At 39.0% G+C, this 144,179-nt stretch overlaps 3 protein-coding genes across 3 annotated transcripts in view; 2 read left to right on the top strand and 1 right to left on the bottom strand.

The window, feature by feature from the left end:
- Positions 1 to 33,216, top strand: part of LOC140150073 (uncharacterized) — a 34,245-nt gene extending 1,029 nt beyond the window's left edge. The window contains 20 exon segments of the mRNA XM_072172078.1: positions 1,495 to 2,279; positions 2,282 to 2,849; positions 15,879 to 15,985; positions 16,915 to 16,932; positions 19,553 to 19,656; positions 21,016 to 21,133; positions 21,439 to 21,494; positions 23,801 to 23,968; positions 24,503 to 24,588; positions 25,017 to 25,087; positions 25,090 to 25,145; positions 25,937 to 26,093; positions 26,670 to 26,817; positions 27,587 to 27,881; positions 28,101 to 28,263; positions 28,915 to 29,058; positions 29,268 to 29,411; positions 30,424 to 30,549; positions 31,005 to 31,115; positions 32,072 to 33,216. Of these exon segments, the coding sequence (XP_072028179.1) occupies positions 1,495 to 2,279; positions 2,282 to 2,849; positions 15,879 to 15,985; positions 16,915 to 16,932; positions 19,553 to 19,656; positions 21,016 to 21,133; positions 21,439 to 21,494; positions 23,801 to 23,968; positions 24,503 to 24,588; positions 25,017 to 25,087; positions 25,090 to 25,145; positions 25,937 to 26,093; positions 26,670 to 26,817; positions 27,587 to 27,881; positions 28,101 to 28,263; positions 28,915 to 29,058; positions 29,268 to 29,411; positions 30,424 to 30,549; positions 31,005 to 31,115; positions 32,072 to 32,098 (3,452 nt within the window). The 3' untranslated portion in view covers positions 32,099 to 33,216.
- A 6,833-nt stretch (positions 33,217 to 40,049) lies between these two features.
- On the bottom strand, positions 40,050 to 53,307 carry LOC140150062 (ATP synthase subunit d, mitochondrial-like). The gene is made up of 5 exons (XM_072172069.1): positions 53,100 to 53,307; positions 45,118 to 45,214; positions 43,862 to 43,933; positions 42,121 to 42,183; positions 40,050 to 41,174 (listed from the first exon to the last, which is right to left on the bottom strand). Exons 1-5 carry the CDS (start codon positions 53,219 to 53,221, stop codon positions 41,043 to 41,045), a joined length of 486 nt encoding a protein of 161 aa, XP_072028170.1. The 5' UTR covers positions 53,222 to 53,307; the 3' UTR covers positions 40,050 to 41,042.
- A 4,568-nt stretch (positions 53,308 to 57,875) lies between these two features.
- Positions 57,876 to 137,728, top strand: LOC140150053 (3-phosphoinositide-dependent protein kinase 1-like). Its single transcript, XM_072172059.1, is given in 13 exon segments — positions 57,876 to 58,152; positions 113,925 to 114,224; positions 115,228 to 115,270; positions 116,036 to 116,173; positions 125,228 to 125,372; positions 126,318 to 126,415; positions 128,352 to 128,496; positions 128,932 to 129,028; positions 130,210 to 130,380; positions 130,657 to 130,899; positions 131,401 to 131,498; positions 132,337 to 132,391; positions 132,914 to 137,728. Coding segments are annotated over 13 exon segments (1,662 nt in total). The 5' UTR covers positions 57,876 to 58,125; the 3' UTR covers positions 133,016 to 137,728.
- The last annotated feature ends 6,451 nt before the right edge of the window (positions 137,729 to 144,179 follow it).

The raw sequence follows: 144,179 nt of genomic DNA, 5'->3' as shown, positions 1-144,179 counted from the left end.
TTTTATTTTTTTACCATTCATTTCTGTGTAAACACAACACATCATAAAAAACAGGGAGGCCTGTACGGTAATATTTTTGTTATTTTCCAATTTAAACCCTACCCCTCCTAGCTTGAAGATATTTGCAATAGCCAACATGTACCGGTATTTATTTTTAAATGTAAATCAAGAACTTATTCTTTTTTTTCTTATTACAACAATTTTAGAAACAAAGTAAACCTGGAGCAAAGTAAGAAGAAAAATAATAAAATTATGCGAAAATCTCTAAAAATCCGTGATGGCGGGGAGTGGACGATATACATGTTGTTTTACTTGTTTATTTTACTCGGCCTTGAATGAATTCATGATGTGTGGGGGCTGGGGGCACTGGTACTGTTGATCGGAAAATCTTTCTACTAGTACTATCCACGGCGACACTCGAGAACACAAGCTTTGAATTTGCACAAGATAGTTATTAGAACTTTACGCATGCAATGCTAGAGTATGTTGCTATCATTTTTCAGTCAGACAGTGTTGACATTTTTTGCAACGGATGATATTTATTGTGTTCATGTTGAAATTTAGATGAATGTTATTTCAATGAATCAACTCTTATTATCTTTTGAGTAAAATATGCCTATTTTGAACAGTCTAAAATTTTGTTGAACTTAGTGCAATTTTAGCAACATTTTTGATGAGATTGCCCGTCGTGATCGGCTGTGTTTACATTGCTTTACACGGTGTCATGCTTCAGATTTTGAATGCAATGGTCTCCAGGCTCGAATGTGAAGCTATCGTTGAGCAAATTCATGGCTAGACTTCTCAAGCAAATGCCAACATGATAGTTGCTGTGTCGATAGGGATAGAGCATGGAACTATGACTGCTTCAGTTACTCAAGTCAATTGTCGCCAAGTTTCAAACTTGCCGTATTAAAACAATTTTTTGTGAAGTTTAATGTTGCCAAAATTTATTTTGATGACTTATCTGTATCTTCAGAACAGCCAAAGTTTGCTCATTTTTAAGACAGTATAGATTCATGAAATTTTGAAGATTTCTTCAGAAGGGGTTTCAACTTTATATAGATCTTGAAAAATGCAAGAAAATAAGTGGTCTCCCATCTCCCCAAAAATATTTGCATCAAACTGAGATGTGATGTGATGCAATACCACCGATCAGGAGGCCTGTTGCCCAAGCTTGAACATTAAGTGGAACGCCCATTTTCAAACCGGGTTTTACAGTTGCTTTTGAAGGCTAGTGGGAGCCCTGACCAGTACCATATTTCTTAAGTTTAATGAAAATATGGGGGGGGGGGGTCAAAGTCTCTCGACTTTGAGAAGTTGACCCTTGGAATTTATTTCCAAATGTGCTTGTGGAAAACCAAGCATTTAATTGTAGCACAGGAGAGAAAGTGATAAATGTCATTCAATGTATGTATACACAGGAATTATTTATTGCACATTTTATGAAACCTTAATATTGAAATAATGAATATTGATTTTATTTTTTCTCAACAGGAAATGAAGCACCCTCTCCTAAGACCCCAACACCACCAGCAACCAAAAAATTCCAAGATGACAGTGACAATTTCTGGAATTCATTCTTTGATGCCTCGGCAGCCTCACCAGCGCCAGTCACAGCAGAGAAAAGCAACCCTCCAAAAAAGACCAGGCCATCGTCACGAAGGCCACAAGCCAAGCAGAAGTCACTTGGTGTCACAAAATTACCTGGGAGTCTTCATAGAGACATAAAAGATGAACAGGAAGATGATGAAGATAGTCCTGTTACTTCCGAAAGGTCGAGACAGAGGAAACCTTTGAGATTGAAAACAAGTGGGAAATCATCTGCTAAGAATGTGAAAACCAAAGAGGAAAGTGTCAAGGTAGAAAAGGAAAAGAGTAAAAATGAAGAGGTGGAAAAGGAAGAGAGTAAACGTGATGAGGTTGTTGAAGAAAGTAGCAAAATAGATATAAAACCAATAGAAAAGGTTGAAATTAAAGAAGAGACTTCAGAAGCTGTAGCAGAACAAATTAGTGTAGCAAAAGTAGAACCGATTGAAGAAACTATTGAGGATACACAACAGATCAAAGATGAGTCTCAAAAAGAGGCAGACGAAGTCACAACATGTAGTAACGATGAATCTGAAAAGCTTGATGATTCCCAAAAGCTTGAAGATACATTGGAACAGGAGAGTAAAGATGAGATGGATTCCTCTGGTATGACCATATCTCAAGAACCTGAAATGCTTGAAATACCAGATGAGAATGCTGAGTTAGACCAAGTGAAACAACCAGACTCCCTACAGACTCCAAGTCAGAAAATTCTATAGGAAATAACATGCTTAGTCATGAGAGAACATCAAGTAGAAGTGACAGTGATTTTGTTGTCATCAATGAAACAGGCACAGGTAGTGAACAGTCATCTCTTTATAACTATGATACCAGAACATCTCCTGAGAACCAATCCCCAAAGCATTATTCTTCGTCATCAAATGGCAAGAGGAGTCCGGATAGTGACTTTAGCATCATATCAGAAGGGCGCTTTCATGACATGCAAGATAGTGTACATAGTGGTATCCATGTTAACACAGATTGTGCACAAGATTCACCACTCTCTCCTCCTCAGAGAGCTTCGCCATCTTACTCTGCTGATGTAGAGTCAGAAGATCAGGATGATAAATCCACAGCTCCCTCAAGTAGGGAGGGCGTGGAAGATCGCAATCGAGAGGAAGGGACATCAACTCCTACACCTGACAGTGACTTGTCTCCAACAGGAGGACCAGATGAGGATGCTAAATGCTTGAGAAAGGAAAGCGAGGCAACGCCCAGAGCAGTTAGAAAAGGAAGTGATGCAGGGGAAATGAAAAGCAAAGGTGAGGTTTTGTGTGTGGTGTACATTGTATGTTTCTGTGCTTATCAGGAACATGATCATGTACATGTACATGTATGAGCTTCAAACAAAGGTGCAACCCTAGTTTTTAGTGGCCATTACCTGAGAAATGACTGATAAGTATCTTGTTACAGTTCTAAAGTCTCTTGTATAAACTATCTTTATGTTAGGCTCTACTTGAAGGGGTACTGTTCTTGACTAATCTATCTACTGTTCTTGATTACTCATGCATCACTAAACCCCACCAGATCTGTAAGAGGGAAACACATAAGATACAAACAATTAATTATAACATATTCCCCCTTGTTTCTTAAGTTTAATGATCTGGAAGGACTAAACTAACATTGAATTAACAAAAGAATAAAGCATATAAAATGCGATAAAGTCCATTAACTAAGAGTCTCCAAATGAACCATTTTTACAACATATTGTCCAGTGTCCAATGAGCTTAATCTCCTTGATATAACTCTTTAACTGCGATGTCAAACTATGACAAAGTTTTTTGGCTAAGCTGAGAATTTGTCAAACATTTTACAACATAGTGTCCATTGTCCACTGAGCTTAATCTCCTTGATATAGCTCTTTAACTGCAATGTCAAACTATTACAAAGTTATTTGGCTAAGCTGAGAATTTGTCAGCATAAAGGTGTATTTTATAATCTGATTTTACAGTTCCAGATTATTTTAATGATTAATTAACAATCAGTTTTCCAGTAGCAAATGTTTCTAACAGTCTATGGGAGTCTGCTCCTCTCTTTGTCAGTGCATCGGCTAGTTGCAATCTACTCTGGACCCATTCAATGGATTGTACTTCTCCCTCGCGATCATCCTCCGGTTTCTGCAATGTTGATACTGAAGTCTTTTCTCATGCACTTGCTTAGTAGAGTGAATGTTCTGATGCAGTGATCTGTTATCTGTGTATACATTAATGGGTATCTTGTTGACTGTATAGTTATTACTATATATCTCGGTGATGAGACTGCCAAGATACGTGGCCTCATCCAATGCATCATGCATTGCGAGTGTTTCTGCTGCCAAGGTACTGGAAACCTTACGCTTAATCTTGTTAGATGTCCATGATAGTGGGCAGCTCCTTTGTTGTTGTCCAGTGAGAAATATCACATGACCTTGAGCACTTGAGATGCCATCAGGTAAATTGCCCCATGAGGCATCACAGAAGTCGTCCATTTTCCATTCACTGAAACTGCCTAGCTTGGGAAAGTAAGTGTCTTCTTGGAATCGTTTGGCTTGACGAACAGCCTTGTTAGCTCTCATTAACTGTTCTACTGTTGGATGCTGCTTCATCATATTCAGCTCCAAGGCATCATAACTTAAATCTGGCCTGGTTTGTGTGGCCAGCCAATTCAATTGTCCAGCTGTAGCTCTGAGCGTTTGCATTTCATGCTTGTTCAGTGGAGATGCTCTGTCACTCTTTCTATTTGCAGAAATTGGAATTTCTTGTATTTCTGCTGCATAGTCATTCTGATTTACCTTAACACTGCTGTTCTCATCTTGTACCATGTTTAGACCCAAATATCTGAAGTTGTCAATCAGTCTTTTGCCAACCTTGTATTTCTTCACAATTGGTTCAATGACATTCTTGCTGAATTCTTCAGTTCCAGCAAATAAAAAGTCATCCACATGCATTACAAAGATACCTTCTAATTTACCACTCTTGTACCACCTAAATAAGGCTTTATCTAGCTCAGACTGTACACATCCCAACTTAGTAAGCTCCTCTTTCACACTGAAGTACCAGTTACGCGATGCATCCTCAAGACCATAGGCTGCTTTGTTTAGCTTCCATATCAAACCATCTTCCTTCACCTCATTAGGCGGTATCACAAATATATCTCTCTCAAGCTTCCTTCCCTGCAGGAATGCAGCTTTGATGTCCACCATCTCACACTTCCATCCTTCGCTTGCTGCCACTGACATCACTATCCGTAATGTCGACTTACTTGCAGTTGGAGAATCAGATTGAACTTTCTCCTCCTCTTCAAATCCTCTCACAACAAGTCTAGCTTTCACAAGCTTCTTCCCATCAGGAGAAAATTTATCAGTCACCACCCAACGGGTGGATAATGCCTTCTGGCCACTGTCCTGTACTTCTTCATATACATCAAAATTGCGCCCAATTCTCTAACTCCTTTTCTTTGGCATTGATGACTTCAGGATTTCCATGGTTACTAATTGGTATGAAGACAACATTTGCTTCTTCATTATCTTCTTCTCTACTAATACCATCTTCCTTTTCTCTACTTTCACTATTCATCTCTGCCCTGATTTCATCGTCTACAACTTCATATTCAAGTTTATCAAGATGCATTCCCAATTTCTGTTTGTCTGTGTCATTCATTACATTGACATAATACTTATTTTTGCCACTTGATTTTCCTCCTCTGCTTAAAACTTGAGCATGAATCCACTCCTCACTTTCTTGTACGCGATATTTGATTCTTTCATTCACTTTGGGCACTTTCTGTGATCCCATGTCTTTATTTTGATTTTGTGACATGGATCCTATTTGTTCCAACCTCTGTCCTCTTTGCCTCTCTTCATCACCACACAATTCATGTGCATCATCACTGGCATCTTCAAAGCTACTTTCATCATCATCATCATCTTCATCCAGCACAACATCAGCAATAATCTGCTTGTCTTCAGGATGATTGGCTCCTTCATCTTCAATAATCCCATCAACTCTCTGTTTGTGCCTTCTCAACTCTTTACTCTCTGTCGCACTGTCCACCTTTATTGCACGGCATGTTGCGCTCGTATTAATTGGCTGCCATGTCTAATGAAGACAACCTTCCCATCTTGACCTATAACTCGCCCTGGACCTCGCCATCTATTGCTATCATCCCTCTTGTAAAACACACTATCTCCTGACTCAAATTTCTCTTCTGATGCTCTTACATTATGGCGCAATGCTCTTTTGATCCTCTCTGACGATTCTGCTTTAGTGAAAGCTCTTCTGGCAGCATGTAATGCATTGAGATGCTTGACTACTGTATCACTAACTTCTGCATCTTCTAAACCTGGAGGTTGGTTGACCATAACTGAAGGAAGGTTGGGGTGTTTACCAAGCATAAGCTGGATGGGGCTATATCCAAGATGGTTTTGCATGCTGTTTTTAGCATTGACTGCCCAAGCAAGAGCAACATCTAGTTCCATTCTAGGATCTTCTTCCATCATCTTCTGCACGCAAACGTCTACAACGTAATGATTTCTCTCACATATGCCATTTGACCATGGCGAATAAGCAGCAGTGGCACAAATTTCTATATTAAACTGCTCTGCTAGTTCTCTGTATTCCTCATTATTGAACTCACCACCATTGTCCACTAAAAACTTCTTAGGTGGATCGAAACCAGCCGCTATCCACTCCGTTGCTACACTCTCCACAATCACTTTGGGCAACTTCCTTCTGATCACTTTACTTTTACTGAACCTAGTAAACAGGTCTATGAAATGTAAGAAGTACACATCTCCATACTTCTTCAGATCCATAGCCACCACATCATTAAACTGCCTAGCTAAGGGCATTGACACAACAGGTCGTGGGGGCGTCATCTTAAACTTCTTGCAACGTCACACTTCTTACTGATATCTTCAATAAGCTTCTCACACTCCTCATCAAGCGCATCAGCATTGCTCATGATAGCTTTCAAACTCTTGGCTGATGGATGAGCAAACTGTCGGTGGAGTTTGTGAATCATGGTCTCCTTTTCTTTCCATGTTTTCTGCTCAACTACCATGTGAACTTTCTCAATCTTCACTTCACATTCTTTCAGCGGAACATAGTAATGTCCTGAGGACGTTGTGTCCAATTCAATAGATCTTCCATTGACTTCTAGAGTATCATTTTCCATGTTTAGCTTGAATCCCATTCTTTTCATGTCTGGCTTGCTAAGTAACAAGGGAATATCACTATCAACTACTTCTGTTTTCACGGTTGTCTTTAGTCCTCCAATGTCACAAGGAATCTCGATTCCTTCTGTAGACTCTAACTTGTTTCCTGCACCAAATTTGAATGTAGTTCCACCTGGCAGGAATTTCACTTGCTTTCTCTCACTTGAGGACAGTGATGCCAAATACATCTCTTTCCACTCTCTCCCTGCTACAGTCTTACTGCAAGCACTATCTAAGACTGCAGCATTTGCTGTCTCACTCATGAGAACCTGTTTGTCTTCATGTGAATAGTCACTCACTTTATACGCTTCACTAACTTCAACATCTTTCTCCACATTTGATGTTTCAAAGGCACTTGCTTCCTGATTCCGCTTAAAATGTGGACAGTCTCTTCTAAAGTGCATAATGGACTCACATACCAAGCACTTCAAATAATTACCAGCTTCATCACGTGGATTTCTATTACCATTTGTTGTATTTCCTCTTCCTCTATATGTTCCTCTTCCTGTTCCTCTACCACGTTGGAAACCTGCACTTCCAACAGTCTGTGCTTCATAGACTCAGTACACCGGTCGATCTTACCGTTTCCGATGTTGATTAAGATACTTCTTGCATCGATCCCGAGATGCGGAAAAAACCAATAGTCATTTTGTCCCACATAAATGAATAAATAACAAAAACCCCGATCCCCGGTGGACTCACCCAAAAGGTGACGTCACACCATATGATCGCCCTTATCCTCCTTGGTCTCCGACTGACACAGGCGTGCCTATCGATTGTTCATAGCACTGTGTATCAATTTCTCGACCAAAGGCGAGATATCGGTTGTAGTTTCACACCTTAGGTAAAACCAAACCGGTATTGTTTGGCTGAGGATAGTTTTGTCGGCATTTTCTGGCGAAAAAGTGACAAAAAACGATCCAAAACTTAGCTACATATCGTGCCTCCGTTTGTATCACGGGACACACGAGCAATTCAAAATGGCCGCTCGTTGGCGCCATTCATTTTGTTTCCCACGTAAAACAACCATTGCAGCCTGTAAGTTACAATAGATGTTTGTACATACACATTGTATTTCATGTACGGTAGGTTATTGTTGCTATGTTAGGGTGATTACTCTATCGTTATGTCTTCATTACCGTCCAATAAAGACGAGTTAATCAGATATTCATACGGTGGGGATTGGTAGGGACCCGTCTGACATTTTAGTAATAAAGTTAGCCAGTCCTTACTTTTACCACTAACGTTAGCGACCAGCCTCCGTGCTCAGGTTTGCTTACTGGGCTTGAGTCGGCGTGTTGGGGGGTAGTGCCCCCTCCCTTTCTCCTCGCTTCGCCTCGGCCCTGTCGGGCTTGCCCTTCCCTGGTGACGGGCGGGACCCACACCCGCTCTGTTTCACCCACAGGAGTGCTCACGATCTTCTAGATGTCTTTCTTTTGCTTAGGACTCTCCGAGTTCCAGCTTGACGATTTGGATAGGCTCCGTCATCGCCATAAGACGAAGAAGAAATCTACCAAGGGCACTGGTAAGGTCGACACGGTGGATTCTGCTGTGACAGCCCCTATGGGTCATGGCAGGTCTGCTTAAGGGGCTCCGGTCCCCGGACAAGCAAGCGGTTCCTTCGAGGACTGCTAAGCGTCGTCCAAAGGCTCAGCAGCCAGCGAAAGCACTGACTATATGTCGGAGCAAAGTAGCAGGCAGCAGAGCGGTAACCACCAGCGAAAACCCTAGCGGGTTTTGCAGCAGGAGGATACCAGTCGATACGGTAGATTCTGCTGTGACAGCCCCTATGGGTCATGGCAGGTCTGCTTAAGGGGCTCCGGTCCCCGGACAAGCAGGCGGTTCCTTCGAGGACTGCTAAGCGGCGTCCAAAGGCTCAGCAGCCAGCGAAAGCACTGACTATACGTCGGAGCAAAGTAGCAGGCAGCAGAGCGGTAACCACCAGCGAAAACCCTAGCGGGTTTGTAGCAGGAGGATACCAGTCCTCTAGCGAAAATCCTCACGGGTTTTTAGCAGGAGGACACCCGTCTGTTGCAGGCATATCTACAGGCTCAAACAGCCACAGTAGTAGCCAGCGACGGGCAGCATGCAAGGTACCCGGGCTTGCCTGGGTTGAACCCTAGCATGCATGGGTTCAACAGAGACGATACCGCTGCTAACGCTGTGGGTGTAGTCTTAGCAGAACCAACTGGGGTTGTCACACGGCAGCGTTCCATGGCGGGACCGCCGAGTGATACCCTGGGCCCTAGAATAGCTGCTGGCTGTCCACAGGGACTGGCTGGCGATTATTCAGGGGTTGGGCTCGCAGTCTCTCACGGGACAGCGACCCAGGTGCATTCGGTGGCAGCTACAAAGGCGAGCTACGGCTTGACTTCAGTGGTAGCCGCTATGCACCCGCCCATAGCTGCCGTGAGTGGTCCGCCACACACAGCGACCTTAGGCGAAGCTCTAGAGGGTACAGTAAGTAGCTTGAACAGCCTAGCTGATCAACAACCCACTTATGTCCTCGAGAGCCAGCGGAGCGTGGGTGATCCATTACCGTCAATGGGTCAATTACCCTCTCTTGATCGATCACTGTCAAATCAACAGGGCATAGCTCCATTGATTGGCGCTGCCTATTCAGGTGGCGAGGTGATTGATCGAGGTATCTGCACGCTCAGCTACCCGTGGTACTAGGCAAGCTCCCTCTAGCCAAGGGACAGCGGTATAGCGGGGTACCCATACACGCGCTTGATCCCCTTGCGGGGAACGCGGTGAGGCATGGGTACAGTGGTACACAGCCGGGAGCCCTCACGGGCACCTACGCTAGTACAGCGCCGGTACCACGCCAGCACACAGCTTGATCCCCAAACAGGGAACGCAGTGTGGCGAGGGTACAGCGGTCCACAGTTGGGAACCCTCACGGGTACCCACGCTGATACCGCACCGGTACCGCAGCACCGCTTTAGTCGCCACAGTCTCTGTGGCAACAAGGGGAGGCGGTGCTGGTACTGCAGTACCATGGGGTTACCCTGGTGGCGGATCCTTTCAGGGTCAGCTGCCGGCTGGGTATGCCCGTGGTACCCGCCGCAGGGTGTTTCTTCCACGGCCTAGCACCGTGGCAAGTGTCGCCTAGCGATGGCCACGCAGTACCAACATCAGCTGTTGACCAGGCCAGCCGGCATGGAGCTAACCCAGATCTTGATCAGGGTAGGCCCGTGCTGCTAGCGCTAGGGGGCGACGGCTGCGAGAGCATCTTGCGGACCCAGTGGTGCCATGGCGGATACCTCAGGGTCTTGCGGGAGTACTCCCTCTTCTGCTGGCAGGTAGTCGGCGAGCCACACAGTGGTTATGCCTTCTTACCCGCTTTCAGATGCCCGTCCTCAGTTACCGTCATCATCGGAGATGATACGGCTACTGTGGGCGAGGGAAAGGAGTCGGAAGCTGAGTCCGGTAGTGACATCACTACAGTCTCCTTCCCCGCTGCCCGCGAGGGGAGCAACAGCACTGATCTTCCTCCGGACACCCCTAAGGGGGAGTCCATGGAGGAGGACCAGGATCCTTTCAGTAGGATGCTCAGCTGCTGCTTCCTCACTGGGGACGCCTGCACTCTCATTCCCGGCAAACCTCACGGGTAGATATCGTGGGGCTGTCGAGCTCAGTAGAGCTATGGCGCCGCGTGCTGGCACGCTTCCTCTGCGTGTCACGCGGGAGGACCACGGGGACCTACCTGAGGGGATCCGAGAGGGACCCAGATGTCGTCAAGCGTATCACGCTCAGACAACATCTGAGCTGTTCCGCGAGGTGAGCCTATTAGCGGTGCTAACAGCTAGCCTCAACGAGAGCTCCATGGGCCTAGCCCATAGGGTGTCCACTCAGCGCCGGGGGGAGGGGCCTGCCACTCCAATCGCTCAGCGCGATGGAAAGGCAGGGTCCTTTTTCTCTTTGGATGCTTCTGCGCTACGGTGGAGGACCGTGCAAATAAGCTACCAACGGGAGCACTCTGAAGAGGTCGGAAACTGCCCTTACCATGGGTAGGAGCTCCGACTTCAGCAGGCCGTGCACCACCAACAGTACCCGAGCCCACTACCTCTGCAGCACCCATTTCTGGGAGGCGCAAGGGTAGCACAGGATCAGCTGGCAAGCCCGAAGAAGAGCAAGCGCTCTTCCAAGGGAAGCTAGGCAGAGCATTCCTGGGGGCTCAGCGGTTTTTCCACAGGGGATCTCCCAGTGGGCGACCGCTTATGGCTTTCACCCAGAGATGGGAAACCATCTCTCTGAGCGCCTGGGTATGGTCAGTGGTGAGTGGGGGTTACAGACTGGCAACCCGGTCTCCCCACATTCGTCTGCACATTTCAGAGGTCCACAGTAGTACCGTCAGACGGCCCCCAGCGTCGGGCACTACTGACAGGGATCACACAGCTTCTCACGAAGCGGGCGATTGTCCCGGTCTACCCCCCGTTCTACGGGTGATCTTGGAGCCATTGGCTCCAAGGAAGACCGGCGCCGGGAGCCCCATCCGGAACCGCAGGCTGTTGAACACGTTCTTCAGGCCCAAAAGGTTCAGAATGGGGACTCTCGCCTCGGTGCTAGCCTGCCCCATCAGGGGCATGGGAACAACATCGCTAGATCTCTCGGACGCCTATCTGCATATGCCAATCGCCTCTCAAGATCGGAGGCATCTGCGCTTCTAGGTACAGGATCAAAATTACCAGTTTTGATACCGGCCATCCGCCTGTCCATCTCTCCCAGGGTGTTTAACACTCTTGGTCAGAGCGGTGGCAGCGTACCTGAAGCACAGGGGTGTAAACATCAGTTGCTACCTGGACGTTTGGCTCATATCACGGACGCACTCCACTGAAGACTACGGGTCTCATGGGGTTGATAGTCCGTGGGTGCGGGACCCTGGATTTTTGATCAGCTCAAAAAGTCCAGCGTGGTCCCGACGCAGAACACCACTATTTGTAGGGGCCGGATCACCCTCACGGAGGGGTTCGCGGTGCTCTCACCCGGCGGTGATTTAACATGGTGCGGTGTGCCTGACTCCTGGCCGAGTCTCGGGCAAAACCCGCTGTGGCATGGATGAAGGTGGTAGGCCTAATGGCCAGTATGGTAGACCTCGTACTGTACTGCCGTTTCACGTTAGGCTTACCCAACTACACCTTCTAGCCTGCTTGCAGGCCGAGTCGTCACCCAAGATCCCTCGCGGTTCCGTTGTCGGAGATCGCGCGAGAGGAACTCTGGTGGTGGACCCATCAGCCCAATTTGACCCAGGGTGTCAGGTTTCCTGCACCCCGGTAGGTCACGTGGTGACAACCATAGCGTCAAAAGCGGGGCTGGGGGTCCACATCCACGAGACTCCGTCTCGGGCCTATGGGGGCCATAGAGACAGAGTTTCACATCAACCTCCCTCGCTTACGAGGAGGTGATCGTGGAATCACATACCGTTGTCCTGACGGATAGCACAACCGTGGTAGCCTACCCCAACAGACAAGGGGACTCCGGGCCACCACGATTGAGCCTGCATGCACGACACCTGATAGGGTGGTGCAAGTTCAGGCAGATTACGATGAGAGCGATACACATCGCGGGCGTCACCAGCATCCTCGCGCACAATCTGTCACGAGGAAGGGTGTCGGGACCAGCAGAATGGTCCCTTGCTCCGCAGAGTCGCTCAGACGATCTTCAAGGGATGTACCACCCCTCGAAAGATCTGTTCGCATCTCATCGCAATCATCCACTGCCGGTGTACTGCTCAAGGGTCGCGGACCCCAAGCATTCACCGTGGGCGCTCTGTCCATAGACTGGGGAGGATGACAGCTTATGCAGTCCCTCCGATCTCACTACTCATGAGGGTGGTGGCCAAGATCGGGTGGGAAGACTGCATTGTCATTCTGCTAGCGGCAAGGCCGCTGGCACTCCCAGTACCAGATCTACTCCGGATGCCCGGGCGGAGGTACCAGTCTATCACTAGAGCACCTGCAGTTAGCTGCATGGCCCTTACCAGGGAACACGCAGCGGAGGATACTTTTCATCAGAAGCTGTTTTTCTCATCGCCGGGCTGACGCGAAGTCTACCCTCCGTGCGTATAGCCAGAGTCTGGCTCCATACTACGCTTGGTGCAATGAGACAAATAGCTCTCCCGCTAGAGCCTCTGTGCTGCTAGTTCGGGAGTTTCTGACAGAACAGTTCCAAGCAAGACTTCAGCGGGCCACTGGGGCCAGCTATAAGTCAGCTGTCCTCTCCATTCACCGAGGTTTCGAGGCGGGTCGACTATCATAGCCGATGGTTACCTTATTAGTCTACGCCTCGACGGTATGTTCAACGAGTGTCTACCAAAAAGGAAAGTGATCCTCCTAAGGGATCCCAACACAGTCTTAGATTACTTTAAGAGTCACCCTTTTGACCTTCCGTCAAAAGCGACGCTTAAATACGTAACTCTCAAGATGGCTTTCCGGTTTGGCGTTGGCTTAGGGACGGCGGTGCTGAGTTGCACACGGTCTCGAGGTTAGCTTCCGTGTTCACAAACACTGGAGCGACACTGTTTCGGCGCTCTGTTCTCGTGACTACGAACGGGCGCGGTGCATACCGACATTCGTCCCTCTCCAATCCCCAGGGTTGGGCAAGGTTCGCTGAAGCCAAAGATAGGCTGGGGTGTCCGATAAAGGCGCTGCAGCACTATTTCTTCCAACACAAGCCTTGCGAGGGACTCACGACCGCATTCATCACCCTTACAGAGCCTTTCGCCCAGCCGCTGTCGCAATGGCTGGTCCAGGTGTTGGTGGGGTCCGGGGATCGCGAAGGTTTCGGCGTCCCACGACCCACTCGACACTGAGCTATCTCATCATCTTGGGTATACCGTTCGGTTGTCCCTTGAGGAGATCTAGCAGGCGGTGTCCCGGAAGCCACCTTCGCCCTTCTCTACGATACTTCCGTTCGTTAGTAATCAGAGACGGGCGGGAGGTTTACCGGGACATTGTTCGGCGATCATAATACGGTGGTGTACGGGTACCAGGTTTTCAGACTATACAGAATACTCAGCATGGTAAGAACCAGTGTCGCTATTCTTAACCACCAAACTTATTAAGTAAGGAGGTTTATGTCTGTGATCGCGTGGTCTTTTTGTTTCCCGACCGTTGGGGAAAATATTTTCTGACCTCGCGAAAACCATCGTTACCGCCCCGATCCCTGATCAGATGCTGACCAATCTTGTACCTCCATCCGTCCGGTTACTTGCTAGATCGATCTTTCAGATGTTGATGCAAGAAGTATCTTAATCAACATCGAAAGCGGTAAGATCGACCGGTGTACTGAGTCTAGTCCCAAACAAAAATGTTTGGTAGACTCATAACCGGTGCGATCTTACCTTTCCGATGTTGATTATCCCGGACCCCGCCACCCCTACAAGTTTGGTCCGAGTAGGGGATCCCAAGTCGGATAAGGGCGATCATATGGTGTGACGTCACCTTTTGGGTGAGTCCACCGGGGGATCGGGGGGTTTTTGTTATTTATTCATTTATGTGGGACAAAATGACTATTGGTTTTTTCCGCATCTCGGGATCGATGCAAGAAGTATCTTAATCAACATCGGAAAGGTAAGATCGCACCGGTTATGAGTCTACCAAACATTTTTGTTTGGGACTATTTCTGTCCTCCACCATGTCCAGTGCCATAACTTCCACTTCGTCCATACCAACCACCACGACGGCTGTATCCTCTAGCTCTTCCTCCACGGCTACTACCTCTACTTCTTGTAAAGTATGCTTCATCTGACTCTGCCATATACACTGGCTCATCTTTAATGGCCACTTCCTTAAATCTCTGTCTGAGGGGCATTCCTTGTTCCCCAAAGAATTTTCTAAGGGCCTTCTTCATTTGTTCATACATCTCATCTTTCTTGGTATAATCCACTGCAGTAAGGACAATCTGCTTATCCTTTTTTATCTAGACCAGCACTGTCGATAAGCTGCATGGCCAGAACTACATCAGGCAACGTGATTCCTTGCTTCTTCAGTTCCTTTACTTGCTTCTCATATTCATTGAGAAACTGGTCCATAGAATCTGAGTCTTTCTTCACAGTATTTTTATACATACACCATGCCTCACATATCACACTAAGATCATCTTTCTTGAACCACTTGTCTAATATGGTAAAAAGCTGAGTCACAGCATTCTCCTCATCAATTTTGATCTCATCGCTTTTGCATGGCCAGTCTCACTTTCTCGTTGGCGCCTTTGGCGTTTGGTAGTCCACTGTAGACAGCAAATCCTTGTCTTTTCTTTTCAGTCTTGGTGAATTGTGTCCACAGTTGGACATCAAATTTCCAGTCTTCATATGATGTGGTTTCACAGTTCCACACTGGTGGGGTTAGAAACTTGTTATCTTTCTTTTCAGTCATCTTGTCCTTTAGCAACCTTGCTCTGCTACCATGAGAAATGACTGATAAGTATCTTGTTACAGTTCTAAAGTCTCTTGTATAAACTATCTTTATGTTAGGCTCTCACTTGAAGGGGTACTGTTCTTGACTAATCTATCTACTGTTCTTGATTACTCATGCATCACTAAACCCCACCAGATCTGTAAGAGGGAAACACATAAGATACAAACAATTAATTATAACATTACCTTTTGCACAGTAAGCTTGTGTAGACGATGGAATGATTATACACTGGTATTTTCAACACATGCTATTAATTGCACATTTATATCCAAGTAAATATTGAGATTGTTGTCAATCGGATTGATTGAAAATGTCATCAGTATCCATAAGCCATGTGGTTATTGGCACCAGGTCAAATGAGTTGATGAGAGGGTGGGAATTTGTTAATTGGTAGCATCTGGCACTAAATGGTCCCAAATATTTTTCAGTTTTGGATTGATAACTATAAAAATGCAGGATGTTACAAGTTGGAAGCTATGTAATAAATAAAAAATAATGAAAAAACAAACAAACAAATAATAATGAAATGAAGCACACGCTACTTGAGCTACAAATGTTTTTGTTAAAATATTCAGTGTTTATAAAACATTTTATGAAAAATTTGTGACTCAAATATAATAACTAATCACATTTAAAAGTTCATTTAAAAGTTGACAGTTTGTTGATTTTGCTCTTAGATTCATCATCAGATAAGGATTCAGTGACAGCTAACAAGGATTCTACACCAACAGGAGATGTAACACCATCAAATCAGAATCCATTACAAACTGAAAAACTTCTCAAGGTATGCAAATTTAACTAGGTTTCAATTTCCCTCATAGGTTATAATCCTAATTTTTTCACCCTGATGTGGCAGTGATGTCAACATGTTGAGGCAGCTGTTTTTGCTTGTAGAGCCGAAAGCATATATCTTGGCGTCTTTGATTGTCCGTTAACTACCTGAAGCTGCGCCCAATGAAATGCGCACTGATACGACTGCCACATTAGGGTAAAAAATGGTATAGCTATTAGCTACAGACTTAAGTTCCATAGAAAGTTACCTTACTCCAACAGAGATACATACACAGAGCTACATGCAAAGGCTGAAGTGCTTAGTGTAAAACAATGTATACATGTAAGGAGACTGATTGGGGTCCTCTCTATCTGAGATTTGTCCCTGTATAATTCGTATATTGTGAAAAAAATAATAATTTGTGTATTTGTAATTTTAATACCAAAGTGCAAATGAGTTCAATGTTTTCCTAGATGTGCTAGTTTTAGCATCTCAAAATAATATTTTGTGAGTCCTGCAACTTTGTCACCCCACCCCAAAAATTTTCAGTAAGAATTTTGTTTGAATGAACACAGCAATACGTGATTGTATTTTGAAGGCAAAATGTGGGCAGGGTGAAAAAAACCTGATCGAACCGATGAAATACATTGCTGGAAAAACTAATCATTCAGGAATGAGTGAGTTGAATTCACTTCCAGTGTACGCATGCATTTGTCATGCTGTGTTCATTCAAATGAAATTCTTACTGTAGAGATGTACATGTACCATGTGAATGTTGAAATTAGCCTTTGGAGAAAAGTTACCTGTTTTAACAGTGTACATGCATATAGTTTTGCTTCCATTATGTGTACACCATGAATGCAATGCATGTTGTTGTTACATGTCAAGGAATTGTTTGTGGGGTTATTTTTCATATTTGGTGTTTTACCTTCATTTGACAGACCCACAAAGATGATCAGGTATGTTCAATATTTCTGGATTTTGAAAGGAGTGTTTATTGTCCCCTGAATGAGTGTTTGTGTTTACAACTTTGCACATGTGAGGGTAGTATTAGTAATTCTGTAAAAAATTTGTGGATGCACCATTTGACTTTAAGGTGGTTTTAATTTTTAAGTGGGAGACAGAGTCAAATCAAACCCCAAAATCTTTGCCCACTTGGCCAAAAAACAAACCACAACTTCACCCACAAAAAAGAACACCCAAGTTAAAAAAACAAACAATCAAAATATTTTTTTAATTATAATTGCTATTTTAAACAGAATCAACTAAATGTAGCCATGCAAGTAATTTTTGCCTTTGACAATATTTTTCATGGGTCTATTTTGTGAAATGTGGAGCAAATAGCATGTCCTGACTTCATACCCCCTGAAATTCGAATGGTTCATCCCTTGGCACAGATCTTGTGTATGTTTCTGGATTTTCAATTTTGGGTTGGTAGTTAACTTATATTAGAAGTGTCTGTCAGTCAACCAGTAGGAATGTTTTTCCTTCAAAATTAAATACAGTACTTCAGTTGGCAAGGAAATGTATGGTCTGTTCATAGTTATTGGAACAAAAAAAAACCATTTTGAGTGTTTAAAGGTGGATTTCATTGTTTTGAATTTCTGTGTATAAAATCCAGAGTTGTGATTTTCTACATATTTGTACCTATGCCACACCTGTATATCATGGGAATATAAGCTAAAATTTCCCATGTAAACTTTCCATACTTTCTTACGCACTTTTTATGCACTTCTGGTTGATTTGGGCTTGCATGGTAAAATAAAGTTGAATGAATGAAAATCAGTGAATTACTCTCCAAATGACAAAACTTCCTTTTGCCAGGCCTAGTTCAGAGAAAAAGTCAATCTTCCTGCATTGTAGCAATTCACTGTAATTTACTAAATAATTAAAATGAGTTGTATGTGTGGTGTTTGCAGAATGCTATGGATGTTAATTAACTAGTATTAAGCATGCACTTACTATGAATAGTACCGGTACTAAAAAACATTGTGATTAAAAATCTGTAAATATTGTAAAAATCTATAATCTGTAAAAATCTATAAATACCGGTACTGAAAAACATTGTGATTAAAAATCTGTAAATATTATCGTATGAATTGCACATATTTTCTATCCATTTGTGTACTTGGTCACTAATTCTGGTTGTTTTTTTCCATTATCAAGAAGCATAATATCAAACGATATAAATACAAACAAGCATTCATGACATTAAAAAAAAAGTTTACAAGCAGTATTAAATTTCAATAATATGGCATTATTTTCTGTTACCTAAGTTTGATGTGGGATCATTTTCAGATAGCATTCTTTAAATTTAATGACACTACTAATCAATTTTACATAAATACATGATCAAATATCTGTCACCTGGTATAAATTAACATTAGTACTTACCAGGGCATAATATAACCGGTATCGCGTCACATTTTGCTACACAATCTAGCCAAATTGCTATGCAATCACACAAACTTATGTCATTGCTGTATACAGAATTATTGCCATACAAATGAAACTTTGTCACAATTTTGCTATGCAAAATTGTGAAACTAAATTATGCCCTGGTACTTACTCTTGATTCCAGTAACAATACTAATAATTTGCTTGATTTAACAAAAACATATATCTGTTCTGCCAAATAAAACATAGCAATCATAATCCTTTAGTTGGACCTAAGGTGGTTTTTTTGTATGCTGTGACCATCAATTAAAATTTGTACACAAGTCTAATATCAGTCTGTGCAGTCTAATTTTTATCAAACACAATTTTTGTTCTATTTGATAACCAATTATTAAAAATGAACATAAAATAGTTAACATTAAGAGTAATATCTTAGCCTATTGTACATGTACTCAAGATTCTGAAAGCTTACACCTATTGCAAAGATCTTTGTGTGCCCAATTTGGCACAGTTTATGGCATGAACATGAAGCCAGTTCTGATTTGATAATTGAATCACATTATCAGCACCTCATTCGCCGATCAATCTGGGTAGCATCACATGACACAGGCGTAATTATATAATTTTATGCAATAGGCTAGCCATTGCGATAGGTTTGCAAAATAGTGTAGACTTGTGTCAAATATCAATATTGGACTTTTATTGTCAGTTAGGTCCAATAAACAGATTAGGGTGTGCTGCATTTGGTTTTAAAAAAAAATTTTATTCCAAAAAAATTGTGATGTATTTTCCTGGAAATTGGTGTATTGTTTCATTGCACATTAAATTATCTATGGGATGAAATACAACACCTGTTGTTAAGTATTGATTGCTGTCACACATGTACAGTCATACATGTACATTATATAATGCTAATTGATGTGTCTGCCATCATGTCGACCTACATGTATATCTCAACAAACATTAGATCTAATAAATGAAAGTTTACAAACTGGCAGAAATATTTTACTAAATCAGTATGATGACTTCATAACATTCCTTCTTCTTCAGACATTGAATCAAATCTGCCAATAGACTTATTATTAGGTGTGTAGCAGTATGAGAGTTTGGTTTGGTTGTATTTGTTTTTCATTCATTTGATTTTAGAGTACAAAATGTTATTTTTGTTCCATTTTCTAACAGAAACTAGCTGAAATGGCTGAGGTGATGCAAGCAAGAGAAGCTCAAATTTTGTCCCTTAGTAAACAAAATATGGACCTCACAGAAACAACTAACATACTAAGAAAGTAAGTTTCTTTATACTTTGTAAATATATAATTGATCTGAAATAGAAATGTAAGTGGCAATGGTTTGCATGTCACTAATAAGGCCACACTCACTCTTTCAATCCAATCAACTGGAGGTATTTTCTGGAGATTTCATTAATTTATTGTAGTTTATTGACAGACCCAGAAGTCCCCTTTATAGTCATTAATATTCTTAACTTTTAATATTGTAATATAAGTCACTTACAATGTATCACATTTCCCTTAGAATCTTGATCTTGAAAGGAGTACATTTTTTGTAGTCTTGAAGTAATCTTTATTAATCTGTGTTTTATGGTAAAATATGATATTAGAACATTTTTCTTGTGTGAGTTGACATTTTTATCGCATACATTGTACTTCCCATCATGCATTCTTCTGTAACTAAAACTTGCAAGGTACATTGAATGTGTTGATCACAAAATTAAATAGAAAAAACATGGACTTTATACATTCCTCCATTTAAAGACGAGATGAAGCTGTTGTACTGGATGTAACTTTCCCATAATAACTTCAAATTTTGTGAACTAGAACATACAATGTATATTGTGTTACTTGTGTGGTAGAACAGCTAAACCACTAAAAATATAAGCCTGCCGTATCTGTGAAGGATGTGGGGAATCAAGAAATATAAACAAAACAAGAAGGGGAAATGAAAATTTGCAGGTGACCGCACACGTTGACGTTTACACATATATATTGTAATTAAATACATCTTATTTCAAGCATATGAGAATAGTTCATTTTGATTATGTCCTTGGAAAGTTGAATACTACAAAAGTCAGTACACAGAAATTAACATATTTATGAGGTCATTAGAAAGTGATCTGTTTCAGAGTAAACACAATTCCAGACACTGCAAACTGTTTCTCATTATGCCTTGTGTGATTCTATTGGAAAATAAAGTTTAAAGATAAAAGATGAAAGAAAAAAAAAAAGTCAATGAAAGAGAAAACAGCAGACTATCCAAATTAACCTAAATGGCAGCTACAAGTTTTACAAATTATTGTTTGAATGTTTGCAAAGTATTGTTGTTACATCAAAGAAAACAATTTACAGTTGGTGGTAAATCTTAGCACTCATGTTTTGTAATATTTATTTATGCATTGAATAATATTGATACTGAAAATAATTGGAGGCAAATATCCTTCTTAATTACAAACTTTTGCAGCAGCAACTTTGGTTATGTAACAGTTTGTTTACTCTATTATTGTTCTGATTTCCTTGATCTGGGCATCATTCTTTGAATAATTGTTATGCTGATTCCAGCCAGAGGGAGAATTTGAAGATGTGTGCTTGTAATTCTAGATTGAAATCAACACTATATTTTGATCATTGCAGTCAACTGCAGCAGTCAGAGAGTGCTCGTGAGAGTGAAATGCAAGATTTGTCGGCACTAACTGAGGAATTCACACAACGGATCGCATCTATGGAAAAGAAACTACAAGCAGCCATGAAGGTAAGATTGATATGAATGTATGATACTCAATTAATGAGGATTTCCAAATTTAGAGTATTATACATATTTAATAGATGCTGCTACCTTGTGGCATTGTGGCCTAGGATCATGTACAACAAGTGAAGTCCAGGGATTTACAATTCTGATATGTGTATGCTACTTCTCTTTGGGGACATGCAGTGTCTACAATCCCTAGCACATTGATAGCACTTAATGTTTGTATGTAGTGTTGAAATTAGTTGGAAAATGTGAGTTCAACATAACAGAATAAATGTGATGCCTTGTATTAATTTGTTTTACCTCAGGAAAGAGATACAGCCAGGAAAGAAGTACAGCAACTTAATAAAGACATTGCCAAAAAGTAAGTACATGCTTTGTATTTCTTCTCAATTCTTTTGCCTATGTAGTTTGACAGTTTCATGTAAATAAGACTACTGTATCTTGTTTAACCCAAACCCTTCCTGATCCATCATCCAATAAAATCCACTACTTTATGCTTATGGTCATGTTTTTTATGTTGGGCACCAATTGCGTTGCATGTGTATTTTTCAAGCGAATCACATGTTTAAATTAAAGTATATATTCTGAGAGCATATACTCGGATGATTTCAGAAACGAAACAATGGGAGTCATTATACAGGGTGGCCCATAAAATATACAGGGTGTAACAAGCAAAATAAGGATGAAAATATTAATTCAGTTAGGGGTGTCACCCCGACGTACATCGATAATGTAAAAATTTGACAAATGTTTAAAATAGCTAACTTAATTGCCCACCCAGTCATATGGAACTTATGGCGGTCAAGTAATTCAAAATGTAGATACAGGGTTGTCAAAAATCTATCTATATTTATATAAATTTCTTCAAAACATACCTTATTTGGCACTGGAAAGGCAAATTTTCATGATTGAGGTATGTAACTAGATGTAAAATAAGCTCAACAATCCAATTTTGAAAGTTAAAAAAGAATTCGACAACGCGTTTTTGTAAAAATTGACTTTTTGGACCAAAATTGAGTGTGAGGGCGCTCTTTCAGATTTGTCGCAAACCTTCTATGTTTTACTAGTTTTTAGTTTACTAAAGTAAAGAGGATCACAGCCAAGGTCTGCTTAAGAAATTTGAGCCTTTTATCATGTTTTGTTTGCCCGTAGCACCCTTTTGAATGTTCCATACATTAAATCCCTATTCAAATGCATAGAGGTCAATGAACTTTATTAGTGTAGCAACAAGTAATTAGTAAATTGTAATTGTCTAATTAACAAATACTGAGGCAATGAATGCTAAACATGATATTATTTAGCCGAGATCAAGTACAGAAACAAGTAGAAAATAGAAATCCATCAATAATGTTTATTGAAGAATATGTGGCGGAGGATCACCATTGTACAGCATTGTGATCCTCCACCACATGATCCTCCATCACATGAGCCACCCCTGACTAATTAGCCTGAACGAGTTGCAGTAATTAGTACAAATGAAAATCAGAAATTTTTGTTTCAGAAATTGAAAGGCCAATGTCTAAGGTACAAAATAGTACCAGACAAGCTCATAATAAACATCAAATAAATAAACGACATACATGTAAACATGTCTTGATGAGTAAGAATGCAACAGAGCCACCCTTTTTAGGTGCCCAGTATAAAAAACATGACCTTATACATGCATCCCCCGGCGATGTGATGACGCAATCACTTAAGTCATATATGCACGGTTTCTTTTGCCGGGCCAGCAAAACACCAGGTCGCCAATTGACTGCTTGGCATATGGGGGTCAGGGAGTTGAATCCCGAGGGAAACAAATGTCTTTATTCATCTTTTCTGTTTATTTCTTCCTCCTTTCCTATCCCATTGCCAAAAAAAAAAAAAAACACAGGGAAATTAGGGTTAATCCCAAGGATAAAACAAGAAACAAGAAATTTGTTTAATCCTAGGATAAAAAAGACTTGCTTCATTTAAATTCTGCTAGAACAACTAATTCTGTTAAATTATTATTTTTTAGTTCTTCAAAGATACATACTCTCTAATGGGGAACAACCCAAAAGTTTAATGAAGTCCTTTAAATGAAAGTCCTTTTGTTAAAATGCTAACCCCTCCCCTCTAAGTGGCAAATATTGATGTGGTGGATGGGGTTGTGGAAGAGGTGCGAAAATAGGATATTGACCATGTTTATGGAAGAAACAGATTTTCTTATTTTATTATAAAATACTTTTTTTCATTCCTTTTTTGGCACGAAAAAAAAAAGATAGGACTTGCTGGATTTTCTAATAAAAAAGAATCAAAGTGCGGTACAGCTGCTGTAAAAATGAACTTACAAGTTGTAGGTTGTGAGTACTGCACTCTATATTGATTTGAAATCATTTTGAAGCAAACACTGTAAAATGTCAATATCGTACTTCAGAAAATACCAACATTTTGAAATTATATATCAAATCCTTAATAAAAGATCAACTTTGACCGATGTTTTAACTACTTTTTTTACAAACATAATCAGAGTTTTTGACCTTCTCTCCCTAACAAAAGGACTTTCGTTTATAGGACTTTTGGGTTGTTCCCTTATCTAACTACGATATATATAACTGCAATCTGTTCATGTAAACAATAGGAGTGAACAAATTATTTTACATGAATATCCTCACATTCTTTGTTTTTGTATTACCTTTATTGTAGCAATACCAGTGATCAATCCAAACAATTGCTGGAGGAGAAAGATGGGCAGATACAAGAATTGCTTGCTGAGGGTGAGAAGCTCTCCAAACAACAGTTACAAAACTCAAACATCATCAAGAAACTCAGGGTTAAAGAGAAAGACAATGAATCGCTTCTGAAATCTCAAAAGTAAGTTCAGTAGTAATTAGTGGTATTTATTTTGGTAACACAGTAGGCATACCACAGAATACATAAAACCAGAATTCAAAGACAACAAATACTTCCTTAATGTGGTGTTGATTATTCATCCAGTTTCACACATAGAAGAATAGTAGTTGGTAACTATATTATGTTCAATATATTGCATTTGGAACCACCTGACTTGTAGAAAGCTTGTAGTAGCCTGCGCCGCAGCTGACTGATGATGATGACTTTATCGGGCATCCTTGATAAGGAGATGTAGTGTGAGACAGCTGCTAGGGGAGCTGCATGGGATATAGGGGTACAGGCTGCATTTAACAAAAAAAAAGGACTTTGGTTCTATAACACACATGCTACCCAATTTAGAAGAGAGCACCTGATGAAACCATATGGTCCCAGATGCAGATGTGCATGACCATGCCGAAAGATGAGCAAATTCTCTTATTCAATACGCAAAAAACTTGCCAATGTCAACACTAGAATCTATTGTAAATCAATATTTTGTCATCCCTTAATCTTTAGGAAAGAGTTGGATGAATCCCTTGAAAGATTAAAACATCTGGAAGAAGTCTTGGATGCTAAAGAAGAGATAGAGAAACAACAGAAAGGTTAGTAATCAATGATTTATAAGTACCTTGCTAAAGTAACTTGTATATCAACATAAGTGTTTTATTTTATTTTTCATGTTTTGACATTCCTATAAAATGTAAGCAGTTTACTTTAAAGCACCAATATTTTTGCGGCACATAACTGTCATGTTTTTTAAAAAAATCATAAATTTTGCCACATGTTATTTTTGCAAAATCAACCAATTTTCTAAAATTGCCTGCGTGCAAATTTTGCTAGACTGTGTCACTCACAAAATTAGCAAAATTTTCATACAAGCAAATTTTGCATGCTGGAAATCGGGAAATTTTGTCTGAAGAGGAAGACAGAAATTTTACATTTCAAAAATGTATCAAATGAATAATATCTGACCTGACAATGTCTTAGTAATATTATTATTCTACAAGTAATTTTTTTCTCCTCCATACAGACTCTATAAAGAAGTTAAACACAGCTGTTGAGCAACAAGACAAAGAGTTGAACTATACCAGAAGTGAAATGGAGAGGACGCTAAAGAAAAGGCTCGTAGTGTACAGAATGCTCTAGATGGATCTTACAAGTAAGTAACGAAAAATAGAGTAATTGTTCCAGTTAAAGTAGCAAAAAATATGATGTGTAAGAAGTTGGGAGGTGAGCTGAGAGCTGGAATGTTTAGGAAGACTATTTCTTAACAGAAATGGCCAAATCTCACATTCTTCATAGATTAAGGGTGTAGGAAACCTGAAATGCTTATATGAAAGAGACATCAAAACATCTTGTTTTATGCTTCTGTTTTCAATCATGTTGTCAATTTGAAACAAACAAGGTGTAAAAGGTTGAGCTGGTGTGACATAATTTGCGAAGTGTCACATTCTTCACAGATTTAGGGTACATGGTGTCCTTCTAAAAAAAGTTGATCAAATATATTTTGGTATGTAAAGAAACCTTTAATAAACCGAACAAAATATTTCAATTGGCTCACAACTTTTGAAGATATGCTCTTTTTAAGAAATGTAGCTAATTGTTTTGGCAGGTAACTTGCATATTTTGTGATTTTATCTTTTTTTTTTAAAGCTTACCGGTATTTCTAAACATTCAGTTGATTCTGACATTAAATTTGTGAGTTGCACATAAATGACCCATAGGCTATACTGTGTTGTAATTACAGGCTGGCAACAGCCCCAAAACCCAAATTTTCTGATATATCTTTGTCAAACGACTAAATCAGCAAAAAACAAAATCATTGTGCAGTTTCTGATGTTATATAAATCTCAATTTTTTTTGGAGTAAGTTGAGGGGATGTGGCTGTGGATCACGAAGTGCCTCTTTAATGATAACCCAGTATTACCCCCTTTTCTTTGCTTATAACAGGGAGATTGCAGAGCTCCACAAGAAATTAGCAGCTAAGGACAGTAGAGCACAGGAGACAGCATTAAGTGTAGAAATGAATGCCAAAGAAGAGTTACGACTAGCCTTGGAAAGATCTCAACAAGAGGCAAGGAGGGGTCATGAAGGTCTGCTTTTACAGGTAAGAGGCTTTATGTAATATTCACAAGAACAAACATATTATGACGATTATAGCTCAACCCTACTGAAAAAGGTTTAAATTTACTCAACTATGGGCACTTTCAGATGTTATCAGTATTCACCTGTGTTGTTGCTTACTTGACACAAGGCCTAAGATTTACTTTTGATAGGAATAAAGTAAATTTGTTAATACTTACGTGGTCCGGGTACACGAGGGTGATGATCCTTCACCTTCTACGTGCCAATGACAAATGGGTCAGCTGTCATGTTGTCATGACCATTGATCAGCCAATCATTGTGATTGTTTATCACTTCTGTGTTTACACTCATGTATGCTCGACGCACAGCACATACCATCAACATTCCTGAGACCCCATGTTAAACAATTAGACCAAAACTTGGTCTGTAATTAATTGATCACCTGTGTTTTTAATTCCAAAAAGTCTGTGTTCAGATATCCACCCCTACATGTAATACATTATTATAAAGAAACAGCAAAAGGCAGCACTTGTACAATTGTCATTTATTATATGAGAGATATATCTTTCATAAGTCAAAACTATTATTTGATTTTCAGGTTAGTGATCTGCAGATGACCTTGGGTCGTTCAGAACAACAGTACGGAAGGAAAGAAGAAACACTTAGGCAAGAAATTTCTGATCTTCAAATGAGGTTACAAGAAGCTGAATCACGCAATCAAGAGTTAACTCAAAGTGTTACAGCAGGTAAGACACCGGCAAGGCACACTCAAATGTAAAAACATCATATCCACAAAGAAAGAAATCACAGAAGTAGGGACCAAAAGCATATGTGACCGACTGACCGTCCATCACAAACCACTCGTAAAATTGGCAAATTGTATTCTGAGTTACAGTGCAAAATGTGCATAAAGGTTATATACGTATGTACCTTGATTTGGTGCGACATGTCTTATTGCTGAAGAGGATAATAAGCTAAACCTATGTATAGAATTCATAAATACCTCTAGTCTTTGTTTGCTTTGGCTAAATCCTGTTCGAGTGGTGGGATAACCAACAATTAACAATAAGAGGACATTCCTGAACCTCGTTGACTTGGAGATGAATTGAAGTGACCACCAATTATGACTGTTTGATATTTATTACCAGCAATGTGGAAAAATAGAAATATGTAGCATCAAAATAAGGTACCTTTTGCTGAAGGAGCAAAGTTCAACTAACCATAACTCCGCTTCTGGATATCTTTTAAAGTCAAATGATATATCATTTTGAAGCTTATGATATATATTTTTTAAATACAAAATAAAACAAAATTGACCGGAGGCCGACTTTACAAGCGTTTCGTCGTGGACGGTCACATATAGCATTTTTGTAGTCGGACACTTCAGTATAATATCCAAGTGTCCTGATAGAAAGACAACTCATAGAATTCAATTTGTAAAGTTATGAATAGTATTCAATGTGTTGTAAAGTTCCATTTATCAAATACTAATGCCAACTATGATTAACTCTACAGCTACCCGTCCACTGCTGCGTCAAATTGAAAATCTCCAATCCAATTTCAATGCCCAGTCATCAACATGGGAACAGGTTGAACGTAGCCTCACAGAACGCCTTGCAGACAGCCAAAGCCAGCTAGCCTCTGCTACTGAGAAGGAGCGTATGGTGACAGAAAGTGCCCTTGAGGCTGGGTCCAAGTTAGCCTCATTAGAATCTCAGCTTGCTTTGATGAGACAGGAGAAGTCACGACTAGCAGCAGCTTTGGAGATGGAGAAGGCAAAAGTAGAATCTTTGGAAGAAAATAAACACAGGTACATATGTAGTATGGAAGGGTCAAATGTGAATGTATAAGAAGTCATGAAAAGTTAAAAAGAATGATTATAAGATTTTTGTATAGCACTAAGTTGGGACTAGTTGATAAGTGATTATACATTGTAGCCATTATTATTTTCATTAACTTCATATGAAGTTATCCTTCATTCTGTGTAAATTATATCTCTTTGATATTCCCTATATATTATTTTTTTCAGGGAGCTTGCTCAAGCTGATAGCCAGCGGCAAACCTATCTAAAAGCTCTAGAAGATAGCCAAAGAGAAAAAGGTGCATTGGAAAGACAGCTGGAAACTGAGAAGATGCAGGTAGAATCAGAAAGAAAGAAATTAATGCTAGCACAAGAGGCATTGAATGACAAGGTAGGTAGTGCAGTGGTCACACTAATGCCATCGCAAGTGGTCTGACTTTGAAGAAATGGAGTTGCATTCTGAAGAATAGTTGGAAACCTTTGGTTTAGATAATTACCCCTGAGTGCTAATATGTGTTAGTATAACATGGGGATGAAATTCTAATGCAATGTCATATGATCTGAGTGATTCACTACAAGACTTCAAACTGAATCTTTAGCTTCCTCGGTAACCTGGGTGGAAAGGGCCATGTGAGATTTTGGGCTGTAGCCAAGTGGACATTACATTGGGATTTCTGTTGTATGGACCCACAATTTTGCAAAGCCTGTAGGACAATGTCACTTTACTCCACATGTCAAGGCAAACTTCAAACTAATGAAGTTTATATTAAAGCAATAATGATATGGGATGTAGTAACCTAGTAGTTTTGGCTCACCAATACATAAGTTGTGATATTAAACCATCATAGGCTATGCACATTATTTATTCCTTCACTCAAGTAGGCCAAGGCAGAAAAATGTTTCACCCTTGAACAGGATTTGAATCTGGGACCACTTTATATCCCACTTGGGGAGTTGTGTGCTTATGCAATGTAATATGTGAAGTTGACAAAGTGCAGAAGTAAATAATTGAGTGTTCATTGATTTTGTGTTTGTATAATAGGAGAGAAGACTACAGCAACAGCAGCAGCAAATTGAAGACAGCAGTAGCTCACATAGTCCCATCTCAAGGTCCAGTACACCAACTCTACATAGTAATCATAGCGCTCCTATTACACCACTAACTAGTACACCAATGCCAACACAGGTAGGTAGCTAGTATACTGTAAAATATTTAATAAAACAAATAACTTTAATATTCTTGTCCAGTGGTCTTGGGCAAATAATAATACAACAGAATGTAGTATAACCTGGGCTTGATAATTCTAACACCTTTTCTCTTCCTTCATCTACAAAGAACTGCAGTTACCTGTAATATGTTGTACCTGTAATATGTTGTACCTTATTTATCCTTAGGGTGATATACTTGAAAGGACCATGTCTTGGTCTGTTAGTGGGACATCTGTATATGAGAGCATAGCAGGTGGATCAGCGTCATCTATTATGGAAAACTTGCAAGCTCAACTCAAACAAAGAGAAGGAGAAATTGCCCAACTACAGGTATGTCATATTGCATAATATCACTCTTGTCTAGCCTCTTGTGTGATGGTTTTGACCACAACAGTGCTGCACTGTAGTATGTATGCAGCAGGCCATGCACTGACTCGCCGATTATGGGGTGGACCCCAAAATGTTAGTGTGTCATTGCAAAACATGGTGTTTGTTATGTTTATGACAAGGTGTATTTCCTAGCATAAATAGTATTTTAAGTAACAGAATTTATGCATGGATGATGTAAAACAAATGTTAACTGTGTATTTTTGTAATGGTTGAAATATTCACACTGTGAAAGCTGTATTGTTCCATTCCACTTGCCATAATGGAACAACCCATCTTTCACCTTGTGATTATATTTCGACCATCCCACTCATATAGACAGTTAATATTTGTATACTAATGCAGAGTAACACTCAGGAAATAATACTCCAGGCGCTAAATATATGTGGTAGATAAAGCATGCATATCAATGGTGTAAGAAACACAACACACACTTTGTAAGAAGAACCATGTGTTGAGGCAGGGTCTTAGCTAGCCACCCGTCTGGCCGTCATTTTAGATGGTCAGTTTGCTTCTGGGACGGGCAAAATTAATGCCTTTGACAGATGCTATATCATAAATTGTATGTTTTGAGAAGCTAATTGACCTTTTTAGTAGACCGGGTTTGTAGAACAAGCCCATATCAGTACATATTTGAACTCTCTGAATCCCCAATGGGCTATAGATGTCTGGTAAATGTTTTAAAGGTCAAATTAGGACAGGCAATTTTGTTCCAATGACGGGCAACCCTTAATTTCTAGCTAAGACCCTGTGTTGAGGTGACCATACATAGAGTCAATTGATTGATTGAATTATAGATAGTACCCCAACTACACTGCTTTTACATAACAGTCAGGATTTGTATGTTGACAGGTAATCTTAGAGACATTAGGATCATTTCATTGATTCCTATCAAGATGATTTAACATATCATTTCTAATTTAACTTTTATATCTTTAACTTATCCTCATTTTAGGGTGAAATCCAGCAGTTGGAGCGTACACGTGCCTCGATGGCTGAGGAGATAGTAAAAATGTCCAACACATGTGAGTCTATGGAGGAGCAAGTCAAAGAGATCCCTGAACTAAGGAAAATTGCCAAGGTAACATAATGTGTCATAAATATTACTCTGAATACTAAAATTCCTACCAGTGATAATGATATGTGGGCTTGTGGCAGGTTGAAACATAGCATAGGCTCACTGTTGTTTTCAGAGAAATTGCATATTAAAAATGTCTTAAGAGCTAAAGTGCTTTAAGTTATGTAATTGTTTTGCTCTCTACAAATTTGTACCAGGGCTACACACTTAAGGAAACATTGACTTTGAAAACTTTGTTGTGTTAACCGTAACCGTACCAAACATCAAAAATCAACATTTCACAAAGCATATGCATGGGCAGGTATCCCACGTGATGCGATTGTGTCATCATGCGAACAGTCATATGGTCACGGAAAGCTCGGCCGGCAAAGCAAGGTAGGCCTGTGCACGTGTCTGGCACCCGATTGGTCGGTGGTTCAAAACCACACCTTTTATCTTCTTTTCTTTCTTTACCGTAGGAGATTGAACATCGCTACAATGCTGTGCTACAAATGTATGGAGAGAAAGCAGAGGAGGTGCAAGAACTTAAGCTTGATCTTCAGGATGTCAAGGAAATGTACAGACAACAGGTGAGATAAGAACTTGACAAATTATAGATTATATAAATACTGCTATCTTAAGGGCTGGGGTATGAACGTTTGGACAGTATTTATTGTGGGACATTAGAGCACACCAGACATATCGAATTGCATTCTGCATACGAAGAATGTCCTTCTGATATTTTGATTTTTTGAAATTCGCAATGTAATACACATTTTATGGCAAATAATTAAAAATTGATATTTTTTATATTTAACAGTACTCAAAGTAAACTTTATAAATCTGATGATTTCTACCTATAGTGTATGTAGGCGAGATGAAAAGCCAACAATTAATTGTAAATTTTGACCTTTCGTATTGAAGATATGAATTTTTTTCCCAAAACACCAACAAAAATTAGGTCTTTTTGGGGAAAAAATCCATATCTTCAATATGAAAGGTCAAAATTTTCAATTGATCGTCGGCTTTTCCTCCCAGCTACGTACACTTTTAGAATATATCATTAGATTTATAAAATTTTCTTCGAGGACTGTTATATATCAAAAATGTGAAAAATATCAAATTTTAATAATTAGTCATAAAATTTATATTATATCGTGAATTTCAAAAAATGAAAATTATTTGATATCAGAAACACATTCTTCATATTCAGAATGCAATTCGATATGTCTGATGTGCTCTCATGGCCCACAAAAAATACTGTCGAAACGCTCATTCCAGATCCCTTAAGTAAACCTTCATCAATCATGAAACTAATGTAAAATGCATTAAAGACCAGTGTGGTACAGTGGTAAAGGTCTTTGCAGGCCTCAAAATTAATTGGTACTATTCTAACAATTTCCAATTTTTCTGCCAATTATATTTTGCACCTGTTTGAACTGATTGCTTTCAATTTAAAACAAGCCAACATGTCATCTTAAGTGCCTAGTGTGAATGGCACTGGCTACACATATTTAATTGTATAATTCTCTTCTTCTTTACACAGATTGAAGACCTCATCAGAAGATCTTGAGATGTGCTGTAATATTTCTTACTGAGGATGGCATCACCATCCCACCTATATTGTGCAATTATGTATTATAGATATTTATATATTCAGCATTCCAGCTCATGCAATTGACGCTCACAACTAAGTTGGGAAAACAAACAAATAACTGAATGCATGTTATCTATAGAGGTTGTGCATATGATGTATCATACCGTAAATATGGCGGACTACTCAACTGCATTCAACAAAAGCATGATTGCAATCTACCGCGACAGTTTGTTTCACACACATAACAAATGCACTATGATCAAATAGGTTGATGACAACATTTGATTGAATGGACTGCACTGCGCTATGATTACGGTGAAGGACCCCGGTTCAAATCCTTTGTTTGGAGCCAATCAATAATTTCATGCACAACCTCTATCCATGTGGACAAAATATATAGATCTGGCTCACTGATCTTAGGCTTATTGAGCTACATCAATTACTATATTATGATATGATGTTGGACCTTGGATAAAATGTGATACTACAGCCATCATAGTAACACACCTGTAAGGCCATATATATATATACATGTTTGGGTCTTCTATGTCACTGTATTTCATAGAAGCATTAAGAATTATCTTGAAATACATTCCTCTCATTAATATGGATATCAAAATCTCCCCACAATTCCAGCCAACTGATGTAGTCCAGCGAGGTTGTGATTGGTTTATTGACTAATCATGTCTTATATATTCCCACTAAGTGCCAATATTGGAGCATGCTGAAGATTTCTGCACTAGAATCTGCAAAGGTAGTTAAGTGTAAGTAAACATAGACATTATGTTTATTTATTGCCACTGTAAGACTGCATGGTGCAAGTTTGTATCTATTCTTCTGTCATAAAGGATAATGAGTAAGGTATTGACATATAACATGTAATAGCAGCATTGGTTAAGTACGAATTTTTAAATATTTTAAAATTCAAACAATGAGCTGATAAGGTTAATTGAGATAAGCATCAAGTGATTAAAGTGTTATACTTTGAGTGTAGCACATGCTACCACATCCACATTTGCCAACTGTGTCAGTGTATTAAGGGCTGGGGTATGAACGTTTGGACAGTATTTATTTTGGGACATTAGAGCACATCAGACATATCGAATTGCATTCTAAATACGAAGAATGTCATTCTGATATCAAATATTTTTGAATTTTTGAAATTCGCAATTTAATATACATTTTATGGCAAATCATTAAAAATTGATATTTTTGATATTTAACAGTACTTGAAGTAAACTTTATAAATCTGATGATTTATACTTAAATTGTATGTAGGTGGGTTGAAAAGCCGACGATCAATTGAAAATTTTGACCTTTCGTATTGAAGATATGGATTTTTTTTCCCAAAACACCAAAAACAAATAGGTCTTTTTGGGAAAAAATCCATATCTTCAATATGAAAGGTCAAAATTTTCAATTGACCGTCGGCTTTTCCTCCCTGCTACATACACTTTAAGAATATATCATTAGATTTATATAATTTACTTCGAGGACTGTTATATATCAAAATTCGAAAAAAATATCAAATTTTTATAATTTGTCATAAAATTTGTATTATATCGTGATTTTCAAAAATGAAAATTATTTGATATCAGAAAGACATGCTTCGTATTCAGAATACAATTCGATAGGTCTGAGGTGCTCTCATGTACCACAAAAAATACTGTCGAAACGCAATAAACGCTCATTTTAGATCCCTTAATACTGACATACTTAATACACTGACACACTGAGCAGTTGTCTTGGAAGGACCAAAATGTGGAAATCATATTACAGTGGAAACTCGTTAATACGAGATCGCCTGGGTCGGCATGTTTAGCTCGTATTAAGCGGAGTTCGTTTTAAAAGTCAGGTACAAAATATGTGTCGGAAGACTGCATGTGTTTAAGCCTAATGTCGGCTCAGTGGGCTGTACAAGCAAAACTTCACTGGTCGAGTCTGCATAGCCGTCTTCATTATTTTATACTAGATTTGCAGCCTCCGAGCAATGTCACAGTTCGAAATTCCCTCAATCGGTATGATAGGCTAATAATTGTTTTTGATTTTCGGTAAGAGGCATTTTTCTCACTGCTTTCTGATGAAATTCAGATGATTTTCTCAGGCTGATTATCGTAAACAAATAAAACAATTATACGGCGATATCGGGATTTCCCCTACTTCCAGCAGCTAGTAAACTTGAAGGGTTTCCCACTTTCGATCCAAGGGCGGACTTCCGCGTTTGCGATTGGATAGTCTGATATGTCGTCAGCAATAATTGGCCTTATATGGCAAATTTCGTCATGACTTGATTTTCATTTGCCGCTGAAGTGATGTCTCGGGCGAGTATTTTGTCAACTTCTCACATGATTTACATCATAAATTCACCTTGGGAAATTAGCTCGTTTTATCCATCATAAAAACAATAGAAAACAAAAGCTTTGACTGACAGCAAGTGCTCGTATTATGCGGATTTCGTGCTATTTACCTCGTACTAAGCAGTTTATTTTGTACAGTAAATAATAGGGGAAAATCGGGACCACGAGTTTCTGTTCGTAGTAAGCGGTTTCTCGCATTAAGCGATCTCGTATTAACAAGTTTCCACTGTATAATCACATTGTGAAGGGACTTAATATTGGCAGGATTCTACTTGTCATGAGAGTGCATGAATATTTTGACATTTCACATTGAAGTATCAAACATTGATGGTAATGTTGTTCAGATTATTATATCAAAAACACAGCAAGATTTGCTCTTGGTAAACATGCATCTGAATATAACAGGTTTATGTCCAAGAAAGAGTTGTCAGTTTTGTTACTGGCATCTTACCAGTTGCTCTGTTAAATTTTAAACACTTTTTTAGATCATATTGTATTGCATATTTGCTTAAAGAAGTAACACTCTTATTGCATGCCAAAACTAATGATTAGTTTCATGATGAGGGAGATAAGTTGTGAAATAGATTATCCTCTTAAAGAGACAATTTTCACATCCTGGTATATAATTGTTTCACTAGATAATTTGTATTTTCAGTAATGAAATGTTAACTTGGGAAGTGTGCAAATAACCACACAAAAAAACCACACCACATAGTGATGTCATCAGGCAAAGTGAGTCTGTTGTGACAACTGCTTTTTAGGTATATCTACAAGAAGTTCTTGCAGATTCTCTGTTCAGTCTTTGACAGGCTCTATCTCAGAATCGCTGTTTCAGTTTTGATGCAGATGTAAACATTTGCAGTGATTGATATTGTAGAGAATTTGAAATTCAGTGTGGTGGACATAGACTCATTCTGCTTGGTCACATCACAATTACAGCAGTGCAGATTTTTAAATGGTAATAATGTTCACCCAAATCCCTTTATGACATGGAGCTCATATGTATATTGAACTGAGCAACAACTGTACTTTAAATGAAGAGGTTAGACTAGTAGAATCCAGACTCTGCCATGTTTGTATGTCACCTGTACAATATTTTCCAGCCTTTGACCAAAACTGCTTGAAGTACACTAATTTGTTATCCATGTGTGACAATCCAATATGGTGGATTTCCCATAACATTTTATGCATGGGACTGTATCACTGTATCGAGTCTGGACTCTCCCAGTCAAACTTCTTTGGTTAAATCACGCAATGAAAATGTTGTACAAAACCTTGGTGCCTTGGAATGCAAAATATGTTATCATCAATGTCAGTAGATATATCTCTCTATTCTATTATCCTTGTGTAGATAAAATATTAACAAACTGAAATTGTAAAATCTTATTTTTGTTATTAATACAGTATGGTGCAGTAAGTATTATATAATTTACACTTAAGGAGAGATGTGAAAAAATATTGATCTTATTATTTTCATACTACGTTTTATGTTTCACTTTGTTTTTCCTTAAACTTTTCAAGGAAGAAAAAAATTAGGAAAGGTTTTTATAAAGCTCTATGAATTATTAGGGTGGTAACATGCATGAAATGGGTACATTTAAATTTGATAGACATGAGCACCTTTTATGTATGAAGTGGAAAAAACTCAGATGAAGAGCTTCTCAAATGGGAGAAGCTAGTTTGGTAAAAGTAGCAAAAGCTTCAAGAAGGCTTGTTAATCGGCGCCTACTTGCTGTAGAAGTGACATAGTTAATCGGATTAACTACCATAGCAATAGAGTAATACAATTTTGACTATATTGCCCTGCACTACAACGTTCACTTGGTACCTACATGTATGCATTGAACTATAGCTGTCAAAGAACAGGGATAAAGACCTGTATAGTGAGTCTATAGAATATGTATATTATGCTGATCACTCGCACCTGTTAGAGTGCAATCTGCTTGTAGTACAGGGCAATCTATTCAAAAATTGTATTCGTCTATTGCTATGGCAGTTAATCCGATTATGACCTCACTTTTACGGTGAACTGAGAAACAAACTTTCTTGAAGGACATAGGTAGAGTTAGCTGAAAGCTAGTTTATATGCAGGTATTTATTGTGTGTTTATTTTTGATAAGTGATATTTGTAACGGCACCTTTTTTGCATGCCTTTGATTATAATAATTACCGTAATATATTAATGATAATTTAATATATATCAAATATTGTGTAAATTGGGAATAAAATTAGCATATTTAAATACAATGCAACGTACTGGAAATGATCTTACTCAAAATATAGAATATTGTTAATTAAGGTTGGTGTTAACCTTGGAATTATGGAAATCTTAAGGCCTCATTACTGCTAAATTGTTGGTCTAAAATATATTGAAGTGTACATATTTAGAATGGCAACAATTTGACGAATCCAACTGTGATGTCAGATTTACGTAAAAATGATCGATTTTGGAGAAAATCATACAAACACATGATTTTGACCCAAATTTGATTGGACAAATTTTCACCAATTATTGATGCATATTTGTAAGAGTTGGTAAGGAAAAATATATTTGTGTCTGTCATGTGATTGGAGATAGGTAATCGCTGTTATAGGTATAATTAACTCATCACTAAATGCATAAATAGACTAACACAGCCAGTAGGCCATACGTTCATTACATTGACAATCCAAAATGGCAGTTGCCCACAACATATATGCTGCATGGAGTATTAAGTTACGAGAAACTGCCAAAAAAACCACATTTAGGCACTGTTGTCTAGGTATGATATTTACATTTTATTTCGCTGTAAGTTATGATGTCAGTGCATGATGGTTGCACTGCAAGCATTTAAACAAACTGTGGATGTGTATACTCTCCGGGGGTTATTCTGCTCTATACTGTGCAAACACTGCTGGTTGGAGGTTATCACACACTGGTCAGCATGATGCGACGGCTTAAAATCTTGAAGTGAGCTCTTATGACTAGTTCATTAATGTTCAGATCATTCAATTTGGTCTTAAAAATTTCAACTTAAAAAACTGTTAGTTCAGTGTATACCTCTGGAGGTAGTTTGGTGTGCACCTATCTCACTCTCAAGCTTTAGGTTAAACAGTATAGGTTGACCATCCCAATAATGTTTCACTAGGTGGTGCATGATTAGTCAAAGCACTTTAAGTGTGTGATTTTACTTATACCATTTCACCTTTATGTGGCAGTGACATCAGTGCGCATTTCATTAGGCGAGTGAAACAGCTATTGACTTCACGGCCACATCAAGGTGACAAAATGGTCTAGTTAATTTATTGAATGGGAGGCAGTGGAATAGCGAGATGGTTGACATGGTTCACAGCATTTGCCTGCATAACTGAAATTTTATTGGCAAGGTCCAAAAAAATAAACAAGTTCATGTCACTATAAGATCATAGATTTGTATGGCTATCCAGTCTCATATTTTTATTTGTTCCTTTGTGTTTTTTTAATAACTTTGATTATCTATTTTTCAGGCTACTGTAATGATTCTTTTTCACTTCACTATGCTGATCATGTATATAGTTGTACACAAGAGAATAATGACGTAAATAATAAAATATTTAATATGAATGATAACACACAAATTTGTGCATTTTCATTAGTATGTGTATGGGTGTGTGTGGGTGTTGTGTACTACTATTTTTAGGGGGGAAGGGGAAGATTTCATGGTTGGGGATTCTCTGCCAACTGGGTGATACCATAGAAGTGGCTCTATTCAGTATCAAAGTTACATAATGTTACTATGTCAACCGGATCACATGCTTTAGTAATGAACCACAATCAAAACAATCGCCACACAACGTATATGGCACTCAAAGGCATACCAAAGTGGCCTGTCGAGTGCAGATCCTTCGGAACACGCTTTTCAATACGGAATAAATGCTAACTTCATTGTGACATCATCCAAGCAGCAAAGTTCATTTCCCATTGAAAAAGCGTTATCCGACGGATCTGCAGTCGACCATTTGGCAAAATAAGCGTGATCCAGTAACCAAGAGAATTACATAACCACTTCGATGCTGAATAGAGACTAGGCCTATATACTTAGCAACTTCTTGGACTATACTGCCTATAGTGTTCACAATTCTGGATAGTCTCCAATGAACCCGTTAAGGTGTGTATGATACTTTATGGGTCAACCAGGGAATCATCAGCTTGAAAGGCGGTGGGTTCTTTGCAATTTGCAATTATATATTAAAGTCCCAGTCAGTGATCCCAGCGCAAGTGTAAACAAATTAAAATTGTTTATAAATTGCTTGAAAGTTAAGGATAAGTCATTCAAATTGTCATTTGGTATTTTTGAAATGAAAATCAAGAAAACTGCAGTATTGACGAAGTTGGAAGTCCCATGCAAATACACATAGCTAATTTATATACTGTCAGTATATAAATTACGGATGTACACAGTATTTGGCTGAACCACTAGCAGGCTATGTCAGCACATCTATGACAATGACAAAGGTACCAAAATCTGAATTTGATGATTTTGATGATCATCTGGATGAGCAAATCACTGAATGGGCCTTTAAAAGTAGGTGATCCCAGAGGGGTAGTCTGTAAAACGTCATGTTTTCTACCTCGCATTGAAACCCATTACCCAAACATTGTTATCCAAGTTTGGATTTCTGAAGCAAAATTGTTTGGATTTCTGAAGCAAAATTGGGTGTCATTGGCCCATAGTGCATGAAATAATTGTAAAATAATTATCATTTTCCAATGTTTTAGGGTAGTATTAATGTGACCCAAAAGTGTTGAGGATATTATGGAATCCCTGGAAAAATACTTGCTTGGCTCCTTTCTTTAAGTTAAATGCATGAGCATATATCTGTTCCCTCATTGACTTGACTCTGCTTTTGTTCTTTGCTCTGTAGTGAATTATTTTTTATTCCGTATCATGACACCCGCTGTGGTCTTCATAAAATGGCGGGCTACAAAAGCCTTTATGTTTATATAAGCATGATATCCACCTCGGCATACAAGTGTCTCCCTGTTTTTTCACCTATTTTGTGTTTTAAATATGCTCTACAAAAGCATTACTTTTTAAAAAGGACTTTGCTTTAACTTACACCCCATAATATAGTTCTTCCCCAAACACTTTTTGAAACAATCTGCAAAATATTTTACAAAATATAAAAAGGTATGTGGACCAAAAATAGCGTCACACATTGCGTTCAGTCGCAATGGTCATTATGTAAAAAGGCAGTTTTAAAAGTTCCATCGATCAGAGTCCATAGAGTCAACTCTCAAACAATACAGTAGGCTAGGCCTATTGATGTTTGTTTAGGAACTCCAAGTGCAACTTTTAAATGGCCATTTTTTATATAATGAACCATTGTGACTGAACGCGATGTGTGACGATATGAATTGGTACATTGTGTAGAACAAATAAGGCCACGCATACTTTTTACATTTCATAAAATATTTTTTGATTTCAAAACTGTTATGGATCGTATAAAACTATACTATAAAGATAACTAATATGACAACACATGCAATTCTCATAGCCTACTTCAATCAAAACAAAGAAATTGTGAGAAACACCATTATTACATTCAATAATGATAAACTCTTTATTTAAAACCACACATTCACACTGGGTTATCATCATTAACCCTTGATATATATTGCTGGTCCACTTCAGGTTAGTTCAAGAGAACATGAAATAATGGGTTGCGTTTTTAGCGCAGCGAGTTAAATTTTAGTTCTCAAATAGGGAGCTAAAAGGGCTGAGGAATTTGAACACACAAGGTAATGTGTACTGCATGAAGCAATGCGTACTATACATTTCATTGTAACCCCTTAAAAAGTAACAAAAACTGGTTTTGGTTACCAAATATGAGATTCCAGTAAAATTACCATGTAATTTGGAATACTTGTACTGTTTTGTGAGTGGTTGTTTCTAATCAAATAATCAATTTTTGGCCTGAACAATTTTTATCTGAAAATCACAGTCATGTGATGTGCAATCTTATAGCTCAAATAATCAAACTTCAAGCCAGGGGCTGATTCCAGAAAGACTTGCAAACACACCACAAGATGTATAGTAAAGCCATCATACATATGCAATGCCCACAATTCACACTAAGTACCATACAACAGGGCTTGCTTTGTATTTGGTCATTTCTGATACAATGCCATTCTTTTTGAAATCAGCCCCTGAGACAAGTATACATTAGACGGACATTGGCAATTATTGTAGTAATAGTAGCATAGGTTCAATTTATAGGAATTAACAAGCCATCAATATGGTCAACACTGAGGTAAACTGCAATACTTTTAGAATTAGAATTCACTAGAATAATGCTCAGAGTATGAAGAACATTTTTAGCCAAAACCACAGAACGAGTATTTTGTATTGTGCTTTTACTCTTATGCAATTCACTTGTACATTTTACGAACACAATTTTGTTTCAAAATACTGATTCACATCATGTGGTATTTTAATGGATCAGTCCAAATGTTAAACTTCACTACTAGTGCTTGAATTAAAGGAACAAACCCTAAACATTAGTCAAGTGTTCATTTGCAATGACCTAAAGTAATTCCTGCATTATTCTTGTGGTGGATAATGAGGGAATGGATATTTCTTCCTTCTAACTTCCATGCTAAGCTCTGGGAAGTATTCATCAAACTCCTCAATAGTCATCTCCTCAAAAGGAACCATGCCAGTGAATTTCTTGGCCTGCAGAGAAACAAAAGGTACACAATCAGTTATCAATGTACTAAACAGTCAACACGACACATGAATAATGTAAATAAGATAGATGTGCATTTGTAAGTACTCCAATACCAGAAACAAAATAAAACTTTCTAAATATTCCCCTCATCCGGTAATAAATTCAGGCAGCAGGTGCAGCATTTTGCATGGTGTTGACCAGTAGGTAGGTAGGTGGGGAATATATTCCAAGCAATTATGAGAAAGAATATTTTTTTACCTCAACCGCTGTCCAAATTATGGAATGTGAACTCTGAACAGAATTATGTATGTACTGCACATTATGGTTGTAAAATTTCAGCTTGTTAGTGGTCCACTAGTCAGCACAACATAGTCATGACTAGGATGCCTTTTTGGAAGTTGAAATCTAATACAAACTCTAGGTAACTAAAGTGCCAAATATGCACAAATGAAGCAAACTAGGTATGATCAAATGAGAAGATATTGATAATGCAGTGCACACAATCCATCACATATAAATAAACACCCAAAATGCATATTACTATTACATTTTGCCCAAACATACTTTTAAGTAGGTCAATTTCAACAAATTTTTAAAGATGTAAAACAAATTTTAGTGCAAATTTAGCCACATTTTATGTCCCCCTATTATGCTTTTTTGGAACACAAATAAACATTCACCATCACCTTATCATAGTCAACTTCTATTGGTGACTACAACTATTGGCAAGTGAAACATAACAGAACATAGATTAAATGGATTTGGGCATTATATTATGACTATATATGTAATTTAGTAATATTTTGATATCTTTGCTTCATCATTTTTGGTAAGCAAACATGAACTAGCATAAGCAGAAACTGAAAACTGGGCATATTAACAGAGAGGCAAATATAAGAGATGGGAAGGTACATCTGTAGACAAATGTTGCTCATTTAATCACTCACTCACCTGCTCTTCATATTCTGCAATTCTCTTCTGTGCCTCGGCTTTCAAATTCTTTAAGTTGGAATTCTGCAAGAGTCAAAATAAGTCATTTCAATCCAATAATTATTGTAATATCAATATTATGTGGTAAATGTTTCATTGGCACAAGAATAAACCAAATTATATCTCTTGATTTATGTACCCCTAATAGCTCCACACTTTACACCAGGGTGGAGTGGGTCAAGCAAGATGAAGTGTCTTTCCAAGGACACAACTCGTTGGCGTTGATGTGGTTCAAACCCACAACCTTATGTTCATGGGTTGAATGCTCTAACCATTTGGTCACATGCTCATCAGAGGGGTATATAATCATTAGACACTTGCAGATCAAATCTGTTAAATAAGGTCTAATCTGTTACTCTATATTGTAAAACTCTTTGATATATTACATTAATGAAATATGATATTATACACCTCGTACAAATTTTTCTGTCATCTGATTGGTTAAAATAGGGGTCACATTTGACATGACATTTGCTATTTCTACCATTTCCCGCTTATCAGGCAAAAACAAACAAAACTGAAAACTATCACAGGGTGATAGCACCCCTTCTAAAACTACTATCACCCTGCGATAGTTCATGGGGTACTCTTACACGGTCTAATAATTTTGATGTGTAATGTAATGTATACTGCTCCAAGAAAGTATCCTTACACTTGGAAAAATAATCACAATTTCAAAACTGAACCATATTGGGGTAAATTTGTTTTTTTAATAGATGCACTATCTAATCCGGCACATTATGACACCCCATTGAATCCAATGTGACTTCAAGAAGCAAAGTTACAAGCATCTATTACAAAAGCAAATTTACCCCAATATGGTTCAGTTTTGGAATTGTGGTTATTTTTTTTAAGTGTAAGGATACTTTTTTGGCGCAGTATAGCAATAACATGAAAGAGGACAGTCAGTGCAAGAGATGATTACTGCATATTTCATCCATAACACAAATCATGGCAGACTTGCAGAATGAAATTCCACTGCAGTACAATAGTAGTCCTTGTTTTAACCTAGTAACAGGCGAGGATTTGTTCGAATAGTGCTGACACCAAAAGCAAGTCAAATGTGCAAAAAGTGTCTTCAAATCGAGCAATATTTGGAAGCATACAGGCCTGGCAAACAACCTACTTGTCTCTAGGTGGTGTTAGAGAGGTTACAACATTTTCATGGTACAAGCTTCACACTTAAGTGTGGATAGGCTTAAGCTTTATGTGTCCAACCGTGTGTGCTACAGTGTGTTCAATCAACAAAACAAAGCAAGGATAACCGACCTAGCCTTGACTAGGTCTAGCCTAATGATGCTTAGCTAGGCCATTTCCTTGCGGGTTTAGCAGAGTCTATACTTCGCAAGCCAAGAGTCCGAATACGAAAATGCTTTTTTAACCATCAGATGCCACAAAAATATACATGTATGAGGTGTATAAAACAAATATAGATTGCTCTTTATTCAGGAGATGGCGAGAACTGTTTCCCCTTGGTGATCTTGAGACCATGGGTCTACTATTTCCCCTTGACCTGATGGTCTCGGGGGAAATAGTAGACCCATGGTCTCAAGATCACCTTGGGGGAAACAGATCTCACCATTTCCCTCATGAGCATGCCATTCGTATGCCATTGCCTTTCCATTTTAGTTCATTATTACTGAGTGACCATTAATTTTATTTCTACCATAAGATGTTCTTTACATGTGAAGTGTTGACTTACAAATTCCTTTTCTTCAGTATCGATGGTTGTAGTTACTGGATCACTGGGGAAAGGAACCTTAGTTTCCTTGTACTGTAACAAAAAAAGGACAGAGAGAAATAGAAGTAAGTTGTCATTGTATATTAATTGCCAGGACATCAAACCCTGGGCGAAGTGAGCTTATGAATGCATTTATAGTGACACAGGTCTTTTTGATTTAGTTACAATGCTGACAGATATCTCGCAAGCAATGGCAATGATTGATTACTGATTCAACAACTCTTCCTATACCTTTGTACAGGAGCCAACCGTTGTTAATCCGTGATGAATCCACAGTTCAGTAGCGTATTCGCGAACGCAAAGTTTCGCATACGCGTTACGCAAGAGCGCGTATAATTTGTCATGTCTGCAACTTAAGTGTAAACAACTAAACATGAACTCTCTTATGTTGGAGGTAGCTGTTAAATATTAGGCCTACCACTTTATTCTTTAGTTTTATTGCTGATATTAACAGATAAATCACAGATCTTCTTGTTTTAAGGTTGAGTGGCAATGACAAACTGACATTCCGAATGAAAGAATCATATGAATTAGACATCTTTAGCTTGTTCTCGTTGTTGAAAGGGATTCAATCATGTTTTACCGTTGTTCATCACCGATTAACAACTCGCGTCCGCTGCGCCTGTGTGGTTTACTTCGCTCGGGCAGCTAAAGCTGCCCTTGTGAAGTAAACCACGCAGATGACGCAGACGCATCGTTGATTCGTTGTTAATCAGTGATGAACAAAGGTAAAACATGATTGAATCCCTAAATTTACACCTTGTGTAACATTTTGCCAGTCACTCAAAGATTAGATCCTGGTTTACATAAAATGCACATTATATGCAAGAAAGTGAATGTTGTAGAATGTTTCATCTTTTGTTTGAGTACGGTACTAGTAATAAGTTAGCAGGTCAAAGGTGAAAGATCAGCACAGTTTTGATTATTTGCTGGGTTTTTTTACTTAGTTTCTATCAATGCTTCTATCACTGTTGATTTTGAAAAACCTTGAGATAAGTGTTGCAGTCCTTAAATGTTGTTGTTTTCAGCCAGTATTTGTTATTATTTGCTCCATTTCTGATGTGGCAATCAACCTTTTAGAAATGCAGCAGCCACATCGGTTTTGACTGTTTCATCTGTTTGACTTCATACAATCAATATGATGGTAGCATTGTCCTGTAAATATTTCTCCTATGAAGTCCTACTCCTACAACACTGTCCTACCTCTATGATCTTACCTGTTTCTCAAATTTGTCCACCAAACCTGGAATAGGGACAGTCTTCTTATACATGGCCCAATCCAAAGCTGGAGCTACTTCTGGTGTTGCATTATACCTGGAGAAAAAACAAAGAAGTTTCAAAATTTAAAGCGTGAGAATGTAAGTGCGCAAAATTGCAGCAAATTTTAGAAACTGACTAAATGTGAATTCAATGTTGATTCTTGTAAATTTCAAACTTCACAGAGTAGGAAACTTGTGACAATGATCCCTGAAAAATCAATACCGTATCACAAAATCAAAATCAAACCCAAAATGTAAGTTCAGGGGTGTGAGAGGCCTCAGACCAAAAAAGCTGAGAATTACTAAAACAGAGATGTCACAGGCTGACCCAAAAAAATCCTGAACTTGCGACGCGTAGCGAGCGCATCTCTCGCGCAACACGGCCGGGGGTCTGGGGGCCCGCTTAAGGGCCCCCGGTGGTAGGAGTCGAGGGGGCTTCGCCCCCAAAGCCAGATGGTTTCTGCACATTTAGCACCACAGTAAAGGCCATTTCAGAGGGTAAAAAGAACAGTTCAAAGCTCCTGGCTTGTTCTACACTTTTAATAAAAAGTGCTTCCTTCTTCCAGAAAACATCTGTTAAGCATTTAGCTCTTGGTCCAGGGCCACTCCAAAAGTGAAAAAAAAAAAAAAAAAAATAAGGCCCTTCGCACTTGATTATTAGTTTCCTGTTACAGATTTTGAAAAAGGGACGAGGTGACTTTTAATTATTAATTATTAATTATCTTTTAATTTCTTTATTTAGTTTGAACTATTACAAGCAACTATTGACTCGTTTTGACTAGAGCGGGCATTTAATTATTTCACAACAATATTTGATTTTATAAATAAGTGAAGGTGGAGTTGTACTCTTTGTTTATTCATCATTATTGTCGATATTATTAAAGTCAGAAAATGGCAAGTAGAAGTAGCTGAAAGTTATTTTAAAAGAGAAAATTAGAAATAAAAATAAAATAATTAATTATTTTGAGATTTTCAATTTTGGACGCGGGCGGTAAACATGAAACTAATAATCAAGTGCGAAGAGCCTAAAAAAAAATTAAATTTTTTTTTTTTGAAAATCAGGAATTTTTTTTTTAAATCCCCAAAATCCGGAAATGTGACATCTCTGCTAAAAACAGCGTAAAAGCAGGGTAAAAATGTCAAATATGGGCTGAAAATAAAAGAAAACGCGTAAATGTTAGCAATAAAAAAGCTGAAATCAGCTTAAAAGCTGGAATTTCACACCCCTGTAGGTTCATCCATAAGTATGGCATGCCAGGAGCTCCAAATGCACGATCAGTATGTAGTGAAGCTTTTCATCAGCCTATTCCTGTATCATAGATGCACTCTATTAAGATAAAAGATTTTGATTTTTTAAATAATTTTTTTATATCGGATCGTATTGGCCGATATTACAACATCGATATCGGATTGGTAGACAATGCCATGTCGGTTGAGCCCTAATCTTATTGACGCCTTTCCATAATTAATAATTGGTGTTTTAGCCATCATTTGATACCAAATTTACTATGAAATATTTTTTTATTCCAATAATCCATTAAAAAACCTAATGAAAACAAACTTGTGATAAATGTGGACGCCACTCACCAGTCACTTGAAAAAAACAGGCAATTCGGCAATCTCCTTGCCGGGAAATTTGGTCATTTTGAGGGAAATTTTGCTTTTCTGGATATAGAATACATATAGAATACGGGAAATCCTGCCAAGTTGAAGGGAAATTTATCTCTCTTGCCGGAAATAAACATATTTTCCAGGCCTGCCACTCACCCATTTCAGATGTTGAGTTCAAAGCACTTGCCCCTTATCATTAGCGCAAGTTTCGATAATAAATTAATAATGTCACTTATCTTTTGTTACCAAATTTATTGATATACACCAATTTTTAAAGAAACTTTCAACATTTTGTGCACTGTGAGGCACCGAAAATTAAAATTTGCGCATAGTGAGCCACTGCCTCATGAGCTGCTACCTCCATCACCCCTAAACTTGGTCAATGAAATAGGTATCCCAGGCAAACCTTAGTTAACACATTTCGCCGAGACCGGGGCCCAAACACAATGCATATTTACATAGAAATTTGAATTTTTTTCGAGAATAGGTCGGTGAAGGAAACCTACATAAATATGTTTTCTATACCGGTACTTCACTTGACCCAAATATATGATTTTTTATGGTGATAATCAAGTCGCACATGTATGGAATTTTAGAGGGATTTTGATAGCAGTTCCATTAAAAAAAGCTGCTATCGCCATGAGACTAAGACTCCGTGTCTGAGCCTTCATCAATGAAGTTGACACTAATTTGGAAGAAGAAGAAGAGATCTAGAAACACCCCTAATTAAATGCAGTTTTGGGGAATTTTGCTAGCAGAATCTTTTTGATGAAAGTCAATCTTTGACAAGATGTAACTATGCTACGGAAAGTGCTATGACAAAAAATGTTTTCAGTTTTGGCTTTGTTTACTCAAGGGCTTTAATTTGATATGTAAAATGATGCAGTTTGATGGCAAATTTGAATTCACCTAGCATACCTAAATGAAATAGATCTTTTCAAATTGAAGTTTTCCGAAGTTTGTTATATGGATGGTGATGATGGTCATGTGGTCATCAGCTAACGCAAACACAACTATTACGTCTAAACACATGGTTCTGGTTCTGGTTCAGGTTCGGTCGGAATCACAGTCAAGCTGCATCTTCTCCAACATTCTTTGAAGATTTGGGTAGTCAATGTGCCGTGTGTGTCTCTCGTAACTCGCGGAAGAATAAATTAATTACTTATAGCTGCTTGAGGTCCTACTTTTGCCCCCAACTGGTTCCAGTCTGCAATTGTTCTGGGAATGAAGCTGTATCTGTGGACGTCTTTCTTTACGTGCGGCCGGTAGAGCTTCTGTGATCCCCTTCTGTTAGCCCTGGTGGTCTTTGTGAGTTGAATGATGCTATCAGCCTTGATCCCAACCTCGTTGTTGATGATTTTGTTCATCATCTGGATTCTTGTTTCTTTCCTCCTGTGTTCTAATGTCTCCCACTTCAACTCCTCTATCATCTGAGTGACACTATCCCTTTGTTTGTAGTTATTGAGGCAAAACCTGGCAGCTTTCCTCTGAATTGCTTCTAATGACTGTACATCTCCCTTCCTGTATGGATCCCAGACACTACTTGCGTACTCAAGTGTTGGTCTCACAAGAGTTTTGTAGGCATTCTCTTTGATCTACCTTGAAAAGTTCCTCTTAAGGAAGCCAAGGACACGGTTTGCCTTGGCTGTTGTCTTGTTGTAATGAACATTCCATCTCAACTTGCTGTCGAGTTCCACACCTAGGTAAGGATGGGAGTCAACTTCCTTCAGTGTTTCCCCACAGAAAGTGTAGGCCTTGTCAGGTGGTGATTTGCTGTTAGAGATCTTCATAACAGAGCATTTGCTGGGGTTGAAGGACATGGACCAGGTGTTTTGCCTAGACTTGCTTGCCAGTCCTATATACGCCGTACCTATGTATATTAAGGACTGGCTTACGCCATTTTGGATGTCAATGGGAAATACACACTTAACGATTTGCGAAGATAAAAAAAAAAAAAAAATCTTTAAAATTTTATCAAAATTTTATCAATGTATATAAAAGTGGTACCAGCCTTATTGTGCTTGCTAATTTAAGACTCGGTTGAAACAAAATTAAAGGAGTATTTCGTGATCCTAGCATCCTCTTTTTATGACATTTTTCAGTACATATCCACGAGAAAAGCCTATTCCCAAAATTTCAGTTGATTCCGATTTTTGCTTATGCGAGTTATGCATGATTATGTGTATTACACTGCTCCATAGACAATGCGTTGTAATTTCGTTCTGGTGCACCAGAACGAAATTCAAATTTCACGATATCTTTGCAAAACTAATTAATCTGCAAGAAATATTTTGTACATAAACATTATGTAGCCAGAGGTTTCCAGTGATATAAAAATCTCAACTTTTTTGAGAAAAGTGGGGGATGAGGCAGTGGATCACTGAAATGACCCTTTAAGGATCGAATGCATTTTAGTGTCCAAAAATGCAAAATTATCGTCAAAGTTCTGCGAAATCGGCACCCTTGCGAAGGGTTCAGAATTGAATCGAACGAAAATATCCGATCTTTGCGATCAAAAACACAAAATTACAACTTTAAACATACTATTGGCAAAAGACACTATTACCAAACAATATAGAATAGTGTTGGCTGATACCGATCTGTGAATCGGAGATCGGTGCCGATATGGACTGCATCGGCCTTGAATCTGAATCGGCAGATGAGCTATCAGCTGCCGATCTAGCTTACCGATCTCTGAACTTGACAGTAATAAAAGTACACAACAATTCTTTAAGCTTACCATTACTTTCTTATGTAACATTACTACTATTTAATGCCAATATATTTCCAAAAAACGTTGTTAGCACCGCAAGAATCATGTCGTTTCATACTGTATTTTATAATATTATCCACTCAGTGACAACACTCCCGACTGTACAGTGCGTCCCTGGGAAAAATTTGTAAACACTAACACTCGACACGTGATTGCGCCCTTCAATGTCGGGTTTCCCAAGGTGAATTTGAGGGCATGTTATTTTTAGAATCGCGCACATTCTCGCAATTCCTCCTCACACGGACGATTTCATCTCTTAATCTCCGAACACGTGAATTCTTTCTGTAAACAACTCTGCACAACCAATCAGGATGGGAATTCCGCGGTATTCCCCAATACGTCATATGCATAAATTATTATAATATCGATGGAGCTGATTTAGCTGCAGGGTCATCGAATCAATTCGCGCAGTGATTCGCCTAACTTGGTACACACGCAAATCAAAGTTGATCCGCGGAGAAGAAAGAAGAATAAAACAATCAAGAGAAATGGATTAATGATTAAACTTCCGACAATCGGAGGCACTGAGTGAGTAACGCTGGGACTTGGGGTGTAAAATGGTATTTTATTTGGGTTGATATTGACATGAAAAACCTCTAAAAACGGTCATCATATTACATAGTTACAGGTTTGGGGAATAAAGCTTTGACCGTTAACATTACTGGGGCCCGACTTGAATGAACTTGTACTGGTTGTAGAATTACATTTAAGGAATCTGAATCGGGATCGGATCGGCCCGATCTGCTAATTTTCAGATCGGAGATCGGCAGATCCGATCTTGGGTTGGATCGGCCAACACTAATAAGTAATATAGTGTGACGGAGCGAAGGGCTGGGGATACTGAAAGATACAAAACGACACGAGGGAAAGCCTATATGACCAGATACCAAGTTTGGAGTATCACCTTAATATCAAAGAAATGGATGAGAAATCTCTACTACTGACATTACGTGCACAAGCAATTATTTGCACCGCAAATGATGACTAGAAATTAACATGCTCATTATTTATAATGTAGTCGTGATCCACCGAGCATGAATAACTAATACCAATAGGCCTGTAATCCAAGAAATTTCCTTACTTAACACTAGCTTATGATTTTAAGCTTATTGAATGCAATGTTAAGCTTTCTGTAATTGATTGTAAGAAAATCTGTGTTTATTAATAAACTAAAGAAATATGACAAGAGAGACATGATTTTTGTGTCCTTACATTTACCATGAGTATGAGGTTCTTTTCTCACTTTCAGCATACAATTTACTACCAGAGAATATACATGTAATTTGAAAAGGTTCTCTAGTTATATGGAACCACTTTGATATCTCCTATCAATATTTGAAGATCATCTTGAAATTAGTTACAAAGACCCGACGAAGCTGTACACATATAAAAGGGTATCCAAAATATTCAATAGGCTTTTTTATGCCTCGGCCAATGCCAAAAACCTGACAATAAAATAAAGGGACCTGAATATGACAAATCATAGACTCTAACCGTCTATGCACAAATGTCCAAACACACAATTAGGTAGCGCGTATTGTGCTGTACACCGACATACTTTTAGGGACCATCTCAGCAATCATGCTTATAAAAGCCTAGCATTACCTAGGCTAGGGCTTAAGCTTACATAGTCTTCGTCTTGTCTTTAATAACACCTTAATTTCTGAGGTTCAGGACTAAGTGAAATTCCTATCATGTATATAAAAACAATGTTAATACTCATGGGGGAGCGACAACTGACAATATAGAGGGAAGGTGCGTGGGTTGACATGTCTACTCAGCTTGAGAATTTGAAGGACCTTACGCCATGCAGTAGCGTCTTTAGCCCAAACCTTTTCCAAGTAGCGCTATAGTGTCACTTCTATGCCGACTAGCATTTCCGTGCAATAAACGCCCAAAGGTGTTTAATAAAAGAATCCTAAGAAAAGTATCACTAAACAGTTTTAACAAGGCCTAAATTAGAGATGTAATTTTGGATGTAGACATGTTCCCGACTCCACCTTTCCCCATCTGCCTGGTGCTAGCAGTCTGTTCTCGTATGCACTCCCAATGCAATTCAGCAAAGAAAGTAGTAAAATAGTAAAACGAAATCACCCTCCCTCCCGTCGGGTCTTTTAGGCCGACCCATTCGGCCACCCGAATTAATCACATACCTGCAATTGTTTACTAACCCCTGAAAATCAGACCTGTCCTTTTTATAAATACCAAAAACACTAAACTCGCCGCAAGTGAGAAACACAACTGGTCTCGATCAAGTCTTCAGGACGAGTGTCCAAAATGCGTCCAGTTTGCGTCCAGTTTTTGGACCATTTGCATAAAGCCCTGATTGGTCAGAAGTTACATGTGACCTTGACCGTGACCAATCGGGGTCAATAATATAACAATAAACCACGCCTCCCGACCTCTAATTATCCTTGCTGAATTGCATCAATAGAGGGCCTATTCTAGCTCCTCTCACTCCCAGATAGGTGAAGACACAGATTAATAAAAGGTAAATAGCCACCTCGTTACAATAGAATAGAAAATTTGACATCATTTTCTCAAAATATTGAAGAAATTTGCTCACTAGACATCGAAAAAGTACGCAATCCAATTCCCGTTCAAACGTGTGAGAAACTGAAAGTGCATAATCCCGACTAGTTTTGCCATTCTTCTAGCTTGTTTAGATCTTCCTGCAATACTTCAAATTCCGCTGTTGATTTCCCCGAAGCATGATACGCAATCGTCACACATATCTGTGTGAAAAACACGGTCAAGCGTTGCGTATGGCTTGAGATACTCTAGCTAAATTAAGTTGTATTTCATGGTATTTGGGGCGAGTCGTCTGGTTTCCCTAGCTCGAGATACTCTAGCTAAAATACAGGTTTACATTTACTATCTTACATTATCTTGCTGTATTTCAGCTAGAGCTCCAAACGACAAGCTTCCGGTTTTTTTGAGAACAATACTGTTACGTAAGATGAAGAAGAAACTCGCCTCGGATCCCGCCTACTCATTATTTCATTGTACTTATTGCAATTTGCCTCCACACATTACGTAATCAACACAAAGCTTTTGTGAGGATTAGTGAGTGGATTATGTGGATAAGAAATTGACAGTGGAGGATACGAAGGACACGCCGATTGTTAGTTGTCAATCATGAATTGCCGCAACGTATTAATATTTTACAGCATGGCATTCCGCAAACACCAAGACAAATTATGCCGTATTTTTCCAAAGATCATCTCAATAAGTACTGTATGCTGAATGCGATCTGTACTTTTGTAACATTCCGATCGCTTTTGATCACCTATTATCAGTGTTATCGACGAATTTGCTTGAAAACATGTGAGTTCATGTTGTGTAAACATAATTAGCATAGACACAAATGAAATTACGATGCAATACAATGCAATTTGAATGCGCAGCAGATCTATAGAAATAACGTTGCCCGGTTTTATGCAGAATTAGACCCTGTCTGGGTTTCCCTGATAACATGATAATAATGTATTATTGGTAGTTGAATTCGGAAACCTAACAAATATGAAATACACGAACAGACATGCGTAATAATTACCTTGCTTTTAACGCATCAGCGTGGCTTTTCAGAGCGTTAAATTGCGATTTTTGATTAGGTGGTACTCTCTCTGCGAAAGCGGCCCAATCAATTACTTTCTGACCAACCCTTCGGGATGCCATTTTCCTGGGAATTAAATACTTTCTGAAGAATTTTACGTTCGGTCGCCGGAAACAAAATGGCAGAGCAGGGCAGCCAACATAGGCATGGGCGATGTGAAATTTATACCCAAGATGGAAGGGGGGAAATCAACATCATCGCCACCCTGCTTAGGGACCGTTCACAAGCACTTGTAACGGGGGGCTGATGCAAAAGGAGCCCTGAAAGGGGGCCTTTAATTTTTTTCTTGTAGAACATGAGTTTACACTATTTTTATGGGGTTGTCCATGGACATACGAAATAAGAGATGACGTAATCCTACTACATTTTTCATAAGGGGGGAGGGGGCTGAAAATAATTTTAGGTCCAAAAGGGGTGCCCTGGAAAAAAAATGAATTTTCTATTTTCCATCAGGCCCCCCTTAACAAGTGTTTGTGAACGGTCCATTACCTTACTCATACTTCTGTAGTTTTGAGAAAATTTAAAGATAAATCTCAGCTCTTATTCTTAACTTCTAATACAACGTAACCTGTACAAGATCAAGGAACAACCTCACTTGAGAGTCATAGCCACCACTAGGGGTTGTGCACTAATTATGAGCCGGGGGGTAAAATTTCCGAACGGCTCGCTAAAAACTACATTCAGTTCTATGGGCCGGTAGGCCTATATGGCCTACAACTCAATGAGGCGCTTTGAGGTGATGTGGCCAAAGACTAAATGATTTTGTAACAGAGATGCAGGGGATTTTGTAACAGACTAACAGAGATGCAGGTTTTCCGGAAATTTCCTGGGTTTAGGTTTTTTTTAAATTTTTTTGTAATTTTACCATAAATTTCATTTTTGAAGGAATTGTCTTCCTGTTCGGTTGTTTTGGTTTGGTACTTTTTTCGGGGCATTTTCATGCATTTCACAGGAGTTTTTCGTGGCTTACATCTGTCGTGTGTCTTTTTTTTCCCACCAGTCCTAAGTACAGGGAATAAAAAAAAAAAGAAGACTTCGTGATTTTACAAGATCGACAACAGACTTTTTGATCAGTTATAATTGCTGGAAATCCAGACTTTCAAAGTGTCTAAAATAAATACGAACAAATCCAGCAAAAATAGTGTACAATCCTAAATTTGAGCAGTGGCGGCGCCACGGGGAGGGGGCATGGCGGGCAAATGCCCCCCAGTCAGAACTCTTGTCCCCCCCCCCCCAAGTACGAAAATTCCACTTTTTGCGGCAATTTTGCGCAAAATTTGTTGATTTTGCCCCCTGAAATTCACTTTACCTCCTCAATGCCCCCCCCGAAAAAAAAAAAATTCCTGGCACCGCCACTGAATTTGAGAGACTCATTTAGGACCGTGACTTTTTGTACATTTTAGTGCATTTTCAAGCCGGGTTTCCAAGCTTCTTCCAATGGCATTGGCAACTGGAATAGTCGATTTCAAGAAGCAAACCTGGAAATAGTGACATTTCTTTTATTGCGAATTTACTCCTCTAGGGGGTGTGCACATATTTTCTGGAATAGCCCATTTTTGCGAATAGTTTTGTACCATACTTCACCAGATGCTGCACTATAAGTATAGGGTAAGTCATTGCGCGCTTCGCGCCCATTTGAACAATTAACTGATTTTGTCACCAAAAGGTGCTGGATCATACTTCAATAAATATTTTCCAACACCATCCCCCTAGCTGTTCAGAAATCTACGCCACTGGCCTGCCATAGGGCAGGGTGCATGCAGCTGGCATTCAACGTCCCCTCCCATGCTCAATCGACAGAAATGTTACGATTTGCATCTGGCTTTCTTGGTCCATTTTTGGAACATCATACAGTATTAAAATCCCAAATTGCCGTGCGCATTCAAAAATCTGTGAGTAGATCTGCGAGATTGGAAATTCCTTTTTTATTCGTCTCAAATTTGAACACGAATCTCAAAAATGAGAGTAATAATCCTTTCTATAAATCATAAATATTAAATATATGATTATGAGTGCTAGGACAGCTCCTCTGATGCCTGGAGTGGAATAAGCACAAAACTCATAAGCTGGATCAAAATACCGGGAGTATATTAAAGGCCTATTCATCTTCATTTGGCATGCTTTTAGGCACGATTTTAGGACACAATTACTGTTTATTTTAGCATTGATTGCAATTTTCCGCACGCTTCGCGCGCATTTGTCCCGCGGTAATGTTGTTTTAGTAGCAGACCAGCGAGACGATTTGTAAATTTTGCCCCTGGTCCCCGCTCGTGACTCCTGTAGGCCTACTACATCAATTTTTGAATTCTAGCATGATTCTAGCATTGATAGCATATTTTTTGCGGCGCGTATACGCGCACACTAAATCTAATCAGAGGAACTGAAGAACTCATTAGTAGCAGTGGCGTAGCCAGGATTTTGGAACCGAGGGGCACAACTTGTAAATGTACCGACGGAAATATTTTTTACCGACAGAAGTTGTGATTTGTTGACCCAAAATTTTTTTCGATGGTTTGAAAATGTGAAGGATAATAGGCGCCACTAACATAAAAACACATAATTTTTATGTCTAAATCACAATTTTTCATCATTTTTTCATCAATTCTAGGCCTATATAGGGGAGAGCGGGGAGTGTTCGCCCTATTTTTTTCTGACCAGCCTAGCGATGTCAATTTGAAGGTTAGGGATGACCTGAATAGCCCATGTGAAAGCCCTATGTCTTAGCTATATACGGCCACAATCCCAGAACTATAGGCCTTACAATAGCAACAGGATAGAGCAAACAAAAAGTTTTGCAAAGTGGCGAACTTGCCCCATATTGGGGCAGGTTCGCCCATATAATGTGGGGTAAGTTCACCCTAATCACAAAAAAGGTTTAAACATTGCATAATAACATATTCAATGCAAACATTTAGCAAGAGTATACAGGGCATTCATTCTCTTCTGGGGAGTCACTAAATTTGTTGCAGGGGTCGGGTCATGGTAAAATGTAGGGGTCTAAAGTGAGCTTAAACGTATCATGTTTACAACTTCGGGGAGATTATGGATTAGGATATAAACGGTGGTATGAGTAATACTGATACCACATAACTTTAAAAAACATGCTTTTCAGTAGTTTTACCTTGTTTAATGGTATAATTATCAATATTTTGCATAATACGCTGATGGGGCAGGTCCGCCCTCCAGTTTGGGGTAAGTCCGCCCGGGGAAGATATAGGGCGAACATGCCCCATCCTCAAAAGGGCGAACGTGCCCCTTGTGCACATTTGTGTAGGGCCTACATCCATATCAAAACGATGCACTTGTCGGCTGCTACATGTTTCTCTTTTTAAATAATAGTTAGGAATAAATACCAGACTCATCTCAAGTGGAGACCACTTCGAATCATCCCCAAGTCACATGGTTTAGGAATATAGAGAGGCTCCTTAACCATGTGACTTCAGGGATGTTTTGAAGTGACCTCCGCATGAGATGAGTCTGGTAGATGACTCTTAGCTATTGTGTGAAATGAGACACATGTAGCAGACGACAAGTGCATCGTTTTGATATGGATGGACACTTGTGTATTTTCTTCAGGGTATGCACCGGCCCCTGCCCCCCCCCTGCTGGCTACGCCACTGATTAAGTAGGTGGCAGTGTCGGGGTGGCAATCATCGGATGCGCAGGGCCAGCAATGAAATCCGGCCGGCCATATATATACCAGCAAATATACCGTATTTCTCGACACATACCCGGGCACTGTACCGTACCCCCTGAGATGATATAAAATCAGTCCAACGACGGCCCGCAGATGATCATGTGCACGGGATCTAGGCTATGGCCCCGTCCACTATTGCATAGGGATGTCATTTCTTCGGGGGTATGAATATATTGGTGACCGGAGTCAATCCTTTTATGACCCCCCTATCTCTAGCCCGAATCTCTCGGGCCATGACTCTCGGTTTTGACTCCCCACTTTTGCCCACAAAGACTCAAGACAAGTTTGAACTATATTAAAGGTGCGGCGAGCACTTGCATTGTAGGCCTAAGTGTAGGCCTAAAGAACCGTGCGCGGAGCGTGCAAAAATTGAGTAGGCCTATTAGGCCACATATGCATGTTTTGATTGGAAGTTAAAAAAATGCGCGCCTATAGGCCCTATAGTGGGTGAAAATGCTGAGTCACCAGTAATTTTGGTGTAAAAAAATTATGACCCCCCTTATTTTGGTAAGAAAATTCAATGACCCCCCTATCAGGGACCGTTCACAAACACTTGTTAGGGGGGCTTGAGTGCAAAAAAATTTCATGCGAAAACTTTTCGGGCCCACTTTTGAGATCTCAAAAACTTGATCTTGAAAAACGTATAAACTCAATTTTCCCAGGAAAATTTGTGGTCATTTTTTCAGACCCCCCCCCTTAGGAGGGTCAACAATTCTAAGGGCCCTCTTTTTGCATCAGGCCGGCCCCCTTACAAGTTTTTGTGAACGGTCCCTAACGCCCCCCCCCCCGGCCGCTGAGAAATCATGATAAAAGGAACTAGTTCTGATTTGCTCATGTTTTTATATTAAGTTTGCCACTGCACTGCGAACTAGCTTCATTTCCCTAGTCAGTAAGTTATACCCCATTCCCTTTAAAGAGCCCCCCCCCCCCCCCTCCCATTCGTTTACAGCTGCACAGGGCTGTGGACAAATACCGCCCATCACTAAATTGATGGATTGGATTGACGTTTCCTGGTTTTCTCGCGAATTCAGCATATAAATTATCTGAATTAAAACTCACCTTTATATTTCTGTTTGTGGACAGAAACTGCCCATTTTTTGAGCAATTGAGCTGTATTGGTTCTTAAAGAAAATCTGCAAGTTTCATATCCCATGAGGCATTAGGAGCGGGCGGAGTTGACATGCGCACTCGAAGTTAATCCTGTATACGGAAGATGGCAGCTCCCACAATTTGACAGGAAAAGTCGATTCTGGGACCTGGAATAACATCATGGACGGCGTAGAAAACGGAGAAGTTGTAAGTATATTTGGGATCTATGATCTCTTACTTACCCATATCTGTGATTTTATACTGTTAAGTTGCTGTGATCAGTGCTTTTTACTAGTTAGGGATGAATCTCAATAAATTGTAGGCATCCACATACCACCATACATTACAATGAATGATAGGGTAGGACTACCAATTATCGGACACTTAAGCAATTTGCTCAATATTTAAAAAACTGAAGAATATTTTCCCAACTATAGAACATCCACGTAATGACCAAAGACAGCCCTAAATGTAACATAAAATTTGAAATGACGAGACAAGCCATTATAGATATATGGATTGAAAACCACATTGAGGCATCTTGCCAGTTATCGGACGCCTATGCCAGTTATCGGACACTACGCAGCCAGTTACGGACACCCGCAAAAATAACGGCACACATCTATTTTTTCAACTCAACCAAATGCAGTTAAGTTTGTGTCTATTCCTTCATTATTTTGGGTTATATTTGGACATTGTCTGATACTTCACGGTGGCATTTTCCCCACCGCAAACCACATTTAGGTACAATGTAGGCCTATACATTGTAGGCGCATCAACTATTTTAATCATAACATTATAATATAACTTAAACTTAACATCAAACCCTATTTATGCTTCTCAACTTCGCTAAAATAAGCTAAAATACACCTAACATAGTGCAACATGTTAATTGACATACAGCGCCGGCTGGCTGGCAACTGTTTATATGAAGGCCAGAGGGTGTCCGGTAATTGGGCATGCGCAGATTTTACAAGCCAATTATCGGACACTTCGTTCAGCCGGAAGCGTTGTTAGCAACCGATCATGTCAGATGTTGTTGCAGAAACTACACAGTTTAACAAACATAATAATAAAAATATATCAGTTTTAGTAAATTATGAAAAGCTCAAGACCCACACAAATTGGTCATGCCGAATTACGCTACCTCATAAGTAACATGTTTTTAATAATAAAGAGGCATACTCAGTCCCTTCACGCTCGTATTTGCGAAATAATAATAAACGGAACCAGCTGTAAGGCAGCCATTTAAATGCAGTAAGTATCTGTTCTTTCATTTGATGCGATATAAATTTATGTTGACTTGAAGAAACAACTCCACATGGTCCAAACCATGTAATCGTCCGATAACTGGCATTGTCCGATAATTGGTAGTGCTACCCTACATGCATATAAATGTAAACACTGATGACCTGATCAAATATGGTAAATGTAATTCACAATTTCCAACAAAGTTTGTTTGTGTTTGTCCATTTCATTTGTCACATAACTTGTCATGTGTATCGCTGACAACAATCTACATGTACCAGTCATGCAGTTTGCCAGTTTAACTCCAGCATATGATCAGGCCTAGAGTACAGTAAAGGGCATGACATTCACATTGACATTCATTTAATAGTTCACCACGTTAACTTGTATGGCTCAAAATTCGGACCGCTCGCCATTAAGTTTACTGCTTTCTGTGTTTTGACATTTGTTGACGTTTTAACGATCCCCGTTTCCCGGTCGATTATTTTAGCTGTGTCACGTCACATGCATTGCATGACGCTGGTGGGTACCAACCAAACTTCAGAAAAAAAAACCCTTGATCGCCGATAACGATGTGATATGGGACTTACATAGGATTACACAGAGATATTTCTTGCCAACATTTGACCATTTCTAGGCAAGTTGGCCCTACTTTGTCTGCGTTATGTGAAAAAGGACAGTCTTAAGTAAGTATAAGTGCAACGCTTTTGATGTTTCGGGAGACTGGGAGGATCATAATAAAAAATGATGGAGCCTTTTCTTGACTGTGTAATATTCCTTCACCACATTGCCGTACGGTAAGTCTTATACGATGGACAGATAGTATCAGTTTGTGAATGAGGACATCGTATAAGTTCCTTGTACTAGACATTCATTGACATTGTCATCACCTGTGACAGAGTCATTACGGTACTCGAGTCGAGAAGCTTCGAATTTGGACGCGATAGTTACGCATTCGATGCTAGAGTGCTTTGCTATGGTTTTTCGGTCGGACAGCGGTGCAATTTTTTGTACCGGATGCTATTTATTCTGTTAATGTTACAGGGGTGTCTATTCTTCCAGAAAATTGAAATTATTCCCTCACCCTACCACGCTGTGTCACATCCGTCCCCAGATTCTTCCCCAGCTGAGACGCCAAAAAATTGACCCAAAAGGGAAAATTTTAGGCTGGTTGCTATCTACATGTACTTTTCCTTATTTTCTTGTTCCCTTCCTTCCCTGACTGAATATAGGTGTGTTGTCAGACCCAGAAATTTCTTTATACAACTGTTAGGCTAAGTTGTGAGGTGTTCTATTCTGTCTTCCCTAAAACATCTTTTTTCCTATTTTCTTTCCTAAATGTAGATGGTACAGTCTGGACACTGAACCATTACATCTAAGGACTAATGGTTCAAAGGGAAGACAGACTGGCAAACACCTCTAGGCTCTTTATTATTTTCAGAGCTAGCTGTGATTTATTATTTACAGGGGTGTGAGAGTTCAGCATTTTTGTTTTGATTTACAGCTTTTTTGTACCAGTACACTTGCTCTGTACAAAAGTATCTTAAGATCTTAATCCTAAATTGCAGCTTTTTGCTACCAGTAGGTGTTTTCAGCGTTTAGGCAGATGTCCAAACTAAAAAGAAAATGGATTTTGTATGAAATATGCAAAGCAGAGCTCCCTTTATCTTTGTGTGCATTGTTACCTATAGTCACTATTGCCCAGGCAGGGAAGAATTCCCAACTTTTTCCTGTTTTATTCTAAAGTCCCTCCATGGTTTCCCTCAAAATATTTTTGGGATGGGAATGGGTAAAAGTCTACATGATTGCTAATGCAATGTACCTATTATAATTCTTCCCTAAATGGGGAAATGGCACTTGATGAATTCACCTACCTGTAGAGCAGTCACTGCCTGCCAGTGACCATCTATTTCATTCCAAAAATAGCCATAAAACATAATAATACATGTTCCAGTTATACATTTTTAAAAGTACAAAATTCTTCCCCAAAGGGGTAAAATTATTCCCTCCCCTTTGGGGGCGATTAACGGAAGAATATTTTTGGGATGGGAATGGGTAAAAGTCTACATGATTGCTAATGCAATGTACCTATTATAATTCTTCCCTAAATGGGGAAATGGCACTTGATGAATTCACCTACCTGTAGAGCAGTCACTGCCTGCCAGTGACCATCTATTTCATTCCAAAAATAGCCATAAAACATAATAATACATGTTCCAGTTATACATTTTTAAAAGTACAAAATTCTTCCCCAAAGGGGTAAAATTATTCCCTCCCCTTTGGGGGCGATTAACGGAAGAATAAACACCCCTGTGTTGAAATTTGGATGAAATTGAAAGTTATTTCGATGAGTCAACTATCTTTTGAGCAAGATTTGCCTATTTTGGACAGTCTAAAATTTTGCTGAAGTGTAATTTTAGCAACATTTTTTATGCAATCGCATTACATGATCGGCTGTGTTTACTTCTGGAATTCCATTGCTTTACACGGTGTCATGCTTCAGCGAATCCGACTAGATTTTGAATGCAATGGTCTGTAGCCTAGATTTGCTCGAGAAGAATTAGCTCACCGATAGCGTCACATTCTAGATCTCATCCGGCACATTATGACACCCCATTGAATCCAATGTGACTTCAAGAAGCAAAATTACAAGCATTTGATTACACGAAGGTCCAGTTTCAAAAGTGACAAACTGGCCCATTCAAAACTCCACGGACTAGACATCTGGTTTGATTGGTGAATGGCTAATTTATGTGTGCCTTTAATTTAAAACAAAAGGAACAAAAGAAAACTGAAGCAAAAGAACTGACAAATAAAATAAAAGTTATGAAAAGTACAGAGAAATAAAAACTGCTTTAAATATAAAGCTTCATTGAAGAAACTGTGTTGTCTCTTTATTGCGCTTGTTGGAATGTTTTTGCGCCTTGTATAGGCCAATTTCTGCTTCTGCTTCTGCTGGAATACTCCTCAACGCTACAATTGTAACCAGACGAGGAGGAAGTTGTGCGCAATGCGTTAAAGATGTTATACTTGTTGACTTTGATAGTGGTTCAGGACCTCTTGCTTAAATGACTTTGTTTCTTCAATGGTTACTATGTTTTGTGGGATAATGTTCCAATCCTTAATTGTGTTTGGGAAAAACGAGTTCACCCAACAGTCCTTTCTCCCCGATCGTCTTTGGTATGCTTTGTTGTTGTTCTTTTCGTGTGAGGCGTTTCACCGGCTGCAGATACTTTTGCTCTGGGATGGCTGTCTGACCGTTTGGGATTTTATGCCAGAGTGTGACTCTATTGACCTTCCTACTGAAGCTCAAGTTTATCCCATCCAAGGGATGTCAACATGCTGGAAGGACTTTTGTAGTCTCTCTTCACGAATCTTGCCGCCCGTCTTTGTACTGATTCAATCTTTTTGATCAGCTCTCCGTTGTCTGTGTCCCATACTGTAGAGGAATACTCTAAGAGTGGTCTGACTAGTGTTGTGTATGCAAGAGCTTTACTCTTGCGGACATGATATGAGATTTCTTACTTTAAAACCAAGTTGCCTATTGGCCTTGGCTGTGATGTTGTGTACGTGTGTGACTGTGTGTTCCATTTTAGGTCATGTGTGAGTTCAGTTTGTCACTTTTAAAACTGGACCATCCTTCGTCTATTCAATTGCTTGTAACTTTACTTCTTGAGGTCACACTGGATTCAAAGTGGAGTCATAATGTGCAGGATTAGATAATGCATCTATTAAAAAAACAAATTTATTCCAACATGGTTCAGTTTTGGAATTGAGATTATTTTTCCAAGTGTAAGGATACTTTTTTTGCGCAGTATATTTTAATGTTCAAATTTGGATGAAGTTATTTCAATGAGTCTACTGTATCTTTTGAGTAAAAGTTGCTTATTTTGAACAGTTTATTAAAATGCTAAAATTTTAGCAACATTTTTAATGCAGTCGTGTGTCGTGATCGGCTGTTTACTTCTCAACTTCCATTGCTTTACACGGTGTCATGCTTCACCAAATTCGACTACATTGAATGCAATGGTCACTAGTCTCAAATGTGAAGCTATCGGTGAGCAAATTTGTGGCTAGACTTCTTGAGCAAGGCAGGGCCAGTTATAACTTTCTGGCCCACCAGCATTTCAGCTGGCCCATATTACTTTATTAGCAAAATTATCTAATTCTTGATCATCAGTCTGCTGTTCGAGAGTCAACTTGGGTACGTACAGATATTTGCTCGAGAAGGCTATCTAGTGACAAATTTGCTTACCGATGAGCTTCACATTCGAGGCCCTGTCAGCCGGGCCTGAACCCAGCCTCTTCCAATATTCATCAATGGAGAAGAGCTGCAGAGCACGATTTTTTTCCATTTTTTTTTCAAATTAACTGTGAATGATCCTAGCGCATCAGAATAGGTCCCGTACTCCTGTGGTTCTCCAAAGTTGCCGAAAACTAGGGGACGGGGGCCCAAATAGCGCTTAGGGCGGGCCCAAATTGTCCATTTTGCCATGGGGGCAATTGCCCTCCCCCGGGGCAGCTACGCCACTGAACTCGCCCAAATGTTGATGAACTTTCTGATCAAAGTCTCAGTGGTTTTTGCATGATGCATGAACAGTGTTCTAAATTGGTAAATTACCCATCAGTAATTACCTGATAATTTACAACATTTTAGGTAATAAGTGCTTACCTTAAGTTGAGTTACTGTGCTACAGTACTTGAAATTCTCAAATTTAGTTATGTTTCCTGGTTGTCCGTCATTCCGTCCGTCTGTCCATCCGAGGCTGCGAGCGCAATTTCTCGGAATTGGTCACAAAATATGGTAATATGAAGTATGTAAAAGCAAAATAACCTTGTGAACAGCCTGTCTGGATATCCAGGCCTAGAAATCTGTGGCAGTGCGAGCGAATCTATTTGGATTCTCACAAGAGAATTTTGCGAGAATCCCTGATTTGCTCAAATCTACATCCCACTCCCACTGCACAATGATTGATACTGCCCTCATACAATCTGATCATCTCGGGTCTGATTTAGTCATTGGCGGCTCTGGCGAACGCAGGGGTGCAAATTGTGATTTCTTCCTCAGGAGCAAGGTTTTTATTTTTGTACTTCTGTAAGTTTTATTCTGCACTTCAAAAGAAGAGAATGTTAATATAGCGTGTATTCTTAGAGCGACTATATGTTAAGTCTTGGAGCTTCCAAAAAAGGCTTTATGAGGATAATATGTGTGCGTAGCGCGCAAAAAATTGGTATTTTACTCAATTTTGGTGGGACAGAGGCTCCTTTCTCCTTTTATTTTCCTTTACCCCCCACTCCATTTCCTCTTTCATATTTTTGTCAGAGGGAGCACAACTTGTTCAGTGCTTTATGGTTCTTTTTAAATTTCCTCAATATTTTCCAGTTTGTCCTCTTCTCAGTGGCATTAGTATTGATACACTGAATTCCTTCATCACTTTTGTTCCCATAAAAGCCTCTCTATAAATTTCCTCAGATATGATTACCGCCTCTCTGTAAATTTCCTCAGATATGTGCCCTGTTTCCACCTGCCTTCATCCAACTTCTTTTTTTCCTGTTAAATTACATTGAATACCTCCTATGGTGATGAATTGTAAATTTTCTCATATCCCATTTCCATATTCTAACACCAACACCTTTGTCTTTTTGCTCTTATTTCTTGAACAATAATGTGAATTCCTCCAAATTTTGTACAACCAGTGTCTTTAAAGATTTCCTCTCTTCCATTCAGTAGCTTCACTGCCTCACAGCCCTCTCCTATTATCTTGTACCTCACTTCTTTCTTCTTTCCCCCTTCCTCTCCCCTTTTCTTTTCTTCTCTTCCCTCCATTTTCCTCTCTTTCTTTGTTCTTCCCATGGCATTATTTCCTCAATTTTGACTCATTTCCTAGGAGCGGTGCTCCCCGCTCCCGCACAATTTGCATCCCTGGGCGAACGAAACATCGGCATGCAACCGATGGGCGATGGCTGTTTTTGCTGTTAAAATGCCCTCTCAAATCAGTATTATTGTACAAATTATTTAAAATGATTTAAGTAAATTATTATAATTCGCCATTTTGGGGGTTCGGTTGTTTAAATAATGAAGTATAATAGTCAAACCGGGACTCAAACTAGGTACATATTTTTTTCTTTCTGTACACTGCCAATGCACTACATGCGAATCGATATGGATTCGCCCGTTGATGTTTTACGAGAATCTTTGGTTGAATCGATTCACAGGATTTGCGTCGGTTTCTGAGCCTGATATCCATTTAAAGGGTTACAGTGATGTGACTTAGTGGGGAGTAGCACAGCCAGAGGTTCTTCTTGACCTGATAAGATTTGCAGCGCAAAATATGCTAAATCGCAAGGTCTTGTTGGGTCATTTGGAAGTTATCATCTAGATTGTTGCATGTGGGAACCAGCTTAAAATATGTGCATTAATCATGTGAGTGACGATCGCTAAATTACATGGACAAAACCTATTATGACTCAAACTTCCATCCAGTTCATTGCCTAATTATCGTACGCTATGAAATAGAGTAAAGATTATAAGAACGCTTCCGTCTGAAGATCCGTCCGTCAGTCCGTCCTTCCTTCATTGTAAAAAATTATTTCTCAATAACTGTGTTTGTAGTCGCTATTATTTATAAACAGGAATAAATGTAATAGAGTTGGTATCATTGTGTGACGTTTTTATATCGGGTTATGTTTTACTTTTGACGTTATGTTTGCTAATTGGTTTTAATGGTTAAAGTTTATGAAGAATGCGGCTGGAAATTTGATGAATTATGGGTTTATTATTCAGAAAATCAAAATTGCAAATGAGAAACATGTAAGAATGACTTAGGCATTTAGCATAGCAGGCTGACGATATGAGGAATGTCCTGATGATATCAAATAATTTTGATTTTGTTAAATTTTGGATATTGCAAATTTTACAGCAAATTACAACATTTTAAATTGCTGCGGCACTTGATCAGTTCAAAGCCCCTCCCCATTCAGTGTTGTACATGTATGTATACCAAACGCCTCAATTTTGAAATGCATAACATGTTTGCTCCAACATTGCTTGGTGGGTGCAGGGGGGGGGGGGTTTGAAATAGGCTCAAATCTATACAATTAAAATATCTTGTGAACTTCTACTTCACTTCACACCCATGGACAGTTTTACTTAACCACAAGCATGAAATAGGAACAAGTGTCCCAGGGATTTTGCACTTGATTGTAGTTCAGTTGGCTGATTGTGTCGCCTGTCTATCATGGGTGCGGAGCACTCGCTGCACCAGGGCTGAAGGCACTGAGTCAGTGCTAGTTCATATCGTGAAGCAAATATATCTCATATATTACTAAAGAGAAAAATATGAGCTTTCTACACATGCCAAAATCTCAAGTTTGATGGGTATGTGGGTGGGGGAAAAGGCTGCCAATCAAGGAACTACAAGAAAGGCAACTTGGAACTAAAATAGCTATTGATCATGTTGATAGCTGCACAGGATGTACCTAATTTAAATCATTCTATAATTTATACAAGTTTGCTTTTTGCCTTGCCTGAACTTGTTCAGAAAGAGACTACATGTAGTCACTATTTCTGCATGTATTTGTATTTTGTTTGCACTGAATATGTTTATGATGTTTTATGCTTGTTAAATTAAAATGCATAACAGATCTTTGGTAAAGTAGATGCCATTCCAAAAGTGTCACTACTTGTTTTATTACGATTTATTTTGAAATGAGAATATAGGCACTTCCAAGCACATCATTCCGCAATACAAAGTTTGCATATGAATATCTTTTGAATGCAGCAGCTAAACATGTCTAGGGAATAGCATAATGGAAACTATTTTTGGTAAGTGAATGATTAAGAATTAAGATAGGAGAAACTTTTCCAAACCACCCTACAATGTAATTTGCGTATGCAAACTTCACATTGCGGAATGATGCTCTTGGAATTGCCCACATTTTATTTCATAATCACAAAGCTTTGAAACAAGATTTTAGTGTAAAAATTCCTGGAAAATTTGTTGGAAACAGGGTTTCGTACCAAAGCTGGCAATGGCAGCCATGTTTATTCAGAAATGCCAGACTCAGTACACCGGTCGATCTTACCGTTTCCGATGTTGATTAAGATACTTCTTGCATCGATCCCGAGATGCGGAAAAACCAATAGTCATTTTGTCCCACATAAATGAATAAATAACAAAACCCCGATCCCCGGTGGACTCACCCAAAAGGTGACGTCACACCATATGATCGCCCTTATCCTCCTTGGTCTCCGACTGACACAGACGTGCCTATCGATTGTTCATAGCACTGTGTATCAATTTCTCGACCAAAGGCGAGATATCGGTTGTAGTTTCACACCTTAGGTAAAACCAAACCGGTATTGTTCGGCTGAGGATAGTTTTGACGGCATTTTCTGGCGAAAAAGTGACAAAAAACGATCCAAAACTTAGCTACATATCGTGCCTCCGTTTGTATCACGGGACACACGAGCAATTCAAAATGGCCGCTCGTTGGCGCCATTCATTTTGTTTCCCACGTAAAACAACCATTGCAGCCTGTAAGTTACAATAGATGTTTGTACATACACATTGTATTTCATGTACGGTAGGTTATTGTTGCTATGTTAGGGTGATTACTCTATCGTTATGTCTTCATTACCGTCCGATAAGACGAGTTAATCAGATATTCATACGGTGGGGATTGGTAGGGACCCGTCTGACATTTAGTAATAAAGTTAGCCAGTCCTTACTTTACCACTAACGTTAGCGACCAGCCTCCGTGCTCAGGTTTGCTTACTGGGCTTGAGTCGCGTGTTGGGGGGTAGTGCCCCTCCCTTTTCTCCTCGCTTCGCCTCGGCCCTGTCGGGCTTGCCCTTCCCTGGTGACGGAACGGGACCCACACCCGCTCTGTTTCTCCCACAGGGAGTGCTCACGATCTTCTAGATGTCTTTCTTTTGCTTAGGACTCTCCGAGTTCCAGCTTGAGCGATTGGGATAGGCTCCATCATCGCCATAAGACGAAGAAGAAATCTACCAAGGGCACTGGTAAGGTCGACACGGTGGATTCTGCTGTGACAGCCCCTATGGGTCATGGCAGGTCTGCTTAAGGGGCTCGTCCCCGGACAAGCAGGCGGTTCCTTCGGGGACTGCTAAGCGCGTCCAAAGGCTCAGCAGCCAGCGAAAGCACTGACTATACGTCGGAGCAAAGTAGCAGGCAGCAGAGCGGTAACCACCAGCGAAAACCCTAGCGGGTTTTGCAGCAGGAGGATACCAGTCGACACGGTAGATTCTGCTGTGACAGCCCCTATGGGTCATGGCAGGTCTGCTTAAGGGGCTCCGGTCCCGGACAAGCAGGCGGTTCCTTCGGGGACTGCTAAGCGCGTCCAAAGGCTCAGCAGCCAGCGAAAGCACTGACTATACGTCGGAGCAAAGTAGCAGGCAGCAGAGCGGTAACCACCAGCGAAAACCCTAGCGGGTTTTGTAGCAGGAGGATACCAGTCCTCTAGCCAAAAATCCTCACGGGTTTTTAGCAGGAGGACACCCGTCTGTTGCAGGCATATCTACGGGCTCAAACAGCCACAGTAGTAGCCAGCGACGGGCAGCATGCAAGGGTACCCGGGCTTGCCTGGGTTGAACCCTAGCATGCATGGGTTCAGCAGAGACGATACCGCTGCTAACGCTGTGGGTGTAGTCTTAGCAGAACCAACTGGGGTTGTCACACGGCAGCGTTCCATGGCGGGACCGCCGAAGCGATACCCTGGGCCCTAGAATAGCTGCTGGCTGTCCACAGGGACTGGCTGGCGATTATTCAGGGGTTGGGCTCGCAGTCTCTCACGGGACAGCGACCCAGGTGCATTCGGTGGCAGCTACAAAGACGAGCTACGGCTTGACTTCAGTGGTAGCCGCTATGCACCCGCCCATAGCTGCCGTGAGTGGTCCGCCACACACAGCGACCTTGGGCGAAGCTCTAGAGGGTACAGTAAGTAGCTTGAACAGCCTAGCTGATCAACAACCCACTTATGTCCTCGAGAGCCAGCGGAGCGTGGGTGATCCATTATCGCCAATGGGTCAATTACCCTCTCTTGATCGATCACTGTCAAATCAACAGGGCATAGCTCCATTGATTGACGCTGCCTATTCAGGTGGCGAGGTGATTGATCGGGGGTATGCACCCTCAGCTACCCGTGGTACTAGGCAAGCTCCCTCTAGCCAAGGGACAGCCGGTATAGCGGGGTACCCATACACGGGCTTGATCCCCTGCGGGGAACGCAGTGAGGCATGGGTACAGTGGTACACAGCCGGGGAGCCCTCACGGGCACCTACGCTGGAACCACGCATACAGCGGTATACAGCCGGAACCCTCACGGGTACCCATGCTAGTACCGCGCCGGTACCACGCCAGCACACAGCTTGATCCCCAACAGGGAACGCAGGTGTGGCGAGGGTACAGCGGTCCACAGTTGGGAACCCTCAAGGGTACCCACGCTGATACCGCACCGGTACCGCAGCACCGCCTTTAGTCGCCACAGTCTCTGTGGCAACAAGGGGGAGGCGGTGCTGGTACTGCAGTACCATGGGGTTACCCTGGTGGCGGATCCTTTCAGGGTCAGCTGCCGGCTGGGTATGCCCGTGGTACCCGCCGCAGGGTGTTTCTTCCACGGCCTAGCACCGTGGCAAGTGTCGCCAGCGATGGCCACGCAGTACCAACATCAGCTGTTGACCAGGCCAGCCGGCATGGGGCTAACCCAGATCTTGATCAGGGTAGGCCCGTGCTGCTAGCGCTAGGACGGCGGCTGCGAGAGCATGCGGACCCAGTGGTGCCATGGCGGATACCTCAGGGTCTTGCGGAGTACTCCCTCTTCTGCTGGCAGGTAGTCGGCGAGCCACACAGTGGTTATGCCTTCTTACCCGCTTTCAGATGCCCGTCCTCAGTTACCGTCATCATCGGAGCATGATACGGATACTGTGGGCGAGGAAAAGGAGTCGGAAGCTGAGTCCGGTAGTGACATCACTACAATCTCCTTCCCCCGCTGCCCCGCGAGGGGAGCAACGGCACTGATCTTCCTCCGGACACCCCCTAAGGGGGAGTCCATGGTGGAGGACAAGGGGATCCTTTCAGTAGGATGCTCAGCTGCTGCTTCCTCACAGGGGACGCCTGCACTCTCATTCCCGCAAACCTCACGGGTAGATATCGTGGGGCTGTCGAGCTCAGTAGAGCTATGACGCCGCGTGCTTGCACGCCCTCTGCGATGTAACGCGGAGGACCACAGGACCTACCTGAGGGGATCCGAGAGGGACCCAGATGTCGCAAGCGTATCACGCTCAGACAACATCTGAGCTCTTCCATGAGGTGAGCCTATTAGCGTGCTAACAGCTAGCCTCAACGAGAGCTCCATGGGCCTAGCCCATAGGGTGTCCACTCAGCGCCGGGGGGTGGGGCCTGCCACTCCAATCGCTCAACGCGATGGAAAGGCAGGGTCCTTTTTCTCTTTGGATGCTTCTGCGCTACGGTGGAGGACCGTGCAAAGAAGCTACCAACGGGAGCACTCTGAAGAAGTCGGAAACTGCCCTTACCATGGGTAGGAGCTCCGACTTCAGCAGGCCGTGCACCACCAACAGTACCCGAGCCCACTACCTCTGTAGCACCCATTTCTGGGAGGCGCAAGGGTAGCACAGGAACAGCTGGCAAGCCCGAAGAAGAGCAAGCGCTCTTCCAAGGGAAGCTAGGCAGAGCATTCCTGGGGGCTCAGCGGTTTTTCCACAGGGGATCTCCCAGTGGACGACCGCTTATGGCTTTCACCCAGAGGTGGGAAACCATCTCTTTGAGTGCCTGGGTATGGTCAGTGGTGAGTGGGGGTTACAGACTGGCAACCCAGTCTCCCCACATTCGTCTGCACATTTCAGAGGTCCACAGCCCCCAGCGTCGGGCACTACTGACAGGGATCACACAGCTTCTCACGAAGCGGGCGATTGTCCCGGTCTACCTCCCGTTCTACGGGTGATCTTGGAGCCATTGGCTCCAAGGAAGACCGGCGACGGGAGCCCCATCCGGAACCGCAGGCTGTTGAACACGTTCTTCAGGCCCAAGAGGTTCAGAATGGGGACTCTCGCCTCGGTGCTAGCCTGCCCCATCAGGGGCATGGGAACAGCATCGCTAGATCTCTCGGACGCCTATCTGCATATGCCAATCGCCTCTCAAGATCGGAGGCATCTGCGCTTCTAGGTACAGGATCAAAATTACCAGTTTTGATACCGCCATCCGCCTGTCCATCTCTCCCAGGGTGTTTAACACTCTTGGTCAGAGCGGTGGCAGCGTACCTGAAGCACAGGGGTGTCAACATCAGTTGCTACCTGGACGTTTGGCTCATATACGGACGCACTCCACTGAAGACTACGGGTCTCATGGGGTTGATAGTCCGTGGGGTGCGGACCCTGGATTTTTGATCAGCTCAAAAAGTCCAGCGTGGTCCCGACGCATGACACCACTATTTGTAGGGGCCCAGATCACCCTCACGGAGGGGTTCGCGGTGCTCTCACCCGAGCGGGTGACGAACATGGTGCGGTGTGCCTGACTCTTGGCCGAGTCTCGGGCAAAACCCGCTGTGGCATGGATGAAGGTGGTAGGCCTAATGGCCAGTATGGTAGACCTCGTGCCCGTACTGCCGTTTCTACGTTAGGCTCACCCAACTACACCTTCTAGCCTGCTTGCAGGCCCAGTCGTCACCCAATACCCCGCGCGGTTCCGTCGTCGGAGATCGCGCGAGAGGAACTCTGGTGGTGGACCCATCAGCCCAATTTGACCCAGGGTGTCAGGTTTCCTGCACCCCGGTATGTCACGTAGTGACGACCATAGCGCCAAAAGCGGGGCTGGGGGTCCACATCCACGGAGACTCCGTCTCGGGCCTATGGGGGCCATAGAGACAGAGTTTCACATCAACCTCCCTCGCTCACGAGGAGGTGATCGTGGAATCACATACCGTTGTCCTGACGGATAACACAACCGTGGTAGCCTACCCCAACAGACAAGGGGACTCCGGGCCACCACGATTGAGCCTGCATGCACGACACCTGATAGGGTGGTGCAAGTTCAGGCAGATTACGATGAGAGCGATACACATCGCGGGCGTCACCAGCATCCTCGCGCACAATCTGTCACGAGGAAGGGTGTCGGGACCAGCAGAATGGTCCCTTGCTCCGCAGGTCGCTCAGACGATCTTCAAGGGGATGTACCACCCCTCGAAAGATCTGTTCGCATCTCATCGCAATCATCCACTGCCGGTGTACTGCTCAAGGGTCGCGGACCCCCAAGCATTCACCGTGGACGCTCTGTCCATAGACTGGGGAGGATGACAGCTTATGCAGTCCCTCCGATCTCACTACTCATGAGGGTGGTGACCAAGATCGGGTGGGAAGACTGCATTGTCATTCTGCTAGCGGCAAGGCCGCTGGCACTCCCCGAGTACCAGATCTACTCCGGATGCCCGGAGCGGAGGTACCAGTCTATCACTAGAGCACCTGCAGTTAGCTGCATGGCCCTTACCAGGAACGCGCGGCGGAGGATACTTTTCATCAGAAGCTGTTTTTTCATCGCCGGGGCTAGACGGAAGTCTACCCTCCGTACGTATACCCAGAGTCTGGCTCCATACTACGCTTGGTGCAATGAGACAAATAACTCTCCCGCTAGAGCCTCTGTGCTGCTAGTTCCGGAGTTTCTGACAGAAAAGTTCCAAGCAAGACTTCAGCGGGCCACTGGGGCCAGCTATAAGTCAGCTGTCCTCTCCATTCACCGAGGTTTCGAGACGGGTCGACCATCATAACCGATGGTTACCTTATTAGTCTACGCCTCGACGGTATGTTCAACGCAGTGTCTACCAAAAAGGAAAGTGATCCTCCTCAGGGATCCCAACACAGTCTTAGATTACTTTAAGGGTCACCCTTTTGACCTTCCGTCAAAAGCGACGTTTAAATACGTAACTCTCAAGATGGCTTTCCGGTTTGGCGTTGGCTTCGAGACGGCGGTGCTGAGTTGCACACGGTCTCGAGGTTAGCTTCCGTGTTCACAAACACTGGAGCGACACTGTTTCGGCGCTCTGTTCTCGTGACTACGAACGGGCGCGGTGCATACCGACATTCGTCCCTCTCCAATCCCCAGGGTTGGGCAAGGTTCGGCTGAAGCCAAAGATAGGCTGGGGTGTCCGATAAGGCGCTGCAGCACTATTTCTTCCGAACACAAGCCTTGCGAGGGACTCACGACCGCATTCATCACCCTTACAGAGCCTTTCGGTCCAGCCGCTGTCGCAATGGCTGGTCCAGGTGTTGGTGGGGTCCGGGGATCGCGAAGGTTTCGCGTCCCACGACCCACTCGACACGATCTATCTCATCTGCTTCTGTATACCGCTCGGTAATCTCTTTAGGTGCTCTAGCAGGCGGTCTCCCGGAAGCCACCTTCGCCCTTCTCTCACGATACTTCCGTTTACGTTAGTAATCAGAGGCGGGCGGGAGGTTTACCGGGACATTGTTCGGCGATCATATAATACGGTGGTGTACGGGTACCAGGTTTTCAGACTATACAGAATACTCAGCATGGTAAGAACCAGTGTCGCTATTCTTAACCACCAAACTTATTAAGTAAGGAGGTTTATGTCTGTGATCGCGTGGTCCTTTTTTGTTTTCCCGACCGTTGGGGGAAAATATTTCTGACCTCGCGAAAACCATCGTTACCCGCTCCCGATCCCTGATCAGATGCTGACCAATCTTGTACCTCCATCCGTCGGTTACTTGCTAGATCGATCTTTCAGATGTTGATGCAAGAAGTATCTTAATCAACATCGAACGGTAAGATCGACCGGTGTACTGAGTCTAGTCCCAAACAAAAATGTTTGGTAGACTCATAACCGTGCGATCTTACCTTTCCGATGTTGATTATCCCGACCCGCCACCCCTACAAGTTTGGTCCGAGTAGGGGATCCCAAGTCGGATAAGGGATTTATCATATGGTGTGACGTCACCTTTTGGGTGAGTCCACCGGGGATCGGGGGTTTTGTTATTTATTCATTTATGTGGGACAAAATGACTATTGGTTTTTCCACATCTAGGGATCGATGCAAGAAGTATCTTAATCAACATCGGAAAGGTAAGATCGCACCGGTTATGAGTCTACCAAACATTTTTGTTTGGGACTATTTTGTGGCTTAAAAGTTAATGACCATTCAACTTTTAATATTTTTGTTTTTAAAGAAAAAGGTTCACAATAAATGAAAAATGTTTAACATGAAATGTGTTCATGAAATAGGTGCATTTGTAGGATTGTAGATTAAATCAGGTTAGATTTTTGCTGAACTATGAAATGGTATCAGCCTATATTAGTGTATCTTACTTACTTCCTTACTTAGAGACTGACAAATCTTTTGGTCTGAAATTGACATATCTCAAAATGCCACGAAGGTATGACCAGGGTATACTATGACCTCACGACTGATGAATGGTGTCAAATTAAAGAGAAAAAAGTTAAGAATATAATGAAAATATTTTCTCACCCGGGGGTGGCACTCATCAGTCATAAGACCCGGGTCAATATTGGGTCCTTTTCGTATCTCAAAATACCAAGAAGATATGACCCCCGAGTGGTGTCAAATGAAAGAGAACAATGTAAAGAACATGGACAAAAGAGATAACAGACCGCGTACAATCAGTCAAAGTCTCAGCATCACCCGATAATGAGGGCCGATTGTTCCATGAAATGCGACAGACGAGACTGCTACGCACTAACTGCATATTTTTATGGTCTATCACGAAAGTATGCAATGCTCTATCGCGTACATGTATATATGTGAAGGAATGCAACACTGGCATGATTGTTAGACACGGCACGATCAAACAATCAGCCCTCATGAATATGCGAGAACCCACAGCATACAGTGCACAGGGATGTTGACTGGTTGTACGCGGTCTGTTACTCTTTCGGCCATGGTACAGAATATAATAAAAATAATTTTCCCACTGGCGGGGGGTATCACTCCTCATAGGACTTGGGTCCTTTTCATATCTCGAAAATGCCAAGAAGTTATGCCCCCAAGTGGTGTCAAGAGAAAGAAGTAAAGAATGTACTAAAATTATTTTCCCCATCGGTGGTGACACTCCTCACAAAAACAAAACCCCTGAAACCAATTTATTTTTAAATGAGAATATTTGATTTTATAATCACGAAGCTTTGAAATATATGTAACTACTGCTGTTCCATCCATCACAAATGGTAAAACCTGCCCCCCCCCAGCTTAAAGATGCTTAGAAAATGCACTGTAGCAACATTTACACAGCTTTAAAAAAAATTATATGACTGGACATGTTGGCATGATATATCAGGATTCAGGTAGTAAATTTTCATTTTCCAGCACTACTAGTGCTCACTACTAGTGCTAGCAATAATGAATTAATATTTTCAGCAGAGTGCCACCTCGGGCAACCATTGGAAAGTTAGAACGATTCAAGTCCAAAACCCGAGCTGTTTGTTTGTCATTTGATCTGTTGTTTGCTGTCTTTGGTGTTCTCAGTCATCAAGAGGCATACAACACCGCTGGATGATGGCATGCGTACCTGTGTTAATATTCCTCATACAGACACAAAGACGGTAATTGAAAACTACCCTGTTGAAAAACTCAAAGAAGATTGCACAAGATGATGGAGTGTGTAGAGCACGCTCCAAGCGCAAGTGAGAGCTCTAAAGTGCCCTCGCCTATTTACCCTTCCATCACAAATGATATTAGCTTTCTTATTCTTTTGGATGATCAGTTTGTGAAAAATTTTGTAATTTCATGTATCTGTAATTTTAATGTTTCATTTTGTGTGGTGGTTAGTGGTAGTGCATAAATGATGAATGTGTTGCATTATTTACAATATTGGTGTCTAAGATTTCATTCAGTGTTGATTGCATTATGTGTTTCAAACTTTTGATGGATTTTAAATTCGCATTTACAGCTCTTGACAGTAATTCAATGTACAGTAACATGTTTATTACTTGAGTGCTAAATTTGTCCATAATTCATTAATGTGTGTTTGATGGAGAGCTTAGAGCACACTTCAGCAGTCACTTGATCTATTTCCGTCACCCATGGATCCTGTTGTACCAAACAGTTCCAAGGCAAGATATAAAAGCATTGACATTTTGAATGTACCCAAACGTGGGTTTCAAGTGCTCTACACCGCAATACATTTCAACAGCGCAATACATGTAGGGCAGCAGCTACCGTGATAATTGTACGCTTGTTTACCAGCTTTTTCTGCATCAAAACTTTACAGACAGATAATGAAACGCTTCTCAGTTCATAGAAGAAGGTTCAACCACAAAATCGTGAAAGATATTTGCATTTTAAAAATGTGATATATTATACACGCATCTCTCGCATACTAACATGTTCTTGCTTAGAATGCATGACGAAGTATGAGGCTGTAGTGGAGCAAGGTATTTATTATTTCACATCTCACTAAATAGTTTAATTGTGTGAATGATCACAGAGACTTTTATGAGATTGTCAGACTGAAGTTCTTTGATAATTAGCAAGGACAGTAATTAATTAGACGCATTTCCGCAATCAACACCTGAGTCCATCACATTTAGCATGATCTAGTTGTCTTAATTGCTCTGAAGAAATAGTAAACAGGTTTGTCACATGCCATATGTGAGCTTGAAGTACATGTACATAAGTAAAGCAAAATAAGTCACCTGAGATGTTCATGAAAGGATTGAAGTTTCAAGAAACTTCAAACCCATACCCAATGATTTCATACAATAACTGCAAACCTAGGGCTGCTAAGAATACGCAATTGCGTTATTTGCGCCGCAATTTGCGTATTTTGGCTCCAATTGCGTTTTTTGACATTTTTGAAAAAATCTATAAAAAAAATTTAAAATTTTTTTTTTTTTTTTTTTTTTTTTTGCGATTTTTAATTTTTTTTTTCGCGGATTTGGAGAGTCCCTGGACATAACATCAAGTGCTACCATCATTTAAAAAAAAAAAAAAAATTGGAAAAAAGACACAAAAAAATTACAAGCTTGTATCCAAATGGGACCAATTTATAACTTGTGTTCACTTCAAAATCTATCTAAGATATAGACTTGTGTACAAAACCAATGCATTTTTATATCTTCAATAGACTATGCAGTGAACACAAGTTACAAATCGGTCCCATTTGGATACAAACTTGTAATTTTTTTGTATCTTTTTTCCATTTTTTTTTAAATCAACCACAAATGATTGCAGTACCTCACTCTAGGTCAAGGGACTCTCTAAATCCAAAAATATTTTTTTAAAACGCAATTTTTTTTTTTTTTTTTTTTTTTTTTTTTTTTTTTTCAAATTTTTTTAATGATGGTAGCACTTGATGTTAGACCCCGCGGATTTTTGCGATTTTTGGAAAATCGGGGTGCGTTTTTTTGGCCTCCAAAATCGTGTTTTCTTGGCAGGCCTATGCAAACCCATTTGGAACTAATTTGTGTGCAAATTTTATTATTTGACAATACAAAGTAGATTAAAAATGCAAATGATAGCAAGATTAAAATGATCATCTTTGCAGTGTTTATTGTTTTTTAAAAATCAAAAACTGGATTTTTTCCTATCTTCTGAAGTTGCCTCCATAAATGAATGATGCAATTGATTTGTACCTGACACAAATCATATTGTCACTACTTGCCCCATAAAATTTGCTATAATTGTGCCATGCTATTTCTTCAGCATTAGGAGGAAATGGTGACTAAGAGATACAGGCTATTTTGAGGGGAGTTATTCCTGAGGGTTTTGGTTGCCATAAAAAATAAGGATTAGTTTATGCCTTCCAATTTCCACGTGATTGTCTGAAGGCAGTGAAGCTTTTCAACGGAAATATCAACATTCAATATGTTAGACAAGAAAACATGAAGAGGACGCGTGGCTTGGAGAATAATGTAGACCTGTGGAAGCATGGTAAACATTTTGTTACTAGACTAAGTTATGCTCGAAAGAAGAGTTTCAGAACAACCCACAATGCATGGAGGATGTACCTCGGTCGTATTTTGCCATGCAACCAGCAGTAGTTGTTTTATGCTTGTTAATGTTAGTGTAAAATGCATTGTGGCAATAGCATGCTCAAAGTGTTATGCACAAACTTTTGGAATGCTTAAGTTGAAAGATGTCAATTTTATCTTTGGATTTAGGATCTTTGCCGATTAATGATGGATGTTCACTATTTTGAAACTCGCACATTACAAAATGCATTTATAGTGAATTTAATTTTATCGTATATATACTTGCTATTGCTCTTAAAATTTAGTCTAATATATAACATGTTTGCAAATTTATAACACTTTAAAAAATATCATAATACATTTGTGATAATTTCTATGCAAGTCATTGCATTGAGGCTTTGTACCACATCCAGAAAAAAGAAATGTTTTGATTTTTAAAGTTGTTTTAACCTCAGAATCAAGTGGCTGTGGTAGCGTTATATAGCCTATGTGCTTCACTGAGAAAAAAGTGATTTGGTAAAGACCTTTCTCAAAGAGATCCAAGATCTTCAATTATTTGTAAGAATTTGTGCAATATATCTTGAGACCCAACAAAAACAACTATATATGGCTATTTATGTATGACTATTAAAGTTGTTGCTGCTGAAACAGAACACAGTTTCTATAAGGCCATGTCAGGATTGATCCTTTTGCCCAGGGGTCCCTCCCGATTTAGTCAGACTGCTTGTCTAAGGACTGCTCATACACTGTAACTATTAATAAATCTGTGATTTAAAAATGACAACACAATGCTCCATAGTTCACTCCCAGTCCAGACCTTTCTGTAGCTAGTATCTCACCCAGATGAAAGGACAAGTGATTTGTAGGCTACCACGCCTTGATCAAGTATTCTGTCCAGTGTTCCAGTGTATGGAATAGGGACTTGCAGTGGTCATTTGACGTAGTGTAGTTCAGTGATACCATCAGTATCTTGCACAGGAGCCTATATAATATTGATCTGGGAAATTGTGCTGTTGGAAGCTGTAAAAAGGGAAGAAACATGTTCCAAATCTTGTCACCAAAATTGAGGAAGAAGAATGTTTGTGATAGTCCAGGTCTGATGAACAACAACAATCATCACAAGGTAATCAACAATTCATTTGTTATTTCAGTTCAATGGAAGGCATGGTTGAGTTTCTCACATTTAATATTACTGAAATAGTAAAACTTAAAACTAACCTGAATTTTGGTTTTATAGTATTATTATATAAGAATCACTTGTTTCAGGGCCTAGATTTAGATGAGAATCATTGAACCAATTCTCATAAATGAGTCTCGTAAGATTCGGTTGGAAGAATCAACTTCTCTCATTGTATCATACAGTAAAGTGCAGTGACTATTATGGATTTTGATTCTCGCAAACCAAGACGAAATCTAGGCCCTGTATTTGGAAAAATAAGCTCTTAACATCTAGATAAATCTTAAAATCTTACAGCAGCACAAAGCAACAAATTTAAATACAGTGCTGGAAAAGTCAGCCTTAAAATGTGTATTATATCTCGAATTTCAAAAAATCTAAATTATTTGATATCAGAAGGACATTCTTCATATTCAGAATGCAATTCGATATGTCTGATGTGATCTCATGTCCTACAAAAATACTGTCCGTACATTCATACCCCATCCCTTAGCTTGATGGAATAAATCATTATTAATGTTATTGCATCAGTTTAATACCGCCACTTGAGGTGGAAACTCGTGTTTATTCATCCATTTACTGCCTATATACTATGGCAAAGGATCGTTTTAACGTGTTGTAAATACCTATGTTCTCAAAGTAAGGAAGTCCCTGTCTTAAGATAGCAGTTTATGTCAATGGTTATTTATTTGCAATGACAGTTTAAGCATGAGTCACTAATTTGTTTACTTGCAGACCTGTGTGCCCAGATTGCAAGAGAATATTAAATGTAAAGCATTTTCCACCCTGATGTGGCAGTGACGTCAAAGCGTTGAGGCACTGGCAGCCATTTTCGCGTGCGCATCTATGTGGCATCTTTCGGGCGAGTGTGTGTGTACGCCAGCACTTTGAGCGAACACTTGCGATTTGTAGCTGTGCCCAATGAAATGCACACTGACATCACTAGGGCCACATTAGCAGCGTTCGAAATTTTGGTTGTCCGGTTGCCCGGGACAACTAAAAAAGTCGCCGGACAACCAAAAATACTGATTCGGTTGTCCGCGGACAACCATAAATCTAGCCAAAAGTCACATTTGTAGGCCTGCAGACAACCAAAAACTTAGACGGACAACCAGAAATTGTAATCTGGTTGTCCGTGGGACAACCATTTATTTTTCCTAAATTCGAACACTGCACATTAGGGTGGAAAATGTTATAGTCATTTGAGGTAGATATGGTGTTTGTCCAAGTCTGTTGCTTTATGAATTATTTTAAGAGGTAACACTACATGTAGGTTATCAGAATCAGGACTGGTCCATGTTTGCACATGTGTCAATCATAGATAGACAAATTTTCCGCCCAATCATTTTGCTATGTACCAGTAAGCTTACATGTAAAGAGTATCTGCTTGTTTGCATTGTGCATGTTTTTTGGGGATAATGTGCTTAAGTGCTACATATGTGTGCTGCAAACCTTATTGTTTGTTTTCAGGCTTGTGCCTTTTGATGCTGGAGATATATTTTTGGTCCCCCATTATGACACTCCAATATGGCAGATTGACCAAAATATTGTGCAACCTTGAGCTATTCAGAGTCGGGGTTCTTTCAGTGTCGTCCATGAAATTTTGATTGTGTTTCTGAGTCTGTTTTTTTTCTTTCAGTGTAGTCTCTTTGATTGTGATTCATTCTGAGTCCTGCCTCTTTCATTGTAGTCTCTTTGGTTGTGATTCTGAGTCCGGGCTCTCTCATTGTTGTCTCTTTGATTGTGATTTCTGAGTCCTGCCTCTTTCATTGTTGTCTCTTTGATTGTGATTCTGAGTCTGGGTTCAGTCTTTCAGTGTAGTCTCTTTGATTGTGATTCTGAGTCCTGCCTCTTTCATTGTAGTCTCTTTGGTTGTGATTTCTGAGTCCTGCCTCTTTCAGTGTAGTCTCTTTATATGCGGTTCCGTACGATTTTTCCTAAGCATTTTTAGAGCATTTAAAAGGCGCCCCAAGAATGTGTGCCAAAATTACTTGCCCCACCCCTTCTCGGCTTGCCAAAATTGCTTCCTCCCCTTTTCGTCTCGTCAAAAATCCCCCCCAATTTTACCCTCCCGGGGCTCATAATTATTGCACAGCCTCTTATTGTGATTCTGAGTCCAGGCTCTTTGATTATGGAAATAGGACAAAATGGTACCCAGCCATGATCTACAAATGTGCAAGTGATACCATTCCCATTCAGTTGTCACTAATTTGTTTAAAATTCATATGGAAATGTATTTTACACTTACCAGCATTAGCAGTCAACATATTGTTTACTATTTTATTCAATATTCACTAAGGAGACAAATATGAATCAGCAAGATAGAATCTCAAATCCCTTTGCCTGGCATTTATCCAAAGTTCACTTCAGGTCATTGGTTTTTATGTCAAAACTCCTTGTGTGGTTTAGATTACATAATTTCCAGCACTGAACTTTGGTTAACAACCAGTAAACCACAAAATAATTATTGTGTACACTCTTGTTTATTTTTAAAATCATTGTTGTTTACTATTTCAATGCAGAGGTATGTAAACACATCCCAAAAAGAAAGTATCCAGTTTGATTTTGGTCCATAAATCAAAGATGGGGTCTTAAATCAAGACCTACCAAACGTATGTTACAGATTAATTTATTCCGCACAGTTTGATATCTCATTTGTCCAAATCGATGCAGAACTGATGACACAGTGATCTCTATAAATGCAATCACCCCAATTATAAAAGTTGCAATAATCCCTATTGATGTGGGTTTTCCTGCTTCTCCTGATTCTTCATAAAGGTGCACAGTGACAGAGACGGTCTGAGACTTTTTGACTTCACTTCATGTGTTTTATTCAATACAGATACTCTTTTACTCCTTCCTCAATGTTTTACCCTTCACACTTCACAGTCAATATCTGGTATGTCCCCCTGCTGCATCAATGACTACCAGACATCTGCGGCGCATGCTCTTGATCTATCGCTACCCATATTGAGCTGGACTAAATCAATACTACAACTTTTAAAATTGAAGTGATTGCGTTCAAAAAGTCATTGTGTCATCAATTCTGTATCGATTTGGACAAATGAGGTAACAAACTGTGCGGAATAAATTCATCTGTAACATACTTATGGTAGGTCTTGATTTAAGACCCCATCTTTGATTTATGGACCAAAATCAAACTGGATACTTTCTTTTTGGGATGCGTTTATATTGTAGTAGACCTATATTATATGCCCAGTTGCCTTAAAAGTGGTAAAATTAGAGCGGTTATGTGTACCGCACTCATAGCTGAGCCATGTGGCTTCAGCAGTATATTGTGGTGTACCACTGTCGGATGGGGGGGTCATAACTTCTTGGGATTTCGAGATATAGACCCAAAATAGGAATATTTACCAGTCTTGTAAGAAGCGGCACTCCAGGTGGGGAAATTATTTTTATTATATAGGCCTACTGTACTTTTTTCTTTGTCATTTGGGCACAGATCCTGTTTCTTTCCAGGATCTGTGATTTGAGCAAGGCATGAAGGCCAACATATGCTGAATAATGCTTTGAAATTGAGGAGCACCAAGGCCAAGTCTAAGGGCAATGGAGACTGTGGCCTCTGTGAATATTGAAGCCTGCCGCACACAATATGGAGGGTTAGAGTCATTGCATTTTCCATTGAGATAAATTTATTGCCTTTGAATCATGTTTCTCAGACAAAGATGTATTGTGGGAGATTAGTGGTCTGCAAGATTTACAAGACACCAAAAGTGCATATTTATTTTTTCCGATGTCTTCATTTGTATTGATCATAATTATTGTAGCAAAATTCATGTTACCTGATTGTGCTTAATATTTTTCAAAAACACATTATTTGATTTATATAGCATTAGAAATGTCTGCTAAGAGAGACTACATACATGTATGTAGACTGGTGATAAATTCTGTATTTATTATTTACATAATAATACTGCCCTCTATATTTCCACATGAAGTGTAGTGCTGTTCTGTGCAGTATGATTTGGTTGTCGTTGGATGTTATTTTTGCAAGCTTTTGAGATCTGATCATATTATGATCTGATGTTGTTTTTGCCATGTGAAGTACACGAGGGAGCTAGTGTGATTATTCATCATCCTAGTAACACCAAGGATATTTTTTCTTGGGCGATTATTAGAAGTATAACTTACTTAGATGCTATGATAATATTTGTACAGTACATCTTCATATCTGTTGCATGTTAAAGCTTTCCTGATTGAATAACAAACATATTGTTATCACATGTGAACTTTTACCATGTGGAATGTAATATGTTTGTTCTGCATGTAATCTGCATGGAAGTTCTCTATCTCTATTATAATTTGATGTTTTCAAGTTCTCTTACCTGTAAATTTGACTTGAATTTACATCCTGGATGGTGAGCTGTATGTAATCCCTCCAGGAAGTTGATGAGGCCAGGCAACAAAATTCCTCTGACATGAGTTAATTTGTAAGAAAATTGTTTTTAACCAACTACTAATTTAGCCTAATAAGATGTGAATGAAACTATTTTGCCATTATCCCTTCATTCAGGTTTGAAACCAGTTCAGAAATGTGTAAATTTTAAAAGAAAAACAAATCAGAAATTTCAGAACAGGGTAGTTGTGCCATGGGTAGAGAATACTTACTTTGGGTAGATGACAACCAAACAATGTTTAAGGGGGGGGGGGGCTATTTGCTAGCCTACTTTCTGTCAATAGTTTGAAGTCAGTTTTCCTATAAACAAACATCTATACCTGCTTGATGACATAAGATATTAATAAGGTTACTTGGTCATCGTAATAGTATCAATATTGAATCTTAAGACTATGTATTTATTCTAGCTTTCCAAGTCTTAAAAACAACTTAGAGAAATCCAAGTGTTTATTTGAATATCAGGTAATGTTCCCAGGTAACTGGTTAGCAACTCCCAATCCACCTCTCGTCTAGAGGCCCACCTCTGTCGTTGATTTAATTTGATGAAATATGCAAGATGCAAGAGGTTCTATCATTATAAGTATAAGCCGATAAATTAGGAAGCAAACAAGTCTATTTAAATGGCACTTCCATTAGTGGTGGTCTTCAGTGGTCTGAAAATGTCATATTCCATTATATGTTTTCTTGGTGTGCTTTTTACATCTCTCTGTCTGAGACAGCCTTCTTGCCTGTTTTTCAGTCTCAAGTTTGTTTTCCATTCAGGTTCTCATTCACATTTTATTCATTTTATTATTGTTACCTAGTCAAGTTGAATAGATTTTACATTTGAAAGTGGGAATCATGACGCCTTAATGAAATGATTTGATGTGACCATTAAAATGATTGAATAATGGTTATTCCAAATTGGAAGATTTGCATGTAGCATGTAATGCTCACTAATTTTCTCTTCTCGTCTTACTCTTCAATTAACCGTGGTCTGGTCTGCTGTTTTCCTTGGAAATGATGATTTCCAAAAATCGAACGGGCTGAAACAGGATGCCCTGCGGCCTGCGATCAATAACAAAAGTGCGTATCACAATCTGTATGGTAGAACGCAATCCAAATACGGCGGCCAACGTGCGCACATTTTGTTTGACGCACAACACGGCACGTGCCGAGGTTACTTATATTTACGCTGGAACAATTACGCATTTTGCGGACAATTGTGAGATATTTTAATGCTTTGGCAATCACAACATTTAAATATGCCTATAGAGTTATAATATTACAAAAATAATTATCAAGCACGAATCACAAGATTTTATTTTAAACAAACTCATATTATTGATTATTGACCTTAAAACAAATAAAAATAGCCCAGGGGGTCACTCCCATTGTGGCCTGTACACCATCCGCGATAATGAACTTTTGAAAAGCACCCTAAACAAGGATTTAACCCTTGGCTGAAACGATACCCTTTTCACACCCTAAACAGGGATTTTATTCCTTGTATCAAATTTCATACCCTAAATTTCATTTCTGCGTATTAGCAATTGCAATTTTGCTACCCTTTTTTCCAATTTTTCATGTTTTTGACACCCTAAACACAGTACATGTGTATCATGCCTACCCACGAAAAACTACCCTTTTTACGCGTTTTCATTATCGCGGATGGTGTACAGGCCACAATGGGAGTGACCCCCCCGGGAAAAATAGCCATCCCTCACCACACATATTTTTCATGAGGTTATGAATAGGCAATAAGGTGTTTGCTATAAATGGATATTAAAGCCTAGCACTACTTTCGGGCTCTGTTGCTATTAGTATACTATCCAGAGAGGTTGCGTCAGCAACGCGCTCGATTGAACGTCTCGCGCTTCACGCTCGATTGAAACGTCTCGCGCTACGGCGCTCGATTACTCAAGCTTCTGGCGCTTTCGCTAAGTCCGTGAGGGCCACAGACTGCGGCTAATTAAAGCCCTGCAAGCCAATGCACAGCCTCACCCCCCACCGATTTACCTCATTGTTGTTGAGATTTTGGTATCTCATTTACCATCCTGAAATGATAAATTTCCGAAGAAATCATGAAAAAAAACCATTTGAGGTTACTACGTTACTGCGCTAGTGAAATTTTCCACACACCTACACACCCATTTTGAGGTCCAGGAATATTATTTCAATGAAATCAGGTAATATCAGGACATGCACGAACATTCCGTAAGCTAGCTGGACAAACCATATCCTAAGCCAATACTAAGGGTTACCCTCCCTCCCATGTTATGTTGTGTAGATCTATTAAAATCAAGTCCATTGAAAATACTTTGGTTGAGTAGCTGGGGCCTATCCACAAGTTAGTGTATATTTTTATCATGTTTATTATGCAAGTAGTAGACATGTCATGTAAATTGCTGCAATTGAAACCAAGTTTGAAATGGTAAGATATTTGTGTACATAACCAATGAATATTTATTACAGCAATATATCTAATGGTACATTTATTGCACACCATTCTAATAAATAGCCTGACCTGGATGGATGGCATGTTGTTTGTCCGCTTGTTTTTCCTTTTCGTTTTCCTTTTAAGGTTGCCAGTCCATTGTTATGAGTTGGTTGTGTAAGCATATTGATTTTGACAAAAAGGCAGTAACTTAAAAACAACAATCGCTGCAGAAATCAATTGATTGTTTTGAGCTTAGTTACAAATCTTGCTCTCCTGGTGAATATGATGTGCCCAATCCCTCTTTCTTCATCTGTCTGTCATTGTAAATGCTTTTGGAAAGCGATGGGCAATCGCCAAATTTTGCGATGCATCGCTCGTCGCTTTTGCATTTATACTTATCACGGCGATAGCGATTGCAGACGACAATTAAAATATTCTGAATGCCACAAAATACATTTTAAAAACATCAGTTGCTGTCAATAATTATTGCTTTGAATTAATTCATCACCAAAAGTTAAAAATCAAGAAAGGTAAATTAATTAGCAAAATAATAGATCCAGTTGGTTGTATATGATTGGTTGACGCATTCACGTGTCAAGCGATATAAGCTGGGAAGTTGAGATTTCTTCAACTTGCAAAAGCGACGTCGTTTTTGCCTCAGCGATTTGAATCGATTGACGCTCTGGAAATGTAAGTAAACACTGAGCGTGCGTGAGAATCGCTTTTCTGCAAAAGCGATCGAGTATAAATTCAGCTTTAGACTGTATCCTTTCCTCCTGAAATCTTCCCTATCTTTTTTTTCTTTCCTTCCTCCTCATCTCTTGTTAACTCTTTCCTACCTCCTGCTACCCTCCACTCATCTCTTTCTCACTCATTCACATATCTCTCTAGCCTTTTCTCTCTGTCACTTTCAAGCCACGTTACCCATACTTATTTTCCTAATCTTCATCCTTTCCTCTCTTCAAAAAAGCATCAGTGTGGATCTAAAGCAACTTCATCCCATCTCACTATAAATGCAAAGCCGCATGCCTGACTGCTAGCCAGCCATCTCATTTCATGTCAGCAGTACAGAGCTAACAAATTTAGGTATTCATGCTGTCGTTACATGTTCCGCACAAAATGGATTTATAGAGTTGTTGTGATCACTAGAGATATTGATTGGTGTAATTCAACGCATCCCATTCTCCAGTTTTTAACAGCGCACTACAGGCCATTTTCCCTCGTCACCAAAAGAGTCCTAGACTCGGCACCACATCCGTTGTTATATAATACCGATGTTTACTAGTTAAATACTACCATAAATATTATGTTCCTGTTGGGACACGCATCATAAACTGACATGGAGAGTGTCAAGTTTTGTGAGTGCGTATCTTATTTTGCGAGAATATCAATTTGTGAGGGTTCTTGAGAGGTAGATGACCATCCTCAATTCAGTCTGGAGTAAGAGGAGGAATCAAAATGAAATTGGATGAGTAGCTTGACTGATGGGAATAGAAAATTCATTTGGCATTTTGATGAGTACCGTTGTTGATGAAATTTTGATTTCCTTTCATAATATCCTTTTGTTAGGTCAGCCGAAGGAAAAGAACTTATGGCATCACGAGTGTGTATCAGTTTGTGTGTCAGGCTGTGTATTAGGAAGTCGACATTTGTGTAATTTGTAATGCTTTTGGTTAAAATTTGGTCTCATGAACAGTTCAAATCCTACCATTATTATGTTTGATGAATCAAAGTGTGGGAAAATATAGGATCCAAAACTTAATGATAAAATTGGATGCTTTTGCCCAATATTGGTCTCACTATGAGTTTTAAAATGTTGGACTCGAGTACGTCTCGTCCAATATTTTAAAACTCATAGCTTGACCAATAAATATGGGCTCAATCAATTTTTTAAGGAGAGGCAATTTTGTGAAAAGTGGACCTTCCTAAAATGTGTACCTTTTTTGACCAATTGAGCATAAAGATTACTACATTTGCATGTTTTAGAAACTAAACTTTTTCCATTTTAATGCACTTTTCAGCCAAATTTAATGTTTACAAAGTAAAAATGAAGACCCAACTCATTTGCTTCTTAACATCATGTCTTCAATCCATGAAATTACTTACTTGGCCAACTTGTTGATAACATATTTCAATGTTTTATTTATTCTAGAAAAATGAAGCACAATTATCTTTCTGTAGCAAATTTTAGAGGATTTAGCATGTCAAATAACTATGACATTTAATATTCAAACAGTCATTGAATGTGCATCTTTGACAAGGCAATTCAATCCAAAGGATTTTGATACAGAGTTCAAATTTCATCTCTCTTTTTTCACCATTCTATTTTTGGAATCGGGATATTCCTATTAATGATGATAAACTTGGTGCGGATGCAAATAAAGTTGAATAAAAACCAGTCTCTTACCAAAGTAAGATATTTAAAACAAAACTTAATGTCCAAATTGTATAGTTCCTTTGTCACAGATCACAACACATCTCATGGTACAAAAATATTATTTTCCGCAGTGGATCCTGCTAGTCTGGTCATAATGATCAAATTAAGCGGTCAAAAACCATATCTCAAACCACACTGTTTACATTTTTACAATAATATAAATTTGTTTTCTATTCCTATGATTTGAATTAGTCTGATTCACTACGTGTAGGATACACCAATGTCCTGTAGTACTGGCAGATAAATAAATTAGGCCATTGGCCTTTAGTAATCTCTGTGCCTGTTTGGCTGCCTGTGAATTGAAACCAAGCCACAAACAGGTCTGACATCATGAAGCACAAACATTTGGCTAGCTGCACATTTTGTCAAGTAAATGTGAAGTTCATACTGTGTGCTATTCCTAAGCTTACCTCCCATACTGTTCATGTGGTAAATTTTGTATAGCAAGTTTTCACACTTTGGTAATTCCATCTCAGTTGGCACTCTCTATGTGGAGTTTTGACCTGTACTCTAAATCAAAACATATAAGTTCATGTGTTTTTAATTTTTGCGCAAGTTGGAAGCGTGTGAAAAATTCCACCAAAGATTAATTTCACTCTTCAATCATTATAAAATCAATAATTTTTTCATAGGCCTAAATATCGCTGCATGTATTTGTTTGTGTACAAGCAGCTTCAAAATAGTTCATACAATGTGGGGTGAGTCTGTGATAGGATGTGGTGACTCTCAGAGCTGATCGGTGGAAAGGCCCCTTTTTGATGGCATGAGTGAGTTGACAGGTTCAGCTGGATGCTAAAGTGGAAGGAAGACAGGAAGGTCCAGCTGTAATTCAAATGGAGACTCTCTGACTTCACCAGGGTACCTCTGACTTACCATGCTTACAAGAAGGTCAAAGTCAATGGTTTCTGGTACAGCAAGATAGGCTGGCCAGGTGTATGTATGTTTCCATTTTATCTAGCCCTACCTATGACTTTAGGAATGCAAATTATTGGTATGAATATGTTTTCATGTTCATTTTAAGGTTAAGGGCTGGGGTATGAACGTTTGGGCAGTATTTTTTTTTTTTTTTTGAGCCCGGGCATGGAGCACATCAGACATGTCGCATTGCATTCTGAATACAGAGAATGCCCTTCTGTTCTGATTTCAAATAATTTTTTTTTTTTGAAAAAAAAAATTAGGTCTTTTGGAGAAAAATGTATCTTCAATATAAAAGGTCAAAGACTCAGTACACCGGTCGATCTTACCGTTTCCGATGTTGATTAAGATACTTCTTGCATCGATCCCGAGATGCGGAAAAAAACAATAGTCATTTTGTCCCACATAAATGAATAAATAACAAAACCCCCGATCCCCGAGTGGACTCACCCATTCGGTGGCGTCACACTACGATAATCATCCTTATCCTCCTTGGTTTCTAGATGAGATAGAGGTGTGGATTTTTCTTTACCAACGCTAAGTATCATTACGAACCAAAGAACGAGATATACAGTTTGTTTGTTACACTGAGGTAAAAACCAACCAGTATAGTCGCTAGGGAGATAGTTTTGGCGACATTTTTCGGCTAGAAAAGTGACAAAAGCGATCCAAAACTTAGCTTGTTTGTGTGTTTCCGTTCATATCACGGGACACACGTTTTCAAAATAGCCGCCCTTAGGGCGCCATTTTATTTTTGTTCTCACGTAAAACAACTATAACAGACTAGTAAGTTACAATAGATGTTTGTACAGTACTGTGTATACATGTATGGTGAGTGATTATCGCTATGTTTATGGTGTGCTCTATCGTTATATCTTTCAGTGCACGCGTCTGATGACGAGTTACTGCTAAGAGTTCGGGGGTGTCCGAAGGGACCAGCCTGACAAATCTTCCCCAAAAGGTTTTCAGTTTTTCATCCCTTTGTATATATATTTTTATATCATACCACTACATCAGCGTCAGCCACTGTGCGTGTGGGTCTGTTTATTGGGCTTGAGCTTGTGTTCGGGGGTAGTGCTGTGCGCTCCCGATTACTACAATGTCTAGGCCTTGTCAATCATGCCCTTCCCTTGTGCCAGAGTGGGACCGCATCCACTCTGCTACTCCCACAGGGATTGCTCTAAATCAAATAAGTGTGCTTCCTTTTGCATAGGCTTATCGGACATCCACTTGAGGATTTAGAAAGTAGCGCTCGTTTAGGTCTTGACACAGACAGAAGGCGAAGACTAAGAAACAGAAGCCTACAGGTAAGATTGATATGGTAGGTACTAGCGAGGCGGCAAGGGCCACGCTAAGGTAACCTCTGGGGCTCCGGTCCCGGGCAAGCAGGCGGACCCTCCGGGGACTGCTAGCGAGCTTGAAGGCCTAGCAGCCAGCGAAAGCACTGACTTAACGTCTAAGCTAGTAGCAGGCAGCAGGGCGGTACTTGCCCTAACAGGCGAGTACCAGTCTACCAGTGAGATCTCTAGCGAGCTTCTTGCAGGTGGACACCCGTCTATTGCTGGCGAGCAAGCGGGTCTAGCACCCAGCGGAAGTAGCCGGCGACGGACAGTATGCCAAGGGTACCCGGGCTTGCCTGGGTTGAATCCTAGCATACAGCGTGCAGCGGACTTGCCTCGGCCGGTCTGTAGCACGCAGCGTGCCAGTGGAACCCGGGCTTGCCTGGGTTGATCCACGACACGCAGCACGCCTTCGTTCCCGCAAGGGTCGAATGAAAACGCGTGCATGGGTTTAGCAGAGACGATACCGGGCTAACGCTTCAGGTGTAGTCTTAGCAGAACCAACTGGGGTTGTCACACGGCAGCGTTCCATGGTGGGACCGCCGAGTGATTCCCTGGGCCTTGGAATGGCTGCGGCTGTCCTCCGGGACTGGCTAGCGGCTATACGGGGTTGGGCTCGCAGTCTCTCACGGGACAGCGACCCAAGTGCAAACAGTGGCAGCTACCGAGGCGAGCTACGGCTTGACTTCAGTGGTAGCCACTATGCAGCGCCCATAGCTGCCGTGAGTGGTCCGCCACACACAGCGACCTTGGCGAGGCTCAAGAGGTTAGGGTAGGTAGTTTGAACAGCCTGGCTGATCAACAACCCACTTATGTCCTCGAGAGCCAGCAGGCGTGGGTGATCCATTACAGTCAATGGGTCAATTACCCTCTTATGATCGATCACTATCTATTCAGCGGAGCATGGCTCCATTGATTGATACTGCCTATTCAGGTAGCGAGGTGACTGATCGAGGGTATACAGCTCAGCTACCCGTGATACTAGGCAAGCTCCTTTTAGCCAAGGGACAGCCAGTATAGCGGGGTACCCATACACTGCGGCTTGATCCTCTAGCGGGAGCGCTGTGAGGCATGGGTACAGTGATGCGCGGCCGGGAGCCCTACCGGGCACCTACGCTACAACCACGCAGGTACCGCAGTACTCGTCCTGGTTGCCACAGTCTCGGTGGCAACAGGGGGGGGGGGGGCGGTACTGGTACTGCCGTTCCAGGGGGTTTCCCTGGTGGCGGATCCTTTCAGGGTCAGCTACCAACAGGGTATGCCCGTGGTATCCGCCGCAGGGTGGTTTCTTCCACGGTCTACCACCGTGGCAAGTGCCGCCTAGCGTTGGGCAAGCAGTACCACCAGTTGTTACCCAACCCGGCGGCGAGTGGCTAACCTGATACAGCTCAGGGTAGGCCGCACACTGCTATGGCTAGAGGCGACAGCAGCGAGGCGTCACGGATCCCGGGGTGCTATAGCTAGCATCTCGGGGTCTGGCGAGTACTCCCTCTTCTGCTGGTGTTCAGTTGGCTAGCCACACGGTGGCGACACCTCCCTGTCCACCTTCAGATGCCCGTCGTCAGATCTCTTCCTCATCAGAGAGTGAGTCAGAGTCTGAAGGCGAGGGAAAGGAGTCGGAAGATGAAACCAGTAGCGACTCACAGTCTGATGAGACTGTGCAGCTAGCTTCAGGTATCCTTCCCCGCTTCCCGTGAGGAACTTCGCTAGCAATGGTCTGCCTCACGGACACCGCTGAGGTGATGAGCCGTGTGGCCCAAGGTTTGGGCCTGGCTTTCTCTCAGGAGGAGTCCGTTCAGGAGGACCAGGGCATCTTTTCAGTAGGATGCCCAGCTAAGCGCGTCCACACAAGGGTCGCCGCACTTGCATTCCCGGCGGACCTCAAGGGTAGGTTTCAGTGGGGCTGTCAGGCTCGCTGGAGCTTCGACGCCCGCGTGCTTGCACGCTTCCACTGCGTGTTTCGCGGGAGGACTACTGAAACCTACCTCAGGGTCCCTGACATGGATCCAGGCGTTGCCAGCGCCTGCCGCTGGCGGCCAAGGCGCGCGGGTCGGGTCTCCCCCAGTGGGAGGAGGAGCTAAAGCTCATCGATAAGCGAGCACGCTTCGCTTATCAGAGTCTCTAAGCGTCGCTACCACGCTTGCCGAGCACCTCGGTAGGAAGGTAGCGAGCGACCACGGGCAGCGTCGGAACTCTTCCGAGGTTAATCTGTTAGCGGTGCTAACAGCTAACCTCAACGAGAGTTCTATGGGCCTAGCCCATAGGATGTCATCTCGCCGCCGGGAGAATGCCTGTCTGTCCCTCCAGTCAACTTACGGCTCCGACTTTGCTGATGCAATGAAGAAGTCAGACTCGGTGGGACAGGGGCTACTCTTTGGACAGGCCTTTTGCGCTACGGTTGAGGACCGGGCAAAGAAGGCCACCAATGAGAGCACTCTGAAGAAGTCGGAGGCTGCCCTGACCAAGGGAAGGGCAGTAAAAAGCGAAGAAGAAGCACAAGAAGAAGAAGTCTTCTAAGCGTTCTTCAGCGCCAGCTCCGGCTTCAGCAGGACGCCTTGCACCACAGACTACACCCGAGCCGAGGCTACTCCAGCACCTCCCAAGAAAACTGGGAAGCGCAAGAGTAGTGCTGGACCATGTGCAAGCCCCTAAGAAGAGCCGTTCTTCTAAGGGTGGCAAACCAGATCGGTCCTGAGGGCACGGCGGTCGACAGTCCATGCCGGCAGGCCTTGGACTTCCACAGGATTCCCCTGTGGGCGGCCGCTGTGCATTACGCCCAGAGATGGCATGCCATCTCACGGGCGCCTGGGTATTGTCAGTGGTCAGTGGGGTTACAGGCTGGAATTTACCAGCCACCCTCGTCGCCTGCACGATTCAGAGGTCCACGGTAGTGCCGCCAGGCGGCCCCCAGCGTGGGCACTACTGTCAGAGGTCACTCAGCTTCTCACGAAGCAAGCGATTGTCCCGGTCTACCCCCTTTCACCAAGGGGTTTTGGAGCACTTTTTTTCTGGCTCCAAAGAAGACCGGCGACTGGAGGCCCATTCTGAACCTCAAGCCGTGGAGACGAGTTCATCAGGCCCAAGAGGTTCAGAATGGGGGCTCTCGCTTCGGTGCTAGCCTGCCCCATCAAGGGTATGTGGGCGGCATCGCTAGATCTCTCGGACGATATCTGCATGTTCGATCGCACCTCAAGATCAGAGGTTTCTACGCTTCAAGGTACAGGGTCAAACTTACCAGTTTCGATGCCTGCCATTCGGCTTGTCCACCTCCCCAGAGTGTTTACACTCCTGGTCAGAAGCGGTGGCAGCGTACCTGAAGCGCAGGGGAGTCAACATGTGTTGCTACCTGGACGATTGGTTCATTCTACGGGCGCACCCGCTGGAGACACAGTGTCTCGTGGAGTTAGTAGTCCGTGCGGTGCGGGACCTGGGATTTCTGATCAACGTCAAGAAATCCAATCTGGTCCCGACGCGAACACCACTATTCTTAGGGGCCCAGATCAACCTCAAGGAGGGATCGCGGTGCCCTCACCGAGAGGGTGGCGAACATGGCGAGGTGTGCCCGACTCTTGGCCGAGTCAGAGGGGCACCCGCTGTGGCATGGATGAAGGTTTTGGGCCTTATGGCCAGTATGGTAGACCTCGTGCCGTGCTGCCGCTTTCACATGAGGCCTATACAACTACACCTTCTAGCCTTTTACAGGCCCAGTCGTCACCCAATATCCCTCGCGGTTCCGATGTCGGAGATCGCGCGAGAGGAACTCTGGTGGTGGACCCATCAGCCCAATTTGACTCAAGGTGTCAGGTTTCCTGCACCAGCGGTCGTCACGTAGTGACGACCGGCCAGCGTCAAAGCTGGGCTGGGGGGCCACATCCACGGGACTCAGTCTCGGGCCTATGGTCGGCCACGGAGGCGGAGTTCCATATCAACCTTCTCGAACTTTGGGCAGTGGAGAACTCTCCAGCATTTCGAGAAGGTGATCGTGGATCTCATATCGTTGTCCAAACAGACAACACAACCGTGGTGGCCTACCTCAACAGACAAGGGGCACCAGGTCACCACGGTTATGCCTGCACGCTTTTCGCCTGATAGGGTGGTGCAAGGCCAGGCAGATTACGTTGAGAAGCGATGCACATAGCGGAGTCACCAACATCCTCGCGGACGATCTGTCACGAGGAAAGGTGTCGGGTCCTACAGAATGGTCCCTTGCTCCGCAGGTCGCCCAGACGATCTTCGGTGATGTACCACCCCTCGATAGATTTGTTCGCATCTCATCGAAATCATCAGCTGCGGTGTATTGCTCAAGGGTCGCAGACCCACAGGCGTTCGCCGTGGGCGCTCTGTCCGTGAGACTGGGGAGGAATGACTGCTTACGCTTTCCCCGATCTCACTGCTCGCAAGGGTGGTGACCAAGATCGGGAGGGAGGATTACAACGTCATTCTGATAGCACCGTTCTGGCGAAACACCTGTGGTTTCGACCGATGGTGGATCTACTAGCGGCTCAGCCGCGAGTACTCCCCGAGTTACCAAATCTACTCCGGATGCCGGAGGAGAGGTACCAAGTCTACCACTAGAGCACCTGCAGTTAGCTGCATGGCCCTTATCAGGAACGTCTTGGCGGAGGGAGGCTTTTCATCAGAAGCTGCTTCTCTCATCGCCGGGGTAGACGAGAGTCTACCCTCCGTGCGTATAGTCAGCGTTTGGCTCCCTACTACGCATGGTGCGATGAGAGAAATACATCTCCACTAGAGCCCTGTGCCTCTAGTGGCAGATTTTCTGACAGAAAAGTTCAGGTCAGGACTTCAGCAGGCAACGATAGCCAACTATAAGTCAGCCATTCTCTCGATTCATCGGGGATTTGAAGACGGGTCGACTATCAATTCAGATGGGTCCCTAAGTCTTCTTCTCGGCGGTATGTTCAACGGCGCCCGCCGAAAGGAAGGTGGTCCCTCCATGGGACCTCAACACAGTCTTGGAGTATATTAAGGGTCCCCTTTTGAGCCCCTGTCAAAAGCGACCCTTAAATACGTCACTCTTAAGCGGCCTTTCTTCTGGCGTTGGCTTGGACGGCGCTGCTCAGAGTTGCACGCGATCTCAAGTCAGCCTCCGTGTTACTAACAACGGAGCGACGCTGTTTCTTCGCCGGATTTCCTTGCAAAAAATGAGCGAAGTACATTCCGACACTCGCCCTCTTCCTCCCCAGTATTGGGCAGGGTTAAATCAATAGCCGAAGACAGGTTGTGGTGCCCGGTGAGGCGCTACAGCACTACCTTGGCCGAACACAAACCTTAAGAGGGCTCATGACCGCTTATTTATCACTCACGCAGAACCGCACGGTCCAGCCGCTAAACAGACTCTGGCACGGTGGCTGGTCCAGGTGTTGTGTGGACTCGGGGCGACAAAAGACGCTTCGCCCCAAGGCCCACTCAACCAGATCTATCTCATCTTCGTGGGCCTACCATAGGGGGGGGGTCCCATAGAAGAGATTTGTCAGGCTGTGTCTTGGAAGAACCCGTCGTCCTTTTCCACGGTTTACTACAAAAGCGTAAACCAACGACCAGGCGATAAGTTCTCCAGGGCTATTCTGCGGAGATAATATGGTGGTTGGGTATCAGGTGTTTTGCGGACAATCAGAATTCCAACATGGTAAGAACCAGTGTTTCTATTCTTAACCACTGAACTTTCAGTTCAGGGGTTTTTGTCTGTTCACGTAGTCTTTCTGTTTCCCGGCCGTGAGGGGGGGAAATAGTTTGACCTCGCGATTACCATGCTACCCACTCTCCCGATCCTTATCAGATGCTGGCCAATCTTGTACCTCCATCCGTCGGTTACTTGCTAGATCGATCTTTCAGATGTTGATGCAAGAAGTATCTTAATCAACATCGGAAGCGGTAAGATCGACCGGTGTACTGAGTCTAGTCCCAAACAAAAATGTTTGGTAGACTCATAACCGGTGCGATCTTACCTTTCGATATTGATTATCCCGGACTTGACGCCCCTACAAGTTTGGCCGAGTAGGGGCTGCCCAAGTCGGATAAGGGATGATTATCGTGTGCGACGTCACCGATTGGGTGAGTCCACTCGGGGGATCGGGGGTTTTTGTTATTTATTCATTTATGTGGGACAAAATGACTATTGGTTTTTCCGCATCTCGGGATCGATGCAAGAAGTATCTTAATCAACATCGGAAAGGTAAGATCGCACCGGTTATGAGTCTACCAAACATTTTTGTTTGGGACTAATTTTCAATTGATCATCAGCTTTTCATCCCAGCTACATACACTTTAAGTACATATCATTAGATTTAGAAAGTTTACTTCGAGGATTGTTTATATCAAATATCAAATGTTAAAAATTTTAATAAAATTTGTATTATATCACGAATTTAAAAAAAATCAAAATTATTTGATATGCGATATGTCTGATGTGCTCTCATGTTCCTCAAAAATACTGTCGAAACGTTCATACCAGAGCCCTTAAGTCGTATCATGAGACATTTTGAAAAAAGCAATTAATTGAGTAGAGCAAAGAACACAGATAAATATGTCTTTTATTTGAAGCAATTCTGTATGTCCACTTGAATATTTTGAGTACACTGTCACCACCATATAACAGTAGAAACAGTTAATAAGAGAAATATTAAAACAATTTATTGCACATTTTACCAGACTATCACAAAAATTGATAGTACGGTAGTAAACAACTCTTTAATGTTTCATCTCTATGCGCGAGTTCAGCTGTCTTTGTTTTCTTAATCGTCATTATCTGCCTGGAATGCAGCTGTAGTGTCTCATATTTTTGTTTTTAAAAATAGTTTTCATCAATTTATAGATCTGTTTGTTATTGCACATGGACTCAAAAGGGAATATTTTGAATCATAACCAATCTTTTTAATAGCTAATGGAGTCAGCTAAATCATCTTTGTTCTCTTCCATGTTAATTTAAAGGTGTGCAGTGTTACCATATATGCGGATGAAAAAACAAAAAGGTTTTGCCCCATTGATGAGTAAAAATAAAGAAAATCCCCAACCAAATTCTGGATAAGGCATGCATAAAATTAAAAATTTGGTATTGAAAATAAATGCAGTAATGCAGACAAAAAAATGTACAAGGTGACATTGAGATTATGGAGTGAAAAACAATGCAAACAAGAACTTAAATTTCTGAATAATTCATTAACATTTTTTGATTAATTTAATTTGTTTGTATGAATACACACTGATATTAATGGGCACAATCATAATTAGTAAAAATTTAATGACATGTTATCTATGCCCGTGCAACGGGGCATAGATATTGTATTTGTTCTGTTTAGTCTTCGGATTCTCCTTCTCCTTATCTATGCCCGTGTTAACGGGCATAGATATTCTGCTTATGCTCTTTATTCTTCTCCTCCTCTTTCTTCTTCTTCTTCTCCTCCTCAAGATCAGTCCTTTGCACTCCTCTAGCTCAAGAACTAAAGTAGCCTCGGGGCCCATACTTGGTATAATGATGGCCCATGACCCCTAGAAACATCCTTTGGTACACCTGACCCCAGAGGTCAAAGGTCATGGGCTACAGGGGGCAATATGTGTAAAATTTGAAACATCTCTAGCTCAAGAACTATAAGCGCCCTCAGGGTTCATACTTAGTATAATTATGACCCATGACCCTAAAAGTATTATATGCTAGCAATGACCCCAGAGGTCAAAGTTCATAGGCTACAGGGAGCAATATGTGTATATTTAGGAATTTAGGTACATAGGATGTCAACCTTGAAGGTATGTAGGATGTTAGCCTTATGCTCATCGCGCTATTGCCAAGGATAATTAAATCAGGATGTGACAATAGCTTATTAGCATGTGTCCAATTGATTCTTATGTATAATATGTATTGTTATAGAGCTATTCCAGATGGAGTATGTAAATTCAATGGAACAGCCATTAAAGGGACACTCCGTTTTAGGATTAAAGGGGTATTCAGATTTTTGATTTTTTTTTTTGATTTTTTTTGCATGGAACATGTTTATTGATTTATTTAAGGAGGAGCGCCTCAAGCGTTTACACAGCAAATGCAATTAAAGGTGCATTCCTTGATTTTCAAGTTAATATTTTAATATCTAGTCAGTATTCTGAGAGCCCTTTTAGGGAGCAATATGTGTATATTTAGGAATGTCACCATCTCTACGTAAGAGGTATATAGGATGTCAACCTTGAAGGTATATAGGATGTTAGCCTTGTGCTCATCGCGCTATTGCCAAGGATACTTAAATCAGGATATGACAATAGCTTTAGCATGTGTCCAATTGATTCTTATGTATATAGGTATTGTTATAAAGCTATTCCAGATGGAGTATGTAAATTCAATGGAACAGCCATTAAAGGGACACTCCGTTTTAGGATTAAAGGGGTATTCAGATTTTTTATTTTATTTTTTTTTTTTTTTTTTTATTGTTTATTGATTTATTTAAGGAGGAGCGCCCTCAAGCGTTTACACAGCAAATGCAATTAAAGGTGCATTCCTTGATTTTCAAGTTAATATTTTAATATTTTAGTCAGTATACTGATAGCCCTTTTAGAATCAAAAATATTACAGAGTGTCAGGGTGGATTAAAGGTGTCATGGTAAGTTAAGGGCCGACGGGGTGATGGAACAGCCATTAAAGGGACACTCCGTTTTAGGATTAAAGGGGTATTCAGATTTTTTTTAATTTAAAATTTTTTTTTTTGCATGGAACATGTTTATTGATTTATTTAAGGAGGAGCGCCCTCAAGCGTTTACACAGCAAATGCAATTAAAGGAGCATTCCTTGATTTTCAAGTTAATATTTTAGTCAGTATACTGATAGCCCTTTAGAATCAAAAATATTACGGGCTGTCAGGGTGGATTAAAGGTGTCATGGTAAGTTAAGTGCCGAGGGGTGATGGAACAGCCATTAAAGGGACAATCCGTTTTGGAATTAAAGGGGTATTTAGATTTTTTTTGATTTTTTTTTTTTTAAATTTTTTTTTTGGACAATGTTTGTTGCATTATTTAAGGAGAAGCGACCTCAAGCGTTTACACAGCAAATGCAATTAAAGGGGTATTATTTGATTTTTAATTAATTAATTTTAATTTTTTTCGTTGGTATACTGATAGCCCTTTTAGAATACGGGGTGTCATGGTGGATTAAGAGTGTCATGGTGGGTTAGGGTGGGAAACACGGGCATAGATATTCGTGTTTGGTCAAACACAACTGTGCCATCTAGTTCTTCTCCTTCTCCTTCTCAAGATCAGTCCTTTGCCCTCCTCTAGCTCAAGAACTAAAGTAGCCTCGGGGCCCATACTTGGTACAATGATGGCCCATGACCCCTAGATACATCCTAGGGTACCATCGACCCCAAAGGTCAAAGGTCATGGGCTACAGGGGGCAATATGTGTAAAATTTCAAACAGCTCTAGCACAACTACTATAGCGCCCTCAGGGTTCATACTTGGTACAATGATGGCCTATGACCCTAGAAGTATGCTATGCTAGCCGCAACCCCAGAGGTCAAAGTTCATATGCTTTTAAAAGCAAAATAGGTACGACCGGTTAACACAGTGTATCGCAATAGGTAGCATTTTGGTAGCTACCTGTATTTGCAATGATGAAGGCTTCAAATATATGTCAAGACGTACAATGGGGTTAACCGCTTAAAGGGACACAATGTTTTGGGATTAAAGGGGTATTCTCAAGTCTGGCGGTGTTTCAGAGAGAGTGAGGGTCTGATGGAGTATAAGAGAGAGTGATGGCTTGGTGGGGTATTAGAGAGAGTGTGCGCCAATCTGGGGGTGTTTTAGAGCTAGTGAGTGTCTGGTGGAGTATAAGAGAGAGTGATGGCTGGGTGGGGTATTAGAGAGAGTTTGGGTCAGCCTGGTGGTGTTTTAGAGCGAGTGAGTGTCTGGTGGAGTATAAGAGAGAGTGAAGGCTTGGTGGGGTATTAGAGAGAGTATGGGTCAGCCTGTTGGTGTTTTAGAGCGAGTGAGTGTCTGGTGGAGTATAAGAGAGAGTGAAGGCTTGGTGGGGTATTAGAGAGAGTAGGGGTCAGCCTGTTGGTGTTTTAGAGCGAGTGAGTGTCTGGTGGAGTATAAGAGAGAGTGATGGCTGGGTGGGGTATTAGAGAGAGTTTGGGTCAGCCTGGTGGTGTTTTAGAGCGAGTGAGTGTCTGGTGGCGTATAAGAGAGAGTGAGGGTCTGGTGGTGTATTAGAAAGAGTGTGTGCCAGTCTGGTGGTGTTTTAGAGCTAGTGAGTGTCTGGTGGCGTATAAGAGAGAGGGTCTGGTGGGGTATTAGAGAGAATGTGGTCCAGTCTGGTGGTGTTTTAGAGAGATTGGTGGTCTGATGAGGTATAAGAGAGAGTGAAGGCTTGGTAGGGTATTAGAGAGAGTATGGGTCAGCCTGGGGTCAGCCTGGTGGTGTTTTAGAGAGAGTGAGTGTATAGTGGAGTATAAGAGAGAGTGAAGGCTTAGTGGGGTATTAGAGAGAGTATGGGTCAGTCTGTTGGTGTTTTAGAGCGTGTGAGTGTCTGGTGGAGTATAAGAGAGAGTGGGGGTCTGGTGGGGCATTAGAGAGAGTATGGGTCAGCCTGATGGTGTTTTAGAGCGAGTGAGTGTCTGGTGGAGAGAGAGTGAGGGTCTGGTGGAGTATTAGAGAGTGTGTGGTCCAGTCTGGTGGTGTTTTAGAGCGAGTGAGTGTCTGGTGGAGTATAAGAGAGTGATGGTCTGGTGGGGTGTTAGAGAGAGTGTGGGCCACGGGCATAGATATTCGTGTTTGGTCAAACACAACTGTGGTTTCTAGTTTGTTATTGTATTTAGGTTGTTTCTGATTAAGGTACAGCATATTATAACAAAAACAACAACAACATGGCCGGAAGCCATAGATATGAAACTGTGTTTTTTTATATGAAAAATTGAAGGTGTGCTCTCATGCTATCATTATGTACATAATTGCACATTGAAGAATTGCATTACAAAAGCAGCTCAAATTTGAGAAATTAATATTTGATATGAAATTTGAGAAATTAACATTTGATATGCAGAAAAAATACACCAATCTCCAAGTATAATAGTACTTGTAAAGATATGACATAATGTTGAAGTTGTTTTTTATTTTCAAGGGGATTTAACATTCAAGTGTGTTCTTTTTTTACATTGGTATTGTGTTTGTTACGCTGTTTATAATTTGTAATTTTGTCTCTTTCCCCTATCTCACTTCATCCATCACAGAGCGCAGTCTCTCCATAAAATGCTACCTTCAGACAACTTGGGGGGGGGACTGGAGGCCCATGCAATACCTAACTCAGTACAACATACAAATAATAAAAAGCAAACAAATTTAAAACAAAATGTGTGATTTGTGACATGCAGCGTGAACAAAAGAATATATGTCATCTTTGTAGGACAAGTCCTTGTTCAGTCAACCTTTCAATTCCAAATGGGTAGTAGATTCATTTATTTCATCAGCCTAGAGATATGCACAAATTGAATTGTTTACTCCAAAGTTACAGAATTGATCCAATTGACCTTTTTACAAATTGGCCTTACTTGCAAGCAAACAAATTTAGTCTGTTCATCAAGAGCATATTGTGTTTGTGTTTTATAAAAAAAAATACTTGCATTTTTAAAGGAATCACTGATTTATACAATTAATTTATAAAGCGAGCAGCTGTTGTTTTGTTTTGGTATCAAATATACCATTCAAGGCCAATAAACAAGGTAAAAAGTTTAATTTTTAGACCCTGGGATGAAAGAAGTATATCTCTTGCAAGGAATCAGGAAATTGACCTCAGTAGTTGCAGCTAGTGCCAAAACAATAATCTACAAATTGAGAATAAGTACAAAATCTGGTAGAGCAATTATTTGGGTTGCAGTAAATACTCCAGCCTGCTGGCCAGCTCAAGCCAGCTAAACTACGCAACAGGGCTGCCTGCCTGTCCAACCAGCAGAGAGAAATTGAGATGCGAGTTTTTGTAGCAACACATGTCGGGTTATTTGTCTGTCTATATAGCATGAGTAAACAACTGGGAATAGTCTTCTACCCACATAAATAATGGAATGATCCAATAATGGTTGGAGTCTTTTGTGACTGCATCTGATTATTATGACAAAACAACACAGAGTGCAGTGAAAACAAAGCAGAGAGGATAATGTATAAAATTACATGGTCATTGACAAAGGCTACTCAGCTGTTGTTTGTGCGCTTAATCAGCCAGCAGTCCACATTTTGTCCTTCCCTGCAGGAATAATGGACTAATCCTCATCAAGTCCCCTCCCCCTCATGAATGCTTGTGCTGGGAGTTGTTTTTGTTTGTCCAATATTTCCATCTCCGTGCACACATGTTCAATCAGTCTATCAATAAATGAAGGGCAATAACACCACACACACAAAAATGCTGCAGTGGTACCGGCTTTTCCAATAACAAATATTTCTATGCATTTGACTGTTACATAGCTTTTAATTTCCTGCTTTTGTGGATGCAATTGAAGCTATTAAATGCTCATCAGCTGATAGTTTGCCGCTTTTACCAGTAGTACCGCTGAATTCCAGATATGAAGCCACAATCTTCATCATCAGTGTTATAAACACATGTGTCATCTTCATCCAGATTGGTGGAGTAATTTCTTCAGGAATCTTCACTCATAAACAACTTCTTCCTGTTCTCCTCCAGCTCTATCTCTGATTATTTATGCGAGGCTTTTTCGGTGGATGGTAGTATTTGCAATTGGCTTGTTTGTGGGTCGTGTATATTATTTTTTGACTGAGAGGAGTTTGATACCAGGGAGTATCTATGAATAGTGACATACTTAACATGCTTGCTTTGGTACTGAGAAGGTGGACTAAAAAGGTAACTCAATTATTATGATGTGGTTGTAGTGATTAGAATTATTTTGATGTTATGAATGTGTTGATTTTGATTCAATTATTGGTATAATGTTGTTATATGTAATTGTAAAATGGGACTTTTTTTCCTCGATCAAAGAATTATAATTTCAAGTTCTGTGAGAGAAGAAAAAGGATCTTGTATTTTGTATTTGATGTACATTGGAAAGATCGGCCTAGCAGTACTTTCAGAGCCTGTTGTGTTTGTTAGTAATCCAGAGAAGTTGCTTTGAGCTTGGCCTGGCATAGCCTGGCACTGACGAGCTCGCTAAGTCTGTGAGGGCCGCACTTACTCCAGCCCTTACGCGCTTGCTAGGTGCGTGTGCCACAGACTGCGGCTAGTAGAAGGCCTAAGAAGAACATACTGGAGAAAACTTGTGTCTGACTTTGTCTTCACAGCGACAAATACCCAACCAAAAGTATTGTTGTTTTCAATGTAGATTTACAGGTGTAACATTATGAGAACTACATTATAAAGTCTACTCAATTTTATCTTTGTAGCAAACAGCATCTGCCAGGACACATTATTATTAATCTTTTCTATATTATTTTGAATAACAGAAAATTAGACTGTAGACCATTTATACCTCCAAGTGCAAAGTATTGAATCAAGATTAAAATTGCTATTGTTGGAAATGGTTTCACATCAAGTTATGTTAGGTCTATATGTATTATTTGTTAGGCTGGCAATTAAATATATCAAACTTCCTGAAAGTGTACCCTTCGCAATTTAGCAACATCAAAATTTAACCAAATATCTCTGATAATCTGATCAAGAAGTATGGGCTAGCATGGTTAGGGCTGCATGCCAAAGTTATCTTATTTCAGGATCTGTGGTAAAGAATGGTTAACTTCCTATTAATATGTTTGTTTCAAATTGGTTTACAAGTTTATCCAGTTTAATATTTCCTGTTAAAAGCAGATTATTTCCTACAGGTAGTAAAGGGCAAACTAACAGCGTATAAACAACAAATACGAAAAATCAAGAGATAGGTGAAAACCTTCAAATCAAATGAAACTTGGTAAATGGGATGGGGGAAGGGTGATGTGATATAAAAAAATAAAAAAACATCAATTATTATTTTCACCCATTTCTAGTTACAGATGGGGACATGATTTGTAATGAAACTAGTCCTGTATATGCAGGCTTTGTTTATCTTTTAATATGTTACTTTTCACAATTTTCTTGTGATTGTGGATTTTGATTGAATACAACGATGAAAAAATGTTAAGAAGAACATGATTTGGCTTGAAATCTTGATCCCAATGTTAATACATTGTGTATGTCTTTGAACAAGAAGATTCTACAGCAATATGAATGGTTTCACCCATGAAGCCCACATTAATCCTTTTTTTTTTATAAATTATAGAAAATACATTTTTTCATTATAAATCCTTGGATAGTATCATTTCTAAAGAAATTACATGTGACACATGCATTCCATTTTTTCATCTTGCACAAAGTTTATCTCATAGAAAATTTATCCCAATCCATTTTGAGCTCAAATAACAAATTTATATATAATTTATGGCATTACATATTTCTAGTTCTTTCCTGGAATAAAAAAAAGGAAAGTACAAGGTATTGATCAGAAAGTACAATGATCAGTTGTTTCTTTGAAGAAAGAAAACCCTGCTGTGGTCCATGAAATTCAGAAATAGTGCTTTTAACTGATGCAGAGAGCTCTCCGTTTTACAACAGCAATTTTATACGCAGCTTGCTCCATGTGATTTGTTTACAGGTTTGAGTTTATTTACGCAAACCTGATATATGCCCTGAGGGACTATCGCTGCCGCTTTTAGCAATGGGCTGTTTGCCATTTTTTTGCCTTTAAATGTATTTTATTTTAAATATTACATTGTATTTTCCTTGAATTGAACTACTATGTACTTGACTTGGCTTTTGTGGTTGCTTGGATGTTTATGTATTTTTGTATACATACATGTATGTTTAATAATAATAGTATAACAATTTAAACTATACTTTCCTTTACAAATACATGTAGTCTGAAGAACAAATGCTGGATGATGTTTGAATTTCAATTAACACTTTTTGTTTTATTTCAGTACCTTTTTAATCCTTTTAAGGTGTATAATTTGTATACATTTGATTTTGAATAATTATCATTGATTGCATAAAAAATCAGTTGAAACTAACAAACTGTTGTGTTTGTTTGAAGAAAAAATAAAATTTGTGAATAAAATTAATTTTGTATTCAGAATTGCTGAAAAAGTCCTTTATTTAATTTGATTCTACTTTGGTTGAGAAATGCTGCATAAATTCAATCATCCATGCAGTTGTTTTGCTGATTAAAATACTAAATAACAGAAACCATTCGATTTAATTATTTTGTTTTCCCAATAACCTGATAAACATCTTGAGTTTTCATAAAAGTTAATAAAACTTGCAATATGCATGCTTCTTTGAGCATTGATCAATGAATAATCAGATAATTACATGCTGGTTACAAGTGTTTTTCTCCTTTTTCAACTCCTGTGTTCAAGAGGTCATAATGTGTGGTCCTCTTGACTGCCTGCAGTAGCGCTGTTTTTCCTGTTTCAGTAAGAACAGGATAAAGACACGCAATCCATAGGCTTAGCTATTTTGTTTGATTTCTTTTACACAGCCAATGTCAAAATAGTTGAGGAACAAAGGCTACAGCAGTTCACAAAACACTTGATTGGATGTTTTTGGAACATTATTTGTCCCCAAAGGCAAACAAACAAGGTATTAAGTTATTGATCATTTTGGATACATGCTGTCTTCAGTAGATGAGCTTTATTTTTATGAGCACACAAAGTTTATAATTACATACTATTGATGACCTCATTGATTGTGTTTCTCAAAAAGGCTCCAATTTGTGACAGGTGAAAAACAAGTCAATAATAAAATGACCTGGATATCATAAAAAAAACATCCTCTTGTCTTGCCATGTCCAATGGCAAATGACTGATCAAAATGTGCTTATTTTCTTTGGATTATTGACTGGTCAATGAATAGATGATGGGTGACAGGGTGAGGCCATAGTAAACTAAATCTATTTATTTATTTATGACTGTTTGTTTGTGTATTTATTTATGTATGTATTTTTTTAAAAATAAATCTCAGTATCTATTATTTGAAAACATATTTGGGGCATATAATTCTACTTGATTTTTTAAAGCTTTTTTGAGTCTAATATTAATTCCCATGGAAATGAGCTCAAAAAAGGGGCTGATTATTTTGATGTTCAATGGTTTGCTAAGGAACAGTTGCAATGTACAGGGGAAATAAGCAGACATTGTTTATGACAGACATAATTTTGAAAAGAATATAATACATACATGTACACAGCTGCAAGTCAACATTTCATCAATTTGCAGCTCTCGTTATGGTACCAGATTTAAAGACCTGGGTTCACTGACATGTTTGTAGCTTTTGGTTGCTTCAGAAACTGGAATTTAGCTGTTTACACCTTATGCATTGAAAATAACATCAGACCATTTTGGAGACTTGGAAACAAACACACTATCAAGTTTGCATTAAAATCAATTGCACAGGCTTTGCATTTGATAAACATGTGGAGGACATAAAATAACAGGGTAGAGTGACTGGAGGAGTGCTGGAAATTCAAGAAAATCTTGGTAAACACCCAGAGAGTCATTTGCATTTAAATATATGTTAATATAACTATTTTATAGCGTGGGTACTTAAATCATGGATAGAGGTAACATCTCATGGTATTGTTTAATCAATAAGAATGTTAATTCGATGAACTGAGTAGTTGTAGATGAGAGTGTAAGTGAACATCTCGTGCAGCAAAACATTGCAACCTTCGTCATGCACAAAAGGAAAGGAATTTGATGCAAACAATACAAATTGATTGTTCCTCATGTTATGGTTGTAATGTGTTTTCCCCTATTATCTATTACCGACATCCAGACCCACTTGTTTTGGTTGGGGGATGTCATTGATTTCTTGTTTATTAGCTTTTTGCCAAATTTATTATGAATGATGACCCCTGTACACCCCCCACAGACGATGGTCATTTTGATCAAAGAGAGCGAGGTGTTAGCGTACTTTATATCACATTTGTTTGTTACAAATGTTTTCATGGGGGTGTATCTGATTGATTTGAATCATTCGAATCATTGTGACAAGTTGAATCAAAATAGAATTTTTGCTGTTTTCGAGTTGAATGATGCTAGGGATTAGGTCTATATACTCGAATATGGCTGAGAATGTAGGCAAACATTCAGATAAATTATTGCATTTTCATACACTTCTATATCAAAGCAGCCAATCAGAAAAGGCTGAATGGTTAGAAAAAATATGCGGAGTGCATTGATTGTGTATAATTAATGTGCATTCCGCGTACTACGCGCAGTGCTTCGCACACATTCATGGCGTGTAGGATTGATTCTTTTTTCGTGCAGGTTGATGCATTTATATTTAGTTCTATTTTCCAACATTTTTTGTGGGCTTGTGCATTAGACACATCAACATCAGCGTGTGTGCATTATTTTTTTTAATTTCTCTCCCAACAAGTAATACGCGTTCAAACCTATAATTGTGATGCTTTTGATAGGTGTTAGAAATTACAATGTACAATAATGACACTTGTTCATTTAAAATTTTCTAAAATTTTTGAAAAATAAAAATTGGTTTCCTTTGTCCAATATCATATTAGATGCATGAGCTATCAGAACAGTAGTTCCTTCTCAAGGGGTTCCTAAAAAGGTAAATAGAACGTAATACAGCTTTTGAAACATCAGCTTTCTTTTTAATTAAACATGAGCACCACAACAAAAAGAAATAATAGTATGGTAATGAAAAAAAATTGTGCCTGTTTGACGGAGTTCATGACACCTTTGTTCTATTGAAAGTGGTGTAAAACAAACTAATCAGCCTCCTTTGATATCCTTTGTATGTAAAAAACAAACCTTGGTCCTATTTTTAGACAGATGTACATGAAAGATGCTGTAAATATGGTATAACATTTTATTTTTACTTTTAATTTCAAACATGTGACATCGGTAATCGGTATAAGTTTTATAATAATCATTTTCTTAAATTGGGTTATTTGTCAATAGCTGACACCGATTCAGATTCAAATTTCATTTGTGTATCACAAAAATATCCTCCTTGACTGTTTTACAAGGAAGTTAGGGTGAAATAATACTTTGTGTTCTTTGTTTCTCAACATGGTATTTGTAACAGCTGTTGAGTGGAGGAAGCATTTGTCTACTTTTGTTCTACTTTTGTTCTCCATATCTCTTCACCCTTTTATGTTATTCTGGGTCATATTGTATTTATTTCCTGCAAAGTTTTGTACTAATCTGGTGGTAGTGGTGGCCGGTGCGGGACTGTTTCTGGCTGATCTGACACCCTGGTCTCTGCAATAACAAAACAGAAACAAACAAGTACAGAAAGTTTCCTACAGTTAGATTGGCTTGAAGCTGTTTTGATTATGTTGCTGTCATGACAATTAAAATGTACTACCAGCTGTTATGGCGGTTCCATGTATAGGTGTGGAATAGTGATTATGCCATATGGGAGGAAAAGAAATATCAATAAAACAATTCAAGTGAAAACAACAACAACAGATTAATCAACAGTAATGGGCCTGCTGTTGGTGCTGGTTTATAGCCTTGTTTGTTAGAAAAATGTAATTTGCTCTAGATAAAAAGAGTATTTTGAACTTGAGGTTTTCTGTATTTTGCCATTATTTAATATACATTTTATACACAAATTAAACAAAAAATTATAAATTTTATTTTCGTAAGTCTCCTGTGGTATTTTGGCGTTGAACAAAATTAAATCTGCATAATTGTTAATGAATTTATGATGGATTCTTTTTTTTTGACAAATCAAAACTTTAATCACATAAATATTATATCATATGAGAGTTTTTTTTTTTTTATAACAAAAATAACTACAAAAGAGCATATTTTCAATCCGAGGCTGTAATGTTACCATTTTGACATTTTCATTGTTTTGATATTATGGAAATGATGAAATTTGGTGCAAAGAATAGCAAAGTTAGGTCATAATTATAAATGCCATACAAAATACTTAATTTTTCAGAAAATGAATGCTGTCCATGGATGAAGTCAGAAAAGAAAACATATCCTTGACTTAAAATACAATTAGCCATGACAAAAAATAATAAAAAATGACACAAATACTTGGAAAGGTGTGTTCATGGTCAGAGGCAATTGAGGCATACCTGTACAAGCAGATAGTTGAAAAACAAATCTATCAATCTACATTACATGATACCTAAATTTCAAGAGGGTTTAAATTTCACAATGTTTTGGGTTTTATTTTTTTAAACAAAATGTTTATGAATTGTGTCACTGCACCAAATTGAAGTATAAACAGATGGATTTACAGATATTATGTATTTCAAAAGTAAATTGTTTTGAAAATAAACCATTTTGCAGAATCTGTGGTTTACTAGCTGTCATGCTTGTATATTAATAGTGCTTCTTGGTTGAAAGCTAATTCTGTTGAGATTCCTGGTTTACCAGTGAAGATGGATCCAAATAATCAATTATGCATGGTGTTTTTAACACACTCATCCAACGAAGCAGCAAGACACGGGTCGTTCAAAAAGTTGTTCCATTCCCCACAATCTCAGCTAGTACAAAAGCTCTAGTTTATATTTTCACATTATTATAAGTTGTCTTCTTATGTGATTTAATTCAGTTTGCAAATGGCAAATTACAAGAGTAAAATGCATTGAAATACAGAAAGGCAACTGAAAGGATTTAAAGTCAAATAACAGTAACTTACAGAAACATTGAAATAATGAACAATTTGAAATATTTGCTGCAGCTGAGAGAGCATCATTTCTCTGGAGAAAAAATTAAATGTGTTCAGTTTGTAGGCAATGTCTATAATGTGATATTAGAGACTGCCATTTACAGAACTGGATTAACAAGGTTGGATGCAGAACTTATTGAATGACCCACATTATAACTGTGGCTTGCAAGTTATCTGAAACATGCATACTGCCTTGTTTACCACAGTCAGAGATGGATTGAGAGGCAGAAAGCCAGCCAGCCAGTCAGCCTACCAAATTAGCCTGCCAGTCATCAATTACAAATGACTTACCTTCACATCAGCAAATGTGTTTCCTGTTTATTACAAAGGCAATTTTAATCTTACATTAGCTTGATTAATAGAAGCCATCTCGCATAAACAGCCCCATGCCCGTGTGATGAAACTCAGACAATTTTCCATTGGGAAATATCCTGTACAAGTTCATTTAATATTTCAAAGAAACTATTTCTCTGTCAAATTAAATCAAAATTTAGTATTTTTGTAAATCTACCTATCAAGCTGGTTACCATGCTGATGGCATAAAATTGTCACTAAAAATGTTTATTCATGGGAAACTTTAGCCAAATGTATTCCTTTATTTGGAAAATTTCCCAGAAATTGGCTTCTTGTGCTCCGTACGGCAGCCCTGTGAAGTGACTCTTTTTCACATGGCAAGCATGGTTGACACGCCCCTAAAATTCAAAAATAAAGAAGAGAAAAACACATTACAAACTAAAGCGCACACGCACACAAAAAGTAAGGATAGAGGCTAACTTGTAAACAAACCTTGAACTGGAGTTGTGCGTGTAATGTAAACTGGGAAATCTAATCAATTTGAATAGATAGTGAAGGATATTAAAAGTAACTCAAAGTGCTTGCTATTCCATCATCAGGATGCATTTTATTGAAACTAGTTATTTACCACTGAAAATACAAACTCTCCTCAATATTAAATATTTATTTCAGATTTGATTTATTTTCATCAGTTCCTTTCTATGCTTTGGATTTTTTATTGGCTTGTTTTGTTGAATTGTCTATATAGGTGTGTTTATCGAAAGTCTGCTGATCAGCTATTGATTGCAAGTCTCTGTGCTGTGTGCTGCTTAGGGGCGGGGCACCTGGCTGCACCATTACATTTTCAGGGGGGTAATGGAAGTTTTGGTTGGATTTTTTAAATACCCATCATTGGCTTCTTTTTTTTTTCCTTCATCTTTTTTTGGGATAGTATTTTTTCTTCAAAGGGCTTTCACATACCACCCTCTTCACAAGTATCGAATGATGTACCCCTTACTTGCACAGGAGCCCAATCTGATCTGAAATAGGCCACATCACTGATTAAGAATAGGAGAGAAATATAGGCACAGAAATTGTTTGAAATATTTTCAATAGTCTGAATAAAAAGAGGAAGTAATTATTAGTTGCCAATCATTAACATTTAAAATTAATCTGGTATTTAATAAGAGCATATTGGCTTTTGTTGTGGTTGTTTCTAAGCGTTGGTGGTAAAAATAGTCAATTCGGTGGCTGTGTTTGTGATGTCAAGTAGTGTTAGGTAGAAATGTTTTGATCTTATGCTGAAATGCTACAGTAATGAATTGTGAAAAAATAATATTTAAGAAAGGATACACATAGAGTAACAGATAAACCATAGATTGTGAAGACGCAGGAAAAGTGTTGTTTCCGCATCAGAAGCCAGTCAGTTTGATACATGGTCTATGGTTCAGGTGCGTTTGTGTGGGTTGATGGCCTGTCCCTATTTGAATATATATAGTTCATCTCTCCTGATGTTGTTGTTGTTGGAATGACATCCTGTTTAACAGGTAACAATGCTACTTATGACGTGCTATTTTGTGTTAGCTACCAAGCACAATTATATTTGTGACATCTTTCACATCTTTTTAAAATTAAAAAAAAAAGCAGCCTTGTAACAAATTGTTTTTTCTCAGTAGTGAAGAGCACTTCTTTGAATGAACTCTGCATAATTTTAATGCAGCATTGCTAATTGGTCTGTCTTAGGTAGAAATGTTTTGATGAAATGCCATAGTTTTAAGTCTGTCTAATTGGTCTGTCTATGGTTTATCTGTTTCTTGCTCTCTGTGTATCTTTTCTGAATGTTAAAACATCAATTATGCATGCCCAAAATTGACCACTTTGGCAATCAAATTCCCCTTATGTTTTTCACATTCATGAGATGATCTGAATCCTTAAAAACAAGTTAACTTCCCTGGTCATAGGCAGTGGAATACAAGAATTTTTTCTTTTAATTCCAAGAAGACATTGTACATCAGTGACTTGCCATTTATACCACCAAGCTATTAGTAGACCCCACATCATTATGTAGTCTCTAGAACTAAGGTGGTGATATTATGATATTGTATGGGCTATATGCCAGAACTTGATACTGGCTATACTATGTTCACCAATGAAAAGGCAAGACTCATCATATTATGTTAGGACAAAAAATTGATGTGTTTGCTTTTCAGTATGAAGCAACTTATTTATTTATTATGCACATCATTTTGTCCATATTAGTGCATGTGGCAGTATGGACACTAACAAACCTCAAATATTTATTTTTTAATCTACTGGTACATCACTTGTTATGTGATATAACGGGGCCAGATACTAATATACTTAAATATTCACCCAGAGACATTTGGTATTTGGTTCACCATATTATATCATAAACATCACAGATTGACACAGCATTTATACCTACACACAGTGAGCTACTAGTCAAACTAATAATTGTTGCTCTAAATGTTGTAAACTAAACACAAGGTACAAGACTTGCATAATATGTGTGATAGGGAGATCATACCAAAGAAACCGGATCACAGTTGGCATAGCTGTCTGCCTACTAATGTTGTTTATGGATAGGCTGACATGTAATATATCATATGTTGTTATTCACTCAATTGCTAATTGATAAAGCATCCTCGTGTATTTGTATTAGATGAGTACAGCAGTATCAAGAAGCTCAGCTCTGTAACTGGTTCTGGTCACAGTCGCACATCCGAGTCACTTGGTGGTAAAGATGAATATCTGTTACATTGTGTAAATTTGTATTAAATACAATGTATGTAGCACAGGCTCAATGTCTTCTGACCAACCCTCCCTGACGATGAGTCTGTAAAATATTTGAAACGTGCATTCTCTGGCTACTTTGCAGCCATTCATGCTTTGTGCTCACATTTTGAAGGTGTCACAATCCAAGGAACCATGAGGGAACTGAGCCAATTCTAATACAGTGATGACAAATTTGTTCCAGATAAATGTTCATCAAATGTTGCATTTGAGAAATGATTTTTAACTCTATGTTTAATCACTCTTTTTATTTCCATTTTTGTTTTTTTGATACAGTCCAAGCCTGTCAAACAAGTCATGGGAGGGAATGATAGACATAATGATTCTTCTGTAAAGGACAAGAAGAAACAAATTCAACAGCATCAAGAACAGAACAATTCACAGCAAGTCACAGAAAATCACTTGTCATCGTCAAGAACACATCCACAAACAAATCAAGAAAGAACTCCTTCAACAACTTCTACCACTAGTTCTACAACACAAGAATCTCAACAACAACAACCGCATGTAGTAAAGAAGAAAAAGCGGGAAGATTTTAGATTTGGTAAAATCTTAGGTGAAGGGTCATATTCAGAGGTAAGTGGGATAATTGTGAATATTAATTGTCTCCAAAATTGCTTCATCATTGTGATTTTACAAGTCTGATATATCTTTGACCCAGTCCACACAAGTATTTTTGCATCCTTGTGTCATCATAATTTGCCAAGTACATCCCGATGACAAAAAATACGAGAGCGTTCACACATGGAGTAAACATGTATACAATGACAAAATGCAGACACACAGGAAATTTTTATAGGTAATTACGATCATGCTACGAACTGGCTCATTGATGGAAATTTTCATTATTGGCGAATAATGATACGATTGTAGTATACCAATGACATTTAGCGGACGGACAATACTCATTTCATAATACGATTGTAACATGATTGTAAATGTAATCAACAGTGAAAAACATGCTCGTGTGGACCAGGGTCCTTACATAAAAAGATTGATGTTAAGAAATATTTAAGGTTTAGACCCTATGTACATGTACTGTACACTAAAGAAAAGTCACCATTTAAATGTTGACTTAATCGCTATCAAATCCAGTGCCAAGTTTATTGTAAAGTTACTATCAAATGTTGCTCAGGAGCACCATTTAGTCAAATTGAATTTGACTTTGCTGCTAAGGAAGTGCGACTTTTCCTGGTATCAACAGTCAGTTGGTCAAATTGAATTCTTGTTTTATATGCATGCTCACTGACTCTACATTGACTTCCCTGAAGTCAACTTCACGGTACTGATACTGATAGTATTAACACTAGCTGAAATTAGTTCATGGTTATCCTCTGTCGCAATCAATTTTGAGATCAAAATAAATTGATATTGAGATTGAAATGGATCAATTTGAAGGAAGGTGTAAACTGGGTCTATGGATCGCCCAAATGGATCGCCCAAATGGATCGCCCAAATAGATCGCCGTTGTACAAGTTACATATTTAGTATGCCCCTGTTGCTCAATGTTAGTGCTTTTGTTTGCTTGAAGGGTGTCAGTTTGTGAAATTAACGTTTTATGTTTTGTTATTATTATTAGGTGGTACTAGCAACAGAAATTCATACGGGGAAGCAATATGCAAGTAAGTACTTGTTAACACCAAGATGCAAAACATACCTAGTCTTATCTATCTTGTATTCAGTGGTGTACTGGTTGGTTCAAACTGTTGTAATGACGAGGCAAAGTCATCCCACTGACCCGCCCTCAGAATGACTTCATTAGAACAAATACGTGGGAAGGGCACACACATTTGCAATAATATTTGAATGCTAAAATGGGCCACAATATGATTAAGGTCTAAAACGGACCAAAAGGAAAATGCGCATTGCAAATTTTGGTCATTTATTTCCTGTTATAACATCCATGTTGAGACATTGCCTCTCCATCAGTGTCCTGAAAAGGCATTTCTGGAGAAATATGGGGCTTTGTGGTTTTCTGAAGATTTTAAGTTTGCATACAAAATTAGGTGATTTTTATGGAACTTGTAAGCTCTTTGAACCATAAGACAAGGCATTGTGAATGGTAACATTATATTCAAGAGTTTTATCCCCTGGTCACCTGACTTAAATAAATAATCAATGTTGGCCTTTCATTTGCCATCTTCGTACATTCTGCATGCATGTTCTTTAAAATGCCTTGTTTTACTCTCTGGGATATTTGTGGGGGATGTCCATTTTTGAAGAAACCCTGTTTAGTTTCAAGCTTAGTTGGTTTGCAAAAATTAAATGTATATGTGATAAGAAAAATTATGTTATTTATTTATGTTTTTAGTGCTTGCCTCTTAAATGCCTCAAATTATGAAACATTCATGTACTAACTTATTGCTTATGCTTGTTTTCTATTACAGTCAAAGTCCTTGAAAAGAGACATATCATGAGAGAGAAGAAGGAGAAATATGTAATGAGAGAAAGAGAAGTGCTGTGTAAACTTAATCATCCATTCTTTGTCAAGTTATTCTTCACCTTCCAAGACAAAGAAAAATTATGTATCCTTTTCTGATTGATATAGTGATTAGTGGTATGTCTCAAGTGATTTAATGTTTGTAATTATTTCAGTTTTTCATTAATATATACTTTTTATCTTTATAATTTTATGTTTTTAAGATCACTTGTTTCAAGTAAACATCCTGTTAATGGGTCTTGAAGAGGTTTTTGATCTCATCACCGTCATTTACATATTTTTATGTACAGTATTTTTAGACAAATTTGCATCTGAATTGGTTTGAACCGCACAAACATCTCGGCGATCTGACTCAAGACCACAAATTTGTTTGTTGAATGGAGCTCTATAATAGTAAACTATATAAGTTAGAAAAATAACTAAAGAGTGGGCCGGTAAAATTTCTTGGAAAAAAAAGCAGCATCTAATAATAAATACGTAGGAGATGAGAAGAAGCACTTTGAATTCCCTGTATGAATTCATTACAAAACAATGTTGTTGATGCAATACCACAGTGCTGTCAGTAATAAGTGTTTGTGCCAGGCGATTCATTCACATCCTTTCTTCATTCCATTACGTATTCAAGTGTAATGTTTCTGATGGAGATGCGTGATTGGATTGATGCTTGTTTTGTTGACACTCAAACACATTCCTCTACTCAATGTGCCTAAGTGCTCTAAGACTCCAATGTTGTTTTGTTCAATTAAAGGAGATATATGTAGTATGGCTATGTCCCATACTGTATGTATTTTCTGTTTATATGTATTTTATACAATCATGATACTTTCTGCAGGGTCTTTTGCTATTTAGATTTTGTGTTACGGCCCACAATTTGATGTTGTGAGAGAAGAAAAACTAGTGACTAAAAGAGAGGCATCTAATTATACACTTGATCAGATTTACCCATGATTCAGCAGAATTAACACAATCTTGAAAGTCTAAAAGAGAAAATTGCTTGATTTTGTATTGAGAAACATCACAAAAATGCTATAAAAGACACAAAGGCACTTTCAATACTCTACATTCAATATTTCTACTAATGGATTATCATCATCCGATTCAAAATTTTGTCTTTTCAAGTAATTTAATGACACTTATATTTCGTACAAATTAAATAGTTCACCGTGATGCAATGCTTCATCCTTTTCAGCTCTCCGTTCTCACAAAATAATTTTAGTTCCATAAATAGTTCAACATGTTTAACTCGGGAACCAACAGACATAAAAATACACAACGACTGTCGGCAAGTTTCCTATATTTAACAGACAATAGATAGCAGTCGTTCAGTTTTACTTTAATTTACCAATTTATATGTTTAGATACTGTCTCGCATGATGTTATTTATAACCTTAAACTTCCTCAAGGGAGAGAAAGATGAAGAAAATATTGTCAATTTTTTATTTCGTTGTCAAAGTATAGTCATTGCCCCTTGGGCTTTACAGATAGAATATTGGATATTGTTTGCCAGTGACATGTAATTAAGCAAACCAGTCACTTGTCATATGAATAAATTGCATTTTATTTCTTATGTTCCATGTACAATGAAGGCCATTTGTGATTACATCATCCATCATATGGAACGTCCACCACCCAAGATAAGAACCGGCTTAAGTTCAGTTCCGGGAAATTTGGCCATAAAAACAAAAATCTGAAAATATATGCCTATCTTTTTTACCTTTCTGGAATTGGATGATGATATTTCAGCATAAAAAGAGCAATTATTTTGGTTCATTCCCCGTTAAAAAAAGCACCCATAAATGTTTGATGCTGCACACAAGTGCTCGGCTGTCTGGCCAAGAGCTAGAATGATTGAAGAAACTTAACTAACACATCTGATACATCTCTGTCCTGAACTGGTACCCTCATCCATACCTAAAGTAAGCTCTTAGCGACATATAACTCATTTGAGGTGATTGCATCTCAACTAGCCATGTTGTGTGTACTCATCCATTCAGAGATAGAGATTTGCAAGCGTGATGTTTTCTATTTGTGTTTTCTTCTGCAGCAAAGCACTCCACCTGCAACACTCCCATATGCATACTTTATTATTTTTCACTGAAAATGCATGTTCTACAAAAGTACTAAATTTGGCTTGTTATTTGGGAAAAAGTAAGTAAGCATAAAGTAGACAAATATATTTTTATGCCTCCAACGCGAGGCATACTGTTTTTGCAATGTCCGTGCTTCCGTGCCTCCGTCCTTCCGTGCTTCCGTCCGGATGCGATATCTCGGGCATGGATGGGCGGATTGACTTCAGATTTTCAGGATAGGTGGGTCATGGTCAAAAACTCTGGCTACTTTTTTTTTTTTGGGTGAGGTTCAAGGTCATATACTGAGGTAAAAGGTCATTTGAGGTCAGAGGGCCCATTTTCATTATTTACCTCTTTTCTCGGAGACTGGGGTCACACGTTCCTCAAACTTGGTGGGTGGGTGCATCTTGACCCCAGACAGAACAAGTTTATATTGGTTAGTGGGTCAAGGTCTCCTGAGGTCATGCAGGGGTCATCTGAGGTCAAATGAGCAAAAATAGTCATATGGCCATGAAACTTGGTAGGTACAATCAACATTTAGAGCCAAATTTTTGGAAGGTCATTTTGGGGTCATCTGGGGTCACCCAGGGGTCATCTGAGGTCAAATTAGTAAAAACTGTCGTATGGGCATGAAACTTGGAGGGTACAGTCAACATTCAGAGCCTAATTTTTTGAAGGTCATTTTGGGGTCATCCAGGGTCACCCAGGGGTCATCTGAGGTCAAATCAGTAAAAACTGTCTTATGGGCATGAAATTTGGTGGGTACAGTCAATATTCAGAGCCAAATTTTTGGAAGGTCATTTTGGGGTCATCTGAGGTCATCCAGGGGTCAAATTAGTAAAAACTGTTGTATGGGCATGAAACTTGGTGGGTACAGTCAACATTTAGAACCAATTTTTTGGAAGGTCATTTTGGGGTCACCAGGGGTCATCTGAGGTCAAATTAGTATAATTACTATATGGGCATGAAACTTGGTGGGTACAGTCAACATTTAGAGCCAAATTTTTGGGCGGTCATTTTGGCGGTCATTGAAAGGTTGTTTTGGGGTCATCCAGGTGTCATTTAAGGTCAAATTCAGTCTCCTCTTTTAGGCTTGAAGCTTTGTATCAACTTGTGAATTCCACATCACTCCCTTTGGTGGAGGTATCACGGTCGACGCTGTCGTCAAAACCGCTGACATCCGAGAACCGCGTCCATCTAGTTTTTAATGTCAGTTGCTTTCAATGAAACTGGGTTGGAAAATATGTAATGCAGAGGTGAACCTTTTAGATGTAGTAACTATAATAGTCCTTGATTAATTTAAAATGAATTCTAATGCATGTTATTTGGAAGAGGTATGTGGAGACCACTCTTTTAGTCCAGCTTGGAACACTGTTCCTTGGATGTTCCTTAGGAACTTATTGTAGCCCCATTCTGAAGGGAAACCCAGCTTTTGTGTGCTTTTATTGACAAATAATGTTAACAAAACATATCTTTTAAGATACTTGCTAAGTTGTTTTTGAAGTATTGCTTCCTTACATGGTGCCCACAATGAATTCCATCCAACTGTATGTTAATCACCGTGACCATGTTTCTCAAGTTCTTTACCTGCGGGTTGAACTCATTGCAGAGTAGTTAGGGAGACAAGTTAAGATGCATTCAGGCAGGTGTGCTAGTGGCTTTGTAAACAATAGGTTTTCATTAGCTAGGGAATTCCAGGCTAGGATACAGAGTTTGTACTGGGCTATGGTGAAAGTTGGCTGATTAGGGATCTTTGTACTAGACAGGTATGTAGAGATTGAGCAAGAGAGACAGAGAAGTCTGGCAACTGCTCAAGGCTAAAAGAACATTGACCTGTCAGCAAAACAAATAGCAACATGTACACAACAACAACCTGGAGGGATATGGAGGAAAAGAGAAGGATAAACAGTATGGCAGCCAAATATATCGGAAAAATAGGCATTTTTGAGAGATCCTTAAAGAGTGTTTTGTTTATTTTTGGAACAATTCAGAACAGGATGTATATGGTGATGTTAGTACAAATAAGATTCAACAAAAATCCTCTGGAGAGAGAAAGATGTCTATTTATAGGTGAAGAAGGCAGTTTGTTTATCGCTTATTTAAAGAAGCGAAGGGGAGGATCTGGTTTTTGCATTATTTTTCTCCTATTTTAATGGTGAGGTGGATTTAATTTAAATGATAAAGCAAGGAGGTTAGATGCGTGCGCTGCAGTAGAATACTAAAGTTACTGGGTGGAGTGGTGATATGGTATGGGAAAAACAAAATGATACAAAGAAAATGTAAATCTATGTATTATAAAAACCTTGTGTCCCATTTCCCATATATTTTGATTAGTGTACTTTACCCTTCTCTATTCATCTGTCCAAAACATGCTCAGATCATTTCTAGAAAATGCCTCATCATATCCCACCTGAAGACTAGAGATCTATACACTTTGGTTAAAAATTAACTTAGTTTTGCAAGGGTACAATTTGCAAACAAATATTCTGACTATTGATTACATAGGGTATGTTACTGTGTTTTGATTGTTTCAAACAAAATGTATTGCAGTAAAACAAGGAACTAAAAGGCTATGGTTAAGCTAGAGTCCGAAGTTTACCGTTTTCTAAAATCCATTTTCCGTGTTGTAATCCGTGTTGTAAAATCTGTGTCATGAATAAAGCTTAAAATGTATAAACAATGATATTAATGTCACAATAAAATGTTCAATATCGTGATCAATATGCTCTGATTGGAATATTCTCACGATATAGGCCGACTATTACGATGTTTGGAGGGATATAGGGGGTTCATGCCTTGGTAATATACCTTTATTTCGGTATTATTAAACAGTATTTTTTACATAAAAATTGACATACACAACTCATGATATTTCTCTTATCTTTTAACAATTTTTGTCACATCATACAAAAATGTCACTTTCCGTGTTGTACCTCCGATTCCGTGATTTTCTTACGTTTTCCGTAAAATGGAAAACTCCGGACTCTAGGTTAAGCATATATCTGAACCACGATGTTGTTGCATACCATGCAACCTTTTTTGTTTTTGTCTTTTCCTAGAAATGTTTTGCTAAAAATAAATGAATAGTCTAGTGATGCCACATCATCATTGCATCCATCTTGTATTGAAGTCAACACCTGCTCACTATAGAATTATACAGAAATGAATCAATCCATCTGTCAATTCCACTACGTAAACACAGTCTTTAACAACATATGCTAGACAAAAGCTCTTGAAACATTTTATTTTTAAAACTACTATTAACATGATAAAGGTAAAACACTAAACACATCCTTTTCCAATTCCAGCAGAGTTGTAGATTGACTGTCAACATGGGTTTTATTGTTCATATTTATTATTTATGAAATTTGTATTCATCCAAGCGTGATAAGTGCATATTTTGTTTAAAATGGCAGTATCATTGTAATAATGTGAAGGATAGATTATCATTACATGAAGAAACATGCTTGTGCATGCAATACAATTTTTTATTTCCTTGTCAAAATTTAAGAAATTTTATGAAACATTTTCAGAAAATAACTGCTAATTAATTTTAAATGGCAAGTAGCAAGGAAATTATACAGTGCATAAATCAGAAATTAAACATGAACTAGAAAACTAATGTGTAGCAAGCTGAATGAAAACAACATCTTTAGAAAGTTTGTCAGCATCTTAATTAGAAGATATGGAAATCATTATTTACATATACAGAAGGTGTAGAAATCATGCATATATGCATGATTTCTACACCTTGTGTGTATATATAAGGTATTTATTATTGTGTAAGATATATGGTGTGTTGATCAGTGATCTGTTTTGATATCTAGCCAAATCAAGGCATGAAATAGTCATGTTTACTTTTGTTAATATTTTTGTAATACATGTATTAGATTAATATGAAATAGTAACTTAACGACCAATGACTAGTTTTGTGCTTGGTAATGTATCAATGATGGTGATATACATTAATTTAAAATAATTCTCCCAAATAATTCTCCTCATTGATTCAAATATGGGCCTGAATATTTGAATGCATTATTACAAACAACAGAAAACCTTCAAATCTTGTCACGTAAACCATCAGATCAAATCTTGTCATGTAAACCATCAGATCTGTGATGTAATTACCATTGCATTGTCATGTAATTATCATTGGATCTAATAATGAAAGATCTTTTGCATCAATTGTCTATCCCACCCTTCAAATTGTTTTGGCCAGTTTTAATCAGTACAGTTGCTTCACAAAAATACTTGTATTATAAAAAAGTAAATGCTCAGTGCGAAAGTTTGTACTTTAATGTTGTAGAGTACCCTGGCCTACTATACGTAATTGTTTACATCATAGCATTACCTGAATATATACAGATTGAGTGGCCCCGCATAATTAAAAGGCAAGACACATTGTCATTATTTTTCATCATGGCATTTACCTGAAAATCTACAGATTGAATGGCCCCGCATATTAAAAGGCAAGACACATTGTCATTTTATTCTCCTCCGAACGTTGTTTGTGCATCAGCCAAAATGAAACAAGCAAGTGCCAATTATTGTAACAGGGTAAACAACACATGCCTAAGGCATGTTGTTCCATCCATTGGTGAAACTAGATAAATGCTAGTTGCCTGCCTAAGAAGGGCTGGTGAGCATGCAAGCCGGATTGGTGAGATGCCTCAATGCCGGTCACCCACTCTCATCATTTGTGTGGGTGGGGGTGATCAGTGATCACTTATGTTCAGTACTTTATAATCAGCTGAAATAACTCTTCAAAATTCAATTTTTTCATTCCTTTTTTTTAATCAATTATAGATAATTCAGAAATGCTAAGCATATTTGCATGCACTTGCGTAAATTTCACATTTGTTCAGCAAAAAAAAACCAATTATTTGTTGATGTTATCCAGAATTAATTTGTCAGCTGCATTCAACATCTTTTAAAAGAGTGAGGGAAATCAAAACATGTTTCCTTTATTGTGGCAATTCTCGATACATATTATTTAATGTTATATCGTTAATATAAAATTTAAAAAATAACATTTTCAAAATGTTTAAATAGATTTTCCTAGTTCTTGGGACACACCTCAAATGTACCAAAGTAATGTTGTTGACTATTGAGATACACACCTATATCACTCATACATTGTCCGTTAAGTGCTTAATTAAGTCCAGCGCATCAGGTGCTTTGAATATATTGTTATGATCATTACTTAATTAGGGCCACATCAACCAACGTCAGTGGGAATCATATTTACAGATTTACAAAAACAAGTTTAATGGTGTTTTTGTATTTTACTCCTCATTACTTCCATTGTGAATACTGTGTTTTTACTCTTTACACAGCGTGAGTCCATAAAACATTAACGTGCTTACGTCATTGACAAAAACATCCATTTGGGTAGGGATTCAAGTCATTTCTATCATAGAGGATTATGTGTACCTTTGACTTACTAATGGCTTTTTACAATGTATTTTGTTATAGATACAACTTAAAATGAATAATACTCATAATATTGAAGATGTTCAAGATAATATAAAAATTGAAGCTCCCCTAGGGTGAGAAAATATTTGAGTGCGTAAAAATTGTTTTGAATGTCATAATTTCATAACCATAACATGTATGAAAAATGGTATGTTTAGCACACTCTTTGGTTTTTGTGTAATAAAATGCAATATACCTCCATTGATACTACATGCCCCTTAAACCATAATATTTGTCCCTTCTTTGTTTTAAGTATAATTTTTGCCGTCTTTGTTCAATTTTAGCGACTTCCTGTTTAGTGGATTTCTTCGATTGTAAATCCATTAGTTTATTTCTAACGTCATATAGATTTAAATGCATGTTTTCCTGTTTATTTCTTCAACTCTTTCAGTTGAATGTGCTGAAAGATAAAAACAAATTCTGAGAAACTGATGAACTGATAAAACAAGTGGAACAGGTCAGAATAACAAATGTACACAACTTATGTGATTTTAAGATTATTGGTATTTCATTTTTCAGTGAAAGTACAAAACATGTTGTTATTCTCTTATCATAGGTTTTTGGTGACCTTTGTTAAAAATGGTCATCATTTTTGTATACTTCATTTCCATTTGCTATCATCGTGTGTAACAAAATGCGGGATATATGAAATTGGAATTGCTTAGAATAAAATGGTCTGCATGTAAAAAGTAGACTTAAAGTCGTACAAATGAGAGGGGGTACATTTTGTGTTGTGATTTGTACTCACAAAAGAGAATGCCTTTCACCACTGTTTATGGATTAAAGAAGATGTCCCACATCCCCTGGCTGTGTGCTTGTTTTTAAGCTGTCCAAATTGATTGGATGGCCAGCCACAGACTTATTAAGGCAAGAGGTGACAGCATCATGGAGGAGATGGCACACTTCAGAAACTGGGTTAACATGTTGAAGAGTTCTGTAGTTGGTCAGATTGTGCTTTGATAGCACTCTTAAATTTTGATTGATTCAGTAAATTATTCAATATCTGAATAGCCAGGTGGTCAACATATGAATAGTCAGGTATGTGCTTAGAATCTGTGCTTTGAGTTTGGTATCAAATTGAATCAGAATTGACAAATTACTGTTCAATGACCACATTTTGTGCTGATGTGTTGACTGTTGTTTTCAATGTGGTATAAAATTACTGGTTCTCAAAGAGCTTGGAGAATATGAAGCAGTGTTATCAGCTTTGTATACATTATGAGAGCATGTTGGTGGGTAATACAATACATGTATACATCAGTTGTCAGTAAAATATTGCAAAATGAACAACATCATGGTTTACTTGTGGTCAATCTTCATTGTGTAGGCCTAATGTGTAGCTGATTTGAAAACATTATTCTTACCAACTACCAAGGTGCTGGCCTATATGTTATGCAATCAAGCAATATGAGTCTGATGCTGGCTAGTTACTAACCCGGGTTACTAATTTATCCTTTTCCTTTTTTTATTTTGATTATAGAATATTTTTCTTAGTCACATCACCAAATTCTTCACTAAATATGTATTGATTGTATTCCACCAATTGATTCTACATTCAGTATTTAGTTGATAACCTTAACCCAACATCTACTCAGATTTTGGTCTAAGTCTGGCCAAGAAAGGTGAATTACTACCATACATTCAGAAACTAGGTTCTTTTGATGAGAATGCATCCCGATTCTATGCTGCTGAGGTGGTTCTTGCATTGGAGCATATGCATAGCTTAGGCATCATTCACAGGTAAATTATTTGTATGTATGTTTGTTTGTGTTGTTTGTTTGGGCTTGTTATTGAGGTGATTGAAGCCTAAATGTTCTGGGAAGATAAGCCAAATTAAAAAGGTGCCATCGAAAACAAGTCTTTTTTCATACCCACTTAATATTTGTAAAGGAAGTCTATATACCCCTGTAGAGTATAAAACATTTCCTGCATTTCTTTTGTATTTTTTGATCCCAGTTCCAGTTCCCTTCCAAATGTCAAAATTTCCTGAAGGAAGGATTTTCTTTAAAGAATTTTAAATGTACCTTAGGCCCCTAACAGTCAATTTTGAGTTTCCCGTAACATAATTTCTGAAAACAAGTGAGGTAACTTTTTCATTATTCATTATTCATTATTCATTATTTGTCTGCCTTTCATTATAACCAACACACATGTAAAATGTGTTGTTATTTGCCGCACACTCACTTGAAGATGGATGTTTGGCCCAAATGAGGTTCAAAAGTATATTACAAAGAGTCTGCAAGGTTGACAGCAAAATGTATGTTTTGATTTTGATTTTTCCACAAAAATAAAGGGATGTTCATAATTTTTTTGCAAATATAACCACTTTTCATTGGTATTTTTGGAAAATCACAATAATGAATTCAAGTGAGGGTCAGAAAATGAAGTGAGGGCGGGTGACGGGAAACTCAAAATTGACTTTCCTTGGCCTTATCCTTGGTTTTAACACATAAGAAGACAATCAACTTTAATACAAAATGATACACTATTACCTAATAAAACATGTAGCTACAAGTTAACACTTATGAATTTACCTTACACTATGCAATGTTCTATTTAAAATACATGCATTTCATTGTTGGGATGATATATCCTTCAGTGCACATTTAATCAACTATTTTTATTATGACTTTGAAATATTTGTTAATACTAAATACCTATTTTGTTATACATTTATTGTTGCAGAGATCTGAAACCAGAAAATATTCTTCTTAATGAGGATATGCACATTCAAATAACTGACTTTGGCACTGCCAAAATTTTGAATGCTAATGCATCAGAAGGTGAGTGATCTGTCTGTCTGTCTGTCTGTCTGTCTGTCCATCTGTCAGTCTGTCCATCCGTTGATATGCTATCTGTCCATCAGTAATTCAAAATTAGCAAATCTTAACAAATTGCAAGCCTGAAAATTACTACTTTTACCATAATATCTGCCTGCGTGCTTGTTAATATAGTGTCCAAGATAAAGTCTGCCTGTATCTCACTGTCCAAGATATTCAGTAGAAAAAAATAATGAGAAGGAAATTGGCATTTAGGACATGAAAGTGGCAGTGGTACATTTAGCAGCATAAATCTACTGGTATGTTATTATGTTGTTACAAGAATCTGTTAGTTCAAAAGTTTGGAAGCAGGTCAGATGTCAGGTGGCAGCCGGCTCAGAAATATCTTTATTCTGTCACATTAAACAGGTGGGCACTTCTAAAATATCAACGCTTTATTTTAAGGATAGATTGGAAGTTACATAAAAGCCACCCAGAAAATAAATGTCCTCTTCTGTTTTACATTGATCCAAACAGAAAAAAAGAATGATATGGAGTGTCCTTTCAGATAAGTTCAAAGAAATTTAATCTGCTGTGAAGTTGAAACATTGCATTTTACCATGTTTGAAAAATTGAACAATTATAAAGTTTGTATATATTCTACATGGTACAGAGACAAACTCTTTGACTACTCCATGTGGCATACCTACTCTTCAGTACAATCAAAGTATCACCTTTCATGTTCCCCCTGCCAAACGAATGTATCTGTGTGGGTAGGTTGCACATTGTTTTGTGGTCCTCAACAGTAACAGCACTCCACAAGAACTTCTGAGATAAACCAGGATAAAGATACTCCAGAGGTGCCCTGCAGTGAAGTATCTCTTACATTAAACATGACTAGGTAGCCTTACATAAAGTACATCTCTGAGAAACCCTTAATTAATGAGTTATTACTTAATCAATCATTTGGTTGCCACATATGTGAGGCACTCTTAGTAGTTGCACACTGTGGCAAATTACTTCTTAATCATAGTTTTGTAGCCCTTAGATAAGATTTGCCTTTAGAGCTAGGAGTCTGTTTGTGTACATGTATCAGCATGTAGGAGTGAGAGTTTATTGCAACAAGGTAGTAGACATGTTTCTGCTTGTCACTAGAACAGACAGGTGGTTCCATCTAATTAGATGACTGTATGTATGGAGATGAAAAGGAAGGCAGCTAGAGGCCAGGGCTACAGGTGACTGACTGACTCAGTCAGGCGCAAAAGCACCAGAAAATGTTATTGTTGTTATGTAACAGGCTTAAAGTTAAAGGCATTTTTTATCACTCTTAAAATTTGACTATCGTATGAATATTTGAAACATGTTGGCATTTTTAAATTTGTCAAATGTCGGTGTACAGGATCTGTGCACAGAAATAGCTTAATTTCGTGCCAGCTTGAAAGTATGTTTAAAAAGTGCAAAGTTATATAGCTGAAACCACTATATACATATTATAAGTTTCAATTAGACCTGTGGCAATGCTTTCAGATTGTTTGTATGAAACTTAGCAAAATTTAAACAAATTGTGAATTTTGATATCAACTTGAGACCTGAGTATTATTACATGGTTGTTTTCCTGTGAAGAAGATTAATTTGATTGTATGATTTATTATTAAGATTTTGTTTCTTCCAACCAGTGTATGTTTCTTTACATTGGTTCTCCACTGCACCTCAGGGACAGCCAGTGAAAAAACCTCACTAAGATTTGAACTCATTCTGTGCTAATCATATTTTGTCTACAGAGTTTTATCACTGGTATGATTTGTGTTCTATAGAGAAGTTTAAATATATGTCAGTTTAACAGATACTACCCAAGCAATAAATTTCCCTGGCAGCTTAAATGTGATTTCTGTTTTGATCCTAATATAACATCCCACATACACCTTTCAAAGAATCTGTTCTCTTTTTGTTATTATTGCAGTACGGGCCAACTCGTTTGTATGAACATCACAGTACGTCTCACCAGAGCTACTAACTGAGAAGTCGGCTACAAAGAGCTCAGATCTGTGGGCGCTAGGAGCTCTCCTGTACCAGCTACTGGCTGGGCTACCGCCATTTAGGGCAAGGTAAGTTGCATTCATGTATTTGTTTTAAGAGAGAATTGGTCATTAACATAACTAATTTATGAATTTTTCTCATAGTTTATTGAAATAAATTATTTGTTTAATACTATGAGTAACAGTATAAAAATTATAGTTGTTGAATGCAATATTTGTATGTAATTTTTGCCTGGAAAATTCAATAGGATAGTCGCATTGGCTGCCATCTTGCATGAAAAGATGCTTGCAAAACAATATGAAATTTGGGGCAAATGTATGGTGTAACTATAGTTACATGTATGAATAATTATATGGAAATAAGACTGGTTTCAAGACAGAATGGGATAAAGCAAGCCTAATTCTAATATGATGACATTTTGAAATGAGTAAATGTAGTCAACCATGTAGTGACATGTGTGTTTGTGAATGCTAAATATGTGTTTGCTAAATTGTTTATTTCAGCAATGAATACATGATATTCCAGAAGATAATCAAGCTAGATTATGAATTTCCAGAAGGCTTCCCGCCCAAAGCAAAGGACCTAGTTTCCAAATTACTGGTAAGTCACATCAAGCAGGTCATATATATATGCCTGGGTCATAGAACTGCTCTTGTTTTGATGTTATTAACAAGTCTGTACATTGCAGCCGATGTCAGTATGGCTCTGAATTGAAAACCAGAAAATGAGTGTGCACATGAACCACTTGGGAAAAACATAAAAACGTAGTTTATTAATTAACACTAGTCATTAAATAAAGTTATCACAAAATCAGACCAATTCCTGGGTAAACAAGCACGGTACATACAAAAATATCATGATTTACAGAATAACAGGATGTTTTTAGTGTTTCTCACATGAATATTCTGATCTGATCATGTCTACCCAGAAGGATCTTTATTGTATATGCGAATGTGTACAAATAATCCTTGCCATTGTAATATTATGGCTGGCTTCTAGACCAACCAGAGATTTACTCCTTGTGTCCAGTTTAAAGTACCCATCATATGTTTTATCCGTATTAATTAATCTTGGTGTAAACACTGTACTACTAAGAAGAATGACGAGTACGTGTAGATCAACACAAACAATAACTTTCCATCAAAAACAATTCCTTGAAAACTTGCTCTTACCTGCCAGGTATTCCAAGAAAGAGCACACAAGGTTGACAGGTGTTTCCGTCATTAATTATTTGAAAAAAAAATGTCTTCCTCTATTTGTTATTAGAATTTATAGCAACTTGGCTCTCTTATCTGGAAACAAAGTCTTTGTATGACTTCTTATTGTGTTTCTGTTTTGACAAAACAACATCAATCCAATTCATCAATATTAGCAATGAATTCCAGGGAATTTGTTTTTCATGATTGTTGATTTCAATGTATGCTTCATTGAAAACTAAGTGTAGGTCTTCCTGTTAGAATGGAGCATCCTTCAAATTATCACTCAAGCTGTCACTTTATATCAACAATTTGCATTACTTACAATGGTAGAGTTATCAGGATTCATCCGCCTTGAAGTTAAATATTTCATTTTATGAGAACCACGCATTGTTTTTTCAATGTGACCATATCAGTTTTGAGCAACTTTTGATAAATGATGTAACTGCCACTTCTTACTTTGAAAGGTACTCTAGTGATAACATAGGTGACAGCCAGTAGGGAAACTAACTATTCAGACACAAAACCTTTGGACTCGTTACAAACCAAGCTAATGAGTGTTTTATCCTGTTTATTTTGTTACAGGTATTAGATCCACACAAGAGGATAGGTTGTGAAGAGTGCGGAGGCTACCCAGAACTGAAAGCACATCCATTCTTTGACGGTATCGACTGGGACAACTTACACAATCAAACACCACCAGCTCTGAAACCATGCATGATAGTAGATGGCGAGGAGATACATAGTGACTTCTATGTAAGTGATCTCATGAGATGGATACACCCACACATGTTTTAGATTAATTGGCCATACCTAAGACTTTTTTATGTTTCTTGTGTACTCTGTTTGTTCCTCACATTTTACCTCTTGCAAAGTTTGCTAACTCAGTTTCTCTCTGGACTCTTTCACTTGAAATAAGCTAGTTATTCTATCACTTGCCAAATAATATAAAACTAGAAAATGAACAGCTTCAATTGGCCTTGCAAGAATAAGAATACCAAAATAACCATCAATGTTGTATTGCATCAACAGGTGGATGACTTTGACCTCACATTGACCCCGTTATCACTGAGTCAATACATTGGCAAGATACATGCACATGATGGCGATGGAGATGACACCGCACAGGAAAAGATGCAGAAGCCCAAATATGTACTAGAGCTATCAGATGATGAGAGACGAGAAAGACTGGCCCAACAGAGGAATGAATGCAAGTGGCATCGATTTGTGGAAAATAATCTGATACTCAAGATGGGATTGGTGGACAAGCGAAGGGTGAGTGAGACAAAAGATATTTATGAGAACAGGAACATTTGCACATTTTCAAGGTCAAAATGTGAAAAAGAATCCATGTTCAATGTTGTTGAAAAGTTTCCATTTTCCAAAATGCTCAGTACCAAATGGAATAATGGAAAAAGGTCTAGGTTGATTTTGATTTTGTTTTTAATTAAATCAAAATTATGCCAGCTGTGCATGGAAGCACTTAAAACATGTGACTTAATTAAGCAAAATGAGTGGAGTTCTGAAATTTGTTCATTGTGAGGAAGACAGTTCTACCAGCTGTTGTTTAATGTAACTCCAATAACAAAAGCCAAAATTAAAATGCAGTGACATTAACAAAATAATAGGATGTGAGTATTGACTTGGTCATTAACTCAAAAATATTGCCCTTGGTTTCTTTGGTCAATTCATATACAGGTTATATAAGTTATGTTGCCAGTAGTGAGCTTCTCCATGCATACAATACTAACCAGATATATGTTTATTATGTAACAGGGTTTGTTTGCCAGGAGGAGGATGCTTCTATTGACAGAAGGCCCACATATGTACTATGTTGACCCAGAGAATATGGTCCTCAAAGGAGAGATACCATGGTAAGTCACATGTACTCAAAATCCGTACACAAGTTTAGGTAAATGAATCCTTGAAAATGTAATGAATTTGAAGACGTATATGGTAGATTAGGAAGCGTACAATGTATTGGACATTTGATGGATGTGGACACAAAGTTTTGGTTAAATCATTTGAGACAGTCGCAGTGGGATGTAGCAATGCATTTCACCGGACATAAACACTGAAATAGTTTCTTCACTTAATTTATTTGGAATTACATTTGTGGCTCAACTCAAAGAATCTAGTACACCATTCCTGTTATATACCCTGTGATTATTTTGAGATCGGTGCATAGCATACTCAAGAATAAAGTACAGTTCAGAGTTAAAACCTAGCCATAATTGACCCTTTTTTATCAACAAGAAAACCGCATATATATATATAGCGCCTTATGAAACATTCAAGGCCCTTTACAAAGATTACACTAAAATACTTAATGTACAAATTAATTAAATTATACAAATATAATACAAGACACATTTAAAACATAATATGCTCAATCTGAGGCTATTGACGGATGTGTTAATACTACGATTTATTCCGTACAGTACGCTTATTCTTATAGAGGCCCATACGACGGGCTGTATGCATTGTAATGTACAAAAAGTAGCCTGGGTTCAGAACAGTAACCTCATTCGTGCACTGTCTAGTTTTAAAATACTAGTTATTATAACCAATGTAAAGTGCATTAAAAAACCAATTATATAACCATAATTCATCCGTCCATTAGCAATTTTTACCTATACACCTTTGGAGCATGACTGTATACAGCTGTTTTACCAAATAATAACCCTCATGTATTTTTGTGTTTAATTTCAGGACACCATCACTAAAAGTAGAAGCCAAGAACTTCAAGACATACTTTGTTCACACAGTAAGTAGATTCATATGAAAGTATTGGTGTAATTGAAATATTGACTTCTTCCAATCACAATCATTAAGGAGGAAAAGATGGAACATGTAATGGGTTGTCTTATCCCTCAAAATGTGCTCCTCTCAAGAGAAAAGGAAGGAATGTGAAAATCAGTATAGCAAAGAAGCTTAAAACACATCCATTACTCACAAAACATTTTCAAATGATATGTTTACATGTTCGGCAACTGTTGTCTTGTTTCTGGAATGATTGCTGAATAGGTTTCAACTTATCCAGTATTCTCACAGTGGTAATCACTTTGATGGGCAGTAAAAGTATTAGAAAGTACACTTGCTTTGCTATTATTTAACAGAAATGATTGGTGATCCTTGTACAGTACATACTCAATTTATATGCATATTACCTCCCAGTGGTTATCTTTTTCATTTACCTAGAAACTCATTTGGAAATGCCATTAAATCTGTGAGAAATACATAAATTCAGATCAATACACTCTACGCATTTCCTGTTTTTGTCTTACAGCCCAATAGGACATACTACCTAATAGATCCGGAAAATAACTCACAAGAATGGTGTCGAGCAATAGAAGAAGTATGGCGGCATACCTACCAGAATCAGAAATAGCATCTGTCGCCATGGAAACATGAGTACATCTCTGAATTTGAAATATTCTACCCAACCACTTTTTGCTGACCAACCAATTAATAGTATTTAAGAAGTGTTGGACCAGACCAATCTTGGTTTGGGCAAGATGTTTTCCTTTAATATAGTATGCAATATGAATAAGATAATATTCAAGTGCAGAGAATAACCTAATACAGACCTGAAAGTGAATGTTTGGGTTATTACATGTACACCAGGGCTGTCATTGTGTATGACTTTATTCATTTTATGTTAAGCAACATGTAATGATATTCATTGGAGATAGCATGTATGCACATACATTATTTGGAAGTAGCTAGTCACTAGGATCCATAACATGCTCATTTATCAGGGGCACAGTTCTTTAACCCCAATACATTTGTACATTCATTGAATGACCATTGAAAATTTGGGTACAAAAACTCATACCCTACAACTTGAGTTCAAATTTTGTACTATGATTGTTTAATTAAGGTTATTGAACTATGCCATTAGGATGAGGCCATTGTGGTCCATAGTGAGTTGAGCGGAAGTCATGTCTGTGACATGTCTAGTGATAAACAAGGGACCACTTATGCTGTCAGAAGTAACAGCCTTGTTTATCTCACATTAAATGAGTAATGTACACATTGGTATAATCATACAATATGTGCATGTTAAGTACATACACATTGACAGGCTTGGTCTAAATTACATGCTAAGCAACCAGAAAAACAATATTATCATAATTACAACTTGTGACATCAAGATTATCATCCAGAAATCGGAGCTTGATTCTTCCATGTGTAAAACCACCATCATAAAATGTTTCACATTGACCCAATCAGTCAGTCAGAAACTCTCTTCAGTATTTACTGTGAGAGAGAAACAATGAAGGACTTAGCATTTCAGTGACTGCCATTATTGATCCTTGTGACCAATATCAAATGAGAAGAAACCTTCAGGGTTGTAGATTGGGTCCAGCACATTTTGTTCATAGATGTAGAATTGCAGGCAATTTTGTACATCTTTAATGTTATCACTCTCAGACTATTGTATCACATATACCGTTGTCAGTGCTACATTATTATGTGCATTATAAGGTATAATGGTACAGTATTCTGACTTAAATCCAGTAACCCAAGTTAACCATTGGTTCAATTAATCTTTATTTACATATCGCAGATTAATGTTTAGATCAGATCAAATACTTTCATCTCATGTTCATTGATGTTAAGCCAGAATACATGTAGCCGATGTGTGTGCTCTTCAAAGCATAGATAGCTCTCACTGAGTACTTGTGAAACAATTGTCAGCTGCATAAATTTAATTCAACAAGTTTTTGAAGGTCAATTACAGTGGCAATTTAGTGTGTGACTGTGCTTTATCGCTAGATATACTGTAAACCATGTAATTGTGTTATTGGTGGAAAAAGTCTCAAAATAGCAGAATTTTGATCCAGCAACAATCAGTTTTACATGTGATATCATTGACAAAGCAATTGTCAGAACAAAAAGTAGATGTAATCGATTTGGTTAACTTTGGTGCTGTGTAAATAAGATGGTTTGTGTCGGTACCAACCCTATCCAACTTACTACCATTTGCAAATTAGGTTTTGTACGAAAAATATATGTCCATGTGACATTACTGTGAAATATAAACTGATGATAGCATTTGCTGTTTTATCTGTATATTGGTAGTGCACACAGTTTTACTAACGGATACATCGTGTGTGGATTGTATAATTCATTTTGTCCATAGAGAAAACAATTTATTAAGAGACAGAAATGTGGAAATAGAGTGCCTGCACTGGAGTTTTGAATAACTATGTGTGCTTAGTTGTTACTGTTTTCCATTGATTGGTTTCCTTTTAGGTTTGAAATATTTAGAACCCAATTTCAATTTTTTTAACGTAAGATTTCCACAAAGGATGTGAAACATGTTAGCTTTCAAGTGATGTCCAGTGATATGTGTAGACTTTAATATACAATTAATTGGTACTGGACGTTTTTACATGCGTAAACATTATCTATACTATATACAATATTAGTGGGTAAATGTGTATGCCACAAATTCATCATCATTAGCATAAGTGGTAAATTAAACTCTCATCAAAACATGTAAAAATAATTATAACTACCTTTGTGAATATGATAACTGTATTATACATGCATCATCTAGCAGAACATTCGAAGCTATTTTATTATCTGGTTCCATGCACTTGAATTTTTATTAATATAATGTTGATTCAGTGAAGGGAAAAAGGTGGGAATTGGCAACAAGCTGAGCTATGTCATCATATCTTATCTATTAATACTTGGCCTCTAGAGGGCTCTGTTTACTAATGAATAAATAGTAACTATCTATGAATGTGATGGATGATATCACAGGTGAAAGTTGCAATGTTCCATCATGAGCCAGTAGGCAAGTGTTATGTGATAACACATCTTTCTCTGAGTTACAGGAAACTAAGAAGTTAATATTTATTTATTTTGCATCACTTTCGTATATAAATTATTCAAGAACATTTAATATTAATTTTCAACACAACACCATGTCTTACCATGACATAAATCACATTTCCAGTAATTTACCCACAACTAAATTGCCTATAGCAGATTCAACCCGTGGTGGAACGTTTTTCAAACAAATTCAGGCTACTGGGCGATCATGCATATCACGCTATGCATGACTGGCTGATGATTGACCGGCAGCCTGGATTTGGTGGGAAAACGTCCCCTACGATGGTTGAAGCAAGTTATCATGGTTATGTGAAGTAATTTCTTCCCTGCATAAGCGCAAATGATTAATGTATTGCATGGCATAAGTGTTGTTGTGATGGTAAAATCTCAAATGCTTAGTAGTATTTTTTATCAACCGCATTGGCGATGTTTAAAATGTTGAATGTCAATTAACCAATGAAATGTCTACAATTTATGTATGAATGATATGAAACTAGAGCGAATAGAGAGTGTGTACCTCGGTATAGGTCTACTTACTGTTGCTATGAACCAACATTCTCATCTTTGACTCTTACCATTTTTGTATTTTGTATAGTGTTATATAGGAAATATTGCAATTCATAATGTTTGATCAGTGCATGACCTTGCAAAAGAGCACAACTAACTTGTTTTTGTGTCCTTGGTTTAACAGTTAGCTTCTTGTGCTAATCAGCCATAGGTCACATCAATCATGCATGTGGAGAGTTATTATTAACCAATATGAAATTATTAAATAATTTGCTGCTGTATATTGTAAAGATGAGAATATTAGCTCATAGGTTGTACAATTTATTCTTATTGATGATGATTATTATAGTGTGTGTGTGTGTGGTATGTGTACATGCACAGACGTGTGACCTGCAACAAGATCTGTACCATATCTTAGGATTTATCAGTGTGGGTCGCACGCCTTTAAAACATAGTTGAGAGATCTAATAAAACAAAGTTATAACTCCTTAATTGGAATATTTATATGTGAAATACAAATGACTTATTTAAAACAAATCAAGCTTTTGTTGTATTTTTTCACTCTTTTAATTTCCTCTTCAAATTGTACATTTCATATGTAAAGTGTTTAGAAATCTTGGGCTCTTTTATTGTCAATAAATGTATATTTGATTCAGTTTCACTACATCATTCTCTTAACATGGTTTATGTCTCTTGCAAGAAAATCTGATTCTGTTTATTAGGTTTTAAAGGAACTTTACAAACTTGAATTTTTAAATTGCATTCAACAATCAAATTTGTGTACTCCTTTGAAAATTGCACCATGGCTTATAATAAGAGAGGCCTGTGTACTCTGTTGTTGGTCACTCACATGTACCATTTTGCATGTAACAGACAGCAAAATATCAAATCTATGGTACAAATATTTAATGATAGGAGACATTGGAAGGATTTGTATGAGACGTATATCTTAAATAGTAGCTGTCTGTGTGAGAGACAGTTGTCAAATCTAAACTTGATTCAATTCATATTATTTGTACAATATTTAATGTAGAATCATAACAATTGGGTTATTTTAAGAACATTGAAAGCAAAAACAAAGTGTTAATTAAAATTATTGTAAGGTGTGCTAAATATAACATCAGTTTTTGAAGCGTAATAATGACTTGTAATGTTACAAAATAATGGAACATTATTTTGTACAATATGATATGCCACTCATGTCAGACACCCTGTTGTTTCTTATAAGAACGGTGCACCATACACGGAATAAAGCACAGCTTGTGGATGGCATACTTTATTGTACAACCTAGCCAAAAATAATACATGCAAGCGAAGGATTTTTTAAAAGTGTTCAATTCTGTGTAAGTTTCGATTCAATTAACATGCATACTAAGGAGACTGATACTTACCTCTCTGGTCAAAACTTATCTATACTATTAGTGCAACATATTGGTAGCAGATTTTATATGGATCATTTAAGCATTTGGCATACACTTCTCTCACGACCATAGATCACTGAGGGATGTAAATGTGTGTAGAATTTACAGCAATTAAATTGATTTGGGTATTATGATGTAATGAGATGGGCATGCTCTGACAAATTTAAAAAGTACATTCAACATTCATCACTCATGAATAAATTTAAAAAATAGGGCTATAAAATTATAAAGCTATCGTCAAAATAAATATTGTAATATATATGTTATTTAAAATTGTTATTTGCAAGAATTGCAGGAAATAAAAATGTTTTACAGAAATGAATGAATATCTGTGTCTTAGTTCAATTTTGTAGACAAAATCAAAGGCATCAAGAAAAATGTTATCGTTCAAAGACAAAAAAAGTGATTTGTGCAGGATGTAAGTCTTCCAGAATCTGTATCCCCATTTCCTCAATAATTGGAGGATGAAATTTTCTAGATTGGCCAAAGGTGCATATGGACTCCCTTAACATAACTGCCAGTTATTGGAATTTTACGCATAAACTAAAAGTGCCCTCCCATAAAAAAATCCCACCAGCAAATAAGAGCTCGGACCCCTAAGTCTTGGGATATTCAGAGGGAGCTCTCTTTTAGTAGGTGAAATTTACCCAAAGGCATAGGGGCCCATGTTTACCCCCAGTGTGTGCCATTTGGGTGATTATAATGGTATTTCAGGAGTGGGTTAAGGTGGTACTACACCCCTTGATAAATTAGTGACTATTTTTGCATTTTTCTAAAAAAATGATAACACATTGGTAACAAAAGTTATGTATATTATAGGGGCAAGGAATCCAGTTACTACACTGGAATTGCAGTGACTCAAGACAAGCGGTGTGTTATTTATGATAACAGGGATGTAAGTAACCCTGAAGAAAAAATACGGAAAAAAACAGCCCGTAAATTCGGGCTAGAAAGTCCAAAATGGGCTGAAAATAAAAGAAATTGCGTAAATCTGGACTACAAAATTACAGAATTCTGTAAAAATACAGAAAATTTACATCCCTGATGATAAGAAAAGAGGTACTGCTAGAATGTACCTCATTTCTTAACATCATAATGAACCACTTGTCGTGCTAATCAATGGAAGCACCTACTGGGTATACCAGGACTAGTTTAAAGTATAAAACGAGCAGAACCAGATTTCTATAAAATACATACCCCTAGTGAAACCAGGTTTCTATAAAAACATACCCAACAGGACTAATTTTCAATAAGGAGTTTGGTGAAAGTCCTCCCTATAAGACCAAGTGCACAAATATGACAATTATTGTACCATAAATTACTTTTGAAAGTTAAGAAATATTGCAAAGATATTGCAAAGTCAAGCATACACTTCAAGTGAAGGTCTTTGCTTTATAAAGTGATGGATGGCAGGAGTCACTGAAGACTAATATCAGCTATAATACTGAAAAGAGTGGTCTGCAGTAATTAACTAGTGTGCCAGGTTTACTGCTGTGGAAGTACAACTGTAATAGATGTGGTTTTCAATTATATTGTTATGAATTTGGCAGAGTGACGAATCGAGAATTTTGAGCAAATTGAGTTTTTGTATGCTTATGATTATGTCTCAGGTTATTGTTATTTCTGCTTTAAAATCCTTGACCTTTTGCTAAATATTACAGGGATGGCTATTTATAACTTACATACCAAGTTAAGTCTACATAGCCTTTAGGACAACCAGTAATTTCTACACAAAAGCCCCAAATCAAGGATGTGTGCTATGGTTTACACATAGTTGAATGCGTATTCGACCCCGAATACGACTCTGCGCAGTGGTAGAGACATTTTGGCTACAGCATAAAGCAGAATGCGGGATATATCAATTGTTTCAGAACATGCAAGTATTGCATACAATTCGTTTACATTCACTTCTTTAATATGCATTTCAAATGAGTGCTCACGGATGTTCTAAATTATTAGAAAGACCAATGGAATTGTACCAAGATTTTCAAACGCCATTTAACCAGAACAGCAATTTTGCATATTCGGCACTCTGCTGTGTTCATAACGATATGTTCCAGCTACAGTGCCGGGGGAGGGGGGAGGTACTTGAATTCTGGCAGGGTTGCACATAGCCATCTTTCAAATTAACTTATGTACTTTGCAAGTGTTTCAATTTTGGTTCAATTTTAAAAGTGAGCACAACAAATTTTGGGAGAGAGGCCAAAGAATCATGGGGATAAGTACCAATTTTGTTGCGATTCTGTTACAAGCAGATCAATGAAATAATGTACCTATTTTTTCTTTTGATAGGTCATCCCGATTTGAAACAATAAGCTTACATATTCACAGAATTTCAATGAAAATGAATTGTCATCTTTGCAACAATAATATTGTTTTAGTGTCTGACAATATCTACAAATTGTTCCCTACAAGATTCCATGAAAACACTCACAGTATTTACATTTTATCTCGGCAAAATAGGCCAAAAATGTCCCGAAAATGGAGTTCCAAGATAAGGACACATTTAGTTTCAGGAAGTACACATTTTCTGCTTTCTCCCAGTATTACTTTACTACAGGGTTCAAAAGAAATAACTCCCCCCTAAAGTTACAAAATATTTCTTTGCATAACTTGACATACATTTGGTTGATTTGAAAAATTTAAAACCTGTGAATAGAAGAACCTTTTGCTACCCTCCCAATTTGCTTCTTTTTGAAAATCATTTTTTGTTGGTCAAATATTATCACATTTTCCAAAAATGATGCTTTCCGAAAAAGTTGCACTTTTCAACATCCTATACATGTAATGTACAAAAACGTTCTCGATATCAACGTGATCAATGTTTTGATTGATTTAATTGTTAGTTAATTTTCTTAAATTTTGTGTATCCAATTACTCAGTCACCCATGCAATCATCTTTCAGTATAAAACAATGATTCATTGACATCATGAATTTTGACATGAATGGGGTTTTCAGTTGGTGTTTTAAAATGGTAAAATCACTAGGAGTAGAAACTAGAGCTACTGTGGCTCACGAGCCACGAATGTCAGGCGATGACTTCTGATTGACCTCATTTGACCTTTGACCTTGGGTAAACGTGAGTTGACTACTCATGCTATCTCAAATCAAGGATAATTTGCATCACATTTAAGCCCAATCGGGCCATTTTAACATTTGACCTCATTTGACCTTTCCTGTCCTGTAACCTTGGATGACCTTTACGGTTTTATACTCCCCAAGTGTCGGGGATCATTTCTGCAAGTTGTTACAGCCTGATCGGGCAATATTTATTTTGACCTGACCTTTGACCTCAGATGACCTTTATGGTTTCATACTCCCCAAGTGTCGGGGATCATTTTCCCTAAGTTACAGCCCAATCGAGCAACTTTAAATTTGACCTGACCTTTGACCTTGCATGACCTTTTTAGTTTTATACTCATGAAGTGTCAGAAATTGGTTTCCCTGAGTTACAGGCCAATCGGAGCAACTTTAAATTTGACCTGACCTTTGACTTCAGTTGACCTTTGCGGTTTTATACTCTTCAAGTGTCAGGGATCATTTACCCCGAGTTACAGCCCAATCAAAGCAACTTAAAATTTGACCTGACCTTTGACCTCACACGACCTTTGCGGTTTTATACTCCCCAATTGTCAGGGATCATTTCTTCCAAGTTACAGCCCGATCGAGCAACTTTAAATTTGACCTGACCTTTGACCTCGCATGACCTTTGTGGTTTCATACTCCCCAATTGTCAGGGATCATTTTCCCGAAGTTACAGCCCTATCAGAGCAACTTTAAATTTGACCTGACCTTTGACCTCACATGACCTTTTGCGGTTACATACTCCCCAAGTGTCAGGGATCATTTCCCCAGAGTTACTGCCCCATCGGAGCAGCTGTAACATTTGACCTTGGATGACCATAGCTGATGTTTCATGATCCCCTTATGACTATTAGTATTATATATAAGTTTGAGCCCAATCGGACAAATTTCAAAATTTGCCCCCCCCCCCCACAAACCCGAGTACTGGTATTTACCATTATTGCTATATAGCATTTACCATAATAGCCTTAGTGTGTATGTATTGATTTTTATAAATGCATCATGGGAAGGAATATAATTTGACCACCATCCCCACCGCACAAGCAACTATATAGCATTTATCACATACCTTTAGTGTGTATTTTCATAAATGCATCATGGGATAGCAGCATTTCCAAACCTTTAGTGTGTATTTTCATAAATGCATCATGGGATAGCATAATTTCCAAACCTAACAACTCTTACCTCTTATTATCAAAATAGCAGCACAATATTTACTGTTAATTTTCCTGGAAACTTAAAACCACACCAGTAGACATGCCCAAGCATGCAACGAAACTATATGCTTATCTCTTGTTATCGAATAGCTGTTTCCCTGCACAAGGTTGCTGCCTCTAATGATAGCTGCTTCATTACATTTCACGCAAATATTTTCACAAAATGACCCTATTAAGCCTTACATGAACTTTGACCCCAATCTGTGGTACAACTTATTTGAAGCTTGGGCCAGCTGTTCTTACTGACCATGTTTGGTGGTCATAGCATGTCATTTAAAGGAGCAGTAACATTTTTAAGATTTTCACAAAATGACCCCTAATAACCCTTACATGACCTTTGACCCCTATCTGTGTAGAAGTTATATTAAGCTTGGGTCAGTGCTTCTTGTGGCCAAGTTTGGTCAACATTGGTCCAAGCGTCTGGCACTAGTAGCAATTTTTGGTTCTACTAAAGAAGAAAGAAAGAAGAAGATTTAGGAGCTTCACAGTATATCAGGCGGATAAATCCGCCTGACATAATAAGGTTAGTAGTGTGATGCTTATTTCTTTCGTTGGCTAGAAGAGATGAAAAATTTACTTGCAAATGGTAGACTGAAACAGTTGCAAAGATCTATAACAACGGCTCTCTTGAATAAAGGCGTACATGACAAAGAAGAAATGGCCAACAAAGATTGGAGGTTGGAAGTCAGCATCCAGCCAATTAACAGCATGCAGCGAATCTCTTGTGGCCACATCAGGAGTGTTACACCTTTATCCAAGAAAGCCATCATTTTAAATCAAAACACAAGATGCTTCAATCGACCCAATACAAGTCAATGTTCACCCTTTTGGTCAAATTTATGCATGGAGAGCTTTATCATTTTGAAAAAACTGATGATTAAAAACATCAAAGAAAATCTCATTTTACGCCAAAATTAAGTCAACAAATCTTTGTTTTGCACTGAATGATGGTTGCATGGGTGCCTGAAGGATCGGAGACAGAAAGGTGAAGGAAAAAACAAGCATTAAACCAAACTTAACATTAATATCAAGAACGTTTTGTACATAATGTGGTAAAGTGCAATTTTTTCTGAAAGCATCATTTTTGGAAAATGTGATTATTTTTGACCAAAAATATTGTTTTTGCAAATGAAACAACTTTGGGAGGGTTGAAAAGCAATTCCTCTATTCACAGCTTTTTGAATTTTTCAAATCAACAAAATATATGTTAAGTTATGCAAAGAAATGTTTTGTAATTTTAGGGGGGGGGTATTTCCTGTGAACCCTATATTTCATAATATTCCAGGTGCGGTGTTCTTGTATTAGTACTAATAATCCTTATTGCATGTGAAGAATTGATTTCACAATAATTATAGAATGTTATTGGGTTGTGAGTACAAGAGCTGAAACACGTTTTGTTTGGATTTTGTCAGCTACAAGACTACAAAACTACATAGTACAAGTTTGCCTACTTCAAGAAAGCAAAATGTTCACCACACACTCTGATATCACCGAATAGGGAATCCATTTATCTGAGCAGTAAGGTCAAGAAAAAAAAAGGTTTGGCTCACATTTTTTCAGTCGGTGAATGCTATATTTTGTAGAAAAAGGAAATCGCACAACATAGTTTGTGCTGTATATGTACTATACTGCGAGTACATGAGGATATACAACGCGGTGCTAACGACTAGGCATTGCAACAGGCTTTGTAAAAAAAAAATTTCGTTGGTGCTCGATGAGCGTCTTTAAAATTTTTGTAAAAGAAACTACATGGAATCCTAAAAAAAATCCTTTATTGGAGCAGCGGCACACAGGCTAATGCGCTGAATTGTCGTCACATACTAAATGCGCACAAGTTTGTAAGATAAACCTTTTTTTTCTTGGCCTAAAGGGGTGGAGTGCAACTCCTCTTTCAGTCATTTAATTGGAGCCACCAGCAACCTGTATTCATGGCACATCATTCTATCCCTACTTGAAATGTAATTACAACTCATTCAAACACATTAACAACAGGAATGTATGGCAGTTATATAGTTTATTTATAACATCACTGAACATGGCAAGTAGCATTTGTATACATAATTTTGAAACAACATCAATAAATCAAATTTTACACTTCAATATCTAAAATGCCACATTCAAAAAGTGAAACAATGTGGCATTAGTACATTCTGTCAATAACAAAATGCAAGTGTAAAAAAAGGGGAAAACAGATCAAAGTTGAGCTGTAACCACATTTGTAGTAAATAATACATCCAGTCATCACCATGGTTACAATATACATATTGATGAGCTAATCATCAGTCTAGTCATCCTTTCTATACACGGGTAAGTATTCCACAGTAGGTGTTCCATAGGTTTTATACATTACGCAATAATAAACCTTCAAAATAATAAGCCTTTTAGCTTCCAGAGAAGAACAGCACTTGTTTGCACACCCAGTTAATGACCGATATATGCCAGCCTTTGTGTCCCCTTCATGAGTGCCTCTCTGCG

This window comes from Amphiura filiformis, chromosome 1, assembly GCF_039555335.1.
Source record: "Amphiura filiformis chromosome 1, Afil_fr2py, whole genome shotgun sequence".
Lineage (NCBI taxonomy): Eukaryota > Metazoa > Echinodermata > Ophiuroidea > Amphilepidida > Amphiuridae > Amphiura > Amphiura filiformis.
The sequence above is the reverse complement of the archived record's forward strand: the minus strand, read 5'-3'. Positions and strand labels throughout refer to the sequence as shown.

What these genes read in the sequence shown, in the direction of transcription:
- LOC140150062 (XM_072172069.1), bottom strand. Translation starts at nt 53,221, where the DNA reads ATGGCATCCCGAAGGGTTGGTCAGAAAGTAATTGATTGGGCCGCTTTC. An exon ending in TGGACAAATTTGAGAAACAG is followed by an intron (nt 43,934 to 45,117) that starts GTAAGATCATAG and finishes TTTTTGTTACAG; the next exon opens with TACAAGGAAACTAAGGTTCC. An exon ending in TTGCAGAATATGAAGAGCAG is followed by an intron (nt 41,175 to 42,120) that starts GTGAGTGAGTGA and finishes GTTTCTCTGCAG; the next exon opens with GCCAAGAAATTCACTGGCAT.